The 121,896-nt window shown below is 47.7% G+C and overlaps 9 protein-coding genes across 18 annotated transcripts; 6 read left to right on the plus strand and 3 right to left on the minus strand.

Moving 5' to 3' along the window:
• The first annotated feature begins 15,297 nt into the window (after positions 1–15,297).
• Positions 15,298–19,659, plus strand: POLE3 (DNA polymerase epsilon 3, accessory subunit). Its single transcript, XM_049833060.1, has 5 exons — positions 15,298–15,360; positions 15,461–15,536; positions 16,326–16,411; positions 17,148–17,266; positions 17,762–19,659. The coding sequence occupies exons 2-5, from the start codon at positions 15,471–15,473 to the stop codon at positions 17,920–17,922; spliced, it is 432 nt and encodes a 143-aa protein (XP_049689017.1). The 5' UTR covers positions 15,298–15,360; positions 15,461–15,470; the 3' UTR covers positions 17,923–19,659.
• A 1,033-nt stretch (positions 19,660–20,692) lies between these two features.
• ALAD (aminolevulinate dehydratase) lies at positions 20,693–29,356 on the plus strand. The gene is made up of 12 exons (XM_049832944.1): positions 20,693–20,732; positions 24,279–24,426; positions 24,603–24,653; positions 25,395–25,491; positions 25,867–26,002; positions 26,481–26,564; positions 26,830–26,918; positions 27,230–27,285; positions 28,024–28,111; positions 28,682–28,768; positions 28,978–29,107; positions 29,221–29,356. The coding sequence occupies exons 2-12, from the start codon at positions 24,314–24,316 to the stop codon at positions 29,301–29,303; spliced, it is 1,014 nt and encodes a 337-aa protein (XP_049688901.1). The 5' UTR covers positions 20,693–20,732; positions 24,279–24,313; the 3' UTR covers positions 29,304–29,356.
• Positions 29,349–31,267, plus strand: HDHD3 (haloacid dehalogenase like hydrolase domain containing 3). The gene is made up of 2 exons (XM_049832945.1): positions 29,349–29,372; positions 29,924–31,267. Exon 2 carries the CDS (start codon positions 29,955–29,957, stop codon positions 30,669–30,671), a length of 717 nt encoding a protein of 238 aa, XP_049688902.1. The 5' UTR covers positions 29,349–29,372; positions 29,924–29,954; the 3' UTR covers positions 30,672–31,267.
• A 102-nt stretch (positions 31,268–31,369) lies between these two features.
• Positions 31,370–41,676, minus strand: BSPRY (B-box and SPRY domain containing). The gene is made up of 6 exons (XM_049832162.1): positions 41,582–41,676; positions 40,801–40,899; positions 39,964–40,194; positions 38,157–38,182; positions 36,735–36,859; positions 31,370–32,550 (listed from the first exon to the last, which is right to left on the minus strand). The coding sequence occupies exons 1-6, from the start codon at positions 41,642–41,644 to the stop codon at positions 32,024–32,026; spliced, it is 1,071 nt and encodes a 356-aa protein (XP_049688119.1). The 5' UTR covers positions 41,645–41,676; the 3' UTR covers positions 31,370–32,023.
• A 1,016-nt stretch (positions 41,677–42,692) lies between these two features.
• On the plus strand, positions 42,693–52,378 carry WDR31 (WD repeat domain 31). The gene is made up of 10 exons (XM_049832158.1): positions 42,693–42,800; positions 44,228–44,361; positions 45,134–45,263; positions 45,716–45,790; positions 46,858–47,002; positions 47,084–47,184; positions 48,375–48,442; positions 48,949–49,090; positions 49,782–49,944; positions 51,406–52,378. The coding sequence occupies exons 2-10, from the start codon at positions 44,315–44,317 to the stop codon at positions 51,564–51,566; spliced, it is 1,032 nt and encodes a 343-aa protein (XP_049688115.1). The 5' UTR covers positions 42,693–42,800; positions 44,228–44,314; the 3' UTR covers positions 51,567–52,378.
• Positions 52,379–52,638: 260 nt separating this feature from the next.
• On the minus strand, positions 52,639–61,910 carry PRPF4 (pre-mRNA processing factor 4). The gene is made up of 14 exons (XM_049832877.1): positions 61,763–61,910; positions 60,810–60,987; positions 60,419–60,605; positions 60,116–60,203; positions 59,251–59,330; positions 58,890–58,983; positions 57,970–58,064; positions 57,598–57,656; positions 56,824–56,947; positions 55,533–55,622; positions 54,389–54,511; positions 54,124–54,231; positions 53,917–54,035; positions 52,639–53,737 (listed from the first exon to the last, which is right to left on the minus strand). Exons 1-14 carry the CDS (start codon positions 61,832–61,834, stop codon positions 53,544–53,546), a joined length of 1,611 nt encoding a protein of 536 aa, XP_049688834.1. The 5' UTR covers positions 61,835–61,910; the 3' UTR covers positions 52,639–53,543.
• Positions 61,911–62,188: 278 nt separating this feature from the next.
• CDC26 (cell division cycle 26) lies at positions 62,189–63,543 on the plus strand. Its single transcript, XM_049832878.1, has 2 exons — positions 62,189–62,324; positions 62,412–63,543. The coding sequence occupies exons 1-2, from the start codon at positions 62,244–62,246 to the stop codon at positions 62,604–62,606; spliced, it is 276 nt and encodes a 91-aa protein (XP_049688835.1). The 5' UTR covers positions 62,189–62,243; the 3' UTR covers positions 62,607–63,543.
• A 1,241-nt stretch (positions 63,544–64,784) lies between these two features.
• SLC31A1 (solute carrier family 31 member 1) lies at positions 64,785–92,919 on the minus strand. 8 transcript variants are annotated; one of them, XM_049832364.1, is made up of 6 exons: positions 92,870–92,895; positions 77,505–77,566; positions 72,795–72,952; positions 70,373–70,445; positions 69,810–69,978; positions 64,785–68,757 (listed from the first exon to the last, which is right to left on the minus strand). In XM_049832364.1, exons 3-6 carry the CDS (start codon positions 72,906–72,908, stop codon positions 68,556–68,558), a joined length of 558 nt encoding a protein of 185 aa, XP_049688321.1. In that variant the 5' UTR covers positions 72,909–72,952; positions 77,505–77,566; positions 92,870–92,895; the 3' UTR covers positions 64,785–68,555. The 8 variants fall into 8 exon arrangements, with proteins under 8 accessions (XP_049688321.1, XP_049688318.1, XP_049688317.1 ...); XM_049832361.1 differs by lacking the exon at positions 92,870–92,895 and adding an exon at positions 83,302–83,375; XM_049832360.1 differs by lacking the exon at positions 77,505–77,566 and having other exon boundaries at positions 92,870–92,919.
• Positions 92,920–93,002: 83 nt separating this feature from the next.
• Positions 93,003–120,752, plus strand: FKBP15 (FKBP prolyl isomerase family member 15). 3 transcript variants are annotated; one of them, XM_049832094.1, is made up of 30 exons: positions 93,003–93,178; positions 94,663–94,772; positions 95,099–95,186; positions 95,830–95,899; positions 97,126–97,200; positions 98,302–98,400; positions 98,863–99,012; positions 100,024–100,092; positions 101,472–101,615; positions 102,062–102,207; positions 102,952–103,000; positions 103,679–103,798; positions 104,059–104,158; positions 104,927–105,030; positions 106,537–106,630; positions 107,453–107,562; positions 107,962–108,072; positions 108,705–108,799; positions 109,489–109,591; positions 111,445–111,477; positions 113,100–113,271; positions 113,785–113,921; positions 114,248–114,403; positions 115,094–115,246; positions 115,597–115,689; positions 116,146–116,256; positions 116,737–116,844; positions 117,053–117,819; positions 118,301–118,397; positions 118,867–120,752. In XM_049832094.1, exons 1-30 carry the CDS (start codon positions 93,117–93,119, stop codon positions 118,939–118,941), a joined length of 3,801 nt encoding a protein of 1,266 aa, XP_049688051.1. In that variant the 5' UTR covers positions 93,003–93,116; the 3' UTR covers positions 118,942–120,752. The 3 variants fall into 3 exon arrangements, with proteins under 3 accessions (XP_049688051.1, XP_049688053.1, XP_049688054.1); XM_049832096.1 differs by lacking the exon at positions 111,445–111,477 and having other exon boundaries at positions 93,004–93,178; XM_049832097.1 differs by lacking the exons at positions 93,003–93,178; positions 94,663–94,772 and having other exon boundaries at positions 97,131–97,200.
• The last annotated feature ends 1,144 nt before the right edge of the window (positions 120,753–121,896 follow it).

Below are 121,896 nucleotides of genomic sequence, written 5' to 3' on the forward strand. Positions count from 1 at the left end.
GGGGACAGCCTGCCTCACCAGGGTCTTCACCATGGTCTGCAGGGGAATCTTCGCTCCGGCGCCTGGAGCATCTCCTCCCCCTCCTTCTTCACTGACCTTGGTGTCCGCAGGCTTGTTTCTCTTACATGTTCTCACTCCTCACTCCGGCGGCAGTTTTTCCCCGTCCCAACTTTTTTTCCTTCTTAAAAATGTTATCACAGAGGCGTTACCACTATCACTGATTGGCTCGGCCTTGGCCGGCAGCGGGTCCATCTCAGAGCCGGCTAATATGGGCTCGCTCTCTCTCGAACACAGGGGAAGCTTCCAGCAGTTTCTTACAGAAGCCACCCCTGTAACCCCCCCCCCCCCCCCGCTACCAAAACCTTGCCAAACAAAACCAATACACCAGCCCACATGCCGCTGAAGTAATACTAAATATATTGACCTTTCCAATCTATTGGAAAATGACAAGATCTCCTGTAGGGTCCAGGGTGCTGGACATGCACCCCTGCCTCTCCTCACCATGGTTGCCCCTCCATACACTCCTTGCCAGACCTGAGCCTCCAGCCCCTCCATACCCCATCACTTACCTTTCCCTTTCACTCGTGCATGGCTGATCTTCCTCCTGCTCCCTGATGGTCCCCTCTGCTTCCTCAGGGAGGATTGTCCAGCCCCACATCGCTCCTTTGTCAGGGCTGGCAGACACTCCAGCTCCAGCAACTGGGGACTCCGCCCTGTCCCTGCCAGAGAAAAGAGATGAGAACAGGACACGGCAGGATGGGGAGCTGGGACACAGGGGACATCACAGGCTCCGCAGTACCCTTGGTTTTACCTGCCCCAAGGGTATGTCTCCACCTTGCCCCAGCCTTCCCCAGAATACCACACTGCCAGGTCTCCTGCACCGAGCTTCCCCTGGCCAGCTCTGCACAAACATGGCACATGCTGGCAGCATGGCACATCTGTCCCACACTATCACACCACTGCCCAGCCCTGCCTGTGTTCAGAAAGGAGAGGAGTGATGGTCATTCACTAGATCCAGTGTCACAGCAAAACACATATGCATAATCAGAGGGAGTCAACCCCAGCATGTGTCTCAGCTGCAGCCTTGGCCATGGCCCTTTACATGCCACACAAGTGCATTCCAGAGGCTCTGCTCAGCACTGTTATCTTTTATTTAAAACAGACGACCAGCCTAGTCAGGGCTTCATTAGTACATAAGCAGCTCTCCAGGACACCAGAGATGCTGCCCTGCCACTGCTGGGCATTCGAGACAGTCTTGCAAGGCGCCAGCTCAGATCCAGTTCCCAGCCCACAACCTGCTGATGTGCTCAGGCTCAGAGCAGCAGGGAGGCTCTGCACAAGGAGGAATTGGCTGGTTTCCTTGTGGCCAGCACCCTGCAGATGACACACCACCCCCAGTCTGCCCCTCTTTGCCCACAGCCATCAAACATCCACCCAGGAACCTGCTACAGGATCCCATGCTGAGACAAAACTGCACAGACCCAGAAATGGGAGCCTTGATGGAGAGATATCTCCCAGCCACAGCACAGAGCAGAGGAATCAGCACGGCCCAGTAATTCTTCAGGATCAGAAACATCTGCCCAGGCTTCTTCTGCAGTGATGAGCAGTGCAGGATTAGTGCAGCACAAGTCTTATGTTGCCCTTTATGCAGGCCCAGTGCAAACACAGCCCGAGCTGCAGTGTGACAGGTTAATTCCCCCACGAGGGAAGTGGGGCAGAGCAGTATCTCTCATCCCATGATGGAGCCATGCCACAAACACACCCCGTCCATAAAAGCAAAAGAGCCTGACCTGTGATTTTGATGCAAGATCGAGCCCTCTGGAGCCAGGATGTGCCACTCAGCCCCATGACGCAGCAGTGTGTACCAGGACGTACAACACCTAGTGCACACTGCCCAATACCTTCAGGTACCCCAAAACACCCTCCCAGCTCCACCTTCACAGCCCCTAGCCAAAGCACCCTGGAACAGGGAGGCAGGCAACTTTGGAAAGGCTGTTTGCTTGCTAGAAAAGCTGCCTTTTCTCCCAAAGCGTGGCTTATTCTCTGGCAGGGGCACTGGCTTGATTCAGCTGAATTTACACCGGCAAAACTGCCTGAAACTGCAGGAAAAGCAACAGAAGGGACACAGAGCAAGCAAGGGAGGGAAGGAAGGAGGGGTGCTCTCTGGACAGCCCAATCCATCACTGCCAACAGACACCTATTGTACTGCTGCCATAAATCACAGCCCTTTTGGGCATCTGGGGAGAGACAAATAATGACCTGGCAGTCTCCAAAGGCCTCCAAACAAAGAGCATGGCTCTGTTTGGGCTGCCTGCCCCCTGCAGTGCTCAGCCGTAACCTTGGAAACCTGCAGGGGCCTTGAGAAGGCACCCAGCCAAGCAGCCACTTGCTGTTTGACTTGTGTCCTAAGATATTTAGAGCCTGTGAAGGCCTAGCAGGACTTTCTGCTGGCAGCCCCCACACAAAGCTCCTCCCCTGTGGTAGAAAGGGGCCTGGAGCCTCCTTTTCCCTTCTTCGTACAGCACGGTAGCAAGGCACAAGCTAGGATGTGAACTGCATGCTATGCAGCTCAGTGATCGGTGGAGCAGAAAAGGCCCAGAGCTGAATCCACTTGGGCTGTGAGAATTGCCTTCCTGCTCAGGGAAGCATCCAGATCCATACCCGTGGACGCTGTGTTGCTGGAGCCTCCTGCACCCAGGGGACTGCAGAGCCCAGGGGAAGAGGCACCAGGCACAACCATGGGTGAGAGCTGTCAACGCAGCTGAGCAGCCCTCCTGCTGCTCAGCCTTTCAGCAGCGATGCCTGGGAGCCCAGTGGGCTCCAGCTCTGCTCCCCAACACCTCCCACTGTCTCCAGCCACAGTGATCCAGAGTTCAGGGTGGGGTAAAGAGGGGGCCCCTAACAAAGACGTGATTCATTCTTTAATTGCTGCTGGTTTGTTTAGCACTGTAGTTGTCTTTGCTGCCTAATCAAAATGCAGAGGATGCACAAGCAGTGCAGGATATTTCAACAAGTAGAAACACCCTGTAGGACAGGCAGAGCCAGAGCACCAGAAGCTCCCACAACCTCTGGTTTCTCAGCAGCCCCAACACATCTGCCTTTTCTCACAATACTGCTGCATTTGAGTACAGGGGAAAGAGGGATCCCCATTTCCCAGCAGGGCTGACAATGTCAGAGGTGTAGGAGTTGAGCAGATAGAGCCTGATGACACTGGTCCAGACCCTGCAAGCCTGGGCCACCAACTAAACTTTTTTGGCTGCCTGGTGGCACCATAGCTCCCAGTGCTACCATGCAGCCTCCAGAGCTCCAAAATCCTTCAGGACCCAGTAACCCATGGGCAGCTGGGGAAGCAAGTGCTGTTGGCTCCTGCCTCTCCAACAGGCACTCAAAGCAGCAAGCTCAGGGCAAGGTCTGGTGAAGCATGGTGGTCACAGGAGGGGGAAGGCTGCTCTAGATCCTGGGACTCTGTGATAAAAGCATCTCTGCCCATAACAAGTACCTCATTCCCACATCTGGCACAGCTGCTTTGTGTGAGGGATTAATGCAGTCCACAAAACCCAGAAACACAAGGAGGGGAACACAGAGCCCCAAAGAGGAAGTGAGTCCTTTGCCAGCAGCCAGGAGTACATCCCTGCACCACAGGCAGGCTCTCCAGTGAAGAGACAACCTGGCCAAGCATGCAGCCTATGCCACACAACATCCTGCAGTTCCCTGTCTCAGCTGCCCAAGGAAATATTCGCACCCCGGCATTTGGAAACACATCCCCATGGCCTGCTCTGTGCTCTCCTTGTAGACATGGGTACAGCCAGTGGAGCAGGTCCAGCGGTGACGCCTTCAGCTACAGCAGAGCTCACCAACATCAGAGCTCATCCAAATTGTAACCAGCTGAAACTGGAGGTGTCACATGCTCTATAACATCCCAGCCACATCTGCTGACGTGCAAGAGAACTCTGGACACAGAGCATCCTCACCTTCATCTCCTGTCCTCACAGGCAGCACTGGCAACGAACCTGGGAGAGGAACTGAGTCACATGTATTTATATTACAGAAACTACAAGAGGGAGGGTCTGGGGACCGCTCACCATCTCGGCCCTGGGGTCTGCAGAGAAACCTCACAGAGGCTCAAAACCTGTTAGGCTCTGTCTAACAGCAAGAAAGCAGATGAAGGTCCCCAGAAGAGAGGCCCTGGATTGCCTGGGGCCACAGTCTGTGCTGCTGTCATCTCCTGGACAGGAGGGTTGAAGAAGGACCCTGCCACTGTCCCCAACATCCATCTATCCCTCACCACATCCCCCAGAAACCCTGTTGATGCCCGAGCACCACAGACACGGGTAAATTGTGTCAAAGAGTGTCCTGGAGAATCAGGAACCAGCACACAGGTAGGATGGGCACTACTCAAGGATACAGGGTAATTTCTAAGGCACTTCAAAATGTTCCCTCCTTCAGGCTTATCAAAAACGCTTCCCCTCATCTGTTCAGCTAAATCCATTTGTTGACATTCCCAGTGATCTCCATCTGCCACCCATCAAAATTAAAGCTTTATCCCAGCAAATTTACTTGCTCATGAAAAAAATACAGTCTGGGATTGCATGTTTCAGTGCGCAGCATCCCCAGCTATCAATGACCAGCACAGCACATCTCAACCCACAGGACACGCAACACCAAGCAGTCCTACTAAGGGAACAAGCAAACAATCCACTCTGCGGTCCCAGGTATCCTGAACCTCTGTTAATGCAAGCAGAGTGTGCACCAGCCCAGCCTTGCCATGTCCTTGTCTCCTTCACCGCACATCCCCATGACAGCATCTAGACTACGGCTTGTGGTGTTCCTCTCTGACATTGACAAGCCTGCAGCTCTCCCCAGCACATGCAGCAAGTGGCGAGAGGTGTTTTACATGCCACCCTGTCTCCTAGGAGCTCCCCAGGCTCACAAAAAGCCTCCCATCTCCATGTCTTTATTGCAAAATGCTTTTAAGAGGCAAAAGGAAAGACAAACAGGACAGTAACAAAATGCACTGTATCTATCTAAAGCAGGCAGTCTCACAGGTTTGGGTAAAAGAATCCCATGAGATAGGATTTTTCCAAATTTAAAAAAAAAAGTGAAAGTAAAGAAGAGTCTCTGTGGTACTCCAGGACTCCAAGGCCATGGGAGTCTCCCACATCCTCCTCCCAGAGGGCTTGAGGTTCACAGTCTGCAAAAATCACTGCTTACTCTCAAATCCAGCAGATTCAAGTCTGCTCCATCCTGCAGTGCAAAGCACTAGCAGAGAGCCCCAAGATCAAACATGATCCCACAAGGAGCTGGGCATCTCCAACAACCCACAAAGGGCACGTAGGAGATACAGTCCCTCATCTCCTACAAGTGCCAGGATCTGGTTCAGTGGTGATAACCAGGCACCTGCATAGTCATAATCCATCCTTCACCCAGGAGACAGAGCAGCACTGCAAACTAAGCAGAGAAATCATCTGAGCACTCACATGTGAGCTCTGGCTCTCCCAGCTGCTCCATAATTCCCACACGGGATGGTTACTCTCTCCAGCAAAGTCCAAGCACCAGAGTCCTGCGCTGTGATTTAGCTGCCACAAGCCTTTGACCTTGGCACCACTATAAAGGAGGAGGGGGAAAAAAACAGTATATAAATGTCCCAAGGGAGCAGAGCTCCAGTATAAGGAAGTTACAAATTAAATTGCATGCCAGGAAGAGATGGTGGTGGTGGTGCGTGCAACGGCCCCTTTCTCTACTGGCTCCCAACAGTGAGGTAGCAACTCTAACTTCCCTCTTAACATTTAAACCCCTGGGGACTGACCTTAACCTGCATTTCTATTCGAGTCTCCAGCAAACTGCACATTCAGCTGGTTGGCCTGGGAGTTAATGACTTTCTTTTAAAATTTAACACAGTTCTCCATCACAAATTTGTTTGCCAGCACTAGGATCTGCCTTTGGCTGGATATTCAAATCCAAACGCATGCTTAGACAGTTATTCCAAGCAAAAGGGTAACATACACACACAGAAAACCCACAAGGTTGAAGCTGACTTCGAAACTAAAGAAACTAAATCAGACTGAGAAAAATTACCTGGTTTCCTAAATGGTAAGAGGATTGGAACAGAAAGGGTTTGGGCTATTTCTGGGCAATCCTGAGGCCAGATTTCTAGGAATAGCAAAGTCTGCCATACAGGGCAGACACACAAACCTCAGCACTTTCCCAGCAGTGGGATTGCTGCAGACCACTCTCCCCCAGGGTCTACAGCAAGCATCGAGTACAGGGCACAGCTGGGGTGCTCCTGTTCCTGACACCACCTCTGCAGCAAGCACAGCTGAATCATTCCCTGAAAAACGTCAATGAGGAACCCAACAGAGATGCAGACTGGCTGATTACTAAATCCTTTTCCAATCTGGGACCCAAGAAAGGTTTCCCCTGCTGCAAGTGTATCGTTAGAAACACTGCACCTTCTCTGCTCACGTCTCAGCATCTGCACATCCTGTTGAGGCCCAAATCTGTGAGCCAGCTGCAGCACCCACAGCAACACCCATACCACACCCCAGCACAGTCTTTGCTGCTGCCCTTGCCAAACTGAGGCTCCATCTGCTCACACTACAGGCAAGTTTTCAAGGCAGATGCACTTGAGACACCATGCTCCTGCAAAAATGCACCCTCCAGCAGAAAGCAAACGCTGCACTGAAGATTAAACTAGCATTGACCCAATGTTAGCAAATAACTCGTGAGCTGCTCCTGCCCACTTCCCAATGCGCAAAACCGTTCATCCCCTTCTGCAGTGTCTCCCACAGCCAGCACAGGATCCCAACACAGCACTCAGCTCAGTGCTGCTGCTTTGCCGAGATATCAGAGTCTCTGTGATGTCCAGTTTTACCAGACCCTTGTCTTTGCATCTCTATAGGACTTGACGTGTTTGGCATTTTTCACCCATAGCTTTGGGTAACTTCGTTGGCTGATACCTTTTCTAAATCTCTCTCTCTGCCCCTTCCCCCCAGAATTAACAGTCTGAACATGCAAAGGGACTAACCCACAGCAATTCTTGGCATCTGCACTGGTAAGGCATTGCCGTAAGAACTCAGGATGCCTGTGGCTTAAAGCACAGCAAGTGCTTCTAGGGCAGGCAAAGGATTTGTAACAAATTCCACATGAGCAGGAGCTGTTACAAACCTTCTCAGCTACTCACAAGGAATGCAGTGCACAAAACAGCCTGTGTGCACAACTACTTGTTCCTGTGCACATCTTTTAGCAGGGCCAAGCTTGCTGAACTCTGAAAACAGTACGTCTTGTCCTTCACCCCCTTCTATGGCGAAGGCTAAACTGTGACTGAAACTGTTCAGCCTAAGGCAGCTACAACTACGCTGTGGTTTGTATTAGAGCTACTCCATAATCAGCTCCTCTCCATGAGACAGTACACAGCAGAGAAACAGGTAGGAGGGTGAGAAGCTCTTCTTTTATTTTCAGTTCTAGAAGGTTTTCACCTGCCTTGAACACTCTGAGGCTGCAGAAACTGCCTGGCTGCTTCACTTGCCTGTGCTGTGGCTCATAAGGGAGACAGGTTAATTTGGAAGGGATCCCTTTGAAGCACAGCAATGCTTCCTGATCACTCCAGAAACATCCTGTAAAAAATGTCTCCTACAGGGGCTAGCAGAGCCTCAGACTGTCACCCTTTATAGTGAGGAAACAGCAGCTATAGAGGATACTGGCAATCAAGAGCAAGGGGTGGGTTATCCTCAGGAACACAGCACAGTCTAATTCACTCTCAGAAAGCTGAGTGGAGATACTGACCCCATAGCACAAATGGGTCACAATAAACTTTTTTTTTTTTTTTTCATCTTTTTTTTCTTTTTTCCTTTTGCCATTTCTAGCCTGCAGAATAACAGTAGCCTGGGCACACACCTAATTTAGGAACATTACACAAACACCTCACAATTTTACCACGTCAAGGCTTTGTCCTTGGCTTTGCATTTCTTTAAGGCAGTGGGACTTTCACAGGCAAGGTGTTTAACACACACCTGTCTTACAGGCTTTAACCTGAATAAAAGCAGAGCTAATTACAGCACTACATAAACTCACAGCACCATTCTTCCCCATGCACTCTGAACCTTCAATTACACTAGCGAAGAGTAGCACCATGAGAAGGTCCAGGTCTCTTACAGAACGTCTGATCTGAACATCCAGTTCTCCTTCTGCAGCAGCCCTAGGGCCCATTACATCTGCCCAAGTAGGCAACCTATGTCAAGCAGAAATATATGCAAAAAAATAAATACAGTGGAAGTACAGCAAAAACTTCAACAGCAAGTGGTGAGGTACAGCAATCCTGGACAAGGATTGCCTAGTGCCACAGGTCACTGGAGCAGCGGCTGCCACTTGAAACTCGTGTGGGCATTGGGGCTGCCTGATCTCTGGGTTTGTGATGCTGAGTCTCTGCTCTCAGACCCTGCTGCTTTGCACACAGAGCTGGGATCCAGCACTCTGCTGTTGGAGCAGCTGTTAACCTCTGTATGTGTTACTTACTCTGACACTGCTTCAGTTCAAGTTTTGATATTTTTTATGTTTATTTGGGACCAACTTAGCAAACAAATTTCCACTGTCTGAACAGTAATCCTGCTTAGAAGCAGCTGTCTCAGGAAAATGAAACACTCAAAGCTAGCACATGGATAGGTAAAATTAGACACTTCAAGAGGTATGCTTTTCTGAGCCTGCTGCTGTGGATTACTGGATTTTGACAAATGCTAAGCATTAATCCATTGCTGACTTACTTTAATGCAATAAAAATAATATAATAATCAAGCTGGGTCTTTAAAAAATTTAGTGACATTTCTTATAAAAGAGATAGGTTTTAATATAGGAAAAGATCTCTTGAGAATTATGATTTTGGCCTTAGTGTGGTCACATGGATCAAAGCAATTAAGTTATAACAGCTTAAAAAGTAATTGCATGTCACCTGAGCTGAATTGTGCACACAGTCTGAAGCTACATGAAATAGCTGAGCTGCTCTATCAGCTGGCTGACGCCATGCCCCTGGATGCAGCTTTCCAGGGCTTCAGCCAGGGTCTGGTACTACTCAACCTCTCAGTGAGCCAGTTTAGCTCACTAATTTCACAGAAAATTAACTATTTCTGGCATTGACATAGCAAACAGATTTGGCCAGGGCATATGATGGGGCAGACAGAGATCAAATGCTGGAAATGGCACAATGGAAAGGGGTAAGTTGCCCTTTTTGTTGGCAAAGATCTCCTTCATCATCTGGTGAAGCCCCACTTCTAGTCTGCACAAAGTAAAATAAAAGGTACCAAAGTTCTCCTACACTTTTGTGTTCAGATTAAGCTTAGCTGAAGGCTGCTGCTGAAAGGGCAGCTGTCTTCTTTCTCTCCCTGTAACTATATGATCCTGACGTGCCCCTTTTGCCCAAGCATGGGACTGGGCACATAGAATCATAGGATCTCTCAAGTTGGAAGGCATCCATAAGGATGATCGAGTCCAACTCCCTGCTCCTGCAAGACTACCTAAAATTAAATAATATGACTAAGAGCATCGTCCAGATGCTCCCTGAACTCTGACAGGCTTGGTGCTGTGACCACTTCCCTGGGGAGCCTGTTCCAGTGACCAATCACCATCTCAGTGAAGGACCTTTTCCTATATAGAATTCAAGAATATTTAAGAAAATAAAAGCAGACATACTGGGTCAGACAAAGGTCTGTGTAGTTCAGTATCCTGTTTCTGAAATGGTCAGAAGGTGATGCCTAGGGGAGAACACATGAATAGAGCAGGCACATGAGACATTTTCCAAAAATAGTGACTCAGCCCCTAACAATTTTCAGTTCAAGGACTTTCCACTACAATATGGTCAACTTTACTGGACATTTTGTAGCCATAGAAGGAGTTGGGTTCCCATTTGGGTGGTGGCACACCATTAGTTCAGCCTTAATGTGGCCACTTTAAGCCACCTCTGTGAATTAATTTGCATTCTGAATCAATTAGCAGAGCATAGCCTGATTATTGCATATATTGTTTCACAACCATTATATTATCTGTAGTCAAAGACGTTTCCCTCCCTCCAAGCTGAAAGCACTCACCTTCACAATGTTTTTAAAGAGCATGAGGTTCATCTGTCCAGGTGAGATAATGTCTGACCCAGCTGCAGAGTTCAGGCCTGGAAAAATAGGTCTTTCTGAACCGCAATACAAATAGAAGCAAGATTCATGGTGAAACAAATTCAAATGAACAGTATGAAAGGCAAATCAAAGGTTACCCTACAGGTTTCCTTCTCAAAGCACTTTCCAAAGTGAATTAACAAAGTTAGCATTAATGTAATAGTCGGTCCGCACAGCTGAAAATAGCTCCTTAACTGGTACACATGATTTGTCCAAATATCTTTCTTAGGTCAGATAGGAAAGTCTACTCAATCAGTAGAATTTTAGGCTGGCAATTTTTTGATAGTCACAACTGCTGAATTAGTTCATGGTAAAAAAGGATCCCAAGAAGATATCTTGAGGCTGAAACTGTATTTGGAGGCCTTAGTCAGAGCTAATCTAACCTTAGAAGACCTGAAGTAGGAAGAGAAGTGCATGAGCGACATTTGCATGGTAGCACGCTCCACTGGGAACTGGGGTCCTCATTGCTGTGCCCATTTTGTCTTTAGGGAAAGGAAAGACAGAATGATTCCAGATATTAGAGCTAAGTTTGAGGACAGATGCAATTGAAAATTTAGAAAATATAACGACAAAGTAAAAGCTTATTTCCTTTTAAAAAGGATAACATGAAGTGTTTAAAATTCATTTGTCTTCTATAACAAAAAAAAAAAAAAAAAAAAAAGGCAGCAGAGCAGAGCAGCCATGGACAGTCTCCCAGACATACTGAAAGTAGTAAATGCAAATCCTGGAACAACATCCCACACCACTGAAGTCACTCCAATTTGAGCTGTGTCCCTGCCTTCAGCTTTGTGAACATTCTGTCTCTTACTGTTTTATTACAAACACTGATAGCTAACAGGACATGCACTTAACTCTGGCCTTGAGCACTTTGCTCTTACTCACCTTCAGTGATAACTTGCTCTCAATAGCAGCTCAGGGGGGATCCAGTTAGCACTAATGAGGGGGAAGAGGCATGAGGTGATTCACAGGCCTGCAGGGGTTAGGAACACAACGATTTGCAGGCTCAAGACTTCACAGAGCCTTATGCCTACATTCAATCTTGCAACCCAAGCATTCCTAGCAGACATAACAGGATTGTTTTCAGTGCCCAGAGTGAAGGTTTTGCAGATCAGAACATCAACTTGCATGTGTACCAGCTTCTGGCACGCTTCCTCCCCCATTTTTAGAAGAGGAAGAGGTTAATCTATTGCAGTAACAGCCTCTTTATTATAGGACTTGTATCGCACCTATAATACAGCTTCAAGAATCATGGAAATAATATAGGTGTTACACAATGACTACTCTATACAGGAATAATCTGTACTTATTTGGCCATGATGATACTGAAGTATCGTTTTCACAGAAGTAAAGTGAGATTCAAACCCATCTGTACTAATAGCGCGTTCTGCACAGTACAAACACCACTTGGTAAGTTCTGTGTCTACTGCAGCTGGACCATAAACGTAACATTTTTGTGAAATTCTGAGAAAAACAGACTACCATGGGAGTGCCCACCTTTACTGCAGGCTTAAAACTCACAGATAGGCCTTCAGTGTCGTTCTCCTGACATCAATATCTTTTTCTGAGCTTTCTTGAATCAGAGAACGTAGAAGAGAGGGTGCAGCAGAGGTGGAAGGAGTCCTGTGACACTTGGAACATCTAATCTACCCCCTTGAAGAATGGCTGGGGGACATGTTTACTATTTTCAGTGTTGGAAGTTTGTCTAAGAAAAGTAAAGCAAATGCAAGATGAACACCGAGGATCTGATAATTACAAACTATAGAGTGCACTGCCACAATGGCTCCATTTAACAATAGCCAGAATTCCTAGCTAAGCAAACACGAATTTACCTTATAGCAACTGCAATTTTTCCTATATGCAGACCACATTCTCAGGGCCTAAGTGCCAAAAAATGCACATCCCACACCACAGTGTTTGCTGAGCCATGCATGGGACCTGCAGAGCCTCAACCAGTCCTTCTAAGAGTATGAAGGTTACTGCAACCACAATGGCCATTTTGCTGCTCACAGTTGCCATTAAAGAGCTCTTTCCAGCTACAGAAAAGGAGGGCACATGGTCAGACTCCTGTATATCTGGAAAAATCCTAATAAGGAAAGTATAACCATTCATTCTTCTTAATTATCTGTCCATGGTGATCCAGTTCTTGTTGGCACCCAGCAGTAAAACCTTTAAGGATAGGACTGCGCGATTTGTCTAGTATTGATGAATCACTTGGTTAAACAGGAGATCACACCTACGAGCACACACTAGAAAAAAGTGATCAGTGAATATATAAAGCAAGCTCCAGGCAGCTGATATACAAACCTCACTTACAAGGACTTAAGTAAAGCAAGTTGCTGGGGTCTACGGGTGGAATAAAATCATTAGTGAGTGTGGTGATATGTATGATGCAAATATATACATGAGGAAAAAAAACATGTTGGAAATTGAGCACCTAAATTTAACAAGCCATTTCCTGCCATAGGAAATACTTTCCAGCCAAGAAAAGTAACACCTACTCTCTTCTTGATGTCAGCCATCCAAGTTGAGTTACTTTACAGAAGAGAAGCTTTATTTGAACAAGCTACTGAGATAAAGTCTGATGAAGTCACCCATTATACAGATCAGACTAAGCAACCTATTGATCACTTCCAGCTTTAAAGATCTAAGTATCTGTGAACAGTGTTCAACTTGACTAGCTACCTCATGTGAAAAACAAAAACTGCCTTAACTAACTTGGAGTCCTAGTGAAGTTATCTCAAAAGTAAGAATGCTCCTTTCCCTTCTTAAGTGAAAATCAGAATTTAACCAGCACTTTACCTTCCCTTTCCAAAAAAGGCTCTAAAAATTGAATCAGGGTTTCCTAAACAGATCCAAGGATGTTCCTCCTCAGTTCTCTTTAGTGTATCCCAGCACTGTGGATGTCGACAAGTAACCATACCACAAGTAGTTTCATCCCACTGACTCACATCTGCAGTCATCATCTTTGCAACCACCCCAGCAAGGAGAGCAAGAAGATGGTATCATCTATTTAAATACTCTGCAAAACAGAAAAATGGTGAAAATTAACTTAGTAGGAAAAAAGACCCCAAAACACTGAGGATGTATATGGTGTGAAATAAAGTTAACAGACCAAAATTGCAGAGGAATCATGTTGTCCTCAGGTATGGGTACATCCTAGGTCGTGGAAGGCTGACAACCTAGCTTTATGTCCTGTCGCTCCAGAGCTTTTGTATTAAAACAGCTTTCTAGTATCATTTAGCTGTCGTGTAAAACACGAAACATGTTAAACGTGACTTGCAGTAGTTAAGCTTACTGCTGCAAGTCACATTTTACACAGGTACAAAAAAATTGCTATTTGTAGCACAGGTATAAATGCAGCGACACACGAGCAGTGGCTTGGCTAAGCCAGCCTGCGTGGAAAAGCAAAAAACATGAGACAACATTGCCCTTCTGTACTTCATGAAAACACAAATGAATACTCTAAGAGATGTACTTCAACCCTCCAGATATTGTAATTAAAAATAAATATATGCACACACCAGTGACCAAAGCACCCAAGAAAGAAGAGAGCGTGTCATATCAGGAAGATACAAACAACTTGACAGTAAGGACCCAGTCTTTGCTGGCAAGCAGGGGAGCTTTGGGTCGTACCCCTGGCTTGGGGTCAGCATCATCCCTGTTTCTGCTCCATCCTACCCCCTTCACCAGACAGGAACCCAACACTGCCTCGCTCTGTTCTCAAATCATGTACAAAACAACCTCGCCCTCTGGCAAAACACAAAACAAAACAAGCTGCATCGGCTTCTGACCGAGCACCGAGCAGAGAGCCCGTCCAGAGGCCATCTGTTATGGTTACAGATGGACCAGTTACAATCAGTCACTGCCTTCATTAAAAAGTAATGCAACACCCGCTGCAGCATCTCACCTCCGAGAGCCATAAAGTGACCATAGTGTTATCAACAGAATACATTAAAAGGAGCTAAAAATGAGACTCGAGAGACACAATTTGTACACACAGTGATGTTTTTTATTAATCCAGTCACTGTAACTGGAAAAGTCATCAAGCTCTCACATACACAAGCCTTTCTTCAGGTCTGACCTTTGTGTACTCAAAATATAGTATATACTTTGGTATACTAGCCCCAGCATACTATTATGTCTAATACAAACACCTTTACCTACAAACTTGTCTCACAAATGTCTGTAAACTATCCCCATTACAATAATACTGCCCTTGCTACTGGAAAATATATGCTTTCTATGGAAAAAAAAATGTATTGTCAACCACTATTCTCAAATTCAGGTATCACCCCCAAATTACCAGATTAATCTACTCCCTCCTCGCACTCTGAGCTTACTTAAATTCCCTTGTCATGGTATCAATAGGGATAAAGTCTCATGACATATACAGAAGTTTGGGCCAGGCATGGGGCACGGGTCTTCGGGGCAGTGGTGACAGCTGAAGGCACAAACACATGCTCACACAGCGCTGTGGGGAGAGGCCAAAAAACATGGCGGGGGGCAAAGTACCTGCCCCCATGGACACCAACCCTCTGCCCTCAGGCCTCCCATCAGCTGGATCCCCCCAGGCTCTCACCCTCTGCCCTTGCTCCTACTCCCAGCCCCTGCACCCCCTCAGGCTCCCCCTGACCCCCCGGTATACCACTGCGTACACCTGCCCCCGCCCCAATACACGCTGCAGGCTCCCATTCCCAGCCACTACACACGCACCCCCCGGTTCCCACTAACTGTCCCCACCCTCCCACCAACAGCCCAGGGTTCTCCTCACGGCCACCCACCGCGCCCGCTCCCCCTCACGGACACCCGCCCCCGCGCTCCCCCTCACGGGCACCCACCGCGCCCGCTCCCCCTCACGGACACCCACCCCCGGGCTCCCCCTCACGGTCACCCGCCACCCCCGCGCTCCCCCTCACGGGAACCCGCCCCCGCGCTCCCCCTCACGGGAACCCACCGCGCCCGCTCCCCCTCACGGGCACCCACCCCCGGGCTCCCCCTCACGGACACCCGCCACCCCCGCGCTCCCCCTCACGGACACCCGCTACCCCCGCTCCCCCTCAGGGCCCCTCCCGCCCCGCCGCCCGTCCCGTCACCAGGCAACGGCGGCCGCGGTGGCGGGCGGGAAGGGCCGCGCTGCACGCCGGGACGGGTCGGAGGGGAGGGGGCAGCGGCTGAGCGCGCGCTCTCCGGCGTGGCCGCCCCGGGCGAGGTACGGGCGGGCCGGGCTGCCCACACGCACCGCCCCCCTCCCCCCCCCCCCCCGGCCCCTGTCGCCGCCCGCGCCCGGTGACGCCCCGTTTGCCTTGCAGGAGGCCCAGGATGGCGGAGAGACCGGAGGACTTGAACCTGCCCAACGCCGTCATCACCCGCATCATCAAGGAGGCGGTGGGTGCCGGTCCCGGGGGAGGGGGGCCTCCCGCCGCGGCGGGGGGCGGCGGGGCGAGCCGGCTTTCCCCGGGCAGCCCCCGCAGAGGGTTCGTGGCTCCGCGGTTTTGCTGCCCGGAACGTGCCCGGGCCCCGGGAGGAGCCGCCCTGGGGAGCGCGGCGGAGCCGGCCGCTGCCCGCGCTGTGTCCCCGAGGGCTCCTGCGGGGAGATCGGCTCTCGGTGAGGGCCCCGGGCCCGAGGGAGGGTCCGGGCCCCAAAACAGGGCCCCAAAACCCCCCAGTCACGACGGAGTAATGCCCGAAAGTAGAAGTTCAAAGGCAGGGGAGCTCTCGCAGCGGGGCTCGGCGAACCAGGTCCCCAGACGAGGTCAGAGCAGAAGCGATTCGCTGTCTGTATGAAAATCCAGAATAATTCCCAGTCGTTGACTTAATGATATGTTCGGTCTTGAGCTGTGAGATGTTGGTGAATGGATCTGGATACGGCAGAGTGACTGGTCTGCGTCAGGAGGTTGGTAGTCATCGGGTGAATGGCCCCAGAGAGCGTGGCCGGACCCGTCGCTGATGCAGAAGGTATTTTGCTTCTGTGTAGCTTGTTGCATTTAAGAGAAGGCAGCCAAATTGCGGTTGGCTTTCAGCTGGCATCAAAGTTTCTGTGATAGCATCTGAGATCAACCTTTAGCGTCCAGCTGTGCTGAGCCCTCTGAATGCCTTAACAGAACTGACACGTGAATTATGCAAGTTTAAGTCATTTGTAGAAGCTGCTGATAAAACCTGCATTTTTTTTTTCAGCTTCCTGATGGAGTAAATATTTCCAAAGAAGCTCGGAGTGCAATATCTCGAGCGGCAAGTGTGTTTGTCCTTTATGCAACATCATGGTAAGAATTTGTTACACGGGATAACCAGTACAGTTGATTTATAATTCACCTCTCTGCTGGCTGTCCTGGAGTATTTGTTTCGGTATTGTCTGTTTATATACATAAAATGATCTTTAGTGTAGCCCAGTCTGCCAGACTGCAGCTGTTGGGTTTGGACTGCCCTTAACACCTGTGGGGAAAGCAGCTTGGCTCTCCACACAGAGATGCTCCAACCCCACCAGGGACAAAAGGGGTCCCAAACTGCCATTAGCCTTAGAATATGGCTGTGTGGCTTTTCCTGGCAAAGGCAAGAGCCCTTTGTTCACTTTCCAGGCTACTCACCACATAGCGGTGTTAGGGCAAGTGTGAGCCAAACTAGTCAGCCTTGGAGCTGGCCACAGAGGACACAGTAATGTCTTTGGGGCGGCTCAGAATATGCTGTGCAGGCAGTCACTTCTCTGGTGTTAAGTACTCGCACAGCTTTGTGGAATTGTCACCTTACAGCTAATGTTCAGACTTTCTCCTTCCCCCTGGTTGTAGAAAAGGTCCATGCAAGCAGAAAACTAATGTTGTGGGAAAGCAGTGCACAAACAGCCAATGTAAACAAGAAGGTATCTTAAACTATTAGTAAGTGATTTAAAAAAAACCCAAATGTTTAGGAGATGGCTTTTTGTTGTTGTTGCTTGTGACTTTAATAAACAAGACTAAATTGATACCAGTACCAATTACCTCTATTTTCCTTCTTGTTTTTGACTAGTGCAAATAACTTTGCCATGAAGGGGAAGAGGAAAACACTGAATGCCAGCGATGTTCTCTCTGCCATGGAGGAAATGGAATTTCAGCGATTTGTAGCCCCTTTGAAAGAATCACTGGAAGGTATCGTCCTCAGTTCATGTCAAGGGAGTCTAATTACCACCAAGTCCTGTTTTCCTCGAACACTGGACAAGCAACACTTACTTGCCTGTCTTGTTTCTCTTCTCTTTGCCCAGCATCCTACACTGCAGTTTGCCTGGGGAATAAATAATGTGCACCTTAACAGGACTGGGATAACATTATTTCACAACTGATGAGGATTGGGAAAGTCTCATCTGCTATCACTCCCCTATTATGTTTATCTAAGGAAAGTCTTAGGTGCTGCCTGTAAATGTGAACTCCTGCGTCCTTTTCAGCATTTTTCTGCTGAAACTTAACCTGATTTCCTATGGAGCTGGTCAGCACAGCTCAAATAATAGGGTGAGTTGCTGCTATGAGTTCACTGCTCCCCTTGTAAGCCTGGAGAGCAAGTGGATGTTGGACTTCAGCTCCTGTACAGTTCATGCCATGGAAACACTGGCTTGCAATTTTTCAGTGTTCTCTCTTTTTCTTTTTTAGTTTACAGGCGTGAACAGAAAGGAAAGAAAGAAGCAAGGAAGGATAAAGACAAGAAGGCCGACTCAGAGGAGCAAGATAAGAGCCGAGAGGAAGAGAATGATGACGATGATGAAAGGATGGAGGAAGAAGAGCAAAATGATGAGGAAGAGGTGGACAACTGAGGTTGCTGACGAGATGTGTGCAGGGGCTGGGTTTTGTTCAGAGGGATATAAATGCTGTAAATCAACCTTGCTGTGTCCCCTCTTGTTTCCAGTAGAGCTTTGTACTGCTCCTCTGCAGCCCGTCCCTTTTTGGCTTTAACTTGTACATAAAGGACTTCTGCAAAAGCTTTTCTCGTGGAACGACTACTCCTCCCTGTGCACAGAGGGCTTCGCACCCTCCCCAGGTCCTGAACAGACAGTAACGGGACTGGGCTTTTTATGCTGAGTTGGCTCTGAAACAGAGGAGAAAAGAAATGTCAGATGGTCAGTAGAGCAGCTGGCCAGGAGAACTTGAGAGACTGTTGAATAAGCTTGTTAAGTCAGGGGTGGAATCAAATAGATCATTAACCCTTTGGGGCTTAGAATCTACATGATGATGTCAGGAGGCTTGGAAGCTGAACATTGAAGCTTTTTATCCAAGTGACTTGTGGTTTTCCTTCATTTTCTTGCATTCTGGCTGTGCCTTCTCTTCCTGCTGTAACTGTGACAGTGATACTGTGTCTTTCAACCTTAGCAGTCTTATGCAGTAATACAGTACAACTGTACAAGGACCAGTGGTCCACTTGGCTGACTCTCGCCCAAATCAACCTGAATCAAAAAAACTTCACAGCACTTACAGTGTAAACTAAATACCAAAAGTGCTTGTTTTGTGTCTTTAAAGCCCTGGAAGACCAAGAGGAATTTTATTAAAAATCGGAAGCAAAATGAATGGCTACAATGTGCATTGGGGATGAAAAAAGGTGGCTGTATCAAGTGGTATGTTTGTTGCAGGTCAGCAGTGGGCACCAGTGGATCTGATGGTCTCGCCTCCTTTCCCTCCCTTGCAGAGCTGCAATTCCTGCAGACAGGTTGGTGACTGCAGCAAGTTTAAATGTGGTAGAACAGAGTGGTGGATCTTGGGGGTTTTTTTCTTTTCCCAACTGCAATGGACTAATGACATCCAAGATCCATCTTGAGTCTTCGACAGTCATTCCAGACATGTGGCTAGCCTCCCAGTGTGATGGGCTCCAGGAAGGCAGTGAGGACGGGATGCTCCACCTAGGAGGGCCAGCCTCAGGCCTGTGGTTTTTGAAATAGGTCCTTCAAGAAAGATGGGTTGAAACAAGCTGTTTGTATTCCTAGTACCCATAGAGGTTTGCTCTTTTATACTTGAATTCTTAGCTTTGATGCCTTTCTCTTCTCTGAGAAAGTATCTATTAGAATAAGCTCCTTTTTGGGAAAAATGCTTTTTTATTTGACTGATCTTTTTGAAGACTAAAAAACCTGATACTTGAACTTAACTGAGGTGAAGGAAACTGGAGGAAAGTTTTAGGTACATTGAAGTAAAACCTACAAGTTTTGCTGATGTGCAGTTTTAAAATAGCACTTGTGAGGAATAGTATGTCCTTTTCACAAAAAAATTGATGCAGAGCTAGCTACCTACAAGAGCAACCCTGCCTTTATGCTTTCATGGCACAATGGCTTCTCACACAGAGAAGCCTGGCTCCTGAAAAGAACTGAATCAACAAAGATTTTCTGCTCTTTAGTTTCTACTGGCATGCAGTCAGTAACAGATGAAAAGACTGAGTTGATGTCTTCCCAAGATCTCTAATAATAAAAAAGGCCTTCCTTCTAGCTCTTTTTCCTCTTTTCTTTTTTATTTTTTCCTCTTCTAGTACGTATCTGGGGTGTATATTCTGGAAGGGAACAATAAATAAAAGCCAGATTTTTTGCAGAAGTGGAGTCTCTTATTTCTGTCAATAATAAAATGAGCTGGTTGTGATTGCATAAGCACGCATCTGAGTGTGCAGTGAAGGCATAAGCAAACTCACTATGAAATTGTTTAGGGAGAAGCTGACAGCAAAGGGGGGATGAAGACTGCTGCAAACTTGCCTTTGAGAGGAGCAAGGAAAGCGTGGAGACTCGGACGAGAGGAGATTTCCAGTTACCTGTGAAGTGAGGTTTGGGTGCTGGTGTTTGTATACCTGGTGGAAGCAGCCTTCAGCTCACCCTTGCTCCTGGTCAGAGGTGCTAGGCTGGGGGGAAAGAGAGGAGAGATACTGGGTTGTGGTTTATGTACTGCAGCAGGCTAAGAAAACGATATTATCCTGTGGGAGCTACAGGCCACCATGAGAACGTATCTATTAGAGTAAGCCCCTTTTTGGGAAAAATGCTTTACAATTTGACTGATCTTTCTGAAGACTAAAAAACATGATCCGTGCATCTCCCATGCTCCAAGGAGATGGAGAAAATAGCTTGTCCTGCACGTGTGCATGTGTGCTGCCAGGCCTGCAGTGTGGCTCCAGCCTCCCTTGGCCTGGCAAGCCCCCGCAGCACCCCGAAGCCCTGCTCTGGGCCCTGCTAATACCCCAAAACCCTGTTCTGGAGGCCCCCAGCACCCTGAAACCCTGTTCCATGCCCCCCCAGCACCCCAAAACCTGGCCATAGGTCCTCCTGCAGCACCCCAAACCCCTGTTCCGGACCCTCCCAGCACCCCAAAACCTGGTTCCAGGTCCCCCCCAGCACCCCAAAGCCGTGTTCCATGCCCCCCCAGCCCTGCTCCAGACCCCTTTACCCCCTCAAAACCCTGCTCCGCCGCCCCCTCCCAGCGCACACCCCCCCCCACGGCACCGCCTCCAGCCTTTTCCCGCGCTCCGCCGCGCGAGACTTCCCGCCGCCGTCCCTGTGTGGGTGTGCCTATGCTAATCAGGGGGTGGGGCGGGGTTATGTAAATCGCGAAGGCTCACGGTGGGGAGTCACACGGCCGGAGCGGGACGCGGCGGCGGCGGGAGGTGAGTGCGGGGACCGGAGCCGGAGCCGGAGCCGGAGCCGGGGGGGCCGGGGCTGGGACGACCGCCTCGGCTCAGGCCCCCCCGGTCCCCTACCCCGGCCTCTTGTAGGGCTAGCCGGAGATCGGGACGACTCCAGGGGCTGGGCCCGGCCGGGCAAGGAGGCACCGCTTGGGTGCAGGCAGCCTTCGGTAAGGCAGCAAGGGTAGCCCGGTTTTTGCTCGGTAACCCGCGGTTACCGTCGCAAACGTGGGGAAATCACCGAGCAGCACATGATGCTGCGGGCTGGAGTCGGTCCTGAGCTCCCACTCATTATGCCATGTAACTACAGCCCCCACCCCCGTCCCGAGCGTCCCCATTTCCAGATCCCACCTAGAAGATGAAATCTTCTATAACATCTTGACCTTTGTTAGTGACTGTTAATTAACCCGCAGCTCCGTTGTGTCCCCGGGGCGCTCCGCTGTCCTAGTATGCTCTAGTCCATCCCTGCTCGCACTTGGGATTTCTGGAGCTTGTGCATCTCCAGGACTTCAGTTAAATAGCTGTGCACCACAGGATGAGGCTGCGTGTGTTTCCATATCCCAAAATGCTGGAAAGCAACATCCTCGCATCTTGCCAGGGAACAGGCAGCTGCTGGCTCAGCGGTGCTGTCAGCAGCTGGAGCAGACCTTTGCAGCTCACCGTTGGCATACGTTGGGTCTGGCTTCAGCCCGTCCGCTAAGTTTGTTTAATTTGTGCTAGTGCAAACAGGAGGGTGTTGTGCGCGTGTTCTCTCATTTTGCAGTCACTTCTCTCCCCTTGAATACAGCAAGGCACTTGGGTCACCACGGCAGGCCCGGGCTGGGTGAAGGTGTGGGTTCAGGTGCTGCGGGTTTGGGCTGGTTCTCGAGCAGTCCTGCCATGGAGGAGCAAAGGTGAAACCATGCTGCTGTGGAGCTGTTTGCTTGGGAAGGAGCTGCAGGGCCGTTCTTAAACTTCTCCTTACTGATGCTCTGGTGTGCGTGAAACAGATTGCTTTCAAAAGACAGATTTGGGCCCTTAATGTCAGAGAAAGAGTCCCGTGTGCTCTGCTGGATCCCTAAGGGGATCTCGGGGGAAACGGCCCTGTTCTAGGGCACAGCATGTGTGGTGCAACGGTCCCTTATCATGGCACTCTTCCAATCCTTGCTCTGCATCCCTACCATCCTTCCCCAGCTGTTGAGGAGCTGTGGGGCTCGTGGCAGCTCTGTGGCTGTAAGACCCTGGTGCCCTCATCTGTTCGGGTGCCCTGCACGGGCAAGGGGAGCCTGCAGCCCTTGGCTGGTGGCAGCTTCTCCTGCACTTCGGGCTCGTAAAGAGGACCCTGGCTCCCCTGCCCTCACAGTAGACGGGTGCTCTGCTGGGGCCCCCCTATCCTGGCTGTTATCTCTGCTCTGCAATTCCACTAGGTGCCCACCTCCTTGCCTGGAGAGAGCAGTTTCTGGAGCTGTGGCCTCTATCTGTCTCATACAGAGTCAGGTGCCTCTGGTCCCACCCAGTCCCTGCTCCCCTTCCTCCTGTGGGATTAACTGTTTAAAGCATTTTTTTGATTCTCGAGGTGGGTTTTGTTCACTGAGCCCTTTGTTCTCGATTGCTGCCTGCCTGGAGCTCTGCCTGAGCGGCCGAGCTGCCGCGCTGGAGCTGCCGCGCTGGAGCTGCCAACTCCAGTTCACCCAAGGGCTGCCCCCTTCCCTGCAAGTAAGGACTGGAGCGGCAGCTTTCCAGGGCTAAAAATTACTTGCTAAGTGAGGCTGTGACACTGCCAGCATGCCCGTCAGCTGGTCTGCATCCCCCACAAGCACCATCTGATATTTTTATATATTTTTTTTTATACATGTTAGGCTGTAAGTAACTGAGAGGTGCCTTTTCCCCATCCCCAAGCAGAGGTGATTGCTAGGGATATGAAAGACTTGGTTCAAGCCCTGGACTGAATTTGATGCCCCTACATTACAAGTGCCCTATGCACTGGGGTGGCCTGATACAGACTGAGAATTTGCCTCAGCGTTAGAATATCTGAAGAGTCTTGAGTGTGTAAAATAGGTGAACACCTCAGATTAAAGGTTTTCCAGAAGAATGGGGCCACATCCTGCCCAGCTCCGTTGCTGGCTGGTGTAAAACTTTCTGCCCTGGACTGTGTGAGCCATGTCCGCTCTCCGGAGAGAGCTGGGGGCAGCGAGGTTTGTTGCTGGGGAATGCTTCCTGGAATGGGACTGGGACTGTGGGGCTGCTCCCTTGAGACGGGTCCCATCCTCGTGTCCTCTGCTGGCACCCCCAGACAGGGCAGGGCTTCCTGCCCTGTCTGGGGGTGCCAGCAGAGGAATCCTGCTTGCTCTTTCAGAAGCCTGTCTCCAGCTCTCCTCCTGCCTTGCCTCTCTTGGGTTTCAGCTCTCAAAACAAAATCTGTCGTCTCCCTAAGGGACTTGCGCTGTTTGTCTCCCAGGGCACTCCTGGCTCCTCTGCGCAGGGTATTTGTGGGATGTGTCCCTGTGTGTGCAGCCAGCAGAAGTCCTTGAAGCCACTCTGTACAAACAGTCTGTTGCTGAAGTTGTGTTTCCCAGGGCTGTAACAGCTGTTCTCTTTTGTGCTGCAGCCAAGTGCCTTGTCTGGGGGCAGCTGCCTTCCCCTGGCTCCCTCCAACCACATGTTGGTGAGATTTCAGTGCTAGTGGAAATTTAAATCTTAATGGTCTAATTGCAGAATTACTAGATCTAACTGTTACAGAAAAATAAAATATTGCTACAGGAAAAGTTTCAACAATAACATAACTAACACTTGATTTATGTATGTTGAGTAATTGCTCTTTGTTACCCCTGAAATCAGTTTTGCCCAACTCCTTTAGAAACTCCTACGTTTTCGTTATCCAGCAGTAATTGGCCACTGGAGTTGTGTGACCACAGGGCTTAAAGCCCTCGTGTCTTCAGGATGATCAGCACCTCTCTCTCCTCCAGCAGCCATACTCTTCTGTAACTGCACCTGTACACTGTAGCCACAAATACTTCATGCTATGCAGAGCAGCTTTTGACTGCTCTGTATACAAAAGCTGTATCACACAATTATACAATGTTAAGCAAAAATAAGACTAATTAAGCAATGACCGTCTCATCATTAGAAAACTGCTGGTACAGTTACACAAGCTAAAGCAGACAGAGCCTGCGGAGTGTGGTAGTGCTGAACCATGTGAATGTGGTTCTGCTGTGGGAGGACGCTGTTGGCTGTAAATTGGTGGTTTCACACACAGAATTGGAAGTTTTTGTGGGGAGGAGTCAGCATCATCCTCATTTATGGGAAGTGCTGTGCTGTGACTGCTGATGTGGGGTCCTGCAACACCCACCCGGTGCGGGGCAGTGCCCAGGAGAGTTGGGATGAAGCTGGCTAGGCTGCAGCTCATGCTCCCCGCGTGTGCCTGGAGCAGGACAGGGACGGTCCTGCAGTGGCTGCCTAGATCTCAGCCCCCTCCTCACATGTGCCAATAGCAGTGGCTTACCAGGACGCTGCCACTAACCAGCCTGTTGGTTCCTTTTGGTGCTTCAGGCTCTCCTTCCACAACCTCCTAGCGAAGGCCCAAGATGCAGGCAGACTCCCTTCTGCACAGTGGCTACTTCCACCCAGTGCTACGCTCCTGGCAGTGTACGGCAACCACCTTCGATGCCTCCAACCTCATCTACCCCATTTTTGTCAGGTGAGTGAGCCCTGTCTCTCTGGGTTAGGGATGGACCATGCTCAGGTTGACTGGCATGGGTGCTCCCTGAGCTCTTAGGCTTGGACTTCCCAAAAGATTCCCCATGGACAAGCCTGGGGTAGGGACTTCCTTCTCACACTGAGTCTTCACATCTCTGTCCCATCTACCTCCTGCAGTGACAGCCCTGATGCAGTGGAACCGATTTCCAGCCTCCCTGGACAAGCCAGGTAAGAATCCAGCCCTGCCAAGCTGCATGCCAGTTGCTGCTGTGGCCCATGCCCAAGCAGGGTTGATGTATGGCCTGAGATGAGCCTGGGCCGGGGTGACACTTCCAACCCTCTGTCCTCCCTGCCTTGGGGATCCCCCAGCATCAGGCAGGGCAGGAGCATTTCTCTGCCAAGGGAGTGGAAGGAATCATAGTGGGGATGCTGGGAAAGTACCAATACTGGCAGGGATAGTGCCAGGGTCTCACAATGTCCCAGAGCACTCAGACGTTGGGGGGGCTGGGCACACAGGGAAGTTGGAAGCAAATAGGGTTTCCAGCAGCAGCTAGAAAACCTGTGCAAGGATGTGGCCTCCGGTCATGCATTAGATCTTGCTGGACTGGCAGCTCCTGTCTTCATCTGCTGCCATGTTAGTAGGGTTGTGGTCAGAGAGGCCCCAGGGTGGTCCTGTAGGGAGATGGGCTGGATCTGCAACAGGGACGCTAAGATAAGGGATCCAAGGGCAGGGCATGCTCATCCTTTCAGAGCAGAGAGTGTCTCTGCCGGGTAGATAATGCTCCTGTAGGCCCAGATAAGGTCCTGGATTGTTCCTCCCAACGTTCAAGCAACACCTTCCCTGTACCTCCAGCTGTTGCTTGGTGTGGATGCTAGATCGCTCACAGACCAGTATCCAAGTCAGAGACCAGCTTGCCCAGTGGAGCAGGTCTGGGTGCCTGGCAGCCCCCCTACACTTGTTCTTCTCAGGTACGGAGTCAACAAGCTGGAGGGGATGCTGCGTCCCCTTGTCGAAGATGGTCTGAAGTGTGTGCTCATCTTTGGGGTGCCCAGCAAGGTCCACAAGGTCAGTGTGTGTGGTGGGAGCAGGGGCCTTGGCGTAGCCACAGAGGTGAGGGAGCACTGTGTGGAGCTGGAGGGTCTCCTGATCAAACAGGAGCAGCTCAGCATCTCTGGGCACACTTGCACCTTGCTCAGCAGAGCAGGACAGGGATGGGAGACTGTAGTGACACCCAAAAAGCTCGTAGAGCAGGTGGCCCCAAGACCTGCACTCACTGCTCAGAGGCATTACTCCATTGCCCTTTTCCATCATCGGTGGTCACACTGCCCTGTGTTACAGGGCCTCACGGTTCAGCAAACATTTCCTGGGCAGAACTGCTGGCATGCAGGAGCTGGTGGGAAGCCCTTGGCTGTGTGCACTGAGGCATTTCTCTTCTCACAGGATGAGAGAGGTTCTGCAGCTGATGCAGAGGACACACCTGCCATCCAGGCAATCAAGAAGATCCGTTCCACCTTCCCAGAGTTGCTAATTGCCTGTGATGTCTGCTTGTGCCCTTACACATCCCATGGACACTGTGGTGAGTGAACAGCCTGGGGTCCGAGCTGCTCTTTGGCATTTTTCTGGTACTGGGAGTCTCTGGGAGTTTGCCATTTTCTGCTGAGGAGCTCCATGTGCTGGTGGAGTCTGGCCAGCTCCTGCCCCAAGACTTGGCTCTCCAGTGCTGGTGCAATTGAGCCTGGGAGACCTCTCCAGGGTTTTGACAGCAGGGTGGGAGGCACGGGTGGTTAAGGCACCCACTCAGGCCATCTGAATCTGCCTGAGCATCTGTCTGTGTTCCCCATCTCTGTCTTCCCTTCCCTGGAGCACCCATGTGTTGTGTCCAGTCCCTGGGGGGCTGTCTCCCTGGTCTCCTGGTCCTTATCTAGCTCCCTTAACACATTCCCCACTGTTGCTCTGAGCATCTCCATAGCTTGTCCTGAGAGCCCCAGTCCCAGCCTAGGGATTGAGGCAACCGGGCATCCAGCCGCTTGCGTAACCCCAGGTTTCTCTCCTAGGCATCCTGCGCGAAGACGGCACCATCCAGAACAAGCTCAGCTGCCAGCGGCTGGCAGAAGTGGCACTGGCCTATGCCAAAGCAGGTGGGGAGTGTCCTGGCAGCGGTACCCAAGTTTGACTCTCAGAGACTCATCCCTTCTCGCTTTCAGCAGGCCCAAAAGCAAACTGGGCCTGGCTCCAACTGAGAGTGCTTTTGCTCCAAGCCAGAGGACACTTCCCCTGCCCTCCACACACTGGCCCTGGCAGAGCTGCAGACACTTGGGGCCCCTCTGGCCCTGGGGTCGCCTCCTCCTGCAGGCAACATCACAGCCTTGGGCACTTTTCGGCATCTCTGGTCTTTCCCTGCAGGCTGCCACATTGTTGCCCCCTCAGATATGATGGATGGGCGCATCGCAGCCATGAAGGCGGCGCTGATCTCCAATGACTTGGGCAACAAGGTGAGCTCGGGATCTGCATGTGCCAAAGGCAGGAGCGATGTCCACAAGGAGGCTGCACCACAACAGGACCTGGGCAAGCAGTGGGAGAAGCAAACCCCTACCTTGCCCAGGATGTGCCATTCCCCACCCCGGTGCATGCAGGAATGGAATGTCCTTGGCTGAACATGGGGACAGCAAGGTGCCAGGCCTCTGGCAGGGGAAGGAGGTTGTGGGGCAGACTATAAAACAGCCATGGGAAGGAATGACTACTGCCCTGGTGCCACGATGCAGCACCAAGCTTCTGGTGCTCATGGCTCTGCTCTCCTCTGCAGGTCTCAGTGATGAGCTACAGCGCCAAGTTTGCTTCATGCTTCTATGGTCCCTTCAGGTGGGTCTGTCCCTCAGCTGGGATTGTCCCCAGCCAGGGCTGGGCTGGCCAGGGTGTGTGTCCCCGGACAGTTATTTGGGAATGGGCCTCAGACAGAGCCTGGGCCACAGCTGGGGCCATGCTAGTTGCTTTGCAGTGCTCTCCTACTTCCTGGTGCAAAAGGGAGTCAAGTGTACCTTGTCCAGGAAAGGCTGGCTGGTGGGAAGATCACCTGGATGATCTTCCGTCCCACCCCTTCAACTGCTCGTCCTGGGTGCTGGTGGCAAGTTGGGCAGGGAGGGAACTGCCTGCAGCTGCCAGGAGCAGTGAGGAGGGGAGTTGCAGGAGCCAGTGTTGCCACAAAGGGTGGCTTCAGGGACAAGCCTCAGCTCCGTCAGCTGTTTGTTAGACCTCATCCCAAGAACGGCCTGAACCTGACAGGGCGTCCCTGAGGAACCTGCCTTGGAAAAGAGCAAAAGGAAAATGTCTGACATGATTTTACCCCAGACTCTGGGCACAGGGAGGGCAGCAGGTGTTGAACCACAGCTCCCAGGGACAGCCTGGACCTGTCGGACCTCTGCTGGGGGTCTGCTGATCCTGGGGCGCTGAGGTGGGTCAGAAGAGTCCCCCTTTTACTGGCCCTGATGGCTCAGGCACTTGTCCTAGCCTGTCCTCATGTTGCTGAAGCTGTACGAGGCAAGAGGCATGGGGAGCTGTGCTGGTCCTCATCCCCTTGCCCTCTGCCTTGCCTGTCACCAGGGACGCCGCACTATCCAAACCTGCCTTCGGAGACAGGCGATGCTACCAGCTGCCCCCAGGCGCCAGGGGCCTGGCGATGCGTGCCGTGGTGAGTGAGCCAGTGTTTGGCTGCCCAGGGCAGTGCCAAGGGTCGTGGGTTTATGGCTGTGGGGACTGAAAAACCCTCATGTGGTACCTAGGTGACAAGCCTTCACACCCAAAAGTGCAGCAGGGTTGGGGGAAAGCAAGGTCAGGGGTGATGGAGTCAAAAGGGGGTAGGAGGCACGCTAGCTGAAATGGTCCAAGGGTTTTCCCCCTCCACAAACAAAACATGAGGCCCATCAGCCTGCCAGAGAGCTGGTCCGCAGCATGGGCCGGAGGACTGGGAGCTGTGGGGTTGGTGACTGCCTACCCTACTGTGGCTTGGGGTGTCAGGTCCAGGGACACGCAGCCACCGGCTCTCCCCAGGCAGTGTGTCTGGAGGGGAGCATCATCTCTTGCCCATCGCAGCCTGTCTGTGGGCTCCTGTGGCCATTAGGGGCTCACCAAACCCTCCTGTGATCCATCCTGGGAAAACCAACCACCAGGCCAAAACTTCTGAAGAAAACCAACTGTGGATTCACTGGAAAACGTTCTTGTAGCCCAAGCTGCTGGGGTTGCGCGCGTGTTCCCCTCACAGGACCGGGACGTGCGTGAGGGAGCAGACATGCTGATGGTGAAGCCGGGGATGCCCTACCTGGACCTTGTGAGGGATGTCAAGGCGCGAGTAAGCTCCTTCGGCATGCCAGCGAGGGCACTGGGTGTCCCTGGAGGAGGAGGGGTGGGGTGGGCAGGAAGGGGGCACGTTTGGAATGGCCAGTTTGGATATATCCAGACGGGAGGGGCTGTGACTGTTGTTTGCGGGTAGGGGCCGTGGGCTGCAGGGGTGTCCTCTCTGCTCGCCGGCTGACCTCCCTCCCCCGGTGCTCCCCTCAGCACCCCACCCACCCGCTGGCCGTCTACCACGTCTCGGGGGAGTTTGCCATGCTGTGGCACGGGGCCCAGGCTGGGGCCTTCAGCCTCGAGGCTGCTGTCAGGGAGGCGGTGACGGCCTTCAGGCGCGCAGGTGAGGCGGCCGGCTCCGAGGCCTGCTTCCCCCCACGTCCCCCGACCCTGTCCCCTTGTCGCCGTCCCCTTGCTCTCCCCGCGGGGCGGCTCTAGCGTCTCGTCTCTCCGCAGGGGCCGACACCATCATCACGTACTTCGCGCCGCAGCTCCTGCGCTGGCTGAAGGAGGAGGCGGCGGCGGCGGGACGGGCCTGAGGGCGGGGCTTCCGGCGGGCACGTGGAGGCGGGGGGTGGGGCTTCCGGGGCGGCCGGGGAGCTGCGCAGGTGGGTGCGGGGCGGGGCCGCCCCTGGGCCGAGAGACCGCGCGTGCCGCCGCGCCGCCAGGCCCTCTCCCCCCCCCCCCCCCCCTCGCTGTGCACCGGGAACCCAGCCCGGTGAGCCCCGGGTCCACCCCGCCCCTCAGGCCCTCTGTGAGCCGCGGGGACCACGCTCGCCCGCGCCCACGCGTGCTTCCCCCCCCCCCTGCACACCCACCCCCAACACCCCCGTACCCCGTGGGTACAGCCCCACGCGCACCTGCCCCCCCCGGGTCACCCAGCAGTCCCACTCAGGCCCCTGCTGCAGCACCCACGGGGCGGGGGGGCTGCCCCGGCCTGGGAGACTTTGCACCCTGGGACTCAGAGCAGGGCCTTCCCTCCCCCGCCATGTCTCGATGCAGACCCCAGAGGGGGCCTGAGCCCCCCACGGGGGCCACTGACACCAGTGGGTGTGATGTGGACAAAGGGCCGGTGCCCACACCACTGCGGCGCGACCCCCGCTCAGCACCGACTCGCTTTCAGCAGAGCGCCCGGCTCTCACGCCCCTGTTTGTTCTAGGTTTCCCTTTGTCCTGAGCTTTACCGAAGCCATGCTTAGGCTCCGCTTACTAACGTGGGACGTGAAGGACACGCTGCTGCGGCTGCGGCAGCCGGTGGGGGAGAGTTACGCGGCTGAGGCCCGGGCTCACGGGGTCCGGGTGCAGCCAGAGGCTCTCAGTCGGTCTTTCCAGGAGGCATACGGAGCCCAGAGCCGGCGCTTCCCCAACTACGGCCGAGGCCAGGGCCTCACCTCCCGGCAGTGGTGGGTCGACGTTGTGAAGCAGACCTTCAGGCTCTCAGGCGTGCACGAAGATGGAGTCCTGACGCTGATAGCGGAAAAACTCTACCGTGATTTCTGTAGCACCCATAACTGGGAGGTGCTGCCAGGAGCCGGCGAGACCCTGAGCCACTGCTGCCAGCGTGGCTTCCGCATGGGCGTCATCTCCAACTTCGATAACCGGCTGGAAAACGTCCTCTCCCAGTGCAACCTGCGGCACCACTTTGAATTTGTCCTCACCTCCGAGGATGTGGGCTTCGCCAAGCCGGACAGGAGGATCTTTGAGAAAGCACTGCACCTCAGCGGGGTCCTGCCGGAGCAGGCGGCTCATGTGGGGGACAGCTACACCCGGGATTACAGGGCAGCCCGAGCCGTGGGAATGCACAGCTTTCTGCTCCGGGCTGCCGGGCAGGGTGAGGAGCCAGAGGTGCCCCCTGAGCATCTCCTACCCACACTCTCCCACCTCCTGGCTCTTATTGAGAAGGGGTAGCTGCTTTTTAGAGGAGGACCAGCGCTGCTGCTGAGCAGTGAACTGGTCCTGGCGTGGGATTTCTCGCTGCTGGTTGGGCAGGGAAACAAGCGAGCGCTTCTGAGCGCAGGGAGCAGTGCAGCTTGCGGAGCAGGAGGGGTGTTAATGCAATAAAATGTATCTGACACTCAGCGTTGCTGCTGATGTCTTTCATAGCTCTAAAAACACTATGGAAGAGGGTCAGCTGTGGTGGTGTCTTCCCCTAACAGAGCTGGGGACTGGGTCAGGCTGTACTCCAGGAGGCTCACTCTGGCAGGAGGGATGGAGGTAGACATTGAGGTTTATCCATTCTCGGTCACCCCCCTGTGTAAGCACATCAGCGGAGCTGGGGTTGATCCCGTCCCAGGGAAGGTCTGCCCATGCTCGGCACCCAGGAAACCCACACGCAGGCCCTGCGCACCTCAGTGAACCCCAGGTTTGCCCCCTCACCAGCATCCCCCCTTCCTGACAGCTGTGGCCAGGAGGCAGTTGCAGGCCGCCTGCTGTGGGCAAAACAGGCTGGAGTTGGGCAATTTCACTTAATTTCATATACTGCCAATTAACAAACTTTACTGATTTGGGTACTGAGAAATAAAGATGACAAATTTCAAATGGGCAGGAAAGGTGTTTCCCTTTCTTCCTGGCTCTACTTCAGTCCAACACCTCTCCTTCCTCCCTGCCTAACGTCAGTTCCCCATGTTTTCGCCACATTATGTTCAACCCCCCCACTCCCTTTGGCGAGGTGAGGAGCAGCTCAGGTTAGGTTTCTTTCAGCTGCTCCTCACTTCTTACTCCTCTGCTCTGACATGGGCTCTGACACCTTAGGGGTGCCCCTGCCCTGGCGTGGGTCCGCCACAGGTGACAGCCCCCCACACTGTCCCTGTTCTAGCATAGGGCAGCTCGTCCCAAACAGTGTCTCCAGCTGTGTCCCAATGATGGCCCTTTCCACGTGCCTCCTCCCTGCCATTTCTCCAAACATCCTAAATACCTCTCCTGTTTTCTAAAGCCCACCGTCAGGCTGGAAGGCTGCCCTTGGTCAGAGAGGAATTAAATGATTCACCTAAAAGCGGCTGGCAGAGCCAGACATTACCCTGACAACTCACCCTGGCACAGCAGACGCAGGGTGGGTGTAGCCTCTAGGAGGAGAGGAAAGCTGCCATAAAACACATGAAGAACAGATATAGTCTGAAGGCAGGTCTTGTCTGAACACCACTGTACAAAAGCCAGTAGCCCTGTCTGGGCTCCTTTCCCCTATAAAGGTACTGTATAGCTTATATACAGTCACTGTATATACAGCTGTATATTCACCACCCCCAGTAAGCACAATGCTTCACTCACTGGACAAGCGAGATGCTCTGGTGTGCCACAGCAAAGACAGGATAGAGGGGCTCTGTGAAGGTCTCCCTGTGGGAGAAGAGGATGGTGTAGGAATCAGGGTCGTAAAAGAGCACCTCCCCTCCCGCAAAGTCAACCAGCACCCCGATCTCAGCTGGAGACTTGATCAGCTCCACCGCCTGCGGGTGCCCGGCATGCAGGAACCTGAACTCCTTGTCGTAGCGTGAGAAGACCCAGGAGACGGTGTTGAAGCCCAGGCGGGCTTCATTGCCAGACCCCTTCCGCGGCAGGGAGCTGTAGCAAACCCCCAGCTTGTAGGCACAGCTCTTCTCCACGCTGATCTTCCACGCGCAGACCCCCGAGTGGAAAGCCACAGTAGCCAAAGCATTGGGCCAGTGGTCAAACCGCTCAGGGCAGTCCAAGTCCACCTTTGCTTTCTTGGGGCTGAAGGTCAGGGTTTTCTTGTCTTCCAACAGGCTGAGGTGGGGGCTGACAGTTCTCTCATCGATGTGAATCTCCTGTGAGCCTGCAAGAGAAGCCATGCTGTGAGCATCAACTCAGTGGCCCCCACCTGAACCACCCGAAGAAGTCATGGCCATCAGAAACACAGTCGCAACAGCCCTGTCCTCACACATCGCTCCTGCAGACCCGTCTGCTCCTCCGGGATGACACGGTATTAGGGGCTCAGGCTAGGGCTGGGTGCCAGCCCAGCAGTTCCCTGCAGCTTCCCCTCTCAAGCCAGGGCCAGAACAACGCAGGGACTCATCAAAGCTCAGACTTCACCAGACACCTCTCCACCCTCACACTAGAAGTCCTGCAGAGTCAGAGAAGATGCTGCTTATCTTACTCCGATCCTGGCCCAAATCCCCACAAAATAGAACTCAGCAGGTTTGGTTCATCCCGCTTTTGGGAGAGAACCCAACCACAGCCCCCATTCCTTCCCCACCCCTGCTGTGGGTGAGTAGGACCTGACTACTCCTCCCACAGCCAGGGTGAGTCAAGAGCCTGCGCAAGGATGGCAGGGCTGTTTGCAGAAAACCTGCAAAGCTGGTAATACAGGAACGAGGAGGAACAGAGATAGCTGGGCAGGGGAAATCCCTTTCCTCTTATAAAGCCCAAGTCATTAATCAACCCACCGTGAGCTGATCAGAGCAGCGGAGGGAGATGGTACCAGGCGTTAGAGATTAACATGGCCATGACTTGATTTGGTTTTGCCACAGCACAAACCCAGCAAGCTGCAGCCTGGGATGAGAGCCAGGCTGGCCTAGAGGATGCCTGCCCCCGTGGGCTGACGGCACCCAGCACCACTCGCCCTGCCCTGGCCACAGGCTCCCCCCATGAGACCCCTCAGCAGGTCTGCAGACTGCGTGGGAGGGCTGAATAACTGCACAGGTGTTTCCCTCACTCGGTAAATTCACTAAGCAAAGAGATGAGGCTGATGCCCAGCTGACTCACCTGCTCCTGGGGAGAGCGAGTTTCTACCTGCAGGTGCCCCTCCTTGCCCTGCCTTCCCCCACCCTCACTACATTCATTCTGGGTCTTAAACCACCACAGAAACAAGGCTGGAGCAGGTGAGTCATTTGCTCTCCCAGCCTTGCCACCAGCAAGAGTTCTACCATATCATGCCTGCTCCAGCCATTTCCCAACCACCCTCTGCTCAGCATGCAGCATGTGGCAGGATGAGGCCCTTAAAGAATCAAACCATTATGCTGCAGCCTCAGTGGGGTGGTCCCAAAGCCCAACCTGCTCCAGCACCTATGCAGACCCAGGTCAGCATCCCTCCTACCAGCGAGTGGCACCGAAAAGCAGCAGCGCTGGTCAAGGGGGTTCCTAGAAGAGCAGCTGCCCTGGTGCTCCCTGGCAGGAGACAAACTGAGGCTGATTTATCAGTTTAGACAATGTGGAAGCATCATGCACGCTTGCACGTTAGGTGGAAGCTACTGCAGGCAACAGCGAGCAGAAAGAGGAGCTGAAGACAGCATCCCCTTGCAGCTGAAGCAGACAACCTCATTCATTTGATGATTTATTTCACTGAGCAGCAGCCAAATGCTTTGCAGCGTGCCTGCCTGCCACACTGTGCCCTCCACAGGTCTCCGCAGCTGTATTTGTCCACACTGCCTATTTGTAGGTTGACTTTCCAGGAAGCCAAACACTTCTAAGAATTCACAGAAAATGGAGCGGTATGAGACTTTATCTTCCTCTGACAGAAGAAGGGCACTAAACCTCATATTGTGCAACACACATCTAACGTAGGTACAGGGTTGCATTCTGGTGTTCATGTACGGGAATCATGTGCATGAGGAAATATCACCCCGATAACACCCACGTAGCTTCGTTGTGGAATTATGATTACAGGAGAGTATCTGAGGGAGGGGAAGCGCTGGCAGAGTAACAGCAGAGTAATTCAGATCAACAAATTTTCCCACACAGACAAGTGTTTTGTCATGATTAAATCTGCCCTCCAGATATTCCCATATATTCTGATGAACAATTCCACTGGGAATTCATCTCACCCCAAAATCTATTGTCTCTGTGTACAGTGGCCTTGCCACTTTAGAGAGACAAGGGATGCCAAGTAGGTAAATTAACATGGTTAACATCTCTGTCAAGTACGTATGTGTTAGCTGCAGCACGTTTTACTACTTTTAAAAATCCAGTTCCCATTTCCAAACCCACACATCTGAAATTAAAATCCTCGTAGCTAGATTTCTACCAAAGTTTCTAGAATTTCTACCAAAGTAGAAACCAGACCCGGCCTGGTCCCTGGTGCAGAAGGTCACCACGGAGCAGCCCAATGTCTCAGCCAGCTGGGACAGCTTCAGTCTGTGTCACCCCCGCAGACTCCATCAGCCAGCGTTACCACTCTCCTGCCCCCCCCCAGCAGGACTAGCATGGGTGGCCATGAACTGAGATCCCTCCCAGAGTGGTGCCAGGAGATTTACATCATCTCTCGGTTTAAGGAAGAAGCTGCCAACCCCAAACGTAAGTGATACAGAAGCCTGGATGCCAAGTAAAGACATCAAAGGAATCGTGTTTATTTTTGAGGGTGAAATGGAGGTTCTTTTGCCTGCTGGTTTCCAAGTTTTTGAGAGGCTACAGAGCAAACTGTCAAGGTTAGGAATTTACTCTTTTCAAGCAAATAAACAAGACTGCCATCTGTTCAACTGCCTTTGGGAGGAGGGACCACCAAGTGAAACATAACATTACTGCATCTTAACAAAAGCTAGGACCGCTGCAGTTAATATTAAAGCTCTAAGGCTAGGTCCTGGACGGACTATGGACTAGTGAGGTAAGCAAGGAGATGGCAGGCATCCTCAGCATGCAATAATGGCACGTTAAATGTAACAACAAAAAAAAACCTCAAACCAGACCAGAGGGTAATAATAGCACCAACAGACCCACTGCTAGGATCAAATGCCTTAGAGTCATTACATTTGACAAGGATGCTATTGGGAAAGAAATCCAGAAAAAAAATTTGTCACAACAAAGAGAATTAGGGAGAGGTTTCCTGCACGACTTGACATCTCTGAACATCTGCTGAGAACCTGCGCAACTTTGTCAATGTACAACTGCAGGAGTCTGCATGACTGCCACCACTCGAAGGCTCAGAACAGAAGGAAATTAATCACAAAGGGAAAGCAACACCAGAGTTTGCAGTAGAAGAAACAAATGATGGCATTGTCCGGTATGCACAGATTCTCAAGCTAATACTGGAAAACACATGAGCAATAAAAGCCAGAAGCGCATACCTCGGAGAGGGACTTGGAAACAGGGAAAAACTGAACTGCTCATCATCATCAAGAGCGAGATGAGCAAAAATCAAAGGTTAATCCAAAAGCTTTGGGAAGATGACCCCAGGGATTGTTCACGAAGTGGCACACGGGACAAAAGTTTCCAAATTGTGAAGGATATTGCCACCTTTGAGGAACAAAAAATACATTTGAAATGCTCTCATGATGGCCTGGAAGCAAAAGTAAAAGCAAACATTTCACAATCAGCAATTTGAGCAGATCACAGCCGGAAGAACGCCTTTGCCTGCTCAACAGAGCCAACACCAAGCTGGTAAAACTGTACCCAGACCACATCATTGGCCTCACGAATGCCTCCGATGCAACCTCAGCTGTACAGCAAGAGCTGAACCAGATCACAAATGTCTCTAACAAACCACCAGCTCGTGCACAGTCACAATCTCAGCTCATGATCAGAAAGCTACTGCATTTACTCAATTCTCTTTCCAGCACATCAGAGCGTCTCACAGACGCCACGTGGGTAAGTTTACCCTCTTTTAGAATCACCAGCAGGCCAATGCGGTAAAGAGGAATTTCTGTGAGAGATTCCTACGGCAGCATCAGCTTCACGGCTGTCACCAAGTGACCCAGGAAACAGCAAAAGAAACCAAGTGAGGTTAATCAACAGAGCCAATAAATGGCACAGTCTTTTCAAACCCCTGGTCTCCTCTTAGCCACAACCAGCTGCTTCGAGCCCCTGTGCCCCCTCCCGAACCTCCTACAGCTGCTGCTGCCCCCCTGCGTGGGGGGCTCCAAGCAACTAGCAGGGGCTGGGACAGCAGAGGAGGGCAGGATGACCCATATCCCAGGCAGGACACAGCATCAGGATGTTTTGACACAGCATCAGGGTGTTTCTTTGGGCACAACGTGAATGCGCATGCAGGAATCCCCAAGGAGCGTGAGACCTGAGCGAGGCACTGACCTGCGATGCAGCAGAGAACAGCAGAGGCCCATAGTCGATGCAGCAGTGGACTCTGAACACAGGTCTGATTAAAGTTTAACTTCGGGGACTCCTGTGGCTCCAAGATTCCTTCCGCCACCTCTGTCCTAGCAAAGGAACACAAGAGTTATTTTGAAATACAACGATTTATTGACCAATGCTGGGAGGTGTTTAAGATCACTAGGAAGTATGACAGAAATATGAGCTGGAGCAGTTGCAAGAGGCACAATTGCTACAGAGAAACTGCACCAGGGGTTTCTGGACAAACTCTCCTCCCAAGTGGTACTTTCGGTTTGTTTTGATTACAGTCCCTTCTGAAAGGACCTGTGTTTCAAAATACAATCTCAGCAGCCTGAGTCAATGGCCTCCTCACTGAGCAGACACAGATTAAATGTGCCTGAGAACGGCTGTCAAGGTACAAGAGAAGCACAATGAACAGGCTGCAGTGAGAGAATCAGATTTCCCTCTTATCGACAAAGGCTCGCTGTCAGGGGGATACAACAGGAGAGCAAGCCGGGACTCTGGGTTTCATACAGCATAGGAAGGAGATTGAGGATTTGCTGGGTTCCTGTGGCTAGCAGTACACACATGAACTCATGGCTGTAATTAAAGGCTCTGGCACTGGCTGCTGGTGATGTGCTGCAGCCAATTTCTTACTCTACGGGCAGGCTCCGGGCAAAAATACGCCTGAAAGTCCTCTGGATAGCAGAGTCCAACCAGTGCTAGCTAGCACCCTTGCAGCAGCCACAGAAACAAATGCCTTTAAAAATGCAAGGGCACTTTTTTTTTTTTTTGCCCATTTTTTGGAGCAACCTTCTCAAGGAAGGGGCAGCCCAAAGTTACTGATCATGACTGTCAGAAATGCTGACACCTGCACTTGGTTCTCCGCTCCATGCAATCTCTCTGTCAGGGAAGGAGGCAGCATGTGTGTGGAGCTTGGGTGTGCTGCCCCTCTGGGCGATGCTGTGCCAGCAGCCCCCCAGGCATGGAGCATGCCAGCTTTCCAGGCAGACAGTCCTACCTCCTGCCAACAGGACAGGGACAGGCTTGCTCCATCTCCCAGGGAGCCCTGTGGACTTTACTAAGGAGCTGGAGAAGGTCTCCCATAAGCAAGGGGTATCACGTCTGGCCATGCCTCCAGGGAGACATTGCACATGGAGCATTTCTAGGTGCCAAGACTCCTCCATCTCAAGCTGCAGCGCAGTGGGTGAAGCAGAGACAAGAGGCCACACTGGCATCTCTGTGCTCTGTCCTTGTCCTCAACAAAGGCAGCACGAGGGAGGAAAGAGCGGGTGTCACCTGCTGCCTGAGCAATGGCACTCTGCTCACAGTGGGAGCCACGGAGGGTGCAGGCAAGCTTGGAGCAGGGGTCAGGGAAAAGACCAGGAGCAGCCAGGTACTAACCTCTCAAAGATGTCTTGCTCTGCATGCTGGGGACAAGGAGAGAAAGAGTCATCACAGCTGAAATCCCCACAGATAAAATCCCAAACACAGGCTGGGGCACAACAAATCTGCGACCCAGGGAACACTGTTCTCCTTCCTAACCCAGAGAAACCGCTCCTCTCCCCAGTGCTGGCCCTGGGGAGCAGGGGGAGTGTCCAACATCCATTTCCTTCAGCTGCAGCACTTTCCACTCCCTGACTTGGAGAACAAGCGGGAATGGCTGAGGGCGATACATCTTCTACATCTAGCTAGGGGTAATGTCTGCTGCGCCAGTGGGACTGGGTGACAAATAGTTTGAGAAGTGCATGGGAGCATCCAGACAGAGCCTGCCACCACTCTGCTGTGTGTGCAAGCGGCGTGACAGCAGAAGACCACAAGTACAGCTGGATCATCTGGCGCAAGGGAAACATGGGAGAGCTGAGGCAGGTGGAAAGTCTCAGATCCACAAAAAACCAGCTCTGACTCTACACCCTTTGGTAGAGACCAGCCTGTCTGCATCTGGGAGCTCTTACTGCTGCACCCTGCCTTACACAGAGTATGAAAACCCCACCCCTGAGGTCCCCCCTCCTCCCCCACCCCGTTACGGCACGCTGCAAGAGCATCCTGTGCTTGCAGCAAGCAAACCCCAAAGCTTTCAATAAAGGGTGAAGCTGCCGAGGACCTAAGCCAAGAGTCAGAAAACCTCATCATCAGTCCCACTTGTTTCTGTACCCACTGGTGATGGTGCGTTCTCAAGGTACAGCCCAGTTCGCAAAGTGGTAGGAAAATATTTGATCTCTGCTCAAACATGAGCTGCTCTCAAAAGGGTGCTCTACATGCCTTTCACTTTCCTGTGACACGACGCAGGATTCCCAACAGACAGAAATACCAACACCAATGATCCAAGGTGGAGAGAGAACGTACGATCCCTATTTCCCCTCCACTATGGGATAAAAGGAGAAATTGAGGGTCTCACTGTTTTCTGCCTCGGGCATCTGATGGATCTTGCCCTCCAACCTCTACTCTACAGTGAGGCCACAGCCCAGCCAGGTAAGATGCTGGAACAGGACAGAAGCTGTGTTTCCCACAAAGGAACAGCCATCTACCTTCTGTCCGTAGGATCAGTTCTGTTTTCCAAGCAGAGCTGCTGCCCCGCTCTTCGCAAAGTTACATGTGGCAAGCAGAGGCTAAGAGCAAGGAAGAGGAGGTGCAATGCCTACCCGCTCGCATCTACAATGAGAGGAATCGCTTGGGTAAACTGAGACAATTTAATAGCCAGAAAAGGAACTGAGCAAAGGGAAGCATGGCCTGCTTTGCATGGTAAATATCCCAAACAGAAAGAAGTATGTCAGACAACGGGGCAGAATTTCAAGAAGAGCTGCAGGTGCTCCCAAGGGTCATGTTTTGATTAAAACTAGTCAGAACACTAGAAAACTGGTGGCCCAATTAACTGCTGTAGAGCAGCTCTCAACCCATAGCCATGCTGAGCTGGCAGCTTCCAGCCAAGAGCTTGGAGACCTGAGCCTGCGTGGTTCTGAACCTCACTGCAAGCAAAAGCAGCATTGGGCTGAGCAGAACCACCAAGAAACCAGGGGGGCTTGTCAGGATCAAGTAAAGGAGGTTCCTTGAACTAGACCTGCAAACGTAAGTCCTGTCCAACTCTGCCTCCTTGCTGTCAGCGCAGCAAGCTGCTGAACACCGTATTTAAGCACCATAATATCCATGATAAAAAGTCTAGGGCACTTCTGGGCTGACTGACCTGTCCCTTGGTACAAGGAGCAATACTCACCACCAAGCCCTGGTCATCCAGGTTGGTGATCATGTCCACCAGGTAGGTTCGGAGGGCAGCCAGCTTCTGCAAAGCCTCAGTCCAATGCACCCGCTGGGTCAGGATGCTCTGGTGCGCCCGCTCCTCCTCCGCGTGCACCTTCTCCAGCAACCGCTGTTCTTCATTTTCACACACGTTCCCCACGAATATCAGCCTCTGGATTACCAGCTCTCGCGCCGCGTTGGCTGCGTTCTGCCAGAGCAAGGAGAGAGGACAAATAGCAGCCTTGCTTTAACCCCAACAAGAGCACCAACTGCTTCTGCTGGCTTTCTGTGGGCTCAGCTGTTAAGATTACTCTGTTAATTGAGCCCAAGCCACAGTAGTCATCACGAGGCAAGCAGAGGTAAACGGGACAATCAGTCCCAAACCTGCCTACTGCCTCCTGGCCTCACCCTGGTACCTAAGTGACAACCCGCAAAGGACCAGAGTCCCATCCCCCTGCGGATCTTCCTGGATTTGCTATTAGCAAGAAACAGAGCCACCACCAGAACTGTCTTTTGTCCTTGGTGACAGCGATGCACAATTAAAATCAGGAATCATTAAGACTGGTCCTAGCGGGATGTTCAATGGCTGTACAGTTAACACCAAGAAATGTACTGTTTGTGTACATTTTTAGGCGGATGAAGCAGGAATTGCAGGTGCATCCTGGCACTCCACTTGCACAAGCAGCCGGCTAGGAGGGGGACAACCCCTGCACACCGATGAGCCCCCTGGGAGCTCAGAATCTCTGATGGGAACGGTGAGCACGTGGGGCCAGCTCTGCTCCACACTGTGCTGGGAGAAGGGGCAGGGACTTACCAGGACGCCCTGGTCCTTGGCAGGCAGCACCTCGTCCACATGCCGGGCGATGGCAGCGCTCTGCAGCTGGAGCTGCTCGCACCGGTCCACGATCTTGTTCTGGAACGCAGGGCGGCGGGCAGGGCGCAGGCCTCGACAGGGCGATGGCGGCCCCGAGCCCCCCACTGAGCCCGCCCAGCCAGCCCCCACCCGGCCCCACACCTCCCGGGGTCCTTGTGCACCACCCCACAGAGAGTGCCCTTCCCCACGGGGGACCCCTCACGTGGCCCCACACCCCAAAAGGGCCCCCACACAGCCCCACGCCCTGCCAAGGTGCCCCACAGAGAGCCTCCCCCTCCCCACAGGGGACCCCTCCATACCCTGCTAGGCCACCCCAGAGAGCCTCCCTCCCCACGGGGGGACCCCTCACACGGCCCCACACCCCACCAGGGACCCCACAGAGCCCCACAGCCTGCCAGGAACCCCACAGACAGCCCCCATCCCCACGGGGGATCCCTTGCATGGCTCCACACCCCATCAGGGGCCCCACAGAGAACCCACCTCCCCCCGGCGACCACTCACACAGCCCCACACCCCGCCAGGGACCCCCACGGCCCACCGGAACTCCCCAGGCGATCCCAGACCCACGCACGGTCCCTCTCCCCGCCCCGCGCCGCGCCGGCAGCCCCACACGCCCCGGGCTCCCCTCGGGACAGGGGCAGGATCCCGATCCCGATCCCGATCCCAGTCGCGGTCCCGGTCCCGGTCCCGGTCCCGGTCCCCGCTCGCCGCCGTCGCTCACCCGCAGGTCGGCCGCCCGCTCCGCCAGCGCCCGCGGCCGCGGCCCCCCGCCCCGCTGGGCCATGCTGCGCCTCGGCACCTGCCGCGGGGGCGGGGGCGGCCCCGCCCGGGCCGCGCACACCGCTCCGCTCCGCCCCGCCCCGGCCGCCGCCGAGGAGCCGGGCGGCGGGGACGGGACGGGACGGGACGGGACGGGACGGGACGGGACTGCGGGCCCGGCCCGGCCCCCGGTGAGTGCGCGGCGGGGGCGGCCCTGCACGGCGGGTTCCCGGGGCTGGGCTGGCCGCCCCGTGTCCCGCTGTGGGGCTGGGCCAGCTATAGGGACCCATATTGTCCCCGTAGCCTTCCCAGGGGGCTGCCCCATAGCCTTCCTAGGGGGTTGCCCCAGCTACAGGGAGCTGTGCTGGCCCCATACCCTTCCCAGGGGCTGCCCCAGCTGTAGTGACCCGGACTGCACCCGTATTGCACCCGCCAGGCTGCCCCACATCCTACTTGTGGGGCTTCCCCCATCTGCAGGGACCCGGGGTGCACCCATCTGCCACCCCCGGGCCGCCCCCGGCTGTAGGGACCTGCATCGTTGCCGTGGGGCCACCCCCGGCTGTAGGGGCTGGGGGCTGCCCCTGCGTCCTCCCCAAAGATGGTTAAACACCCCTCTTCTACGGGGCGTTTTAACACCCCGTGAAAATGGGGAGAAAGCTCTGCCGTGATTTCCGTGCCTGCTGCCGTGGATATTGTCGTTTCCTTTATTCCACGGTATGGATTTCACTGCAGTGCCTGATCGGGCTTCGGCAGCAGTGTGGGTTATTTTTTTAAAAGCGATTCAGTAAAAAGATGGTTTTTATTTCTGTTTAGCAATATATCTGGGGGGAAGGCAGGATAGAAGATCCTCCAGCGTCAGATTCAGTCTTCTGAAGGTGTGTGTAGCTTTGTATGGATCAGGTGCTGCAGGATCCCTGTGTTATCAGTGAGCTTTGTGATGGACCAGGTTCATGATAAACACGTGCAGGGAAGCCTGGCAGATAGTAAGACCTCAGATGAACATCCTGCCCAAGCAGCTACTGTTCTCGTTCAGATTCAGAAAAATCAACTCTTTTTTTGCAGTGAGCAAGAGGCAGGAGAACACATTTAGACACAAGATAGACCTCCCGCTTTCATTGCAGCCTCCCACGGTCGCCAGCGGCTCTCTGCCTTGATCCAGCTTGGTTTGAGCTGATGTGCAGGTAGGGATGACTGCATGTGTACATTAACCACATGAGTGGGGAAACTAACTGCTGGTTGGGAAACGGAGAAATCATCTTAATTAAAAAATCAGAATTTATGTCTTAGTTTTTTCCTAGAATCTTGTTTTGCAGGAGAAACAACTTCCAGAGTTCTCCCATTGTCAAAGAAAAATCATGGTTTTTCCTAGTCTACTAAAACAATGTGGACACCCAGTCTGGTTGAAAGAAGTAAATTGCTGAATTATCACTGCCTCTCAACTGTGAGATTTATCATTCTTCACATCTTTTGAACATGCAAACTCATGGATAGAACAGGTGGAGATTAACTGGGTATTACTAATTGCTAATCACAAAGGCTGTCAGGGTAAAATTAGAAAGGGAATGTTTTGTAGCAACCCAACCCCTCTTGCTTAGTGCTTCCAGTATTTGTTTTCAAGTTTTTGTGGGCAGAGCCTTGAAGCAGGTTTTTTCTTTGCTGGAACAAGCAGGTCGGGGGGGGGGGGTTGTGTTCTGATTTTTATTAGCAAAATACTACTGACCCAGAAGATTGGAATGCTAACATACGCCTAGCACAGGCTAAATCCAATTAGTGTGTCTTGAGCTAAGAAGAAGCCAATTACTGTACGTGGCAATTCACTGTCATTGAAACTGGTTTCTGCTCGGTCTGTGACCTGTGAGGATGAGAGGAAGAGATGCTGCCTCTGCCTGAGCCCTGCTCCGCCAAAGGCTCCTGCACCCGGACGGATGCTCGTGCGGGGACTGGCTGTCATGATGCCGCTTGTGAGGGATGCCCTGGGATGGGGCAGGCTGGTCTCAGCCTGGACAGCAAGTATTTTTTTGCTGAATGCATCTGGGCTATCAAGATGGTCTTGTCTAGCCTGGACCTGGGGTTGCAGTTGGGACATAGAAGCTGCTGTTCCCAGAGAGTTCCTCAGCCTATGGAAAGACCACTTCAAGCTTTACCTTAAGTCAGGCTGGTCTGGTTAAGTTTGGGCTGCCTGTGACTGCAGTTATCTTGGTCTAAAGATACAGTCCCACCAGCCGGCTGTACAAACTTCAGTATGAAGGTGTTTGCATTCACCAGTCTAGAAACTGGAATCTCTGGAAAATAGGGAAGTCAAGAGCAGAGGAGGTATAAGGCGCTAGAAGAATTATAGGCAGTAGCTCTATCTCTATCGTGGCCTCACCAAGCTTGGACATTTTTAAAGCTCACCTGCAAGGTCCCAGTAACCTCACCTCAGAAGCTGGCTCTGCTCTAAGCAAAAAGTTTGACAAGGGAGCTCCAGATGTACCCTCCTCTGAGGTTTTTCCTCTTATTCTAAATTAAGTTAAGCTGTAGGTAATGTGTTATCAGCACCTTATCCCATATATGCAACAAGCAGAAACCTCTCTGGATTCCCAGTAATGCTGTATCTCCACACCCACAGATCGTGTCCCAGCAGCAGGTGCCCAAGATGCTGATGTGATGCTCACTGCTGCTGGCTGTAGTGGGAGCCGTGCTCGTCCACAGGGCTATGGGGAAACTGCAGAGTAAAATCAGCTTCAGCACCTCCAAATATAGGTAAAACAACCCCACATGATCACGTCTTAAGTTAGTAAACCAGCTATGAGAGTGAATAGAGAACAGCACATGAACAGAGAATATAGCAAGCACGTGGTTTTAGTTTCATTATTGAATGTATTAGTCAGATTTTCATTTTCGACCCTTGCTTCTAAAGTCTGCTCAGCTTTTTTGGGGGACTGAAATTCAAAATGTAGCCAAGCATGTAAATGTTGCTGGTGGTCGTGCTCTGTGATGGCTAAGGCAGAGCTCTGAAGGCTAACAGCTCCAGGGGCAGCTGTTTGGCCCAAATATCCAAACTGCTTCATTGTCTCTTCAGAGACTGTCATCAGCTTTCATCAGCAAGATGAAATAATTTGGTATCTGGCAGCGAGGTGGGAGATCAGCTGAGAGCAGGGGGTGGCAGCAGGGGGGACTTGGCATGCTTGGCAAGGCTGGTGTCTGAGCAAAGGAGAGCAGCAGAGCCTGAAAGGTGTTAGTGAAAGCAGGGTAAGATCAACATTTCTTTTCTTCTTTGCACCAGCGTGCAGTGAATAAACAGCTAAATATTTAGCAGCTCTAGAGGTGGAATAGGTTGACTCCGTCTTGCCTAGTCCAGGAGATGCATTTGTCCATTCACAGCTTCTCTTTGGCTTTCTAAAGGCAGACGTTGTCACTCTCCAGCCCAGCCAGTGGTGCCATCTCCCAGACCTCAGTCTCATTGGGGAACGGCACCCTGACTTTGCTTTACAGGGCCCTGCAGCTCCCGCCACTGTCTCTCTGCCTGCTGCAGGGCCGATGGCTCCATGGAAGGGACAGGACCTGTTCAAGACGTTCAGCAGCACGGCCCCACGCACACCGATGCCGTCACTTCTGTGGCTGCTCTCAAACCAGACCTCTGTGTGTCAGGAGGAAGGGATAAGGTGAGGTACCCCCTGCCACGGGGCACAAAGGACAGTCACAGGCAGGGAAATGTATTCACAGGTTAGGAAAATAAGGTTTAAATGTGAGCTTTAAACATTTCTGTGATTGGTAACAACTTTGTCAGTTCCTGAATTTAGAAAGAGGAGCTTAGAGTGAGAGCACATACTGAAGCACACTGAATCAAATTTTATAACCTTCTCCAGGGCTCAGATCACATCAAACGCTCTCACCCAGGCTTGGAGTCACTGGACTGGCCCTTCTCTTATGTTACCTGGCAATAGACCTGGGGTCTATAGACAGTTGCATATACTGTAGGAGCTCAAAACCAGAAGAACCCATTCCCTCTCCAAGCTTGGGCTGTGCGTGGGTCTCGGTATAACATATGCAAGAAAGTGCGTAATCCTCCTTCAGCAGCTGCCACTGCTCATTACTTCTCCATGCTCCTCTGCAGAGCGTGGCTGTTTGCAGCTGGAGATCCGGGGCTGTGCTGCGGCGGTTCATCGGGCACAAGCGGGAGGTCACCAAGGTGAGCACAAACTGATTGAGTGAGGTGGGGTCTTGTGCACTGCTACCTGTCAGAAGCTGGGGAACCAGGAATGATGGAGTGATGGTTTGTCATCCACAGAGGGCTCGCTTTGCTCCATCAGAAGGAGGGACCAGAATGCCTTAGGTTTTTCCCAAGGTCCCAACTGATACTTTGCTGTCCAGGGAAGCAGCACAGAGTGGTTGCATCCAGACTAAACAGGGCTCCAGGAGGCTTGGACATGTGCTTATCTTCCCCTCCAAGAGACTTTGTAGCAAAAACTCAGGATGAATTACTAGGTTAAGTTCTTGATTCAGAGATGCTGTTCACTTTTCTTCAGGTCTCATTCCGCTAGTCTCGTCATTATTCTACAAATCAGCCATGCCTGGGAGCAGTGGGGCTTTAATTTTCCTTCTGGCATCCTGATTATAGAGCCAAAACCACTATTTGGAGAGCAAACGTGCAGGGGTGTATACATGCGTGCATGGCCGGTGTACCTCTGGCGGGGGACAGCCCTAGTGGGTCCCCTGTGCTGTGGGTATTGGAGGGTCAAAGGGGGCTTGGTTCATCCTGATGCTCAAAGCAACCGTGCACTGGGCTCTTTTGGGTTTTTATGGAAGTTTGTCCCATAAAATTAATGGTTTCTGAGAACAAGATCCGAGAACACCCATCCACCATCCAGCTCTGTGGCTCTGAGAGGACATGGGTCCTGCTACCAGGTCACACAATGTACGTGCCTGACATTCCCCACCATGACATGCACGGCCATAGTACAAGCTGCAGCAATTGCACTCAGGCTGAGTGGTTTCTCCCAGTTCCACTGCGTTGGGGTTTGCCTGTGGCCAGGATCCGGCAGAGCAGAGGTGAGCAGGAGTCACAGCGTGAGCGTCGGGCAATCCGGCATGTGCATATCCAGCATGGACAAAACAGAGTTTGAAGGTCAGGCTCTCCCCAGTCACATTTCTGCACATCTTGGGCTTTGACATGACAGCAGGAGTGTTGTGCTCTCCCTGCGCACAGCTGGGCTGAGTGAGGAGGCTAACTGGCTTCTCCCATCTTGTCCTTGGCAGGTCACCTCTGCCCTTGACTCAAACAGAGTCTTCAGTGCATCCCGGGACAAGACAGTGATGATGTGGGAGCTTCATGGGACTTCAGGGCCAAGCCAGCACTTCCCAGGACATGACCTGGTTGTTACTGGACTGGCTGTGAGCCCGGGTGAGGGACAACATGCTCCCATTCCCCAGGGATTTCTTGATGACTTTTCATGACTTTTTTTATGTTAACTTGTGGTTGCAGATGGCTCCCAGCTGTGCACGGGTTCACGAGACAACACCGTGTGCAAGTGGGACACAGAGACTGGAGAGTGTCTGGGCAGAACCGCTATCTCCAGGAATCTGGTAGGAGCCGGTGGTTCCTTGTATCCTATCATGGCATCTCGCTGCCTACTCGGTTATTTCGCACATGAAGCCGTGTAGAGTGAATTTGCGCTGAGCTTGGTGCTACAGGAAGCCCCTGAGGCACTGCACAGGTTGCCTGTGCACCTGGGGAGACCAAAGCTTGAGGCTGGTTACTCCTTCCTCCGGGTAACAACAAATCCAGGAGCACAAAGATATCAAGAGACATACGTCAAGTTACTAATGCTTTAACTCAGAGCTGTTAGGAAGCACATTGTGCAGTGGGGGCTGCATTCCCTTCTGTACCAGCCCAGCAGTGGAGCTGGTATGGATACCATCTTCTGGTGCCCATGGTAACCCTGTTCCCATGGCTCTGTGTCCTGTTGGCACCTCCTTGCCTGCAAATAACACCCAGTAACCACCTGGTAGGGGACCAGCACTGGTAGGAAGCAGAAAAAGCTTAACCCAGCGTTTCCTGCTCACAACCCAGCACGAGTGTTGTCCCTCAAACAGGGTTCATCTACCCAGTATGCAAGCCAATAACACAGAGTTGAGGTATTTTTAAATTAATTTCATTGATGCATGTGAATGGGTGCCCATCTCAAGACAGCACACCTTTGTCTCAAAAATTCCCACATTTATGTACTTAATAATACATATTCATTATTATTTCCCTGAATTATTGGTTCTTTCTTCTTCGTCTCTCATGTAAATTAGTGCGCAGACTCTATCTTCTTCCTTCATTGTCTTCTTTTGAGTAGGTGGTATCATTTGAGTAGGTGGTCAATGAGTCGGTGGTTGTGCTCTCGCCCTGTAGGAATTACCTTTTACCTACTTCTTCCCTAATCTTGGCAGTTCCAAGTGGTTCTTCAAGGTTTGTTGATCAGACCACAATCCATTATCTTTTCTGACATAAACATTCTACCTATCTACAAAGCCCCATTGTCTAATAGTTTATTCCTAAACCCTAAATCACGTCTAGTTATTGTTTCCCTACTTTAAATATTAACTGATGGAGGAGGGGCTGTACACAGGACTTTAACAGCTCCCCGGTTATTTCAATCATATTATACATATTAATTGATAACACGAGGAGGGAGAGGATGGGAGCTCCATGCCTGCATATCTGCAGGTGGACACCAGCCTGGGCTGCATGCAGAGGTGGGCTTCTGCTCATCCTTTCCTCTCCACAGGTCACACATCTGTGCTGGGTTCCTGGGGAGCCTTACGTCATCCAGACCTCAGAGGATAAAACAATCAGGTAAATTCTGTGTGTGGCCACAGAGAAGGGAGTTACAGCTTTGGGCATGTGAGGATTATGGAAGAGGCCAGTGCACAAGGGACTGTTCCTTTGGTTGGTTGTCATGACCGCTTGGTCTCCCTTACCCCACTGGGGTGGCTAGAAGCCACCTTCCAGCTCACCTGGGTCTGGGAGTGTGGTTTCTTGCCAGGGGAGGACAGTATGGGGACACCCATGGCTGTAAGCAGCACTGGGTGGTGACTGCAGGTAAAAAGGATAATTTATAAAAAAGAAAGCTTAGCATAGCTGCTCTGGCTAGAGGTTGATCCAGAACAGATAAATGCAAGGATGCAGCGAGAGCTTTGGGAATTTGGCTTGCTGGTGGGAAGGAGGGGAACTGAACCGTGAGGTATGGCAGCAAGGGCAAAGCGTGAGGGTGCAGCGAGGGTGTGTGGGAGGGAATGGACGGAAGCCCATCATGGCAATGAAGCATCAGAGTCCCCCTTCCCCACTCCTGTTCCTTCCAGGATCTGGGACAGCCGGGAGCTGCAGGTGGCACACACATTTCCAGCCAAGCAGCACATTCAGACGTGCTGTGACGTGAGCCAGGACGGGTGGTACTGCCTCAGCAGCAGCAGCGGCTCCGCTGGGGAGGGGGGCGAGGCGACCGTGAGTTTGCTGGGCTGCAATTCCTGCTTTTTGGGTTTTTTTTTCTCCAGTTTTCACAGCATGGGGTGGCAGGCAGATCAGTGCTCCAAGGATCTGCTTGCTCCCACTGAGTTGGCCTTATGCTGGTGTTCCCCAGCCAGGGCCAGAGCTTAGTGTCTTCCTGCCTGTCCCTTTGCTAAGTCTTCTACTCAGAGAATATCTGAGCAGATATTCTTCCCAATTAAAGCACTGGGATTTTGTTTCAGTAATGGCATCGAGGAGCACAAAGTTCTTGCAGAAAGCCTGTAAAGGACCCCTTGCTCAAGGTGTTTCCAAACCAGGGATTCAGTCCTCCAGGTTCTCAGCCCTGTGTGTGAGCATCAAGAGGATGAGACCATCCCATCCCAGGGAGAGCAGGGCTGAGGACAGGAGCAGGCTGGAGCCATCATTATCTGCCTGCACAGTCTTAGCCCATCAGCTCTATAGGTGTGGGCATGTGCTGAAATAGTCACAGATGGTGAAAATCCTTTGGTGTTTGAAGTTCTACAGGACTGCGAGCACAAGCAGGGGACAAAGGCAGTAGAAATTGTACTCTGAGGATTGGTGAGGAGCTCTTTATCCAAACCCATTTTCCTTTCTTTGTAAAACAGCTCCATGTTGGCAAGTGACAGTAACAGAGCCTGAGCTCTAAATGCTGCCTGTTGCCTTGCAGCTGTGGGACCTACGGCAGACAAGGAACCAAGTGTGCGAGTACAAAGGGCATTTCCAGACCACGACCTCGTGCGTTTTCCTTCCACGGGACCCAGCTCTCGCTCCCAGGATTGCCACATCCTCCTATGACAGCACAGTGAAGGTCTGGGACCAAGAAACTAGAGGTAGGGAAGGGTCCTGCCCACTCAGCATGCTTTACCCTGGGATAACAAAACTGCTTCCTTTGTTTTTGTCTCCCAGTGGTAATGGGCACAATGAAGCCTGAAATCTCTGGGGTTTACTCTAATCCAGCTGCACAGCAGGGTGGAGATATGCCCCAGATCAAACTCAGGGGCTTCTGCTTGCTCTCCAGCAGAAGGTGTTTGGATGCATAACTTGGAGGTGATGGGTGTCCTTCCTAAACTAAAAGGAAGTAATGACAAGATGTTTTTTAAAGATATGTCCAAGTTCAGCAATGAAAGGACAAATAATAAAAATAAAAAAGAACAGAGGAACTCCAGGGCTTTCCGCAGATACGAGTGGAAAGTTTTAAAGAATAGAAGTTGTGCTGGAGGATAGAGGGCTGATCAGCAGCTACCCTCACTTTGATCATCCTCTTGAAAGGGCATCGTGGGCATTTTGGGGTTAACCCCGCTTGCCGGAGTACTTGGTGAGGGCCGAGTCCTCACCTAGCTGGACACAAAGGCTGTTTACCTGCCAAGCCCTGACAGAGCAGCAGGCTTGTTAGTAACGCCTTCTGCAGAAGGCAAAGACCTCTTGGGAAGCAGTTCAGGTTCACAGATGGGCACCAAAAGCAGTAGAAGTCATCAGCATTAGACACTCCCTGCGGCTAAGCACCTCTCTAAATGCACTTATTTAACGTGGGATGAAAATAGAAACCTGATGATCTCCCACAGAAAAGCTCTCACCTTCTGTTTCACTTACCTCTTCTTTCACCCTGGTGCCTGCGCATGCCAAGATGGCTGCAGGGTTGGCAGCAGCTTTGTTTTGATCCTGTTGCCTTCACAACTGGGTAACCTCCACAGCTGGTCAGCCTTAATTCAGCTGCTCTTGGAAGGGTGTAAGTCACCACAAGAGGCAGTTGCCAAACACAGCTCTGTTAGCAGCTCAGCATGGGGTTGGTATCTACACAAATACTGCTTCAGGGTACTACTGATGTGATGCTAGACACTGTAGATCTTCTTTCCCTTTTGGAGGCTTCTCAAAACTACATGTTGAGTGTAGCACAGACCCTAGGAAAAAATTTTCTGGACCATATGCAATTTGGGAGAAATAGGCATGTTGAGAATGCCTCCATGCAAGCCCTGCAGCTCTGTCCAGTAGGGTCTGTCTGTCCATCCATCCCTGCTTCCTCTCCAGGAAAGGGGCAGAGCCTGACCTCAGCCTGGATCCCTGTTAGCTGGCTACTACCTAACTGGCCAATGCAGACATCCTCTGTGGAGTTTACAGGGGTAGAGGGTCCTGATGCCTTTGGATGTGGGGATCGGGGACAGTGAGGGGTGCAGCTCACCTGCCTCAGGCAAGTAGATGGACACACATGGGCAGAGCCAGGTGGGAGGGCAGCGTGATCATGTCTCATCTCAGCAAAGCAAGTGTCCTGAGTGACTTCTTTCTTCCCTCTACAGCCTGCCTGGCCACCTTGTGCCTCGAGGGATCAGGACCGCTGGCCTCGCTGGCCGCCTGCGACAGCTCCACGCTGCTTTGTGCCAGTTTTAACTCGGGAATTCACGTACTCCAGCTGAGTGACTGTGCAGACCTGGCGCTGGCAGAGGTGGCAGTGTTTTGACCACAGTAACCTTTCCAGCAGAGACTGCCCTGCGAGGGGATGGGATTCACCAAGAGCCTCCCCCTGACTACAAGCACCAGAAGACCTTGCACCTGTGGAGCAGTGATGTGTGATAGTGGGGCAGGGGGATGTATTGGTTTCAGTTTGGGGGTGGGGGCAGGAAGGCACTAGAGCTGTCTAGAAGAAAAGCTAAATCATGGACGCATTCAGGCCAAGTTCTCACACCTGAGCAAGCCTCATGCATTTTTTTTTACAAGACCTCCATGCAGGCTAGCTGCACATGATGGGGGCTAAGGGAAGAAGAGATGAGCTGAGAAGCCAAGGAACAGCACTGAATGGTGCCAGGGCACAGGGCAGGGAATGCTTGGCCTCCTTCCCCCTGCTCCAGTTGAGTGGAGCTGAAGACGGTATGACAGAAACCCTGCACCGGGATTTATACCCCAGGAACAACGTGAGTGTAAACACAGAACATTCACTGCTGTCTAAAATTGCATCCCAAGCCAACTAGAAAGGTGGGAGCCTGCTGGGACAGGATTGTCCCATGAATGGCAACCTGATGAGAAACACCCAGGGGGAGGGTTGTCCTGACTGCGGGGCTGGGAGCCCCCTGCACCGCTGCCAGGCTCAGACAGTCCCTTTAGCTGACACTTTATGAGATGCTTAAGAACCAGCTTGAGCACAAGTAGCTGGGTACCTCTAGGCTTATACAAGAGGAGACTGCAATTAAATATTTTTCTGTTAGTTGCTGGCCTCTCATCCCATAGGATTTTTCCCTGGGAGTAAATAAGAGTTAGCACCCAGCATGTAGCAGATGCCACACCACACTATTTGGAAGGGAGGAGAAAGCCCACAACTCTGTTAGAAGTAACTTGTGAGTGGGTTTGGTTTTTTTGTGGTTTTTTTTCTTTTTTCTTAAAACACAATCTCCAACTGCACTGCAAGCATTGAGAACAGAACTGTGTTCACTCCCAAGGAGCACAGACAGCTGCTCTCCAGCTGGCAAGAGGGAAAGGTATGGGTCGTCTTCTCTTTTCTCCTGAAGGTTTTTTACGATAGCAGACAGAAATCAAACTGTGTTGTGAAGTACCTGTAATTTCTCCATTCCTTAGTCAGACCCAGGGGCTAGCGTGCACATTCAAAACATGTTTTGATTTTCCAGAACACAAAAATTGCAAAACCTCAATTTAAAGAATAAACAACAAATAAGAAAGCTCCCCACAGTGTAGGAACAAGACAATCCTACACTGAAATAGCCTTCTTCATATTATCCCAGGTGACACACAGCAAAAACTCAACCAGGAGATGCCTACATGGATTTGAAACACCTGGTTCACGAGATCACAAGACCTAGCTCAAAGAGCTAGGACATGAAAAGGTACATGGGAAAGAAAAATTTCCCTGGCCTTCAACATCTCCTGTGAGTGAATACAAAGGGGATGCTGACCTCCACATTCAGAGACTACCTTTGCAGAGGCAGGGGAAGCATTCCTCTAACTCTGACAGCTAGGTTTTTTTCTTTAAATACAAAGCAAGTTTGAAGCCACAGACTCCTGCCAAGGGATCCTGGAAAATGGAAGGTAAGAAGTGTATTGACAGAGGCTAAACACCACACAAAAGACAAGGTGTTGTGTGGCTACCTACAAGTGTTTGAAAAAGACTGGAGAAAATCTGGGAGCCTAACTTGGAAGGGAAGGTGAATGCAGATGGATCATCTCCAAATTACAGCAGACAGCAGTATCTGCAGTATAAAAACAGTCCTAAGAAGTGGAAAAACATCACCCAAGATTTGACTCCAGCTAAGCCCTGGCAAACTCAGGTGCTTCAAAACCACCTCAACCCAAGACCAGCCAGTGACTACAGCTGCCATAATGCCTGTTGCAATAGCCGATTCCTTTTTTTTTCTTTAATATAAAAAAAGCAAGTCTTAGTTCAAAGCCATTAACGTCTCTGTGCCAGTTCATCAGCAGCACCTCTGAACTACTCCGCTGTCCACAACTTGAAGGTTCTGTCATAGGAGCAGGTTGCTATCAGCTGGCCATCAAGGGAGATATCCAGTCCCATCACCTTTCCCTCGTGACCAGCCAGCGTTTTCAAAGGGGACCAGCCGGGGTGAGTCCAGATCTTTGCAGTGTTGTCATAAGCGCCCGTGAGCAGGAAGTTACCATGATTGGCTGCAGTAGAGAATGAGAAAAAAGGGAGAAGTGAGATTTGCAAATAAAACCATGACAGATCTACCGCTAACTAGTACAGGCCTTCTTTGACCTGAAGATGTGTTTTTGAGTTGCCCCATCCCCTGCCACCTCAGCTCAGGAGAGGCAGGGACAAGGAACATCAGATGGAAGGTACTTACGTTCAAATTTCACCCCGGTCACCAGGTTTTGATGGGCCGGAATGGTGTAGATGCACTTCCTCTGGCGGAGGTCCCATACCTTGCAAGTATTGTCACCACTGCCAGTTGCAACATGGTATCTGCCCAAGGGTGGAGGAAGAACATGTTGTGGGGAGCTGGGGTTTGTACTCAGAGCTCCCACATAAAACATGCAAATTATTTTCTTACCCGTTTGGGGAGAAGTTAACCCCGTAGATCTCCTTCAAGTGGCCTTCTAGAAACATGATACAGCGTCCTGTGCGCAAGTCCCACACCCGGCCAAAAGCATCCAGTCCACTAGGAAGAAAGAACCCAAGCAATACCCATCAGAGGCTTCAGCAACTGCCAGAGTACGCTCAGCCTCACCAGCAGAAATCACTGGGGCACTTGGCATCAGTCAGCAACAAAACCTTGATACCATTTCACATCCAGTCCTGACGCAAAGCAAACTCACCCAGTCCCAGCGAGAGACCCATCCGTGTGAAAGGCAATGTCATAGACCCCTTTGCTGTGCCCCTCCTGATGGAGAATCTCTTCCTGAGCTTCCAAGTCCCACAAGCGCCACGAGTGATCATAGCTGTAAAAACAAAGTATTTGTCCAACTAAATGTATCTCCAAGGAGAATAACAGGATATTTCACTAACTCCATGGGCATTTTATTTCCAGCTGGAGACCAATAGGGTCTAACATGACGGGCAGAGAAAGGAATCCCAATGACTAGCTGTTATTTACATTGCAACAGCCCAGCTGTTGTCAAGAATCATAGAATGGTTTGGGTTGGAAGGGACCTTAAAAGATCATGTAGTTCCAACCCCCCTGCCATGGGCAGGGACACCTTCCACTAGACCAAGTTGCTCAAAGCCCCATCCAACCTGGCCTTGGACACTGCCAGGGATGGGGCATCCACAACTTCCCTGGGCAACCTGTTCCAGTGCCTCACCACCCTCACAGTGAAGAGCTTCTTCCTTACATCTAAGCTAAATCCTCCCTCTTTCAGTTTAAAGCCATTACCCCTTGTCCTATCACTACATGCCCTTGTAAAAAGTCCCTCTCCAGCTTTCTCATAGGCCCCCTTTAGGTACTGGCAGGCTGCTACAAGGTCTCCCTGGAGCCTTCTCTTCTCCAGGCTGAACAACCCCAACTCTCTCAGCCTGTCCTCCTAGGAGAGGTGTTCCAGCTCTCTGATCACATTTGTGGCCCTCCTCTGGACTCACTCCAACAGGTCCATGTCCTTCTTATATTCGGGGCCCCAGATCTGAATGCAGTACTCTAGGTGGGGTCTCACCAGAGGGTAGTAGAGGGAGAATCACCTCCCTCCACCTGCTGGTCATGCTTCTTTTGACACAGCCCAGAATGCGATTGGCCTTCTGGGCTGCAAGTGCACATTGCTGGCTCATATTCAGTTTTTCATCCACTAACACCTCCAAGTCCTTCTCCGCAGGGCTGCTCTCAACCCACTCATTGCCCAGCCTGTATTTGTGCTTGGGGCCAATGCTTGCCTGCACTGGGCTCCTCTGTGGACAAGTAATGGTACCCACTGGGCTACCAGCTAGACAGCTAATGGGAATATCTTAAAGCAAACAACCACATCTCCATACCAGGTAGTACCCAGGAACCTCCCAGACGGGTGCCACATCACACGCGCCACTCTCATACTGTGTCCTTCAATATCTGCCACAGGTTCATCACTGAAAAATAGAAACAAAAATCATCAGACACTGGTCAGAGGTGGCTGGCTCTCACTGGGCCTTTACAAACATTATGATCACAGCAAAAGGTCTGCTAATTAAATGCAAGCCAGACAGGAACATCAGAGTTTTAACTAATGACTCTGAATTCTGCCTTATGTTCACACAAAAGGGCTAAAGCCCCAGGTGAAACCCCTTTCTCCACACTCACGTTGGTTATAAAGTTCTCTTGGGATAATTATTATTATTATTATTATTCCTGAATATTAACAAGGCCCTTGTCATTAGCACTTTGAAAGCACAGAAAGAAAACTACCTGAATTGCAGGGAGTTTTACTGTGACTACACAGAACACATCCTGAACTACAGCAAATCCTGCTATTCTGAAGAACTGCAAGGAGGCAGGATAGAGTGAGTATTTATTCTCCCAGAATTACAGGCAGCAGATCAGTAGCATTCAGCAGAAGACCTGAACAGCATTTAGTTTCTTTCCAACAGGCTAACTAAAGGATGTGATCACATGAGACTAATAAGCAACCTGTCCCTTTGCACAGATATGCTTCTGCAATTAGAAACAGTGACTTTCAGCTAAGGATAAACTACTGCGGATCTCAGAGCCGCCTGCCTCTTCCTGAGGTGCACTGCAGGGCTCCAGTTTTCAAACACAGCCGATGCTAGGGCTTGGTATTTACACTGTTCTCTTCTTCACAAGCTTGAGATAGATGCTGTGCATCTTCCAAAACTACACTGTGCAATGATAGAGCCACTTGTTTTTATTACAGGCTGAAGCTTTTGTGCATGGTCACGTATATGTTTAGCCCCCCTCCAAATACTGGTGCTTTCCAATAACTCAAAAGTTCATTTCTTAATATCCAAGAGGGGAAATTTTCCCCTAAATGAAAGGTTAGAATAAAACAATCTCCAAATCTTCCATCCATCATCCAAAGCAGTTGACCAATGCCCAGCAGCAATTCTGACTTGACTCTTTTCAGACAATTTCCCCTCACCTTGATTCCCCTAATCAGGGTGATCTCTTTTCCTGCTGAAGAAGGTGGCACATACTGAGGCCAGGAATTGCACTGGTATAGCTACAAGAAAAGGTTATATTTGCAGGAGGATGGTAAATGTCCAATGTTTAGTAACACAAAATAAATCCCAAAACAACAATGCTGCAGCTGTGCATGTCTGGTATCATTCTGACCTTTCAAGGCTCCAGAGTTTGACAGAACCATCAGCCGCACACGAGGCCAGGTTAACATCCTTCTTGTCTAGGGAGACAGTGGCTTTGGGATGGAAGACTATTGCTCCTACATTGGTGTTATGTCCTTAAGAGAAAAGAAAATCAAAATTCATAATCTGCCACGTGATCTGGGCCAATTTTTCAGAAAAGCAGCATTTCTTTGTTACTAATTAGTCAGGTACCAGTGAACACTTTCACTGTGTCCTCCCATGTTGGGTGAAGTTGTATTGTAACTACCAGACCTATCTGTCCTGCAAACAGGTAAACTACAGTTTACCTGCAAACAGGTAAACTGTACATTGAAGAGTATCAAACACCAAGGTTTGTAACCCTCAAAATGTAGTGAAAATTCAACATATGAATCAACAGATTTGACGTCACATTTGTATTTAGTCAAAGTTGTGACCACTGTTCAAAGAATCTCACTGTTGTTAAGTGACCTGGCCAAAAATGCTGATATTTGGCTCAAAATAACGCAAACCAGGTGTTGAAACAAAACAAAACACCATTCAGAAACAACAAACTCGGGTTTTAGCTCTAAGAGAAAGGCCAGGACCTCCTCTTGATTATCTGACATGTGCACATGCTCCACAAGCCTGACTAATGCTCTCAATAGAATAAAATCTGCCCAAAGAATATTACATTTTGAGTCACAAAGTAATTCAGATGTGGGAACTCAACCCAGAGAGGAACAAAAGAACTAAGCATAGAGTCTTGGTGAAAGTCGCTCTCTACCTCGTAAGGTGTGAACAAGGTTGCAGTCAGGCACGGACCAGAGTTTGCACAATCCGCTCCTGTTGAAGACAAGAAATAGGTGTCAGTGTAGACAGGAATGTCAAAGAACAGCTAAAATGCAGAGCTGCAAAACCACCCTGGGGTGTTCTGCAATGGCTAAAATACCAATACACTTTGGGCAACCAGCCATAGAACCAACGGACTCAGACTGAAATCTCTGCTAAGCTCTAAAATGAAGCAAAGAGAGAGTTCAGAATAGGAAGAAAAAACATTTCTGAACCCTCGTGATTCACAAGCCTCTAACAACATCTCTCCTTCACTTCTGCTGTGCTCTCCCAGCCCCTAAAGCAACTGCTGTAAAAGAAAACTTACCAACAGGCAGTAGCAAGGAGTTTGGAATTGGGGCTGAAATGGCAGTAGGACAGTGGGCGATCATCTCCAATCTGACTGCAGAAGTTATTCAAAGACTGTAATCAAATACAAGGAAAATAATAAATGAATAAAGTACAAACAACCTAAAGAAAGCCCCAGCCAAAGACTGAGGTAAAGGAGGCAAATGTACACAGGAGGAGGCAGATGCCTTTGGAAAGTCACTTTCAAAGGGAGGAGCTGCCTCGGAGCCACCCTGCTTTGCAACTGTGGTTTTGACAGAGAACTTACTGTAGTTTTGGCCTCTTTCTACAACTCGTCCAATGAATGCAACCCAACAGACTAGGGCAGGCAGCGTGGTACACTTAGGGGAGAAACAAATCTTCTGGCAGCTAATGCCTCTGGGTGTAAACAGTATTAGAGTGGCAGCACACTGTGTGCTTGAGCCTCTCTGTTCGGTTAAGCTGGGAATTTGACTTAGCATGCTGGAACAGTGCATCTCAGAGTCATCTAAAACATGTTTTGCATTACTGCATTGGTTATTATTTGCCTTGGTTTTATGCACTAGCCACCATTGTACAGGAAGAGGAAAGTCAGCAGTCCCTTCCCAGCCAGCTAAACCTGTGACAAAACCACGAATAAATTCCTTTAGCTTCACAGGCAAGTGGCAAGGCAATGCAGGGATGTCTCTTTATCCCTCTGCCATGCAAGGCAACAACTAAAGTATGTTTCTCTGAATCACTGAAGAAAGAGTTAGAACATGCTTTATGGATACCACCAGGGAAGAGAGAAAAAGCAGAGCTTTCCAATGGATGACAGTGCAGAGAACTACATGCACCTGGACAGCACCTCCGGGCAGCTGATCTCTTTGGAGGATCAGCAAAAAGTTGTAAAAACAGCAGCTGAGCAGCTGCTCAACCTACTCGCAGGGATTTGTGTAGCTCCTGCCTCTGTGATGTCCTGGTTGCCTCTGGAATCTCTTTGAGCAGCCGGGCTTCTTCTAGCCGCTTCACTGCCCTGTGAAGAGGAAAGGTGGAGTAACAAGCCTCTACATTTTCCCTGCCCTGATGCCAGAAACAGGCCTCTCCCCCCTTTTCTCCCAAACTGGGCTAATGCTACAGTCAGTCACCAACAACTTAAGCCCTAAGCTCACTGGACTTATCTACCAGTGTATGCGCCCCATTCCTTTGATCTCAAATTTCCTGCACTACCTGCAGTGGGATTAGTTGCTGGATTTTACAAAAGGTTTCATCTGCCTCCTTCATTTGTACTGTTTTGTCTCACCTGGGGAGCGAGTAGTTAGCAAGCCACAGCCTCGCTGTTTTCAGACTGCGTGGTCCTTCATGGTACCAGGTTTGCTGATACTGTAAGAAAAAGAACAAACCGAAGTAAAAGCTACTGGGATACTGCTCTTCCATTCAGTCACCTTAGATGACCTCCTCTTAGTACATAAGTGCCACCACAGCATCTGATCTTAAATCTTGCTGTGTTAAGGCCTCTTTTTAATGGCGTATTGCATAACTATAAGCCCTAGAAAAAGGGATTCAGAGAGACCAAACTCTATGCCTTATAGATCAGATCCTGACATGCTGCCATTTCACTTGAGAAAATTCCAGTTGAACACTAACTCATTTTTACTTGATAACGTACAGGTCCCTTCTTCCCAGTAAAAAGAAAGCCCAGAGCTGCAGAAATTATCCTTATTTCTTAAAATAACCCACAAAACCAATAAGGAAAAAATGGACTCAGAAAAAGATGGGAGAAGCAGAAAGAAAGAAGAATCAAAGGCAGAAACAGATGCAGTAGCAGGAACTTATTTTTTTCTTCCCAAGTAGGAAGACAAACAACAATAAAGGACTTGCTATACTAAGTAACAGTACAAACATACGAGTTCCTGTTTTACATGCTGTCTGCAGCATGGAATTTGGCCTGCAGTACAAGCCAGACTTAACGCTCCTGACTTAGATAATACATTGCCATAGTTTTACTAAAACAGGCAACACAGAAGGCACATGAAGGGATGACATAAGAATCCACAGACTGACCAAAACCAGGAGTCCTAGACATAGCAGACACCATCAAAGTAAGGTATCTTGAAAGGTATCATACATATCTCCCTCAGCCCTTAGAGAACAAGAGAAACCATTACCTCTTCTTTGGACTTTTTAGACCTGTCGTCATCTTTCCTGGTCTTTTTTAACGCGTCTGTGCCAACCACCGAAAGGATATTTCTTAATCTGGAAAGAAACACATTAAGTCGTATTCACTCAGTGAATTCTCAGCTAACCTAACACATCACTGTCAGCCATTATTTCTTTGTTAGCATTCTTGCTGCATTGTAATGAAGCACCACTGACCGCCAGCACTCGTTGCACCCCAACTACAAGGAAAATGTCAGGAATTTGATAAACTGAGGGCTCCCAGTTTGCAACACTCAGGGCAGACACAGCACCTCTCCCTCCTTTCTGCAGGACCTTCTCCAAAGAGCGTGATGGGCTCCCCAAGTGCTCGCAAACAGGCTTTAACTTCAGAGTCATCAGTGGACACGTTGATTTGCCGGGCTCTCTTCCTGCGCTCAAACTCGGCCAGCACTTCTGCCTGCCGCTCACTCATATGGTCTTCGAGATCAAAGACCTCACCTGAACAAAAAATGGAACTGTTAGATTGAAAACAACTGGATGAGAGATCCCTCTCAAACAGGAAGATCCAACGAAAGAGCCAACAGTCCAGGCACCAGCCTCACATTTTTTCACTTTAAATTATGCTCAAAGTTGATCAGAGACTTTTGAAAGTGTCACATTCCAGAGCGAGACAGAAAAAAAAAGGTGGTTAAACATTCTCACCGCTGCTTATGTTGATGTTGCCAGCCTCAATTGCAGCTTTCATCCCCTCTTTTCCCAGCAGCCCTGATTCTCCTTTTGCCAGACGCTCCCGTTCCTTCTCCTCCAGACTGCCATAAAAGATGGGGGCTCTCTTGGGTGGAGGAGCATCGCTCTCTTCTGCAGGCTTGCTCTTTGTGGCCTAGAAGGTAAAGGCAGAATTTTAAGTGTCTTTTGGCTAAAAAGAAGACAGCAAACAGCTTGGCTGTGCAAGAAAGCACTGCTCTGCTAGAGGAAGTTTGTACATACATCATGAAAAGACCCAAAATTGTATGTGAGGTGTTAATCTTGGACAGTGAGGCTATGCCCCAAGTGCAAAGATCAAAAGTAAAATGCCACAGTAAACACTTTGCTTAAACTAGACTGTGTTGTCTTTTGTTCCTTTCTTATCTGCTCGGACCTCATTTTTAAGGCTCTCAGGGTTTGGGTTTTTTTTGGGGGGGGGCGGGGTTGTTGGGGTTTTTTTAACGTTTAAAAAAAAAAAAAAAAAGACCTTATAAGATGAAGCTTTTCTTAATCTTGCTGAACAAGCCCCAGAAAAGGCACGAGCAATACCACTGGCCAGCTCTCGGTGCCCTTGCTGGAAAGCAGAGGGAGATGGAAGGCGAACAGGCCCTTCTTCCCAGGAGAGAAGCGTTACAACAGACCTTCCAAGAAAAATTAAAGAATTCTGGAAAAAGGCGGGGAAACACCGTAAACGCTCCGGTCGCGGCCCTCTAAATGGCTCCAGTGTCACCGACAGCAGGGGGGTGTCTCCTCACACCGGGACCTCTCCGTTACGGCAAACCCCACACGCCCAAAAACAAACGCGAGCCCCTGGGTCGGCCTGCGGCCTCTCCCCACTTCTCCGGGCCGGTACCGCCCCCATCCAGGTAACGGGGACCCGGAGCCGTCCCCCCCTCCCCACAGACGCCCACCTCCGCAGGCGCGGGGGCCCGCACGGCGGGCCGGGCGCCGCCGCGCGCCGCCGGTGCCCGCGTGGAGGCCATGACGGCCGCGCACCGGGAGGGGAAACGAGGCCAGCCGCCAAGCCGCCGCGCACGGCCTCCGCCGCCTCACAACCGCTTCCGGTGGACGCGGGGCACGCCGGGAGGCGCGGTGCCTGTTGGCGGCTGGACGCGCGGGGCACGCCGGGAGGTGTGGCCCGGGGAAGAGACGCGGGACACGCCGGGAGGCGCTGTGCCCGTTCGCGGCAAGACGCGCGGGGCACGCCGGGAGGTGTGGCCCGGGGAGGGGACGCGGGGCACGCCGGGAGGCGCTGTGCCCGTTAGCGGCAAGACGCGCGGGGCACGCCGGGAGGTGTGGCCCGGGGAGCGGGGCGTGCCGGGAGGCGCGGTGGCCGGGCGGGCTCGGCCCTCGCCCGGCGGCGGCTGAGAGGCGGAGCGGCGGCGGGTCGCGATGCTGCGGCGAAAACCGACGCGGCTGGAGCTGAAGCTGGACGACATCGAGGAGTTCGAGAGCATCCGGAAGGACCTGGAGGTGCGAGCGGGGCCGGCCGCGGCCGCCCCCGGGGGGCCTGTCTCCCCCCGCCCGGCAGCGCCCTGACGCGGCCCTTTTGCCCCGCAGAGCCGCAAGAAGCAGCGGGAGGACGCGGAGGTGGCGGCGGCCGGCGAGGAGGCGGCGGCGGCGGCGGCGGCGGCGGCCATCGCGCTGGGCGCCGACCACAAGAGCCGGGAGCAGATCATCAATGACCGCATCGGCTACAAGCCGCAGCCCAAGGCCGGCGGCCGCGCCGCCCACTTCGGCACCTTCGAGTTCTAGCGGCGGGCGCGGCCCGGCCGACCGGGCGACGGAGCCCAGGGAGCCGCCAGCTCCCCCTCGCCAGCCGGGAGAGGCCCCCAGGCCGGCGGGGATAGGCCTCTCCCTCCCTTCTTTTTGCTGTTTTCTTTGGTTGTTTTTTTTTTTTTTTTTTTCTTTTTAAGTTTTTCTGGCTAACATGCCCTGAATGCCCCTTGGCCAAGTGTTTTGTTTTAAATAAATATGTCTCTTTTTAAAAAAAAAAAAAAGTCACACGAGCTGCTTTAAATGCCTGTGGAGACCGTGCAGGGCAGGGATGGAAACCCTGAGCCCACCGGTGTTTCCTTCACCTGTGTGCACCCCGATACAAAGGGGAGGTAAAACACTGCGGAAGGATCTTCTGGGCATCTCTTGACTTAGTATTCTTAAAAAATGGAGACATAATATATGTTCATTTAAACCTTTAGCCCTATAAGTTGCCAACCCCAAGGAGAAGGCATTGGGGAGCCTCAGGTTAGTGTTTTACAGGCCTGTGTGACTAAAAGCAGTGGGTGCCCCAGGCAATGCTTCCCTGAGACGCTGCTCTGTCATTTCCCAGGAAGGCCAGGAAAGAAGCCCCCCGTGTCCGTTGAAGTCACCTAGTCCCACATGTTTCACAGAGATGGGTGTGCAGCTGGGACATGGATTGGGCCCTTAGCAGGGAACGGCTGCAAACCTGGATGCAGTAGAATGTCCTGGGCACGCAGACATGGAACAATATCCCATGTTTCCTGATGGAGCAGATTTTTCTCTACACTTAGCACTTCCATTCAGCCCTGGGGAGTGCGTCACCCCAGCTGTGCCAGTTTGTCACCCCGAGATGGAGTTTCAGGTAGCTGCCAGCAATGTTTGTTGCTTGGATCAAAGGTCACCAAGTATTTCCTTATAGGTGGTGTCACATAAAAATCAGGTGTATTGATTTCTGACAGACTAACCAGCACATACCTGGATTTACAACAGTGATTTGTACTGCTGTCAGCTGGCTGGGCACATAATGGAAGGTGAGATAATGCAGAACCCCAGAAAGGAGGAGTCTAGCTTGCAGTGAGGTGACCTGAATGAAGCAAGTTCTGAAAACCAAAGCAGCTTGTTGATGTTTAAGTCTGCTGCCTCCAGCCTGGGGAAAAGAGGCAGAGCAGGGTGCCAGCAGCCCTGAGGCCTGCACCAGAATTCAAAGAATGGGACTGGAGGCTCTCTGCTCCTGGCTGGGACTGTTCTACACCACCTTCCAGCACAGCAACCAGTTACATTTTCCAGTGTCTCAAGCAATGCTCCAAACCGGACTTGTTAAATCCATGCTTCATCTGTTTTAGGTGCATCACATTTTAGGTCAGGCTGGGGAAATGTACAGAACATAAAATGTTTCAAGCTGTCCATCAAACTGAAAAGAGCCACAGTCTGGCCTAGAGCAGAGCCGCTTTTCCAGTCTAACACCACATAAAATTATCAGGGATCACTCTGCTATTCAGGCATTCCCAGTCCTGCCCCAGGCCTGACAGGGAAACATCTTGGGACATTCCAGATGTCCTTCAGTTGCACAGGGGAAGAAAAACCAACCCAGGCCCTCATTTGTCTTGCATGAATAAGCACAATCTAGAGTAAAACTCTAGGAGGAAGACTGGTATTCCGTACTGCACACAGACACCTTCCATGGGTCAAGAGGGCTCATTATTACAGCTCCTAAAACTCTTGGCCTTTAACCCCTCCCTCTGTGGGGGAAAGCAGATCTGGGAAGCACCAATTCCTCTCTCCATCTCAGCTTTCCCCACACTCTGCAAAGCATAACTGGACTGAAACAAACAGCAATTCATGCAGCAGTGACTTCCCATGTTCCCCTTCCAGCAGCTTCAGGGTTTATTGCTCACGGTGGGGGCAGGCCCAGAGGACGCTGCTCCTCACTCCCATCCCCAGCCACCTGAAAATGGACACTCAGGCCCTGCTGCTCACTCACACCTTCACAGCAGGCACAGAAGAGTCATGCCAGAGAAAAGAGACTGGGGAAGGCCAGGCTGGAGTTGCCTGGCTGCAGGGCCTCTTGCTAATAAAAGCAGGCACTTAACTCTTGGGAGTCACTTCCTGAACGCTGCAGTAAGAGCCGCCAGCCTCCACTTCAGCTGCAGTCTCTGCATTGAGGGTTGTTTCCAAAACACACATCCACCACAGTAAAATGCAATCTATTTTATTGGTTAATTATATACAGGAGATTCTTGATATTCACAGTAATATTAGACAAGTTACCTCCACAAAGAGCAAGAGTAAAAACAAAAATGACAGTCTGCTGTAAACAAAACTAAAAATCCTGTTGGATGTCGTGGGACTGGCTCCAAACTGAAAAGGCACTCAAAGGAAAACAACAAAAGCCAGCTGATGAACACAGGCTGGATACTTTGTGCACTTCTTCCAAGATGATAATCAAGAGGCACAGCATGTGGAGACCAAACATCAGGGTACAAAGACACAGGACATCACATTCCAAGCATGCTACATGTGTGTTGACATATGAATTTAACTGACTCAAGTCTCATAACATCAGAGTCCTCACCTCCCTCTGAGCACTACTTAATGCGAGTTCAGTGTTACCAGGACAACTTTAAATACAGCCAGCAGAAAGGCTGGGACTGTACCAAAAGCAGTCAGTAGAAGTCATGAGTAGGGAGGCCAGGTTTTTCTCCAAATCTGGCAAAGCACACAGCAACCTGGGCCAAGAACACAGCAGCTGGTGGCCTCCGGGGGACCAGGGGGAGGCTGGGACACAGGGAGGTAGGTGGCTTCTCTGGATTGTCAATATTGAACCAGAAGAAAGCATGGCCAAAGCTGGCAGGGAGACAAGGACTGGAAACGTCCCTTTCTCAGCTGTGCCTCACTGCATCAGTGAGCTCCAGAGCAGACAGGACACAGGCCTCCATCTTCTCTCCTTAACCACCTTCCCTTCAGATCTTCCCTTGTGCTCTGCTCCCCAAAGCCCAGCCTGGGCTCCCATTTCTGACTTAGGTACAGCCAAGTGCTCAAACCATCATTCTTACAGGCTGCTGGAAGGTAGCTGGGGCGCTTGCTAGACACTTGGGAGACTTCTGCCCAGGTTCCTGCTCCCCAAGTGACCACTGCTAGGTCAGCATCACTTCCCTCTCTGCACACTGGAGAAAGCTGTGTGCCCTCTCTCATATAAGCATGGGCAGGAGATGACCCTTTGAAGACAGAGGTACTCGTCCTCAGGGGGAACCAGCTTCAAGGGCAAGATGCTACACATAGAATGAAGCAGATAAGCTAACAAGAGAACCAAATTTATATTGTAAAAGCTACAGCTATTGCCTAATCTCCAAGTCATCCATCTCTGATCACTTGAATCAGAGAATTAAAGTCTGGTCACTTGACTACAGGACAGGTGGCTAAAAGGTGGTAACAAGAAGATCAGGCCAAGCAGAGGTTCTGTTTTAGAGAAAGACACAGCAAGAGGTATATGAAGTAACTAGTGTCATCACACAAAGCCACTCGTAACTATACCCTATAATCAGACATCCCTGTAATGGCAACAACTCCAGCTGGTTCAAGAAAAGCTGATGAGAGTGGTGTTGGCAATGTCAGCTCTGAACTCCTTCAGGGATCAAGCCCCTGCAGTGTAAAGCTTTCAAAACATAAACAAACCATCTCCAGCACTTAATTGCTTCAATTTTGTCTGACAAACACTTAAGATTTCCTCACAGCTCTCTTGCAGGGATCCGAAGGGTCTGTTTTCCACTTTCACAGCGGAGCGTGATTGCTTTGAGGGCACATAAGACTTTTACCTTTGTGACAGATGCAGGGTAGAGGGCATCAGTATGTCCTTCTGCAGCCTGTTGCAGACAATAACTGCCTTCAAAGATCAGACTGGGGAAAATCTTTTCCTATCTCCCATCAAGAGGTGGCTAGAATTTTTCCATGAAAATAACTTTGCCTTTTTCACCCAGATGCAAATTTGCTACAGAAAAAAGCTCTTTAGAAGCCTAAGCCTGCTTTTAACTCATCTCATTTTATTCTGTATTTGCGCTGCCCAAAGAAAACAGGATGTCCAAATAAATAGCTGGCATCAACCCAGGACAGTTGACTGTACGTGGTGCAATTCAAGATCCTGGTAGCAGTAATAACAGATTTCCTGCTGCCTTTCAAAGAGGGTGGTAGGGCAAGGGTGGGCTCTGTGCTGATGTAGCAGCACCAGCACCATGAAGAACGCACATACACAGGGATGGCCCTCAACCTGTAAGGCTTACGGGCTAAAGAAATGTAATTCCTCTTCAAAAAGATCAGCTTTCCTTACACAGCTACTGCTAACAGTGTGACTAGTAGCAACTCCAGAGAAAAAACTGCTACTGCATGTGCCCAGATACTCTCATCTCGAAAGGACTCCCTGTTCTCATGGCACATCCCAGGCATCAGTCCCAGTCTGAAAGCAGTGCCTGTTTTTCAGCGCCCTTCTGAAAATCCCACCATCTTCCCTTTCAGCCAGTTACAGGCATAAATTGGGCATGCTGAGTAGAATGAAGACTCCAGCTTTGCACCATACTCTGCACAAAATTCCCTAGAACAATAAGCAGTTTAATAATGAAGTGCTAAACCAAAACTGCTCCCTAGAAAGCCCAAAGCATGTTCTGGGCATCACACATGCAGGAAGCTGGTTTTGCCTGTGTCACAGCCTGTCTTGCCTGTGAAATGCGTAGAGCTCACAGCACTGAACGGGAAGTTCTTTACTGCACTACAATACTTGTCAATCACTGGCACTGGTAACTCTTGCACCTCCAAGCTAACACGGTCACAGCATGATTATTAAGACAAAGAGCAGTCATCTGGGTCAGGAATACTTTTTCATCAGCCTAAGCTGCTTCTAATTTCACCTGAGAAGAGACTGAAGGCTGCTTATTTCTATCTTTTCCTTCTTCTCTTGCCAAATCTCTCCTTTACAGGAACACAGTTGTTTTACTTCTCTCATCTCAATCAAGGAATGCCCTCAGAAATTGTAACCTTTAGTGTCATGAAATCATTATTTAGGTCTTGCCTCATTTACAGAGCTATTTTCAGTAAACCAAAAGTCTAGCTCTAGATCCATCCAGGTGCAATTCAACATGAAGTAAATGCAGGTTCAATGGTTTATTTAAAATCTTTTTTCCCTGTAAAAAAGCAATTGTTGTCCTGCATCTACTCCATATATTTCCATGATTGGGAAGAGAAAGCAGCCAAACCCAAATATTATCACTTGAAGCTGAGTAAAGCTGCTGGATACATCAGAAGATTAACAACACTCATCATGCTCTGATGGGCTTGGAGGACAGACTCATCTGGAACTCTTCTGAAGCACATGGGTCACATATTTATGTCAAAGTACTCCCTTGCCAGGGCACACCTGAGCATGTCTGATGTGCAGCACCAAATCTTCCTCAGAGGCTGACTCCTTCTGCATCAGAAGGCGTCACTGGCCCCAAAATCCAGGGACATCTCATCCCCTGGCACTATGTACATACTGAAAAAGTAAAATTAAAATAGCCATTTGTGCACGTAGGGTCTATTGGCAACTTTGATCTTTACCTACTGTTCATAAAACCCTCACAGATAAGCATTTGCAATTTAAAAATAAAATGGGTTTTGTTTGTTTGTTTTAAAGAATAATTTCTACACTTCTGTCAGCCAACTAACTTCAATCACAGCATAATCTAAGAATAAAGCAAATCCTAGCCAAGAATGGCTACCACGGCACCCTCAAGAGCCAACCCTGCTGCCAGCCTGCAGCAAGGGGGAGCAGCATATCCCAACTCCTCACATCCCTACACCCCAGCTAGGAATTTGTGGTGAATTCCAGTTGATTTTCTTTATATTGTTTGTCTTTCAGCTTAGGAATGATCCAGTCCTTGTGATGGCTGCACTTCAAGAGAGCAGTGGGGTGGAGAGGCTTCTGGGCAGCATCCGGTGTTAATGGCAGTGCTCCGTGATGTCCACAACAACTGCCTTTTTCCAGCTGAAGAAGAAATAGCCCGTTCCTGCCCCTGCTGCCACAGCTATGCAGAGGTATCCATTGTACGTCATGAAGATCAACATGAGGAAGTAACTGACTACGACTTGAATGATGTGCAGTACAGTCTGCAGGAGGTGAGGGAAACTCAGCATCTGCTGCCTGAGAACACAAAACCCAAAGAATAGTCAGCATCCATGAGACACAGGCTGGAAAACGCACATCCCCAAAGAGAAAACTTAGCTCTTAGGCTGATAGGATGCCAAGGTGGGTGTGAAATGTGAGAGAAGATAACAAAGGAGGCTGGACATAGACTTCTGCATGTGGTTTTCCCCACAGAGCTGACTGATAACAAAGAAAGCACGGTACTTGCTGGGAGGACAAAACTTTTAGCTGAGAAACAGACTTCTACAAGCTTATTTTTACCCCCACATTGAATAGGCAGAATGGCTTTTCTGAGTAGAGGCTTTGACTACCTGTCAACAGAAGGATCCTGAGTATTTTCTGTCAGGGTTGCTGCCTATAATACCCAAATTCTGTTCCTGGGAACTCCCCAAATGTGTTCGTTACTGCTCTGGAAAAAAAATAAGCTCATCTGACTCCTTGCTGCTTTCCTCCTTTTCATAAAATCATAGAATCGTTTAGGTTGGAAGAGACCTTTAAGATCATCAAGTCCAACCATCAACCCAACACCACCATGTCACTAAACCATGTCCTGAAGCGCCCTGTCTATATGTTTTTTTTTAATATCTCCAGGGATGGTGACTCAACCACTTCCCTGGGCAGCCTGTTCCAATGCCTGACAACCCTTTCAGTAAAAAATTTTTTCCTAATATCCAATCTAAATCTCCGCTAGTGCAACTTGAGGCCATTTCCTCTTGACCTATCACTAGTTACTTGATAGAAGAGACTGAGCCCCACCTCGCTACAACCTCCTTTCAGGTAGAGAGCGATGAGGTCTCCCCTCAGCCTCCTTTTCTCCAGGCTAAACAACCCCAGTTCTCTCAGCCACTCCTCACAAGACTTGTATTCCCCCATCCTAAAGGGTGGCCAAGTGACTTAAGCACAGTGTCCTCCTGCATCAAGCAGTGTCCCAGCTGGAGTCAACATACTTCGCATACGGTAAGACTGGCTGCATAAAGTTTTTTCTGTCACAGTTTTTGCCTTTGTCAGCTGCTGAAGAAATTTGTCTTACAATGAAGTAAAATTCTTACCCAACAGTTTTGTGCGTCTCCATCAAGATAGTGCCATTGGGACCTGGCACTGGCATGGAATTGTAGCGAATGCTGACTTGGGATTTACGGAGCAGACACTCTCGGGCAATCTTAAGGCCTTCATAAAACATGGCTAGGAAGAAGACAGCCACAAAAGCACCAGCCATTTCTGACAAAAGAGGAAACATTATTGTATCTGTGCAACAAAAGACATTTGCTTCAAAACATGTCAGAAGATGCACTGTGTAATTCAACAAGCACGTCACACTGCAGTCTATGGCTGGGCACTGTGTGCATGCATGTACAGATGGTAAACATGAAGTTCACCCACACACTAACTGGAATTTCACCCATGAAATGAAACCAGCAATCACACTTGCTAATAAGACCAGTCAAATTCTTGAATGATACAAAGATCTCCCTTTTTCTTTCACCCCACAGACACCATTTAAAACAGATGCAACACAGTGTGCCTGCATATTTTTGGCATAAATAGCAAGGTAATCCTGAAACATTAATCAACTACAAACTTTTTGTTTGGAGTAGACAACAGTTTTACTAACCTCCAGGAGTATTGATTGTAAGTCCAGAAAACAGCAATGGAACATTCTCATAGCTGAAGTGGAAAGTCATTGCCTGCACAAAACATAAAGAACATAAAAATTAGCCTGAATAGCTCATCCTGAGCTAGAGCTCACAACAAGATTTAGCAAAAGTTTTTGTATTATGACAAGAACCTAGATCATTTCAGTTGGTCACCAGACTCGAAGAAACTCTTCTGTAAATCAAGTGTAACACACACAAGTGAGACATGGCTAAAGATGCTCCAGGTTCCAATTCTAGTGGGCAGTTCTTTTGGGCAGTGCCCCTGGGGAGAAAGCACTGTCCTTTACAGTACCTGCTACAGAAAAGTGCCTTCTCCTTGCTTTTGGAAGTCCTTTTCTCCTCAGCATCAGAAGTAGTCAGGGATTGGGGATGTCTCTGGAGCTCATCCTTGCCTCCTCATGACTACTTATGGGCTGGGGTACAGGGCACTTTCTTCTCCCCACCTTGACCTTCTGTGGGCTCATATGGATAAGGGCCTGTATAGCTGAATCCTCCAGTCCCATCCTGCATTGTGCCAGCAGACTATTGTCTCCCTACAGAACCTCCTAATATCCTATGGGAAATAGAGACCTAAATACAAGTACAACAAAGAGTATTGTACATAAAGCAGGACCACAGCTTCCCCTGGGTGGAAATAAGGGCTCCTGAACCTGCATAGTCAATACTGTGGGAAAGGGAGAGATCAACGATCCCCCAGCCAGCTGAAGTTCATACAATCTTCCTATCCAGGTAAATACACTGCAGTTTAGCATGTCTTGACCACAGCTGCATACAATGTTTTCACATGTAAAGTACTCACTAAGCTAGAGGAACTCCTCTTTGAACTCCCCTCATTGCTTATTTAAGGTTATTTGCTGAAGATCAAAATTATGATTAATTTTAGCATCCTTAAGAATCAGAAGACATTCATTACCCCCAGAGCAGAAATTACTATAAAACATCTTTTAGAGAGTAGTTCTATTTCTTTAATGAATTTAACATTTTTACATTTAAAACAAAAACCACACAAACCAAAGACCATTACAGCCTAGTTCCATAAACCACAGCTGAAATGAGCCTGTTACTTGGTGCAAGTGAGGAACGGAAATATGCATACATTAAAATGCGTTCCGTCTATTATCTAAGATGCTGTACCTATTTACTTCCTTCCCTGATGGTTTTATGTGCAATGTTAATTCAAAATCTTGTGCAATTAATCACAGTTTTCAGTCGCAGGTTAAGGCAGGGTCCTGTAACTATCCATTGAAGATAAGAGCACTTAACCCTCAGAAAGAAACAGCATTCAGACGGCAAGTAACAGATCAGAGAGTGCCAATACTTAGCTGTTAGACTACGTGAAGAGCTTCACAAGGACATCAGTGACGATGCTGGACCGCAAGTTCCACCAGCACTACTGGGCTTTGTACTGGGCCACATTCACAAAGGGGAAGGCTGTTCTAGTCCCCTCTTCTGCTATGATACTGTTTGCAATATAAGTAGAAGCAGTGATTCTGGATTCCTTCCTTGGGGCACATGGCTGGCAGGCAAAGTTTAACTGAAGGCTTGCAAAATACACTCCTGAGTATATTCTCATTTGAAATGGAAATGCATGCTCTCTCCCCTCCTTTCAAAGTTTATGGATAAAGAGTCATGTTTTAATAATCTGAAACTCACTCCAAAAGTATTTTAAAAAGGGAGAAAAAGCTGAAAAATCCCTAGAACTGGCTACACACAAACACAGATCCTACGGTCATCTCCATGGAAACTCTGGCCAGAATCTCCGCAAAGCTTCAGTGATGCCCGCATGTGCAAGTCTGAACTTGTTTAAATCAAAGTTAGCTAAAGCAGCAGGATTCAGGACCAACACAGCCTTAACGCCAACGTGGCAAAGAGCCCTGGTACCACTTTGCTCCCTAAACCAAGTGCGTACTTAAAAGTTCAGGAGGAAAAGGTCACACAGAATGATCACCTGCAGGTCAGCACAATCCATCGTACTAGACTGCAATCCCCTCAATGCCAGTTAAAGCTTTTGCTAACACTAACAGCCTGGAGAACTCCATCCATCTCCGTTTCTTGCAGGAGAATGCTTACTTTGCACTTCTGCCTTTAGCTGGCTAGAGAGCAGACACTAGGCTGGCTGCTAGTTTTTGCAAGAAAAGACCATTTTGCCAAAGAATCTCGAGCTCTGAAATACATTTCGTGTTGCATATCACCTCATGCCACTCCTTCATTCCAGAAGAGCCACAATGGGGTCTGTGTTTTAACTGGATTGATTCTTGTCTCCCAAAGCTAAGTTTAATTTCTGATTCTCAAGAGCATAGTCTTTAAGATGACAAGTTACTCTGAACCACAGACAAGGAAAAAAATCTCTTTTTAAGAAATTATGACTTTTTCACTTACCATCATCATCATGTCAGATACATGACTATGTCCTGGGGCTGCTGTTGAGTGGTGATGTTCAGGAGGATGCATGGTTGGCAACATGGAGCTGTTCACGTGGTGATTGTGAGACATCTTTACAACAGAGATATTCAAAAGGCACGTAGAAAAGTGGGACCCTGAAAAAAAAAAAAAACAAAACAAAGCACTTTTCTAAACAGAATGTGGTTTCTCTACTGCTATTGCAAGAGAAAATACTCTAAGCCACTGAGAACTACTGCTTCTGGATAACCTTGTGGAGCATCCTCACGGTCCTGCACTCTGACTACAGAGAACACACAGCAAAGCCAGCAGGACAATTTAAAGGAGGTGTGTCCCTCTGAGCTTTACATCATTGTATTGCTGCACCATCCTAAACATTCTTGCCAGAAAGGCAGCCTAATCTGATTGAGGTAGCACATGGGGACAAGTGCTCAGCATAAAGGAACATTTTTTATCTGTAAGAGGAAAAAACCTGTCTCTTCTCAATTGCAGTCATGCAAGAGGCAAGCCCCATTTTAAATTGCATATACTAAAGGATCAGATTACAATATTTCTCTTAATTGACAGTTATGCATTTTATTGGGAACATGTTTAACAAAGAAATTACGTTAGGTGGTACAAGACCTATCACCAGGCAAAGGTCTGCAATAGCCACAGGCAATCCAGTTTCATTTCCATGAGCTTTACATTGTCACATCTCCCCTCTAATCACATTACACACAATGAGAGAAACACTCAAAAGGCTGCCAGTCCAAATCCCTAATCTGGTTACTGCAAATCAGGTATGTCTGGACACACTACATTAAAAATAAAAATACACCTTGTGGTTAAATGCGGACATGGCTTCTGCACTCTGCACCCCAGCACAACTTGGCATGGAATCAGGGACAATTTCTGGCATGAAATGAAAAGTCACCAGGTGGAAACAGCAACAGGAGAGAAACAACCTGGGAATACCAGTCAGTCCTGAAATGACAGCATCTGTCAGCATGACAGAGCCAGGCAAAGGCAACCCTAGCATAGTCCAGGTGAGATACCACTAAAGATAGGTAAGTACCAACACTGCTGCACTAGATGCTCTCCAGAATGTTGTGTACCCTCCCAGTCTAGTCCAGCACTCAAGTAAAACCAAGTGAAATAAAAACCAAAGTACAGATACTTTCTCAAATTAAAGCTATTAAAAAAAAAAGACATATTTCCTTCCAGACAAATCATCAGGAGTGTTTATAACTGGGAAAAAAAAGAGCTTTTTAAGCTAAAAGACAATATGGTGTGTGAACAGTTAGGTAAGAATATATTTAGATCGGAAAGGGGAAATGAAACTCTAGAAGAGCTTTCTAAACTGAAAGCAGCACTAGCAAACAAAACTCCAAACGGCAACCAGTTGGTGCTGGAGCTGGTTCAGTCTGTGACAGAGACCTTATGACACAGCTGTGCAGGAATCACTGGTAGACCAGAACACGACAGTCAGTGCAGCCTTGCAGAGCATCAGTGACAGAGGGTGATCTCAAAAGACTTTGGAGTTAAATTAAAAAGAGCAAGGAGAGAAGTTAAAGATTTGGGGAAGATAAGGAAACTTAAGTCAGCGTGTTGGGGAAGAACTCCAGAGAAAGAATTAATACACCCCCACGAACACTGAAATTAAATAATGCAAGTAAGCACCTGTATGCACCCCAGTCAGCCGGTATAAGCTATACCAGCAATACACAGCTCAGGTATTTTCTGCATCTCTGTGCAGGATGAATTTATTGCATTAGACAACTTCACAGTAATTCCCCTGGAAAGTTAACTTGTGATATAATCTAATGACACTGGCTAAAACCAGAATGTATTCCTTGTCCATATTTCTGCTAATATTTTTTAGCTTACTCCACCCCCAATTTGTGTGTAAATATTAAGACTAGAAAAACAGCTCAGAAAAATGTTCGGGGGAGGAAAAAAAAGAGAGACACTAATGCAAGAAGCAGCTCACCTGACACAGAAAAGCATTACCAAAGGATACCTGCAGAACAAATGGTGTGATTTTCATATAGCGTAGCTTTGAAGATTATACTGTTCCAGACATGAAATGTTCAAGCGCTAGAACCGAAGTCCCAAAACACAAACACTTGAGAAAGGAATCCTCTGCCAAGACACACAAACTTCAATTTGCCTTTTGCAGCAGGAAAGGAAGAAGAACAGCCAAAGTGCTTTACACCGCAGGATCAAAGATAAGTGTGCGGCAAGAGGAAAGAAGTAACGTAAGAACCTCCCCTGTCCCCAGCCAAAATCTCATCTCCTTCCTCTTCTTCTTTCAGTTGACTGATACATTGCTTTTGCTTTGGATGCAACATTCTCGCTAGTGACTACTATTCAATTCAATTACTTATTCATTTCAGGATTTCATGCTCCTGCCAAGCCCTGCAGGTTCCAATACACTCCACAGAAGACCTGTTTACAGATTAGAAACTCCCTTTGTGGTGGGGTTGTGTCCAACTTCTCACTAACTTACCATCACTGGTCTTCAGAAAAGGAGAAACAGGGGATGTGTTCTCTAGATATTTACAGTGTATTAACAAACAACAAGGTCAAGTATTCACAAGAGGCTGCATGTGGATGGGCAGGGTCTTGGTACAGGTTACAAAGAGCATTCTTGATGCTCACTTGTGTAGTAGCTCCTTTCCACCCTGCTATACTAGCACGCCAGTGCCAAACCCACCCCGCTACTGCAGTTACCCAACACTGAAAGACATTTTCAGAGATCCTGAAAAGGATGGGATATTAAGGAGCACAAGAGGAAATAACCTGAACTGAGGCACTTCAGCTGTCTTTTGTGTTACTAAAGGTAACCAACACGTGGATAAGTTTCTGTTTAAAAATAAATCACTTCCAGTGGAACACCCCAGTACAATCAGTCTCTGAGTTACAACTTAGGTGGTCTCTACGTGTGCCTTGGGGTAAAAAACAGTATCTAGAGCAGCAGCAGTAACAGGTTAATGGCTGTATAATTTTTCACACTGCAAGCCTCTGGTTTGCTTTCTCTCAAGAAACAAGCTGAAAGCTGACTGATATGGAGCTGTATGTATCACAAAAAGAAGGGTGCCGTTTTTAAAAAGGCTGACTCCATACCTGGAGGAAGAAGTCCACACACATAAGTTTCTATTATTGCAAATTCTTTAAATATGTTTAGTCTTGTACAAACCCAGCAGTTCAGCAGCAGGTAGTTTTGTCTGAACGGATGACTTGATCTCTTGACTGCTGCCTGCTCCACACTTGATCTCTTGACTGCTGCCTGCTCCACACGTTTGCATAGAAAGAGAGGCATTGAAGTGTATTACTGAGCACACCCTGGATAGGGAATCTGGAACAGACTGTGGCTGCAGCAGGCTCAGATATTTCGAAGCATTTGCACACCTGAAGGGCACAGACCACATGGTGCACCTGCCCCAGTGCTGCACTGTTACCAGGGTCACACACACACAAGGATTTTTTTGTACCCTGCAGTAGCCTACCACATAAGAAAACAAACAGGGTGGGACAGGAGAGAGGAATGAGGAAATTCTCTCCAGGGCTTGTTTCTTTCCCTCTCAGTGCTGTCACCCCAGGTCAGAGGAGCCATACCCTCCATTTCATGACACCTCAAATTCTTAAGGAAAACAGCAAGACTCAGAGCTACACACAGCACTTCTCTTTCTTTAAGCCATCATCTTGGAGCAGGACTGACCTCAGCACATAGGTAGGCTCTGTTCAGATAGAGGTTTCTATCCCACTGCTGCAATGCCACCTCAGCAGCTCAGCAAACCAAGGTGGTTCAGGGAGATGTGCAGCCAGGAGCAGGATCTGACAACAACAAACTGTTAGCTCAAGTTCAGTGTTAGGACTTACTCTCACCCTCCACCAACATTTAACCAGTGCTGCCTCATCTTACACATACAAGGAAGCCATGTTCACAAGTCCAGGGCACGGAGAAGGGGAGGAAAGAGAGGTATCTTATGCCAGTGCACATCAGAAACAACAGGTTAACAAGCTGGACCTGCTGAGATGCCAAACACAAAGCAGTCTTCTCCAGCAGGTCTCAGCCATGAGATGACTGCCATTATACCTAACCTCCACCACCGTTTCCCAATCTATTGCTTCTGCCCTGTTAATCCAGAATCCTGCCACTCCAGAGTTTTTCCTGTGGCAAACAGCCTTCTGGACACCCAAGGGAGATACACCTTTCCATGCAGAAACACGGGACATGCAGAAACAGGACAGACTATGGGAAGGATCTGCCAAACTCCCAGAAAGTATTTTACAAATCAGCTCAGTCTGACACATAGTGTGCAGACAGAGCTTTCTTAAAGCCACATTCAAAAAGAATGATGCCCCTTTCCAAATCAGAAGTCTAACAGGATTAACAATGGAGCCTTAAATCAATGCCCATTAGAGCAGCAAACTCTTCCCTTCAAAACAGTGCCTCATCTTTCCCATGCCAGTTCTGAAAAAGCAAGAAATAAAACTAATTCCACTGGCTCTGCCCAAAAGGACCGGAGCCTTAAAAAACACCTCTTAGTCTCCTTTACACTAGTTACTTGTTCAACAAGAGATGGTGCTTGCTGCAGTGGCCCAGCACACAGTGGCAGCAAGCACGCCAGCCATGCCGAAAGGGCTGGGTCCGGCACAGAAGCCTCCAGACTTCTGTCTCAGCACAGCTGGAGTGATTCTTACCTAAGGTCCTTCCACCAACACTTTTGGCAGCAAGAACAGGGTCAGGCAGTCCCTCTTTTCTCCTGAAGAAGTGAAAAAGACCTGGTAAGATTTACTAAGAATTAAAATGAAAGCTCCTGAGAGAAATCCAAGGGGAAAAGATTAAAAATAGCAAGTTGGAAAGGCAAAGATCTCTTGCTTGCACATCACATACATCTCAGTCCTGCATGACACAAAGGAACACTACATATAAAACACATGAGTAATGGAAAAGGCAACCACCAAAAGTTATCAGTGCTCTACTTACAGCAGTCCAACTGGCAGTCTATTTGAGCTTCACCGGCTCTGAGCTTGTGGTCTCAAGCCCAATCCTTTTTTTTTTTTTTTTTTTTTTTTTTTTTTTTTTTTTTTTTTTTTTAAGTGCTGTAAATGGAGGTGGGAGGGGAAGCCAGGAGTCTGCAGACACTACAGCACTGTTCACTGCCTCTAACTGTGGTCTCCACTGAATGGTCTGAGCTAGTCATCATGAGGCTTAAGCACTGCTTCTAGTTTATCCAATTTCCTGGCAAACTTGACAACTTTAACTGCTTCCTTTCCAAATGGGTGGATTTGCTGTAACTCCTCCAGGATCCTAGCCTTAGCTCCAGAGCTGCTTAAAGGCACAGCAGAGGGGCAGACCAGTTCTACCTGTTCACACTGCAGGAGTATCCAGCAACGGCAGCCAGAGCCCTCCTGGGTCAAGCTATATAGACACACTTTAAAGATATTGGGAACAAATAGATCATTCTTCAGTAAGGTAATATAATGTGTTTTACAAGATACACACTGTCGTTCCCCAATGCCAAAATTCCCCTCAGAGCTCTCCCAAACAACTTCAGCAGCACCAGGCTGGAACTCAGACACACAAGGAGGGACTGTGCTGTGCCCAGCACACCTCATAATTGCACACCTCTGTTTTTCCCTTGCACAACTCCTGAAGAGGGAGCTTTTAGTGCTATATTAAGAATTTAAGGCATGTTTGCAAGGTCACAGCAAAACTGTGTGGCTTGGCCTGGTACTGCGTCACTACCTTAGAGTCCCAACCAAAAGCCTTTACCAGAAGTTTCAGGCTTCCTAAAAGCTCGACACACTAGAAGGGGTTCAGATATAGAGCAAGAAAGAGAAGGAAACAGCTCTGGAGAGAAGCTCTGATACATTTTGAGGGTTAGGTTGTCAGGCCGCATTAGTTTGTATTTCCTGGGGTTTGTCCATGACCAGAGAAGCTTGCAAATCGATTCAAGCCAGATCAGTGGAGTCAAGCAGAAAAACACACTGTATGACAGAGGGCACAGTCTCCCTCTCCACCTGTAAGCAGAAGGGATACAGCTGAGCTATTTATACAGATGGGTTTCAGAAGCTTTTGAACAAAGACAACAGGTACTCCAGAGGATGTCCAGCTTGAGATGCCAGAGGGTAGAGAGCAGGGAGTGGAGAATGATGGGCAAAAAAGGGGCTGAGTAAGGCTACGGGCATCTTGTGTTCAACTTCGAAAGGGGACGGTGTCTGGGCAGACTGCGACATGCAGGGATGGAAGCAGTTAGCAGGGAGGTTAGAAGGGAGACACAGCCAAGCTGGTAGCATGTAGAGACCAGCTCTTCGGCAACTATCATGCACAATACAAGCAGAAGAATGGGCTTTTAAAAATAACCTACAGGGCTGTTAGTTTTTCATGAGAGGAGTAAGCCACACAGGAGAACTGATCCTCTGTCATCGCCCCCATCAAGGATCCCCAGCTGGAGCCATTAAGCATAGTTGTGGATGCTGAAGGTCACAGCAGACTACATGGCAAATCAAAAACACTCCATTGTTCGTGACCCATGCCCACAACTAACAGTACTTGCCCAGGCTGAGATAGACCCTTTCTTAAAGTGACCCTGACAAACCGTAGAGGCAGGATATGGGGAGAGTGGAGCAAAGCCTCATGCCACCCACACAGGGAGGTTTAGGGGTGAAGGATTAAGCCAGAGTTCAGTTCAGGTTCTCTGTAGCACAGCCAGATCACACAGTTGGGGCCAACAATCACAGTCTGCAAGTACATGCCCCTTCCTCAGTGCCTGGGGGAACTCATGGGGGGTCTGCAGGTCTTTGCAAAGATCACAAGAGAGCCCTGCCAAGTGGAGTCATTTTGCTGTTTTCTCACACTTATGCGAGCTGCAAACCTGCATCTTTCAGAGCTCCTGGTTGCCACCATTGCTTCTTTTATTCTTACCAAATCCTTGTGTTTCTTTCCCACGTTCCACACTTGCACCAATGCACGTTTGTCCCTCTCCTTATAGAGCTGCTCTGTCCCCAAGAGACAGGTTGCACCCTCCACATCTAACTATTGCATAGCACTTGTGGACATAGCAAAAAAAAAAAAAAAAAAGGAAAAAAAAGAAAAAAAAAAAAGGTCCAATTTCAGACTACAGATTCCAGTTGAGATGCTGGCTCACACAGGCTTCCTGGAGTTGCACAACATGATTTGGCAGGTAAGCACAGTTATATACATTAATCAACTTTTAATTAAAGTGAAGATTAAAAGAAGTTGATAAAAGTATCAGCATTGGTTCAACCCTTAAGGTCCTGTCCTTTGCTTTGAACCAAAGTAAGACTCAGCTATGCAACTAAGGCAAGCTGGTGACATTCACTTAGCACAATCCCCATTACTAGAGGAGGGGCCAGAGCTCTTCCTCTCAGCATGGCCACAATCACAGCCCTTTGATGGAGTTTATTTTCATAGCAAACTTGTCTGGTCACCTTCTGTTAGACACCCTGCTTGATCTGCTTCCCTAGAAGGGGACGGCCATTCCTAATCTTCCAGCTTCTGCAGACTCCTCAGGAAATCTCTGAATCTTTGAACAAGAAAAAAAAAAATAACTAAGGACAGACTGTTCTTTACAGGACAATGCACTGAACTTCATGAAGCGGAGCATCATGCCAGCCCATGTCGTTACTAACAGGCCCAATGAAGTGAAAGGCAGCAGAAAACAAGCTCGCAGAGCAGAAAACCTAAGACTGTAAGAGTGATAACACTGGAGGAAAGGCTGAGAAATGCTGGCAAGAGATCTGTACAGATGATACAAATAATGGTGAGTTAGGTAGGCTAAGCAACAAACAAATTCCTCTCCAGACAAGGTTTTTGCCCAGCCATACTGAAACTACAGGAGATGGAAAAGAAATAAATGAACAATACTCCTGAGAAACATGGCAAAACTGAGGAGTCCTTGCCAATGTTTTCCTGGCTATAACCTCATTTCTGCTAGAGAAGTCTGACACAGCCCAGGTTCAAGCACCTGGAACACACATAAAGCTTTGCATTGAGATCCAAGAGTGAGCCTCTACTCCCTCCAAAGGGTCGCAAACTCCATCAGGCTACAACCTGGCAGTTAGACTAGATGATCGTTGTAGGTCCCTTCCAACTATTCTATTCTATTCCATCCCATCCCATCTTGACTCCTCTGCTTGTGCTGGCAACCTCTCAGTCCTTGCCTCAGTAGACCAGGTAAGATTACTTCCACAATGACCACATAGACCTTCAGCAAGAGGTGACAGAACCAATGCCATCTCTCCTTGGTTTGCCTCTTTTTCTCACAAATTCTAGGTCAGCAATGCAGGGGAGACTACATCAGCACAGGAATCGGTAGAAGCTCCCCTCATCTACACGGGAATCCTGGACACATTCCCACACAGACTAGCGAACATTAATTTTTCCTTAGAAAGAAGAACTGCAATCTTAGAGACTAATCCATGCCTCCAACTGTTGAGCCAAATCTTGAGGTCACCACCTACACATGCTCTCCAGGCTGCCCCACTCTTGGCAGGGCATGACACAATAACACCATCTCTTCAGCACAGCAGCACAAGCTGCTTCTTACTGTCCCCTATACAGTGCTAAAAATGAAAATGCTTTTGAAAGTTGTGTAATAGGCTTTTGGGCTCAGAATACAGCAGTGGGTACCTCTGACTAGATCATTTTCATGCTGTTGCAAATACAACACAGTCCTTGCCCTGACAAATACAAAACAGTAGGAAGGGCATGATACTAGGAATGACACCGGAATTGGATGTGGCAGCTCCTGTGAACACCACAGGGTACAGACTTGCAAAATGCAGCCTACTGCTCATCTGTTTTGCAGACATTGCTGAGCGCACATCTGTCACAGAAGCATGGCTCAAGGGAGTTATTTTTGGGTGAGGGACAGATGCTGAAAGCTGTCATGAGGCTGAAGACGGTTGGTGAACTGTGCGTGCATGGCTCTTATCCACACAAAGGACAGCCAGGCAGGACACAGCAAACAAGTTTTGGAGAAACACATCAGAAATTATGTGAAGTATTCTACTACACCAGCAGTACCCTGCTACCATCCTGATAAAACATGAGTACTTTCAACCCAAGTGAGCCCAAATTAACCTGAAGTCCCCAATGGGACAGTTTCAAAGGATCTGAAGAGAGAAGGCCATCTTTGACAACCCTAGCCAGAGAGACTATTATAAGCTGAGCAAATCAAAAGTGCAGTTCAGGGAACAAAGCACAGCTTGCCTGGCACAGAGCCACCCACCCACTGACCAGAAGCAGAAGGCCAGGAACAGACATGTCAACTGCAAGCTGGTTTTTTTACTGCTAACAAATGCCAATAAACATTATAGTCAGTATTCAGAAAGGTGAGATGCTACATGAGCAGACAGTGAACTCAAATGGTGGCAAAGGTGGTACCAATTAAAAGGCAGTTAGGCTCTCTTCGATAGTTCAAAGTTTGCCAGTTCATCTCTGAGTGTCACAAAACTTTCCCCTTTTTTTCACATTACTGCTCCAGCTCCAACAGAATAGCACCCATCTTCAGCCAGCTCTTCTCACTGCACACAGAAAACAAGGACATGCAAGTGTCGTATCAGGTGCCAAAGCCAGAGCAGATCAGTTCTGCTGCAGGCCTGTGACTTCTGCATTCAGGAGTGACCTACCATGCTCAAGCCCATCTCAAGCACGATTTCTTCATTCTGTACACATGCAGTATTTCGCCCCCTCGCTGTTTTCATTTCTCTATTTCTTCCACCACTAGCCTTTTGGATGCTATATTTGCTTTGCACTGTTTATTGTTCTCCTTTCTGTCTAGCTGAATAAGGCAGTCACCCCTCTTTTCTGACGCCCAAGAGCAGACGTTTCTGGAGAGCAGCAGAAATAAGGCACCTCAAAACACACAAGACCTGAGGAGCGAATGCCAGTCCCACAGGTCCCAAAGCAGAGAAGATGCCATAAAAAAGCTGACTCAAGCATTCATCTGGAGTGAAAAGCATGGCATTAGAGATGCCAAAACTGACAGAGGATGCTACATTACAATTTCTTTATAAATCATCCAGGCTAAAGGGCTCCTACAAAAGCATGTCAGACACCAAAATTCCTTATAGCCAATGCCAGCATGAATTCAGAGCTAGTACTAACAAGTTTCCATCAAAGGCAATTCCCAGGAGGCTTCTACAGAAGAACCTCTTCAGCACTCCCTGTGCACGTCAAAGACTTCTGAAGCAATTACCCCAGGACCGCAGTCTGGCAGGCCACTTTATCATAGCTTCATCTCTCTTCCTCAGATCATTAAGGGTATGAAACAGTAATACAACAATATGTACCCATGTCACAAAATATCCAGTATCTAGCATCCAGGGAGGAGAAACCTGAAGGCTGCCCCTCCCACCCCACCCCCAAGACCATGCTGTGTGTAAGCAAAGATAAGGCAGAATGGCTTAAATCCTAACGGCTTAACAGGCCTTGTTGGGATACCAGAATAGTTGAGTGCAGTCTGCTTACCATGCACGACATTCGGTCAGAAATCACCAGAGGACCCTCTCACTATAAATCGCTTAGCGCTCACTTGTCAGCTGAAGAAAGCTGCCTAGCCCTCCTGCTTATCAGTGGAGAGAAATGGGACAGCAGCAGGGAAGAGAGGAGAGAAAAGAAGTTCCACGTGACTCATATTTTCCAAGATTACATAGCTTCTTGAATAAATAGATACTTCCTTATCCTCTGTGGCAGTTTCTGCAGAGACGTTACACAACCAAGCACAGGAAAGGCAAAGAGGGAGATGTGACCCATATGGCCAGAGAGCAGGAAACATCCTGCTACCTCACTGTATGCTAAGAAACAAGTGGAACAGAGTCCTGAGCCTTGCAATACTCTTCAAAAACTTTTTAATCTAAAAAAAAAGTTAATAGTTGGAACTGTATCCTAGATGACTTCTGCTTCCTTAGAAAACCCAGGCCTAGTAAAGAATTTATCTTCCTATTTTATATGCCCTAATCAAGAACAGCTTCTAGTGTGCATTCTTCTACCTACAGCAGACTTTTATTAATTGAAGGGAAAGCTTAAAGTGGAAAAAAAACCATTTTCTGTGCACAAGATTCACCATCATGCTCAGTAATTCATCATCCACATTCCTGCAGGTTCACACCACCTGCACCATTGGTATATATGAAAAGGAGCCACTCTGTCTCACAGAAAAAGGGTGTCTCTGTCCAGAGGGTAAGGAGTTGTAGTTTTGTTTGTGACCCTTCAGTGGCCACATACAGAAGCATTCAATCTATAAGGAATGCTGGATATGTCAGGATGCGAAACAAGGTACTACTTGCAAGTTAATACGTGATAAACCATTGCTACATGGTTTGCTGAAGTGGGAAGGACACATAGCAGGCTAAACAGTATAAACAGCTCTGGCCAGATTTATTTAAAATGGTGCCTTCTAGCCTCAGGCCCAGCAAGACTGTAAAATAATCTCAGGAGACACAAAATGAAACCAGGAGTCAGCAAGTGCATGCCCAAGTAAGCAAGCAAAAGTTTCCTCAGCTGCAAAAATGCAATGTGACTCAATGCGTCCTAAAAGTGCATTACCTGGCCTTTAATACAGATGCAAGATTACAGATGCTATCTAGAAACATCATAAATACCTTTGTCTCATGTAGATAAAACTAATGCTAAAAGGCTAATAAAATGGATGGCATTGGTTTATTACAGGCCTCGTAAAAGGGAGCCTAAAGTCCATGAACACAGATGATTCAGAAGACTCAACAGAAGATTCCCAGATCTTACCCTACTTGCCCTTGTTCCACATGTCACTGCAGGAGGACTTTCAGTTAAGATTTTCAGTCACAGAACTGCTGTGGTTTAGGAGACCTCCTGACATCATCTAGTCCACCTTCTCTGCTCAAGCAGGCTCAGCTGGAGCAGGTGGCCCAGTCAGTACCCTTATTACCCCCTCAGCATGACAACTGCACATGTAGTTTGATAACTTGTACATATCAAGGATTTATCAGTTTTTGCAGATATGGCAAGGAGCTGCTCTGTGCTCTGGAGAGCAAGGCCATCATTTCTCGACCCAGTTACAGATCCTGTACTTGAACTAAAAAGCTCTTCTACTTCAACATCCTGTGAATCCTTTGGCAGAGAAATCTTCCCTCTAGTGAACTCAGGCAGTGCCTGAGGCACTGCAGTGCAGTGATAACAAAGATAGTTTTAAGTTAATGGATCAGCTGATAACAACCTAGGCATTTACACAAACTTGTACATGCGGAAAATAAGTTCCTTTTTCCCCCCTCTGGCTGTTTTTCAACATCATAACCAGACTTAGCCCAGAAAAGCCAACATTTGTACAAGTTCTGAACTGGATTTCAGGTATGTTTTGAGGATCTGGACAAGAAGAAAACCACCCTCCAGAACTCCTTGTTAATTAAGTTTTAGGAATCCATTCCACACATATGATACAAGACCTATTGGTTTAACCAATTAATATACATTTTTCCCTGTCCAGTACTGCCACACACTCATCACAGAGAAACACCTTCATTGTGCATTAGCTTCTACCACATGTGAAAACTTCCTTGAATAACAATCCCAGGAGCACATGTCACTCCTTTCTTTTCATATTTAAGTAGTAGTTGGTCTACAATTACTCCTTAGATGCTGTCCATGTGCAGATGCAGCATTTTAAGGTGGTCACTCAACCATTCACCTTCCCTGGAGCTGTCACGTTCCAGCCTGTGCCAGTCATTGCTGTAATAGCCATACATAGTTGATGTCAGCTCCTACGGTTATATGCTGGGACTTCCAATTCCTACTCTGGCATGTCAGGGTCACCTTTTAAATGTAGGCTTTTCACTAAAGACCCAATGGTTTGCAAGACTGAATTTTAGAAAAATACTTACGCTTTTCCTGCTTGCAGAAGGGAAATGAACGTGTATTCATTTCATTTTGCATCACCATCTATGACTCTCCCTAAAAGCAAAAGCTTGTTCTACCACAGCCAAGAAACAAATTCTTTTGTGCTTCAATTGTTCAAAACACCTGTTGTTTTGAGAAGCCGAAAGCTGTTTCTGAGCAAAATGCAAGGTAGAACACAGGTCATCAGCAGCAAAATCCATTCCACTGTTTTTAATTAAGCCCAGGAAGCCGATCTCTGTTTCGACAGATGTTTAAGACCAAAATACACATCACCAGAGGCACTTTCCTACTCTTGCTCCCTGATCTCGGATAACAGCAAGAGGATGGAACATGTGACATATAAATAGCTTCCAGGTAGTAACACAAATACTTCTAAGAGTTCAGAGAACAAATTCATAGTCCTAGTCCATAGAACAGAGCACCTCTACATTTTCACTTTTGGAAATGCAAAAATACAATCCCACCTTCAGTCTTTGTCAACTCAGCAAAGTAGATGATCTCCTGAGATATCAAGAAGAGGGAAAGGGCAATCAAATCAAGCCATTCTCTGGGAAGGAACTTGTCTTTGGAAAAGCCTTGGCCTCATGACACTCTTCTGACAGGATTACCTCTAGGGCACGGAAAGCTGGAACAAATAGTGATCAACAGATTTTTTATTTTAGTTATGAGTGACTATAAACCACTCTGGGAAAAAGCTTTGAACACTGCCTTTTTCATCTAGCTTTCAAACCCCTGGACTGCCACAGAGCTGCTAATCCAAAGCAGAAATGATTCAGAGCTAAAAAAAAAAAAGCTGAGTACTTACTATTCCAGAGACAGGTTTTCCATCTATTGACTCCAGGAAAGCAGTCTTCTGCAAACAGGCAACAAGTCTGAGACAGATCAAAGTTTCTAAACTTTCAGATAATGCTGACAAGCAGAACATGTATCATTATCTATATCAAAGGCTAATCATTAACTACCGCTCGGATTTAGCTATGATCACTTTTACTCCACTTTAAGCCTATTTATTGCCTGACCTGCAGCCTATTTCAAACCAGACCCATTACTTGCAATATGGTCAGTGGGAAATATTTATATTCAGCTTCTCCAAGCTGTGCAAAACAGGGGTAAGGGCTGAAGCAGCAGAGATTTCTGCTATATTCTACTCTGGGTAAAACCATCCCTCACAAAATATTAATAATCCCTATTGTTATAGCCAAAGACTTCATATGACCCAAGATAAACATTTACTGCTCGGACTATGCATCCCATTGAAGGCATAAGCCAATCATGTTAGGACCAGACCAAGGACTGGGATGCTCACATAAAGATCCATGTAACAGCGAAAGTAACTCCTGAGTTTTCCTCACGCGATCTTTGCAAAAATGCAAAGAGATTTTAGAACTCCCTGACCAGATTAAATGTGTTGCAGAGATTATTTTCAAACACACTACACAAAACATGTTTCAAACATTAATTTCTCTGTCAGAGAAATTAATGTTCTGCTTGCTTTTGGACATTGTAACAAAGCAAGCTTAGTTCCTTTTAGTATCTACCCCATAACGAAGAAATGCAATGTTCTCAAAGCTATAGGCCAGTTTTTAGGAGCTTGGGGGAAGCGATAAAAAAATAACAAGGCAGATATCGTTAAGAATTTCTGCACAATTTATGCTATGTGTACAAGACAAATCCTGTCAGTGGCTCCCTGACCACTTTGATGGGAAGGCTGGCATCAGCAATTGCTATGGAAGAAAAAAATGTGACTAAGGAGGAAAAGTGCAAGAAGTATAGCTGTACTGTGCTCTGCAACACAAGTGTCCTTATTCTAGGGGCAGTGATTTCAAGCAAGATCAAAAGCAAGAGTTACACAAAAAGGGATCAACTGGCAAGCAGTGCACACGATCCTACTATCATGATGTACTGGAGGGTTTTACTTAAGGAATTCAGCAAATTAAGGAAAGTCATGCTGCTGGCAAAAAGTTTTTTAAACTACTATGTCTAACCAAAGAAGCAAAACATCAGAATAAAGTGTATTAGGCTTTACTATCCATATAGCAGGATATCCTATAGACACTACTCTGTTTATGCCTTGCAGGAAGAGTAGCACAAAAATGGCTTTACAAGTACAACCAAACCTGTACCAGGAACACAAGGGCAGCTGTAAAACTGCCAACTATCTTTTCCTTTAAATTGTTTAGGCTTCACTTTGACACTACCTGTAACATACTCCTCCGGCCTACTTCAGTCTCACCTGACACCACTTTAAACATTAAGGTTCAGTACATCCTTGTGAGATAATGTTTTATTCCAAGTTATGAAGGCCACCAAAGCCAATAGTAACTTGATTTGTATAAAACTATCCTGGCAGACAACCCAGAAATCATGACTCAGTCTGTTGTCAAATCCATTACACAGGAGCTCAAACAAGGGAACTATAAAAAAGGCAACTGAGAAAACCAGACCAACACTTGGTGCACTCACTGATAGTTTCATGGCAGAACAGCTGTATTCTTCTCCTAGTTTTCTCCAAGCTTCTCAGGCTTGCTACCAGGATGTGACAAGCACCCGGTGAGAATAGAAGATGCTCAATCACTTACAACATTTTGGCCCATGACATAGAGCTACCATGATCTCCTATATTAATTTAGATAAGCATTAGAGTGAACAGATTATATGCATGTATGTCCTGGTTTTGGCTGAGATAGAGTTAGTTTTCTTTCTAGTAGCTGGTATAGTGTTATGTTTTGGATTCAGTATAAGAAGAATGATGTTTTCAGTTGTTGCTAAGTAGTGTTTATACCAAGTCAAGGATTTCTTAGCTTCTCATGCCCAGCCAGCAAGAAGGCTGGAGGGGCACAAGAAGTTGGGGGGACACAGCCAGGACAGGTGACCCAAACTGACCCAAGGGATGCTCCATACCATGTGATGTTATGGCCAGTATATAAACTGGGGGGAGTGCAGCTGGGGGGATCACTGCTCAGGAACTAACTGGGCATCGGTCAGCGGGTCGTGAGCAATTGCATTGTGCATCACTTGTTTTGTGTATTCCAATCCTTTTATTATTATTATTGTCACTTCATTATTGTTATTATCATTATCATTACTAGTTTCTTCCTTTCTGTTCTATTAAACTGTTCTTATCTCAACCCATGAGTTTTATTTTTTTTCCTCTGATTCTCTAGCCCATCACACTCAGGGGCAGGGGGAAGTAAGCAAGCAGCTGCGTGGTGCTCAGCTGCTGGCTGGGGTTAAACCACGACAATGTACAACTTTTTAAACAGATTATAAATGACATTCACATATGTGGTACAACGATGACTGTGGGATCTTCCAATATTAAGTACATGCAGAGTGAAAGAGCAAAAAGAAAATTTTAAAATAGTTTCCACACAAGCAATTGTTATAGCTAGCAATCACAGTTGTTCAAGTGCAAATGGAAATCAACAGGACCCTTGCAGATATGAACTGGTGAGACAGAGGGAAGAAAAGATATTGTGAACCTCCATTGGGAAGATAACATTAAAGATTGTAGAAACAGAGAAGGAAGGACAAAAAGGAGGTATTTCATCACAGCTTCCCACTTCTAGATTGGCTTCTAAACCAGAAAAATCTAATGCCAGGACCGACAAATGAAAGGCTTTAGAAAGTTAATTTGTAGTGCAGCAAAATAGGAGTTTAATTTGTTTACAATAACTAGTCCCATTATTCTCTGCATTAGATTCCAGCTTTCAGCTGAAAAAAAAGTCAATGAAAAAAATCACTGGTCTCAGGTCCCCTAGGACTTGATTGGGAACATTTCCAGAAAATTAGATTGAAACAAAAGGCAATGGAGTAGATTAACTGAGATTGGATTTCCCAGAGAAAAGCAACATAAACTATATTAAGTCTTTTTCAGCCTTCCCTAAGAAAAATTTGCCAAGATTCCCAATGATTTCCTGGCAGACTTTTGGAGAAGTTCACGCTAGCAGTCTGCTTCAGCTCAACTTCACAAAATTCTGATGCAGATTACTGCTAACTTTCAGGGTGACCTTCAACCAAGCATGGAGAAGGCAGGTCTGCAGAGGCATGAAATTGCCTTGTTGGGTAGAGGTCTTTATAGCAAATACAGAAACAAAAAAGGAAAGGAGAAAATGCCACATTTTAGTTCAAAGACAAAAAGTTCGGTCTTCTCTCTGACCTAATGTCTGATTGGAAAACAAGACAGCTGAAAGGAAGCTCCTTAGGGCCCTGACTCAAAACTCATTGTGTGAATTCGGTAGATCGTCTCATCTATTTGTACCAGAAGACCATTAAAGATTAGTATTCTCAGCACCTTCCCTTCTCAGGCATTAAGCTTTTGTTCAGGGGTAGAATGTCTCACTATTCCAAAACCTGAAGTTACACTGTAAAGGGCTAAGAGAGAGAGGAATCCTCCCAGACCTCTTTCCTAAAAGGGGGGGGGGGGGGGGGGGGAAAGGACAAATCTTGTCCTTGCACCCCTGCAAGTCAGAGTCAGTGGCAGAGACTATAACTAAAACAAAAAAGCAAACATGCAAATGTGACATGGAAAGCTTGTTTAATTCCTCCTCTCTACTGGCAGAAATTATTCTAATTCTCAGCCTAGTTAAAAAAACTGCTCTAGATTAGAAATCTGGTGTGAAATTAAAATAATTCTCTGTAACTTCCAACAAGCAGCAAAATCTCAGCAGAAAAGAGCCATACAAAATTTCTCAATACAAAGTTGTGTCAGAGCCAGCAACTCCTGCTAGTTTTATTCTTTTCAGTCCTTTTTTTTTTTTTTCAGGGAAGGGGGAGGAGTAGAAGAAGAAAAAACCTGCTTACTGCAAAAATTTTTGTGCTCACAGCAAAAAGCCTTACTTTAATTCTTTAATTTTGTATTGTGCAGCAGGGCAGTTACAGTCGGCTTCAACAACACATCCACAGTTATGAAGCCAACATGCATTTAAATAGCAATATTTACACATTATTTCCAGTGCCCCCTTTTTAATGAAGGATGGGAAAAAAGCAATGCATAATCCAAAGCTTGATGAAAGCCTCAGGAAGTATTACATCATAAATTACATGAATTGGGACCATTAAATTGAATGCTAACTTACCCTATAAGATCACATATTGTTACTCATGAAAAATACTGCAAAAGCTTTATTTGCCTCCGGCTCAAGCAGAGGCAAGTTAAGATCAAACAGATTAAAAGTAAATTTAATAAATACTTGTGAAGAGAGTTTAATCCACCTTTGCACAAAATGCCATACTATTAAGCATTCTAAGCTTGGAATTTGAGCACAAAGAGGAAGAAATTGGTCCGTGACTGGGAACTCACGTGGAGCCACAAGCCCACTGCAAACTCAATTGCAGAAGAGGGCTATGAACTAAGCTCAGATAGAAAAAAAACCAAAAAGTGGCTAAGACAGGACTTAGATGTGATGCTTGCTGTAGGGCTGCAGTACGTATTCCTACCAGCTACCAACTCACTTCACTGACATTAAGACTTGCCAGTGCTGAATCCCAGAGTGGGAAAGCACGTCAGATTCTCAGCTAAAAGGTTGTTCACAGGATGGGAATCCTTGATAGCATCAGAACCGTTAAGTTTTTCCTTCCAAGTTAAACTTGTACTAAGAAAGGAAAAGGAAAAGTTGCGTACAGACATAACATTACCTGTACCTAAAAAACCCTAAATTCAAGTGCGACACTAGGACTTAACCACATAGATTTTTTTAAGTGGTGAAGACCAATCTTGACCGCCTACATGATAGAAATATGGAAGGAGGTAAAGCAACACACCATCTCTTCACCTAAGGCACGCAGGAACCACATCTCCTATTTGAAGTTCATGTCCACCTGCCGTATCAAGATAGGAACAATCTGCTCCCACTAGGAATTCACATCAAATTATTGCATAACTATCATGTGTGTGCATTGGGTTTGTTGTTTTTTTTACCAGAAATGAGGCTTTTGACCCTTTGCAGGTTTCATTCTAAGATAATCACACATTCTGCAATAAAAAAGCTACTTTACGCTCCCCCTAGTCTTTTCCCTTTAGAAGTGAAATCACCGATATCCCAATCATGCTGTATTCTCATTGCAATAAAACTCCCAAATTACTAGAGATGCAGCGCTACAACAGACCCGGCAACTTTGTGCACAGACTCAAACATCCTAAAAGTAACTATTATTACAAATTTCCAATCAGTGCCAGGAAAAATCCAAAGCCAGGAAATTATTCAACCCTTATTGCCATTTTGCTCTCCCCTGCATTCAGTTTTGCTGCATTTCAACATCATCTGGTTCTGAAGCACTGAATTTAAAGACAAAGCAATGGGTCTCACAAACCACCTGGAGATGCCAGCTTTTTAAGAGGGAAAAAAACCCAGACAAGAAGCATATTTCTCAAGCTACAAGGCAAAGGTGGAAAATTGCTTAACAAGGGCCAGCTCAGCTGTTTTTAAAACCAAGAAACTATTCTGATGCTAAGAAGAAAGCACACTACACAGCGGTTGTTCCCCTTCGGTAACTCAGAAGTGCGAGAACCAAATCTGGAGCACAACAGCACCCATGTGTCCCTAACCTGTCCGTACCGAGAGCGTACCACAGGTCTGCAGGGTCGGTACCAAGCCGCACAGGCAAAGCGATGAAACCATCCCCCGGAGACAGGCCAGTCACCGAGCCCCGGAGGGGTTTCGGCTCCCCTCGGGTTTGGGGCAGAACGGCAGCATGCGCTCGCAGCAGCAAGGACGCCACACGACGACTCAGCGCGGCCAGCTGTCACCTTGGGAACAAACACTCTTCCGCCCGCCAAGCCAGGGCGGCAGCCTCCCCCTGCGTCCCGGGGAGGCGGGGACCCGCTGCGGGCGCCGCTTTCCGTACGGCCGCCGGACTCCCTCCGCACCTCGGCGAGGTCGGCCAGCTCAGCAGACCGCCCCCCAGGCCCCCGAAAGGCCCCGCCGAGGCCGCGGGCCGGCCCAGAGCTGCCTGCCCCCCTCAGGCACCCTCAGGCACCCCCGCGGCAGCCCCGCGGCTGACTGACAGGCCGCCGCTACCGCCTCACGCCCGGCCCAAGGGCCCCGCGTCCCGCCAAGGGCGCCCGGGTGGGGGGATGGGGAAGGGGGGCGGCCGCGAGCCCCCTCAGGAGGCGGGCGGGGGGCGCTGGGGCGCGAGGCCACCCTCGCCCCGACACGTGACTCACCAGGCGACCGCCACGAGATCGCTCCTCCTTCACCCCCTTGCCCCGCGCTATAAGCCCCGCCCCTCCCCACCCGATAAGCCCCGCCCCTCCGACGCGCCTGCTAAGTCCCGCCCCCGCACGGCTTCCGGTGCTCCTTCCTCCTCCCCTTTTCCCTTCCCGCGCCGGTCCCGTCCCGCCGCGGCCGGAAAGCGCTCCGCTGCCGGGCAACGCGTTTACGACATCGCGGGACCGCGGCGGGTCCGCGACCATGTTCGGGGCGGCGGCGGCGGCGGAGGAGGACGACGCGGACTTCCTGTCCCCTGCCAGCGGGTGAGCGGCCGGCGGGGCGCAGCCGGGCCACCCTTCCCTTCCCTTCCCCGCCGCCGTGAGGGGACGGTGGCCCGTGCGGGCCGTGGGGCAGCTGCCCCGGTGAAACCCCTTTGCGGTGAGGGTCGGGTCCCGCGCGGGCGGTGCTGCCGCCCCCACCCTCCGCCCGCCCTCCGCAGCCCGGGGCTGGGCCTCGCTCCTGCCCGGCCCGGTGAGCGGCGGGCGGGCCCGCGGCCTGCGGGGGGCTGTCCTCCCGTGACTGGATTTAGCCCCGGGTCTGTGCCGCTTACGGTGGGGGCGGAGGGGGAGCCCGGCGCCCCCGGGAAGGGGCTGGTTGTCGGTGCGGGCCCCTCAGTGTGCCGGCGGGGCGGGAGGCGGGCAGGCCTCTGGCAGCCTGGGGAGGGCCGGGGGGGCTCCAGGGCCTGAGCCCGCCCGCCTGCCTGCAGACCCGGGCTGGGTTTTCTCCGTGAGCCCTTCCAGAAGGAGCGGGAGCAGCCGCTCGAGGCTTGTGATGGAGGGGACCGGCGAGAGAAATCGGGGTTTTCACTTAAATAAGGGTGTGAGCGGGAGGTCCTAAAATAAGCCGGGTTGGGGGTGCTTAGACAGGGATGGCGACTTCAAGTGTGTTCAGCAGTTCTCAGCTTTTGTTGATATCGCTTTAGTGTGTAGCACGTTCAGTTTTTCTTATGTTGTGTAACTTGTTGCCACTTGAAGATTCCTTACCAGTTGTAACTTCAGCTGTGCTCACTCCTCACCCTCTTCAAGGAGCTTCTGTTTAACAAGTCTTGTAAACTAATCCTCTCTCTGTTTAGCAAATATGTTTGGGGTTTTTTTTGAGTGTCTCATGAAATGCTGCAGGTCCACTGACAGTGGTGGTGTCCTTTGTGCATTCTGCTTCGTAGTTTGAATTATTCACTTGCCCCATGATACCGCGAGTAGGGTGAGCTTAAATGGGCTTCAAGCAGAAAAACTGCAAATAACATATCGTGTAGGAATAACCAACTTGCCTGCAGCATTAAATCTTCTGCCCTTAGATGGGAGAGCATCTACCATTTAAAACTTACTGGAAGGATGCGTTTCCTGGACATTTCAAGAAGAAAAATTCTAGTGCTGAATGGTGGTTTCTCTGTCATCACATAGGTGGTTTTTTCAGTATTGTAACAATCAACTATTTTGTATGAAGGTAGTCCTTGTCATTCCTTTAAAGTAACTTCTTCTCTGGTGTAGTTTCCATCCTCGTTTGTTCTTTATAGGAACAGCTTTTGAGGAAGTGAAACACAATAGTACCACTTACCCTACCGTCTTCATCTAAAAGTTCTGCTTATTCAAAATCAAATGGCTAATTAATATAGAGCTGTTTAACGTGCATCCCTTTATTTCTAAAGAGATAGTAGACACTTCATATTTGATATAACTTGTAATTAGTGGTGTTCATTATCTATAAAGCCCGTGTTAAATAAGGTAAAATAGCTTCTTTCTCTTTCTAGTGCCAGATTGGCCTCTCTCTTTGGTCTGGATCAAACAGTCTCAAGCCATGGGAACGAATTCTTCCAGTACACTGCACCAAAGCAGCCTAAGAAGGGTCAAACAGCAGCTGGTAAGTAACTGGGATTGAGTGTGGGGAGAAAACCTAGCAGCATGTGTTTTGCTGGGTGAATGATGGGCTTTGTGAAGAACAGCAGCGCAAATAATTCACTTGGTTTTCTTGAATTATCTTGAATGATATTATCCTCTAGTACCCTCCCTACACCTGGTTACTCTAGTGGCCTTTGGTGACTTTAGAACATCACTCTTTGTTTTTTCATCTTCTTCTGGAGTTATTTTTCCTTGGGGGAAGGACTACATTGTGGCATTGGAACTGTCCAGCAAATGTGGCAGTTCTGCTATCACTGACAGGTATTCCTGCTTTTTATTCTTTGGCAGGTCAGGCAGCCCAGAAGGCTCCTGTGGCCCCAGCAGCTTCAGGAGCACCATCGGTATTCATGGCCACTGCGGTTCATGCTTATCGATAGTAAGTGCAGCAGTGGTTTCCTGCATGACTTGTTAGAGTCTGTGTCCTGGGAGCTTAAGACCTAATCATAAAGGGAAGACGTTGGATGAGTGGAAAGAGACCATTGGTTGTAGACATGTGTCTGCATCGTAGAAATGCTACAAGTCGATGCAAGTTTCTGCTCAAAAAAAAGTTTCAGTTACTGTGCTGCAGTTCTGGGTTACACAGTTGTCAAATAAATAGCAAGTTCTGGATTCAGCCATTACAGGCAACTGCATCCTGGGGTGCTGGCCTGACACTTGCATGGTTTCCAGGCAGCTCTGTTGGATGCTTATGTCTCATACATTCCCTTGTGGAGAGCTGAGACCTGAGCGTAGAGTGACAGCAGTAAAATTCTCTGTCCATTTGACACTGCCATCATGTAAAAACTCATTTGCCCTGGATCTGCGAAAAGAACAGTTTTCAACTCAAACTCTGTAATGTATGCTCCTGTAATCTGTGGGCAAGCAATACAGTTGCGATGTCTTTAAGCTAAGAAAGGCTGCCTAACATTTTAGTCATGAGGAGAGGGACCTGAACTCTAAAGAAGAAAACCTCAGCAGCAGTAGAGGGAAGTCTGAGGCAGGGACGGTTCTACAGCTGAATATCTTAACTTGTCTTCCAGTACAAATGGGCAGTACTTGAAGCAAGGCAAGTATGGAGCAGCTGTAGTGGGGAACCATGCTACTAAAGAGGTGAGAAACACTTCTTTTTCTCAGAGCTCACCAAAATGTCTTTGCTTTTGATGTTGGAGGTCTTAGTTCCACTGATTGTTACACCTTCAGCCATTCACCTTGGTGACATCTTTCTTTTCTGCAATCCACAAGTTTGTAAGATCTCTTACAACCTGTGCCTGAAATATTTTGCAATGTTTCAGGCACTGCACCTTTTCTAATGTTTCTGGAAGTGATTTTGATGTTTATTCAGAATGTTTTTGACAACTGGATCACAAATCTGTGCATGTGGAAATCAATATATAGCAAAAGTTTGTCCAACAGTACAGAGATGCTTTGCTTAAGTTTTGTTATTTTGGTACCAAAAATATCTCTCTTTCCCAAGTACTCCTCTAAGAACATGGCACCAAGGTGCCCAGTAAATTGGTGTGTTTAAAAGATACTTTGAATACTCTGATCTGTCCTTGATTTTGGTGTTTATGGTGTTTCCTAATGTTCAATTCCTAATTCATGTTGTCTCACTAAGTTGCTTCTGCTTTGAGAAGAACAAAAAGACTAGTAGTTTGGTAAACTCCTGAGTCACAGATCTGAGAAGTGTTCAGGTGTGGCATTTGTGGGGGAGCTGGGAAGGCCAGAACTTGCTGAAGGAAGCTAATGCAGCCTTTCTCAGGCTGCCTTTGTAATATCGAAACCTGCACAGCTGGGAACAGTTAGCAGATTGCTCCCCGTTCACCACCCAGCTGTGTTGAGTGCAGGTGCATAAAAGAAAGCACTTTCCCTTAGTGGATTTGTCTAGTACAGCCAAATACATTGATATAATGTTATATCAGCATTGTTTAATACATGGAAGGCTCCCTCCAACTTATTATTACTCAATCTGTTACGCTGTTTTATGCCTGTATGCTGTGCATTGTGAGTCTTATGTATCGAAGGGTTAGCGCACCATCTTTTCACACAGTAGCTGCAAAATAATGTGGAATTAGTTAAAGAATGTTGCTTATTGCAAACTAATTAGTTTGAATTGTTTGATTCCTGTAACTAAATAAAGCTTGCATATTTTCAAGGGTTTTTAATAGGTGCTACAAAATTGTGTGAAGTATTTTTGCTATGAAAAATGCTGCTGCAAGGTGTATTTGACAAATACTGTAGCCTTAGGCTCAGAATTTGACAAAACACATTAGAATTTAAGACGTTATGAGTTTGTGCTTTTTGTTCTTTTTCCCCACCCAATTCCTTGTGGAATCCAGTACAGAATCCTCCTTTACATCAGTCAGCAGCAACAGATCGCGACTGCAAGGATCCATCCAGGCTTCATACTCACAGTAAGACTCTGGATTAGAAAAGCATTCAGTGATCTGTATTGTTTACAGCAAACAGAAGTTGACTCTGAAATGCTTTCTTAAGCTTTAGTTTATAGCCTTTGAGATCAAACAACTGACTGACACAGCAAGAAGTGCCACAGTGCCTGGGAGCGCTGTTCTGCTCCTCCTCCTCCTGTGTATTGCACAAGACTTTCATCTGCCTTTTGCAGAGCACTTCATCAGTAGATTTCACAATGCAAGTTTGTACACTGTAGGAGGTATGTTATTACCTCTAGATCATAGAGGAGATGTTTTGAGTTTTGCAGTCCTACAATGGATAGAAACAAAACAAAATTCCTTTTGCTAATGGTTTGTAGTTAAGTGAGTGAGAGACTAGAACTGAGCAAGCAGAAGGAAATGATAGCAAGGAAATGTTTTCTCTCAGAAATTTGATACTCAACACTTTCCTGCTGATAAGAACAATTTGGAGCATTGTAAGTCCTAAAACAGGATCTCTCAGGAAGTTCTGTTTTCTGCCAGTTTTACAGAAAACTGGTGTGTTGATTTTTTAGCTTGTCATCAGGTGACATAAAATTTCTTGGTTTGACAGAAATTTTACTCTGAAATAGTAGAATTTCAGTCCAAATTTCTGACCAGGATGCTAGCTTGCTTTTTAGTTTTATTAGCGCATTTTGAAAAATTGATGGGTTGTTTATTCAGCTTCTGGTGACATGGATTTTTAGAAGTGAGGAAGGAACGACTTCTCCAGTTGATTCTGGAGGTGTAAATGTAATTAATACTTATGAAAAGAAGATTACTTACACTTAAAAATCTCAGTATGTATTATAGAACCTAGCTTCAAAGAAGCTTGTGAAAGCTGCAGCATCTATGAAGAACTTAATATTTGCTCAAGTATTTGAGTTATAGTAATTCTTCCATGATAATGAGCACATAAATAAAAGCTAATTTGTGCATTCTGACCTTGTGTAGTAATACAGCAGGATTCTTCCTCTGCTTAATTTCAGTAGCTCTTATTTTAAGCTTCTTTTGGATGTGGATTTTTTTAATGTAGTTGAATGCATCTTTTCATGTATAACATGGGACTGATTTCCTTTCCCACAGGTTCAACCCAACAATTACAGTACATTCTATGATGATCAGAGACAAAACTGGTCCATCATGTTTGAGTCAGAAAAGGCAGCAACGGATTTCAGTAAGCAGGTAACTACTTACTCTGTGCGAGGTGTGACTTGCTGGCTTGTTTAAAACAACAGCCAAATCAAGATGTATCTCTGAGAGCAACTTAGTGCTGAAAGTTTCTAAGTCAGTCATACTTTTTCACTGAAGTTCAGCTTTGAGTATCTGCCTGACTGTGATTGAGGCAGATCTGTGATGAGCCTGAGTCTTGTTCATTAGATACAGGCCTCTGAGGCAGGGAGCCTGTTACTTCTGACGGGATTTTTGATAAAGATTCTCAAGTACTGTAAGACCAATGGTTCTGTAGAGCAGAGGGTATTTACTCAGCAAAATTCAGTACAAGGAAACATGGAATGCCTCGTAAGTGCATCTATAAGCAGGGCTTGATCAGTACAGTAAGAAATGAATCAGATCTGTAAGGAGTTGTAGTGGAACTTGCCGCTCTGTTTTAATGGCCAGAGACATTGACAGGCTTTCCTTCTGCAGGTATGCATTGCCAAATGCAACAGCTCCCCAGTGCTTGATTCAGTCCTCTACCAGGATCTCCTTCTTGGAGAAGGGCAAGGAGTAGAAGGAGGAGACTCTCTGGAGATTGCCTATACAGGTTGGCTGTTCCAGAACAATGGGCTTGGACAGGTAAAGACATTTCTGCAACCTCCTGTTACTAAGTGAGTATGACAGTCCCTGGAAGGAAATTGCCGTATCTAGCATAGTATTGGTGCTGATGTTAAGGTATTTTTTCAGTTGCTAATGGCACCATAAGTGAAGTAATGTGTGTTACCTATAGAATAATAAGGGATTCCATTACTGTTCAGGAGGAGGCAATTGAAATGCTTTTAACTTTCATAGGCACTCTCACCCATAAATATTAATGCAAATGGTGAGAAGGGACAGTGAAGCTAGCTATGTTCCTTTGCAAACAGCTTGAGGAAGTGATAAGAAGGGCCTTGTCTGACACAACGCACATCTCCAAATATTAAAAGAATGAGACTGTTTTTACAGCAATCCTCTACATCTGTATCCAGTCCAGTTTGTTAACAAGCAAAAGAAATTCTTTCATGTTTCAATACCTTTAAAATACTTCTGCTAGTTTTATTATTAGCGAAAATCATGGCAAAGGGTTTTGCATTTGCATCCATCTGCAGTTGAATCTTTTTGCTATGAAAAAAGTCTTTCTGTTTTTCATTTTTAGGGGATTTTTTTGTTTGTCTTGGTCTGTCTGGTGTGCTTCTCTCTATGTACCAATGGTACATAGCAGAGCTTACTTCTAATCTCCTGAAAGAGTTGTTCAGCTGCATATGTCTTAGTTTTGTACATTAAACTTCTAGAGAGTTGTTTGCTGCTTGATATAAGCCTGTTGCATACTGTTTTACTTGGCCCAATCCTGTCCTGACCATCAAACTCAAAGCAGTTTTAAAGTCTGAGTCTCCAGCTATCATTCACTTTAAGAAATTGTACTGTGCAATGGACTAGAAGCTGTAGCGATGCTCTGGGTTACATCTGTTGAGAATTAGTTTTGGAAGTAGCAGAATGGGAAATAGCACATAAGAGATTGTAGGAGTTTATGGAATGTGTAAGGCTGTGTTCAGAATCTTGAAACAATTAGGAAATCCATGTATTTTGTGTCTTTGTTCTTCAACTCTCTAGGTGTTTGACTCAAATGTTAACAAAGACAAGCTGTTACGGCTCAAGCTGGGATCTGGAAAGGTCATTAAGGTAAAACTTCTGGTACTTTCATTATAATAATTGAAGTCTTAGAGCTTTGAATTGCTGAAGATCTTGTTCAGGATTCATATATGCTATTTCTGTTTCATGTTTCATTTGATAGGAAACACTCTGTAACAGCGACTCACTCAAACTTTTTCTTCTTAATTTGCACAATATAGCCTAGTCTCCTTTTCAGTGGCAGTATTAGAAACAAGTTGTCCTGTTCAATAAAAAAGAAGCTTCCTGTTTTCAAGAGCTGGCGGGGGGGGTGTCTTGGTTGTCTTTGTTTTTCTGGAAGTCACTTAATCCATTAACTTGTTGTCAGGGAACTTTATTTCTAAAGGAGGATTTCAATTTGAGAAGAACTTCAGATTCCTCCGCAGTCATGCCTCAGAAGCAGAGCATCAGACAGCTCTGATACAACACCTGGGAGAAAGGCATGGGAGGGTGAAGACAACTGACAAGTTTTAGGATGGTCTAGTAAAATATAATACTACTGCCTAGAGTGGTTTTACCCTCTAAGTCAAATTGTGAGGGTTTTGGCCATGGAATAATTTTTCAGTCCAGGTGGCGTGATACTCCCTTATGTTACTGCATAAAGTCAGGCTGTGAGTCAGAGATGCTTTTGTTCAAGTCACTTCCATTATGTAATTCATATGTGATCTGTTACAAATTGTCCTTTATTGAAGATGCAGTATTTTTCTACTTTATTTGTTTTAACATGTATCTTCTAATTAATGTTGTCTGTGTATAGTAGTCATCCTGTTAAATGCTGGCATCCATTTGACTGTTTGCATTTCTCTGACTTCTAAATCTCCTTCGCTACAACTGTTTTCTGTGGGTCGTTGTAAATCTAACCGTAAGAATTCAGAAGAGATCTCTCAGTGACGTGGAGTCCTGTTCTTTCCCAGAAGGCTGAGAAAGGTCACCATTGTGTGCCCTCCAAGCCACCCACAACTGCAGAATTTGTGCACGCAGCACAGCATGCAGGTCTTTTCTCCAGGATATCACTGTGATCTGTGATAGCTCCTCAAGTTAGATATTTAAAAATTGAACCAGGTTTCTGGAACCATACAGAGACCTGGAAGCCTCCATCCTTCATGCTAGAGATTGCTGTATCTGTTTGGTTTCATTATGAACATGTTGGGAGCTGCATCTTTATTCTTAAGTTAACGTTGCAATTTATAACTGGCCGTTAAGATTTGTTGTAAGACGAATGTGCTGCAGACTGAAAATAAATAGGGTATTACAAGAATCTCTCTATATGTGTTTTGGAATCTTCTGTAACTGGTGCCTGAAGCTGTCTTAATCAGTGTAATTAAAAGAAACTGTAATGTCACTGATCAAACTGTTTACTTTCTCTTCTATTGTGTCTCTGAAAACCAAAGGGCTGGGAAGAAGGAATGATGGGGATGAAGAAAGGAGGGCGAAGGTATCTCATCATTCCTCCGGCATGGGCCTATGGGCCTCAGGGAGTGGCTGGCCGTGTCCCTCCAGACTCTACTTTAGTTTTTGAGGTGGAAGTTAGGCGGGTGAGTGTCTTCTGCCAAACATTTATTTTACATCTGCTTTGTGGCTGTTGGGTGGCAGCGTCTGTCTGCAAGGTGAAGACCTGCTGTTGGCATGAGAACTACAGCTCAGAAACTGTTATAAACCAAATACCTCAGGATGATACATATCTTTAATTTAAAAAAAAAACAAAAACAAAACCCTAAACCCAAAAAATCCCTCTAGGCTGTTTACTAAGACATGTCTATTCTAACTGTCTTGGGATCTTTTCATTGTTTTATTTGTGAATCACTTGGGAAAACAAAATAGTCAGTGAGGAATGACAGGATGTAAAGACTAATCTTCTTCAGTTCTGAATCAGTTGTATGCTTTTACTTGAAGTGCCTGAGTCGTCAATCAAAAACAACAAGTTGCTGAAAACTTTTTTGGGAACCCAGAAAACCATCTTTTTTGTTATGTGCTTTTTAAGGTAAAGTTGGTAAAGGAATGCTCTGGTTCGGATGGACAAAGTGTTAGTTCAAGGGATTCTCCTGCACCTTCCCCGGTACCAAATTCAGATGGCTTCTCTGCAGACACTGGTTTATTGCCTCCATCTACGATACCTCCAAAGCCTGGGTAAGAAGCAGCATGGTTATAACAACTTGCTGTATTTAAAGATGGCAATGCTCGTAAACATCCATCACAATGTTATATTAACACATTATTTGGCAAATGTGGATCCTCTGTGTGCCAGCTTAGTGCCATCAGTGTGGCAGGGGAATGCTTGTGAACAAGACTTGCAGGAAATTTTCTGCTTGAATGCTGACTTTCAGATTTAAAGAAATTTGAATGGGCACAGATGAAAAGTCATTCTTCTGCAGCATTACTGAGTTCTAACATGATTAAGCTGTATGAGTACTGCTATAACAGCTTTCTCATCTCAGGTGGCAGTATAGTCATAAGTTGGTCTTAGGTTATGGCTGATGGGTTTAATTGCAAATTTTACATTGTCATTTGTTTCTTAAATTAACTAAATGGGTTAGTTATCCTTTTTAGGGAGTTTAAGTGCTGGTTTTGTTGCCATAAGTAGTTTGTTACTGGACTTGGTTAAAATTGTTTGTACCAGAATGTGGTCATTACAGCGATCAACAAAATCAACTTTCTGTAATCAGCCATGGAACTTGCCCATAATGATGTTCTGAAATCTACAGATAGTGTTGCAAAGAATCTTTCAAAAGTAAAGTAAAAGAAATGCTCACAATATAAGAGGGTTTTCCTAGGGGGAGGTGTATTTGACAGTATTTAGAAATGCAGAATATTGGATCCTGAATTCATTTTTGTTAATCTCCAATATCAATACACACCTGTTTGGCTTTTCAGGGAGCCAGCTGTTCGGGCCAAGTCAAACTCCATCAGTGAACAGCTAGCAGTAAGTGTTGTTGCTTTTTCCTAGCTAATTTGAAACCTTAAGTAGGGAAGCTTGGTTGGTTTCACCTCTCCATTCAGTGTTGCTGAAGATAAAGTGAACCTCATGCAAATAAGATGCTCTCAAATGTTCACCTTACTAACAGCAGATTAGGGCCTTGGTTTTGAAGGTATTAGCAGAACATGAGGAACCTCAGTCCCAGTTGCTACTCTTAAGTGCAAAGTTACCTTGACCTTGTGGATACTCACAAGATTAGTTGTCTTCTTGGATAAATGGACAAATTTAGAATGGATAACAGAGTAATTGGGACATTCATCACAAGTTTATATAGCTACATGAGAAGAAGACTTTTTGCATGTGCCTCAGGATAGGAAAAGCTGCTAAGCAGCTTCTTGAACACATTCTCTTCTTGTTGCTGTGTTTTGTGCAGGGATAGATTTTTCTATGTAATGACAGTGTTATCCCAGAAGGAGAGTATATAAATCAAGCTAGATTAACAAATCCATAGTGTTATCTTGTATGCTTGAAAATCAGTTTTTCACACAGTCATTGAAAAATTGAAATAACCAGAATTGTTAAGTCAGTGATTTAGAAGAGTGTAATCTTGACAGATGTCTCTGTAATGTCTGAAGAGCCTGGGCAGAGCGATGAAGGAAGAGTAACTGCAATCATTTCTTTTAGAACCCAGATGTAGCAAAGGCAAAGCTAATTTCTCGGATGGCTAAAATGGGACAGCCCATGCTGCCTTTCCTTGCCGGGACAGCAGGTAGTCAACTTGACTCCAGTGACTCGGAAATAGAGGTACATCACCAATCACATAAATGTAATCTTTTTTGATGTTTTTTTACAGTGTGAATTCCTTAAAGTGGAGTCTGTAGCAATAGCTCTCGCTTTGTACAGGGAAAGCGTACTCTGTTTCTGCGGCAAAAGGGTTTAATGATTCCACTGTTCCTATCTAGTTCAATTGGGTTAACTAGATAACACCTAGTCTTGAGTGATCTTGGGTTCAAACTGTTTGCTCATTCTTTAGCATTCCTTGTAATATGCAGAAATGTTTTTAGGATCCAAATACACTGAGAGGGACAGCACAACCAATGGCTTCATCTTCAGTGAGACAATCGCAGCCAGCTCATGCGGTACTGCCCACAGTGTCAACACAAGGTAATATGCTGGTGAGCCTGGGATTGGTATAGAGAAGTTTCGTTTATTTGCAGGCTTCAAGTACAAGGGCTGTATGAATAGAGGATTCCTTTCAGGAACTGAAATGGGAACTGATAGATAGCTTCTAATAAGGCTTGCTAATCCAAAGCTCCATAGGTAGACTAATTCATAAAGCACAAGACTAAGTCCTTAGAGTATGTCTTCATTGTGATCTTGTGCACACATGACTGCTTGAGGAAGAGTAGCCGCGGTGCATGAGCTGCTCTTGTCACTGTGTGTGCTGGGGTGGCACTGAGATTTCCAAGAGGACATGTGATTTATAAATGGGACTGTTACAAATCCTTTCCCAGTCAACAGAAAATTTTTGTTTGAAAATGATGGAAATAAGAGCCAAGGGCATCAAAGGGCTGGCAGCTCTGGAGCAGGCTCGACTTGTCTTCTCATGATGGAATAGTAATGTCAGCTGCTGGTCAGCTGAGCAGTCTTTAGAGTCAGTCTGAGTAATATCTTGTGTCAGTAAACTTCAGAGCTACCTTTGTTTGAATGAAAGGAGGTTGTCTAAATGTAGCTAGAAGTGGAATTTCTGTGAAAGATTACTTTTTTCTTGACCTTTTATCACTTGCTTGACCAGATTTAATTTTCGCAAGGCTGCAGACAGGCTTGTGTTAAATTTTTGTCTATTTAGTGATGGGGTTTTTTTGGCCATTTCGCACTGGGTGAGTTAAATTATTACTTTACGGCATGTTGAATTTTTTTCTTCCTTTTCAGTACCTCAAGCATCTGGTTCTACACCCCCGGTATCTTCTGCTGCTTTAATACCTGCAACGATCCAGCCCCATTCAGCTCTGCCTGGAGGAGCACAGGGCTTTCAGGTACCAAAATGAAATCAAGGACAATATTGGCACTTCTGTCCTTTCTCCTAAGTGTTACCATCTTCTCCGTTGCTGGGAGCAAGGACTTCATAGCAGCATGTAAGGATGAGAATCCCAGGCTGTTTCCTGTGACTCTTCTGTGGCATTCTCAGGTTTCCATCACATGCCTCTTAGAATTTAATCAAAAAGGGCTAATTTTCTGTTTGCTGATGGCTTCTTAAAGTTGAACTAAGAATTAACCAGACTTTCTTTAATATCTGCTTTTGTAGTGGATAAAATAAAAACTTATAAGTATTTGTAGAGCCGGTGAAAACAAGCATTTTATTTGAAATTTTTCTTGGGCATGGTCTGGTTTTCTGTGAGAGCTCACTTGCACACTTAATGTGGTTTTGGGTCATGGTTTTTCATCCAGCAAAAGAATAATCCTTTTAAAAGGCTTGTGCTGCTGCAAAGTGATGCAATCTGCTTGCTAACAAGGAAGCTTTGGGGGCTTAACACACAATGTGTTTTCCACATCAGATAGGGAAGACAAAGCTATTGAACAAACAATTCTATGAAATCTAAAACCAAGCATTTTACTGTCTGCTTTCTGTAGTTATTTTCACTTAAGCTGTTTTCTGGAACTTTTGGAAATCAGTGGCCTATGTCGCATAGATGCACTGTTTATTTTTAAAGGGTCCAGGCAGAGGAAGAAAACGTTTGATAAAACAATATGAAAACAAAACACTGCAACAAAACAAAAACAACAACAAAAAAGAATCACAACACCCACCCACACCCACCCCCCATCCAAAACTGGTGTGGTATGGCATTGCTTTGGCTTTGCATTTTCCTTGTGTTGAAAATGAGGGAGGTGTGGCAAGTAACAAGGTAAAAAAGATAGGCTTTTCTGTTTGTTGAAATAGAAACTAGTCATTAAAGTGAAGTTTTAATCTGACAGTGGTTTGGGTGTATCGTTTTGAAAGTTTGACCCTGATGTCCTGAACTCTTCCAGAAACTTGGCCCAAGTTGTATTGTAATTTTTTTCTTTTTTCCTTGCCTGGGAGAGTAAACTGGTAGGAGTGAGGTACTTGTAGCATTTAATGGATTCTTCAGTCCGTTTAGCTCCTTCTGATGAGCACTGAGCAGTAAAGTTGCAATCAAGTTGTGTTGCACTTTGAGCCCTTCCTAGGAATAGCCTTGTGTTCAAGTTAGCATAACTTCAGAGTGACCTGTTCACATGCTGGTCTTTGCCTCTCACAAACATACTTTTGCTTAAACTTCAGTGAAGAAGGTAACTTATTAAGCTGTGGTAACTTGAACACGTCTAAGCTTTGAAAGAAGAGTGACTGTTGTTTTCCCTTTACTATGACTGTTGTGTAATTTGACTTCCAGCTCCTTAATTCTGTTTTTCTCTTTCCAAATATCATCCTTGCTCTGGGGCTTAAAAAACATGAAAACTGCTTAAGTGTAAGGAAGGGGGGAAATATCAAAACATATTCTAATCTATTGAACTTGCTCTGCAAGGCATATCCAGGAATGGCATTTGCTTACCCCCAAACTGCTGCATCTGCTTCTCAACTCCAGCCTGTAGGACAGATGTATCCTACACCTTACCAAGGTATGTTTAAAAAAGTACATGCTTTACAGAAGGCTGCAATACCTGCAGTAAACTGTTTATAATGATTTAGGTAGCAATGGTAGCATACATGTACATATTCATCCTGTCTGTACTGCTGTGCTGTTTTACAAATTCTTATTTTTAATACCAAATGGGGGCAAACATTTCCCAATAAATATCCATTTTTTTTCTTACATTAAGGAACTTTGTGCAGTGTGAAAGGGGATGGAATTTCTAGGTGTAATCCCAAGGCTCTGTATTACTAACGGTATTTTGTAGATGATGCTTCCAGTTACAAATATAACTGTAATAGTAAATAGCTATCCTGCCAGCCAGGGAAAGAATTTAAGTGTACATGTAGAGGCCTTTACTAAGTGAGAGGACATAGCCCAGAAAAAAGGTGCAACTTAAGAAGGACTGAAGGCATTTAACCAACCGTTTAGGTAATCCCTGTTGGTGAAGACTTGAGTATAGCTGAACTTTCCTTGGAGCACTTTTTTTCCAGTTCAAAGTTTCAGAAGCCATCCTTCATTCCTATTGTTTGATTGCACCTCTTTGTGTTCTAGTGTGTCTGGGAGCTTTGCTCTTGTTGACCTAAGTGCTGTCACACAGCTCAAGAATTTCCTGTAGTCATAAACCTGCCTATTCATGTTATTTGGAAAATAACAGTGTCATTATTTTTCAAAATACCATGTCAATTTTATTTCTGGGAAGAGTGGCTGTCCTATCTGTCAGGCTTCAAACTGCTGAGCATTGCTCTTGATATGTCTGTATTGCAGGCATTTTCCCCTTGTGACTATACATCTCTCCTTTCCATTCAAGCACCCGGGGATGTTACTTCCTTTTTGATGACAGAAGCTCGGCAGCATAACACTGAAATCCGAATGGCCGTTAGCAAAGTAGTAGATAAAATGGATCATCTGGCTGCCAAGGTAATGTATGGCATAGGCAGGCTTGTTAACAAAGTTACTGCTAGTTGGTCTCCAAATGTCTCGGGAGTTGGCTCTATTTAAATGCCTGCCTTAAAGTTGTAAGTGATGTAGTAACTTAGTGAAAATTCCAATATGATCAAACCTTGAAGTGGTGGCAGTTCAGCTACTATGAAGAAGCTAAGCCTAGGCTTGGGGGCAGGTGCTGTCTCTTATTGTCTTAAATATCATATGATGCAGTGTTTGAAGAGATTCATTGCCCTTCAGGAGGTGTCACAGTTGATACAGTAGTGTATACCCTACAGCTGATCAAATGGAACACTGAAATGGATCTTTGCAGATGTCTCTTACCTGCACCCGTAAATTCATTTAATCTGGCTTAAGAATGGCTTATCCCTGCAGGTGGAGGAGTTGAAGAGACAAAACACTGGTAACGGCTCACTGCTGCCTGGTATCTCCTCTGTTACTATGGAAGCTTCCATGATCATGAGCAATATCCAACGTATAATCCAGGTGAGCATGTCCAGCCTGTTTTGACTACTTCCATGAGAAACTGGAGCCACTATGTTACTCCTAATGAGGAAAGCTGTACTGGCTTGGCCCAAATGTCCATCCACCCGTGTGTTCTGTGTAAAATGATTTCTACCCCTCTGCCCCCAAAAACAGCTTTTCTCAACAGTTTGTGGTATGGGTACTTTCTGAGCCAGAGTTGATATATTGGTATTTAATAGGCCTTGGCAAAAGGCTCATGTGAGAGAAATTCAGCCTCTTAAACCGTTATGGACTTAACCCACAGCATCCTGCAGAACGGAGTTTCACAGCTGAAGTACCATGCTGCAAGAACTGCAGCCTTCTGTTTTTCACTACTTAGTCTTAGGCTTTGTAGTTTTTCTAGGCAGCAGCCTTACAGTCTTGGGTTTTGTGGGTGAAAAAGTCAGCCAGACACAATATTCTCTAGAATGTGGTTTGGCAACCACTGTACCATGCCAGGATTCTTGCTAAGCGTAGCGTGGCGCCTTCCTGTGACATTACCACAGAAGGTGATAAGTCTCACCACCATACTGCATCTGTACAAAACAAAGGATTAGGTACTGCTGCAGGGAAGTCTGACTAAGATGAATATTCATGCTTGGGCTATGCTTTAGGAGAATGAGAGACTGAAGCAAGAGATATTTGAGAAGAGCAGTCGGATTGAAGAGCAGAATGAGAAGATCAGTGAGTTGATTGAGCGGAATCAGAGGTAAGGAGTGGGGAGGGTACAGCCTCTCTGCATTTACAAAGACTTTCTAGCTTACACTTGGTTAGGCATAACTAGGAGAGGGGTGTTCTTTAGGGTAGAGACATGTTCTGATATTTAATTATTTTTTTTTATTAAGGCATTAAAAGTGTGGGGTTTCCCCCCTCTCTCTCTGCAGGGCGTATCTCCAAAACTGTGGTTTACAGTAAATGTGAATGTATAAAAGGGGAAAAAAACCTCATGCTATCTTCTTTGAGCACACTTGCTCTGCTTCTTGGAGTTACTTTACTTTTGCTAGCTTTTTTAGTAAGGTGGAAGAAATTGTAGGGGATGCAGTATCCCTAGTTCCACTGTTGGGTGTGTGTTCTATTCAGTTTAAGAAGGGGAATAACTTGTTAAGGAAATTGCAAAGGTCAGTGGATATCAGGTTATCAAAATCCATGACTGTGTGATAGGAACATTACACTTGTTGCAGAGAGGTAAAGCACTTATCCAAACTGATATAATCTCTGCTATGCCTGGCACACCCATTCCACCCTTTTGAGATCAGGCTCTTAGTTCAGGATATCATGCAAAATTGTCTGGGACTTGTCATGAAGAAAACTGCTTTAAAATATCACCTTTTCTCTCTGAGCCTTTTGCTCCAAGTCATGTATTTATATAAATGCTCATGCAGTCTCCCCTGTTCACAGATACGTCGAACAAAGTAACTTGCTAATGGAGCAGAGGAACCATTCACTGCAAACAACAAATGAAAACACACAGGCAAGAGTGTTGCATGCAGAACAGGAGAAGGTAATGGTGACAATGAGCAGAGCCATAGACCTCTGACTGCAGCCAGGAAAGGGGCTTGTTTTTGCACTAAAATATGCTGAAGCCGTTAGTCAAGGCTTAAGTCAGTTCTCTTACAAGACAACTGTAGTTCTGAACTTATGTTTTGAAAGCTGTTTTGAGAAAAAAAATCAGTATTTTCGTGGCTTTCATGACAAAAGCAGCACAGGGGCTATAAATGTAGATCTTTATGCTGTCATAGCTTTAATATTCTTATCTTGCATGAAAGTGATTTATTGTTAACTTTGTAGGTGTATGGCCAACATGTTGAGAAATTGTGTGTATCACAGGGCTTTGTGGCGTTGAAAATGTACTCTGTTTATTTAGTTGCACTGGCAGTTTCAGAAAAGTTTTATTCCTTCTGTTTAACTGACATAGAGTGAATGTAGCTATAAAAAAAAATTATTTCCTACTAGAGTTTCTTCATTGCACTTTTGCACTTCTTTATTAATACTAATCAAAAGCTGTTTGCTTCTACCAATAATGTATTGTCCTTTTGTGAAAGAGGCTATTGGGAAATAGCTTTTAAACCAGTTAAATGCACTTATGCATGGCTGCATATCCTCTATTGTCCACTTACGACAGCCTAGCCCAGGTAGGCTAGCTTTGAGGTCTGATTGCATGGTGTCTTGTATGCTTTCTCAAGCACTTAAGCTTCTTAAATTACACCAAGTTCAGTCTTGCACCATGCTCCCCTGCTGAGTTGTGTATCTCTCCAGTTCAAACGTGAGATGACAAATGCTTGCTCTGCATGAGAACCATAACTTGGTGCACCTAACAATGACAGAAACTGCAGCTTTCCAACGTATGCTAGAAGTATGCTAAAGAATAGAGCAATATATGCCTGATAATTGCTGGTGTGAGCAGACAGTAAAGGAGGACTGTATTTTTCCACTGAAAGCCCAGATTGCATAACTGTAGTATGTAGGGAGTGTGAGAGCTTCTAACCAGGAATAAGTCAGATTGAAATAATAAATAAAATCCCTTTCTGTCAGTAAGCACAACGTCCAGCTTGTGTGGTAAGTAACTTGGGGAGGAAGCATCTTTTGGAAGTACAAGATATGATCCTCAGGATTCTTTTGGGCCTCATCTTCAATAGGACTCCACTTGATTAAGCAGTCACTGCCTAGGGGATAACACTATTACATGAATAGACTTCAGGCCATGACTGGCACTGGGAGAAGATTTCCCCTAGTTTTGTGAAGTATTAACTGTAAATATGAAAGCTGGTATTCCTTCCGCTTCCTTTTATCTAACCTAGCTTGCTCTGTGACTGCAGTTGCTGAGATCACTATGGACAGACAGAATCAGAGAAGAGGATTTTAAGCTATTTTATATATTCTTTACTTAAAAATAGGGACTCGCCATTTATTTTGTGATACAAGCCAGGCATCTGTACCCAGGATCACTAAGAAGAGGTATTAGTAGCATGCTGCTTTTGGGTTATAGATCTTTGACCCTGGCAGAGCACATCACAGCTTTAGACGAAGGCTTCATGTACCGTAATGATAAGTAATAGCCCACGCTCTCCAGTGCAGTGAAACGGTAGTCACTCATAGGACTGCTTCTACATCTGCGATGTATAATGTACCTGTAAGGATGTGTAATGTACCTTTAGCTTCTTTCTTTTTAAGCCAGGCTTCACTAGCTTTTTTTGTCTAAGGTTTTACAGTTCTTGGAATAATTTAAAGGTTTCTCTGGCATGCCTTAGGCTGCTGTAATGAAGCATTTTGCTTTTTTGATAATGATTAATGCCTCTGCCTTTCAAATTGTGTTCTTAACTCTTCCTGTTTCCTGTCACTGCTTTCCCTTCCTAGCACATGCTGCCAGTGGATCGGGGCTGGGACCAGGTGAGGCAGTGTGTCTGCTGACTGTGTAGGTGATAGATAATAGTGCCCTAGATAGTGCCAGCCCAGCTTCCTCTTGAACTAGTTAGAAGTTAATTGGCATTAAAAGAAATGCCTCAGATCTTGAATTAGCACGGATCTTCAACTTGGAAAAGGGCTTTGTAACTAGCAGTGTATCCACTGCTCCCCTCTTTCTTGGGGAGCCCTTTCAAAGAACTTCGTCACATTGCTGCCCGTTTCACCTCCCCCGTGGGAGAAATAGGACATGATCATGTAATTGTCAGAGCAGACACAGATCACATAAGATTCTTGGTACCTGAAAGCTGGAGGCTGGAGCTGAGCTAGTAGAGATATGAAGCATTCACTGCAGAAACTTAAGTCTCATAACAGTTCCTGGCATAGGATTTCCTTTTTATTTTTCTTTATTTGCCAGTAAAGACAAAGGCAAGTGTTAAACCTTTTGATATGCCATGGGGTTTTGGTTTGGTTTTAGCATGCTAGGACTTAGTATCTTGAACTGCAGTGAGACATTTATGGGAACATAAGAGGAAAGCGGATCTGATTTTAGCCAGTCTCTGTTGAAATGTTGCCTCCTCTTTAAAATTAATGGTAGTATGCTAGCCCTCATGGTCAATGCATATTCATCCTTACCATAGTTGGAACAACTTTGCTCACAGCTCTTCTTTGCCAGAAGGCGGTGGTCCTAGTCTGAAGAGAAACACTTTAGTTCTCTTATGGGGATGAAGCAGAGAGACACTCTAGTTCTCCTGAACTTAGCAGTTACAAGAACATGGAAGCCTGTTGGGAATCTGAATGTAGGCATAGATATAGAAGCTATTTATGTATTCCCTGCAGCAAGTGAGGTTTTCTGACAGGTGTAGTTCTGTCTTTGCAGAGCATCCTCTGAATTTTATGTGTTGTGCAAGATTGGGAACATGACTTTGCGTCTTTGTCTTGATGCCTTGGGCCTCGCCTAACATACTGTTCACAGGTTGTCTGACAAGCTGTATTAGTACCTGGTTTTCCATGAGTCACTGACTTTGAGCAATACTAAATCTGAACAGGTCAACAAGTTACTGTGAGAACTATGCTCTGAAATGACAGCCTTGCCCGTGTGGGCACCTCAAGGTGACCATGGGCTGTGTGCTCTGGAGGGAAGCTTTTTTTGGCTGGAACAAGCATATGTTTTGTGTGGCTTTTGAATGATTTGTAACCTTATTGAATTAGATGTTGGAGCCCAGGCTTTTACTTGAATAGATGTTGTCATAGCCCGAAAACTCTGAGCAGTGCCACCAGGCACAGGTACTAGTCTTAAATATGTTTAAGCTTTTCAGGAAAACTCACTGAGTTGAACTGATGTGGTGATGAGGTTGTTGGTGGCCTTGTGCAACTTCCTAGTCAGTCTGGACAGGTTACAGCCAAAAAACTCACAGTAATGTGGCAAAAAAGTTATTATTACCTCTTCAATTTGGAGATGACTGTGAGGTGCTGGATCCCAGCACTTCCCCGATAAGGTCTCCAGTACCTTATCAGCTCTTCCTCTGGGATAGTTCTGGCACCTCCTCACACTCACATATCCCTTTTTTTTTCCCCCTCCCTTTTCCCTGCTCCATTTTGTGATACAGGCCAAAGTTGCAGAGGAGTTAGCAGCTGCCACAGCACAGGTTTCCCAGCTGCAGCTGGAGCTGACTGCCCACGAGAAGAAGGAAATGGACCTGCGGAAACAGCTGTCTGCTGCCTTGCAGGAGGCAGAGCGACATGAGACGCAGCTCAACAAACTGCAAGCACAGTTAGCAGGTAAGACTTCTTGTGCCTGTTCCATGTAAGCTCCTTTATGTCATTCTTTTTCCTCTTTTATAAGTCACAGGTTTTTCCTTTCTTCTGCGGTATCTATTCCTGCTTTCCCCAGGATCAGTCACAAGGGTATCAAAGAAGGATATTGATGCACTGAAATGTCTGAAGGGTATGTGCATCCTTGTTACTACTGAAAGGAGAGTGGGCCAAATCAATGAACAAAATCATCCTGTCACAGGGATGCCTTTTGTAGAAGCAATCTCTTGGCATTACTGTCTAACATCTTGAAGAGGAACCAGAAATGTTCCAGTGGTTGAAAAGTTAAGATAAAAGCTGAGGTATAAACATTGCCATTTCACAGAAGAAGTCCTTGATAAAGTCTAATTCCCAGTGCAGGTGCAAGCTGTGTTGTTAACTTCATTGTGCAAGAGATACTTTTCCTTCCTATCAGCCCCCAAATGCACTAACCTGAAATATATGTAGCACAAAAACCCACAGTAAAGTGTATTTTTGCAGAGCTCCAAGAAGCCTCTGAGGACGCTCAGACTAGATTCAAAGCTGAGAAGCAGAGCCGCAAACAGCTGGACCTGAAGATTACAGCGTTGGAAGAAGAGCTAACAGACCTAAAAGTGGAAAAAGAGACTCTTGAAAGGGTATGTCCAGTGCCAGCATTATGGAGAGATGCAGGGTTTCAGTTTGCTGAAATTTAACCCAACATTCTTGCTTGTAAACATGCAAGTTAGGTAAATCTTGACTTGTCTGCAGGCAGGGATTCCTGTGCTGGTGGATCCTTTGTGCTTATGTGATTTATTTTTTTTTTTAATATCTTGGCCAGTAATATGTTAACCCTCCTACGTCTAAAATAATCTCAGCTTGATTTTAAAGTGATAAGATTCCCTGCTCAAAGAAGCTCTTTCTGCCTGAGGAGAAGCTACTTTGGTGCAGTCTGGCCCATTCTGTGTCCTATTCTGTATTGCAGAATCTTGCAGAGAGGAAGAAGAAATCCCTCTCAGAGAGAGCTCAAGCAGAGGAAGAGATGGAAGAAATACGCAGATCGTATCAGCAGGAACTGGACAAGCTTCGACAGTTGCTGAAAAAGGCACGGACTTCAACTGACCAGGCAGCAGCAGAGCAGGTGAGGAGTCATGGGAGGTTCTCCAACAAATGTCTGGAAGGCTTGTAGGAACAGGTAGGAAATAGTTGTGAAAATGCACAGGTGGTAGAAGAATGAAAACATTATCTGCTTGATTTTTAGGGGTTAACTTTAACACAGGGTTCACTTTGTTGCCTTTCTAAAATATCTTTGCTGGTGTTTGTTGGCCCTGGGATTTACACTGATGTCTCTCTAAGGAAGTGCATGATTTGAGTAGGCAGGAAGACTGCTAGGTCCCAGTCATTCTCTGATCCAAATCACAGGCCACTGACATGGCTGTAGAGTTTTGGTGCAGCATTGATGTAGGCTGGCATGCAACATCAGATTTAGACTGTGTTAAAGAGTATCAAACTGAGGAAAGGAGAGGTGCCAAATTAAGTTCATAGTAGAGAGAAGAATACAGGACTGCTGATGATTGAAAGACTGCTTAGAAATACTCCAAGAGATCTGAAATCTGAGCCAGACCTTCAGGCCAGCCTGAGGGATTGTGGCCGGAATTGAATTCTGAGAGGTGTCCGCAGGAGCTGGTGAGAGCTGCAGGGCTGCCATCTGCATGTAGGTATTCCAGCCTAGGGCAGGAGATGTTATCCAGCTCCAAGCTTTCAGCCACTTGTTGTGCAAACAGAGATTGGGTGTGTGAGTTCCTAATGATCTCTCTTACATGATGGGCAGCTATCACTCATCCAGGCAGAGCTGGAATCCCAGTGGGAAGCCAGATGTGAACGTACACTGGCCTCAGCTAAGGAGCAGCATGTTAGACAATACCAGGAGGTCTGTGAGCAGAGAGATTCCCTGCAGCAGCAGGTTTCCCAGCTGGAAGAGAAGGTAATGAGCTGTTCTTTATTGCTGAAATACCAAATAACCAGTAACTGTAACCAATGGTCCTCTCCTCATTGTCACTTGACTTTTTAATTTCTTGACTGTTACGGAATTTGGTCTTGTCTGCAGGATGTGTCTCTACTTGAATCTGTTGGGCTGGTGGGCTAGTGAATTTAGTGCTGCAGTTCTGAATGAGGGAGAGCCAAGATGATGTCAGTCTTGGACTAAAGCAACAGCTACAATCTCTTCTGCTTATCTGCACTGTTCTGAGTGATTGGTTTTGAGCAGAAACTGTTTTGAATTGCGTGACACTGAAAGGGGCTGTAAGCTGATGGGCTCTAGTTCTTGTCTTTCAGCTTGCGACTCTAAAACAGTTGAAAAAAGCAGAAGAGCAAAAATTGTCTGAGTTTCAGCAACGTTTGGAGCAACTAGAGCCTATCAAAGAGAAGGTAAAGGGAATAACACAGCAGCTGAATATGAACTGGAGTGCAATAATCGCTAGACTCAGGCTACCTATGTCCAGAATAACAACAACATGAGGTCCAGAATATGAGAGGGAAGGAAGAAGAACTTTACGTTGCTTCCAGCAAACCTGAACAGGTCCAATGATGAGACCCAGCCCTCATTTCACTTGGATCTCAGTAATGCTATGCCCATTCTTCATGTTACTTGAACTTGAAGAGCTAATGACATGATTGTGGACCTCCAAGGTTTTGGCTTGGTTGGATATCTTTATTGTGGTGCTGTGACCTTCAGCCAAGTCTTTTGCAACTCTTGATCAAAGCCCTGCTTAAAACTCCACTCAGCAATTTACCTGTCACTCAAAAACAGTTTATGGAGAACCTGTTCATTGCAAGGTGGTGGTGTCTGTGAAGCTGTTCTAACTTTCAGTTTCCCTTTGGCAGTATTCAGCCTTGCAGTCTGATATTGTGGTGCTGAAGGGTCGCTATGAAAAACGCATCAGAGACCTGGAGAAGGATCAGGACGGATCTTCATCTGCAGACTTCACAGAAGAAGTGGGTTTGACTATTCAATATTTCTCCTTACTAAGCAAATCTATTTACCTTGAATTATTTCTCTTTGAGCAGAGATAAGAAGGAAAAACATTATTTTCTCTGCAGAAGCACTGTGTTTCTAGTAGCAGGATCTATAGAGAAAGAAAGGATGTGATCTTCCTGCTACCTGCTTTAGATCTGAGGTTTATATTTAAAAATTGAAAGAATAATAAGAAATAAGTGTCAGTCTGCCTTGGGTGTGTACAGCCTGCCTCAGTTTTGGAGGGATGGGTTTAGTGTATATACAATGGTTCTGAATTAAGATGTCATGATGTATTCTGCTTCATTACGGGAATTTCTGATTTGAAAAGTGGGTTCTTTGAAAACCACATGTGTTAGTTTGGATTCATTGTTCCTTCACCCGGAGAAGTATCTGATGTTGAGTCCAGTGCTTCACATGTTAATGAACCTATCTTTGTTTCCTGTCATCTTCTTTTCCAGGTGAAGAAGATAATGAATGGTGTGTTTCAATCTCTTCGGGGTGAATTTGAGCTGGAAGAGACATACAGCGGCAGGACAGTTCTGGGTGTTGTCATGAACACTATTAAGGTACAACAGTGATAAGAGATACAAGGTGATCACTGTGGGAGAACAAGTCTTGGGCTGAAAACACAAATTTATGTTGTGAGTCTGAAATAACTGTGAAGCAGAAATTTGTTGTGGGTGGTAAAGCAGCCCAGTAGTAGAAGATGATACAGGTATCTGTGATGGTTTATATTTAGGGTATGACCTACATTCTCTCTACTCAATTTTTTAGACTGTAACACTGCAGCTACTCAACAGGCAGCAGGAGAAACTAGATCATGACAGTAAAAAGGAGGAATCTAGAACAGGAGCAGCAAGACAGGACGGATCACCTGGAGCAAAGACTGACCACGAAGAGCCTGTGCAGCATAGCCCAGCACAGTGTGTTGCGTTCCCAGCTGACCCTGGTGAAGCAGCCACAGGCTCCATGGTGTCTGACCAGGAAGGCGAGTCTGCTCCTCTGTCTGCCAGGCCCAGAACTCCTGAGGAGGAGCAGGCGACACAGAGCAGTGGGATGGCAGAAGAGGAGAAGGTCCAGGGGGAGCATCTCTCTTCCACTGCTGAATCCTGTCTGGATCCTGATAAGGGGCCTGTGCTTGCAGGACAGCCTGTTCCTGAGGTGGATGAGAACTTTGTCCCAGCCGAGCAAAGGCAAGAGAGCAGTCCCATCAGGGAAGCTGAGACTGAACACAGTCCCTCCAGAGTATCTTTGCAGGCTGAAGTTGCAGAACCTTCTGCTCTAGAAGCCAAGCCAAGAGAAGTGAATGTGGCAGTGCTTCCAGAAAAGCCAGCTGCAGAGCAGAAGGCAGAGGAGCCTGTGGGAGGTTTAGAGCCCCCTCCCTTAAATGGTGAGGGAGGGAACTGCACAGACCCATTAGGTGGAGCTAGCTGTGAGGAGCCTGCTTCAGTATCCAACATAGCAGAGCTGAGCTCAGCTATCATGAGAGAAACCCCAGGATGGCAAAAACTGGGCTCCAGCCCGAGGCAAAAAGATTCCAGGTAAGATGTGACTCCTGGGGTAGCCACAGTCCCACTCTTCTGCTGATCAGCTCAGTCTGGTATGGCAGCACACAGGCTGGTACAGCTGCACTACTACTGCAGGGCAGCGCATGTGGTCAGGTGAAGCACCGTCACAATGCTAGCACTGGATGGCACAAAGCAGGTGCTGGCAGAGACCAGGCAGTCCAGGGCATGCTCTGCTGGGAGAGCAGTTGCAGAACAGGCTCATGTCTGAGCGGAAGCAGTGGTGCCATTATCCCTAGTGAATGGTTCCCAGCTGAGCGTGGAGGGGAGCATGCAGTTTCTCTAGGATCTGATATTGGTGGCTTCCAGGTCCCAATATCATTCTGCACTGGTGAATAGGACATGCCCTAAAAGCTTGCCTCTGCAACAAAACTTTTCCATCATTCTTTAATAGAACTTCTAAAACCAAGATCCCCATAATCTGCAAGCAAACTGTTAATTCTTTATCTTCTTCTAGCCTCTTTGAGGATGACAACTTCTTTGAAACAGCAAAGGCATCTTGTAAACCACTGAAGCCTCAAGTTCCCTCTGAGGAGGAGGATGAGGAGGAAGTGGTATGTATTTGTATCTTTCCACTTCTACTAACTGCTTCAGGCATTAACCTCTAGCTTGTCTGTGAAATCCTTCCCATGGTAATGGGGGACAGAGTGGCTCCTGCTAGCTGAGCTCAAGAGCTTCCCGTATGTTCTCTGTAAAAAACAAGAGTATCTGGGTTGTTTATTGTTGAGCTTGGAGGAGTTGCCTGGGATGAGATAGTGAATGACAAACTCCTTCTTGGCATGAAGTAAGTGAGGTTAATTGAAGGGTTTTAGTGTCTTGCCCCTGTCCTATCCCTTTTAGCCTGTAAGCATCTCTCCTGGAATATTAAGACATTGCATGAGAAATACAAAAACTTCAGTAATGAGACTTCTTGATATCATCTCCTTCAAGCTGGTGGAGATTTCAGAGCCAGAACTGTGTAGAAATTACTAAATACTGAGAAGCTGTTAAGACTGACAAGTTTCCTTCTGGTTTGATTTCCAGAGCATGAAGGGACGTCCCCCTCCAGCTCCACTCTTTGGTGATGATGATGATGATGATCTGGACTGGCTGGGATGAAGAGCCAGCTGGTGAGCCTATGAGGCCTCTCCTCTGGGCATGGCCTCTTCCGGTGTGCTTAGCACTTAACGAGCTGCATATGTGGGACAGTTGTGAACAACCAGGGACTTCGCAGGCTCTTGTACTGCAGACTGATGGTACCCATTGCTCTGACCTGACAAATGTGCACAGAGATTGGGATGAGCTGAAGGAACCAACCAGTCTTACTGCACGTTTGTATCCTACTTCTGTGAACCGTTTCATTAATCTGAAAGTTTATGCAAATATGAACTTTGTAAAGTGCTTCAGAAGGACAAGTCTGGCAGGACCCTGCAGTAGGAAACTACTTTAAAAAAAAAAAAAAAAAAAACAAAAACACCACCAGGCTAAAATCTTGTCTTCTTCCTCAGTGAAGATCTCTTTGGAATGTTTCTCTTAGTCCCCAGCGTGGCTCACAGGGACTCTACACCATCTTGTCACCATGTATGAGCAATGTGCAGTGGGAGATTTGGCTGAGAAACCCCAGGCAGCTGGTTTCCTGTGAGCCACCAGCTCTGCACAGGCAGCTTGGGGAAACCCCAGGGCCTGAGGGAGTTGAGGTCAGCACTGTTGTACATCCAGAGCTGCAGTGCACATGGTGCTCACTGACCCACAGCCTGCTAGGCAGGGGGAGCTGTTAGCAGTACTGAAAGTCAGGGCTGTTAGACCGATACTTCCAGCACAGATGTAGCATCTAGTAGTTGCTGTTGTAAGGAGCCAACTTCCCAGCTGTGTTTTATGGAGGAGCCCAAGGCTCACAGAGGCCTCAAAAATAATTCATTTGTGCAGCCAGCTCATCTCTCTGTATCCAGAGGTGAGATTTTTTTTTTGCTGGGTTGTTTCACTGGCAGTGAAAGCAGCAATAGATGTGTAATGTGCTGCTTGTCCAGAGAGAGTTACTGTAGGCAGCCAAGCCCATCTCCTGTGCCTTTTTTTTCTGCTGCTGTTGAAAGGGTGATGATCATAGCACAAGTTAAAACTTAGTGATGGTGGGACATAAGCTATAACCCAGCCTCACCTGGGCCAGGGGTTCGGGAAAAAAGTTTTCAGACTAAGTGGACCAGGAGGGGAAAGCAGTGAGGATAGACAGCTGGGCAAACACGTTGGGTTTCTCATAGCACTTTTACTTCTACACTCACCGGCTCTAATGCAGTTTAAAACTATGAGCAGGTCTTTGTATCTTTAAAACAAATAAACCCCCCTTTCACTTACTAAAATGGAAGTGCTTCAAATAATTCTACTACAGTTTAGTTTCTACAACTGCCTCATCCCTGAACTGAATTTGATCTGTGTCCTAAATGCAGTTTCTTGGGAGGAAAAAAAAAAAAAAAAAGAATGCTGGGCATTCCTGTTCTGGAGTGTAGCAGTGTGGCAGGTCCCTGCCCCTGTGTTGCACACTCAGTGTGGCAAATTGCCAAATGCAGCTCAAATTCTGGAAGAGACCAAAGCCTGTGAAATAGCCAGTCTGCTGCCATGCAAATGCTTGTCTTGCAGGGTAAACTTCGCTGGGGTTTCCAGGGGAGCCATGCCAGAAGTCAAAAGCACTGGATAGTTACTCAGTGCTGAATGTGACAATGTGTGAGACTCAGATTTTTCTGGGGGTCCCCTTCCTTGTGCCGGTCTGAGTGTAGGTACCCTGATGTGGCCTCTGGATCCCCCCCCATCTGTGGCAGTGTCCTAGTGGAGGTTATTGCTAATACTAACAAATCCCACTTCTAGTTTCCTGTTACAGATAGACAACCTGAGGAATTTGCATTTCACTTCTTGAAAAATAAAGTGCAATTAAACCTGTATTTTTTTGCTTGTATGGGCTTTACTTTAGTCATCTGTCTCTATGCACTTGAAAACTGTTCTGCTCTGACTCAAATCAGGAATAATTTGATCTAGAAACTCTTCTGGGAGTGTTCTTGCTGTTAAAACCCTCTCCTGGGAGAGGAGAGAAGGTCCCTTTGCGCTGTGACTGTGGCTCCTCAGGCTGTCACGTTGTACTGTGTTGGTGTGAGAAGCTGAACTACAAAAGATAATGGTGGTGTAGGCAGGGATCACTCACTGGTCCTCCGTTGGGCTTTAGGGGAGAGGGACCTTGGGCATCTTGCAAGGATGTGCAGCAGCCTGCAGCTGGCTCTGGGGATGCAGGAGGGTGCCTGCTCAGTAGGTGTCCTAGCTAAACCGTGGCTCTGCTGTGCCTGTCTGCTCTGGGCACAGATTGGGGTGCAGGAGTTGAAATTTGAAAGTTGTCCCTCTAAAAGCAGGCACAGCAGGTAACACAACCGATTCCCCACATTGGCATCTCTCTAGACCCAGGCCTGTAGCTCCCAGGGGTTTTTTCTGGCTCAGTCTCAGGACCTAAAATAAATTATGTTTGTCCTCTGCCCATGTGCACGCCTGCCTTGGGTGCCGGAAAGGAGAGCATGAGAAAGCTCTGGGCTTGCTTTGGGCACAGCAGGCTCTAGGCATGATGGAGGTGCTAGGTCCCGAGGAGGGGGCTGACACTGTCATGGGGGGCTGAGAAGGGGCTATTTCTGCTTCTGGGTGCTGATCTGTGGCCAGGAGGTGGGTGTACCATGGAGAGAGAGACCTTGCCGAGGATGTGCCTGAACGGGCGTTGCTGGGTGGAGTTGGGGCTCAACTCCTGCTTCTCCCAGGGGCTGAGGGAAGGTGAGGACTCCCTCCTCCATTCCTGGGCCGTGGTTATCACACCCAGTCCCTCCCCTGCCTGCTGAGAGCAAAGGTGGCGCTTTGTTCTCGGTGCAAAAGTCTCCCTGCTTCAGATGCACAGAAAAACAACCAGAGACAGCGCTGGGCCCGCATCTGCCTTTAATATCTTGTGTCTCTCCAGGGCTGTGCCACTCCTCGGCTGCCTTGGTCCCTCTGCGTGCACAACACTGGGCTCTCTTCTCAAGGGGAAAGGGCTTTTTTAATTGCTTTTGAACAGTT

Source organism: Accipiter gentilis, chromosome 29 (assembly GCF_929443795.1).
Source record: "Accipiter gentilis chromosome 29, bAccGen1.1, whole genome shotgun sequence".
Taxonomy (NCBI): domain Eukaryota; kingdom Metazoa; phylum Chordata; class Aves; order Accipitriformes; family Accipitridae; genus Astur; species Astur gentilis.

Bases quoted from the DNA above. Each gene is read 5' to 3' on its own strand.
- POLE3 (XM_049833060.1), top strand. From the start codon at position 15,471: ATGGCGGAGAGACCGGAGGACTTGAACCTGCCCAACGCCGTCATCACC. The intron at 15,537-16,325 runs GTGGGTGCCGGT...TTTTTTTTTCAG, and splicing joins CCCGCATCATCAAGGAGGCG to CTTCCTGATGGAGTAAATAT. The intron at 17,267-17,761 runs GTATCGTCCTCA...TTTCTTTTTTAG, and splicing joins TTTGAAAGAATCACTGGAAG to TTTACAGGCGTGAACAGAAA.
- ALAD (XM_049832944.1), top strand. From the start codon at position 24,314: ATGCAGGCAGACTCCCTTCTGCACAGTGGCTACTTCCACCCAGTGCTA. The intron at 25,492-25,866 runs GTCAGTGTGTGT...CTCTTCTCACAG, and splicing joins TGCCCAGCAAGGTCCACAAG to GATGAGAGAGGTTCTGCAGC. The intron at 28,112-28,681 runs GTGAGTGAGCCA...TTCCCCTCACAG, and splicing joins GCCTGGCGATGCGTGCCGTG to GACCGGGACGTGCGTGAGGG.
- HDHD3 (XM_049832945.1), top strand. From the start codon at position 29,955: ATGCTTAGGCTCCGCTTACTAACGTGGGACGTGAAGGACACGCTGCTG.
- BSPRY (XM_049832162.1), bottom strand. From the start codon at position 41,644: ATGGCCCAGCGGGGCGGGGGGCCGCGGCCGCGGGCGCTGGCGGAGCGG. The intron at 40,195-40,800 runs GTAAGTCCCTGC...TTGCTCTGGCAG, and splicing joins CCAAGGACCAGGGCGTCCTG to AACGCAGCCAACGCGGCGCG. The intron at 32,551-36,734 runs GTCAGTGCCTCG...CTTCTCTTGCAG, and splicing joins TGTTCTCTGCTGCATCGCAG to GCTCACAGGAGATTCACATC.
- WDR31 (XM_049832158.1), top strand. From the start codon at position 44,315: ATGGGGAAACTGCAGAGTAAAATCAGCTTCAGCACCTCCAAATATAG. The intron at 45,791-46,857 runs GTGAGCACAAAC...TGTCCTTGGCAG, and splicing joins ACAAGCGGGAGGTCACCAAG to GTCACCTCTGCCCTTGACTC. The intron at 47,003-47,083 runs GTGAGGGACAAC...TTGTGGTTGCAG, and splicing joins TGGACTGGCTGTGAGCCCGG to ATGGCTCCCAGCTGTGCACG.
- PRPF4 (XM_049832877.1), bottom strand. From the start codon at position 61,834: ATGGCCTCCACGCGGGCACCGGCGGCGCGCGGCGGCGCCCGGCCCGCC. The intron at 60,606-60,809 runs GTGAGAATGTTT...TTTTTTGTTCAG, and splicing joins CAACATCAACATAAGCAGCG to GTGAGGTCTTTGATCTCGAA. The intron at 54,232-54,388 runs GTGAGTTTGCTT...CTTTCTTCCTAG, and splicing joins GGGTCTCTCGCTGGGACTGG to TGGACTGGATGCTTTTGGCC.
- CDC26 (XM_049832878.1), top strand. From the start codon at position 62,244: ATGCTGCGGCGAAAACCGACGCGGCTGGAGCTGAAGCTGGACGACATC. The intron at 62,325-62,411 runs GTGCGAGCGGGG...TTTGCCCCGCAG, and splicing joins GCATCCGGAAGGACCTGGAG to AGCCGCAAGAAGCAGCGGGA.
- SLC31A1 (XM_049832357.1), bottom strand. From the start codon at position 92,324: ATGGTTTCATCGCTTTGCCTGTGCGGCTTGGTACCGACCCTGCAGACC. The intron at 70,446-72,794 runs GTAAGTGAAAAA...TGTTTTGTGCAG, and splicing joins TATCTGACATGATGATGATG to GCAATGACTTTCCACTTCAG. The intron at 69,979-70,372 runs GTTAGTAAAACT...CTCTTTTGTCAG, and splicing joins TACAATCAATACTCCTGGAG to AAATGGCTGGTGCTTTTGTG.
- FKBP15 (XM_049832094.1), top strand. From the start codon at position 93,117: ATGTTCGGGGCGGCGGCGGCGGCGGAGGAGGACGACGCGGACTTCCTG. The intron at 101,616-102,061 runs GTGAGTGTCTTC...GTGCTTTTTAAG, and splicing joins TTGAGGTGGAAGTTAGGCGG to GTAAAGTTGGTAAAGGAATG. The intron at 113,272-113,784 runs GTAAGACTTCTT...GTATTTTTGCAG, and splicing joins ACTGCAAGCACAGTTAGCAG to AGCTCCAAGAAGCCTCTGAG.